This window comes from Danio aesculapii, chromosome 13 (genome assembly GCF_903798145.1).
Source record: "Danio aesculapii chromosome 13, fDanAes4.1, whole genome shotgun sequence".
NCBI classification, from domain to species: Eukaryota; Metazoa; Chordata; class Actinopteri; order Cypriniformes; family Danionidae; genus Danio; species Danio aesculapii.
The window spans coordinates 4,540,098-4,652,597 of NC_079447.1; the positions used below are offsets into that span (position 1 = coordinate 4,540,098).

At 35.7% G+C, this 112,500-nt stretch overlaps 1 protein-coding gene across 1 annotated transcript; it reads left to right on the top strand.

Annotated features, from left to right (window-relative positions):
• Window positions 1–27,866: 27,866 nt before the first annotated feature.
• On the top strand, window positions 27,867–98,701 carry kcnk12 (potassium channel, subfamily K, member 12). Its single transcript, XM_056471139.1, has 3 exons — window positions 27,867–27,941; window positions 28,790–29,214; window positions 97,486–98,701. The coding sequence occupies exons 2-3, from the start codon at window positions 28,875–28,877 to the stop codon at window positions 98,376–98,378; spliced, it is 1,233 nt and encodes a 410-aa protein (XP_056327114.1). The 5' UTR covers window positions 27,867–27,941; window positions 28,790–28,874; the 3' UTR covers window positions 98,379–98,701.
• The last annotated feature ends 13,799 nt before the right edge of the window (window positions 98,702–112,500 follow it).

Consider the following 112,500-nt stretch of genomic DNA (forward strand, 5'->3'; position numbering starts at 1 on the left):
AGTTCAATTACTCCAGTGAAGCGTTTCAAAGGACACTGAAGAGTTAAGAAGAGTAGAGGTGAGAAATGTGCTACAGTGGAAATAAAAGCTGATGGTCTGTAGTACATCGACAGCTCGAAACCATTAGATGACACAATCTCAGCTTGTCTAAGAGCTCCACTCGCTCTGATTTGGTCTTAACACATGCTGAATGGAGCAGTGAATGGATACATGGAATGATGGAAGATGGAAATGACTGATAGAACTGGAGACTGATGGATGGATGAATGGAAACAATAGGTGGATAGAATGATAAATGAATAGACTGAAGGAAAGAGGGAATGAAGGTAGGATGGATAACTGATGGATAGATGGAAACCATAGGTAGATAGTGATAAATAGATTGATTGAAGGAAAGGAAGGGTGGATGGAATTGGGCAAATACAATGATAAATGAATAGTCCGAAGAAATGAATGGATGGATAGAATGATGAATGGATGGAATGATGGATGGATGGATGAATAGAGTATAGAATGATGAATGGATGAAATAATTCATCCAGTCCATAGTTCCATCCATTCAGTCCACACATCTATCCATTTCTGTCATCAATCCATCCATCCATTCACATAGTCCTCACATCCATCCATTTTTCACCCATTCATACATCAATCCATTTTTTTTATCCATCCATTCATCCATCCATATATCCAGTAGTTCCATCCATCCAGTTCACACGTCCATCTTTTTGTTCATCTATTCATTCATTCATCCATCCGTCCATCCACATTTTCATCCATCCATCTATCCATCCATCCCTCCAAGCAATAGTTCTACAATAAAGAAATGAAAGGATGGAGGATAGAATGATAAATGGATGGAATAATAGATTTGATAGATGTTTGGAAGAACAAATGAATGGAGAATAGAATGTTGAATGGATGAAATAATCCATCCAATCCATAGTTCCATCCATCTATCCAGTCCACACATCCATCCATTTCTTTCATCTACCTATCCATTTTTTCATCCATCCATCCATCCATCCATCAAATCCACACAACCATCCATTTTCATCTATAGATCCAAAAGATCCGTCTATTCAGTCCACACATCTATTTTTTCATCCATCCATCCATCCATCCATCCATCTAGTCCACACATCCATCCATCCATCCATTTTTCATCAATCCATTAATCTATCCATCCATCCATCCATTCATTTCATCCATCAATTCAGTCCACACATCCATCTATCCAGTCCACACATCCATCTATTTTTTCATTCATTCATCAATCCAGTCCACGCATCCATCCGTTTTTAATCCGTCTGTCCGTCCATGCATCTATCCATCCATTTTTTTCATCCATCCATTTATTTTTTCATCCATCCATGCATCCTATCAATTTCCATCCATCCATCCATACATCCATTCATTCATTCATCCATCCATCGTCCACACATCTATCAGTCCACAAATCCATCTATTTTTCCATCCATCCAGTCTAAACATCCATCTATCCAGTCCACACATCCATCTATTTTTCCATCCATCCATTCATTCACCTTTTCATCTATCAATTCAATCCACAAATCCATCCATCATCAGTCCACACATCCATATTTCTTCATTCATCCATCCATCCAGTCTACACATCCATCTATTTTTAATCCGTCCGTCCATGCATCTATCCATCCATCTTTTTTCATCCATCCATGCATCCATCCATCCATTTTTTTATCCATCCATGCATCCTTCTATCAATTTTCCATCCATCCATCCATCATCCACACATCTATCCATTCAGTCCACCCATCCATCCATCCATCCATCATCCACACATCTATCCATTCAGTCCACAAATCCATCCATCCATCCATCATCCACACATCTATCCATTCAGTCCACAAATCCATCCATCCATTCATCCATCATCCACACATCTATCCATTCAGTCCACAAATCCATCCATCCATCCATCCATCGTCTACACGTCTATCCATTCAGTCAACAAATCCATCTATTTTTTTTCCATCCATCCATCCATCCAGCCCAAACATCCATCCTTTCACCGTTCCATCCATCCATCCATCCATCCATCCATCCATCCTTTAGAGTCAAAGTCAAATATATCAAGTTTGTCCTCTATAATAAAACCGATCACACACTCCAGCTCATGATCAGTGTGTTTCAGCTTGCTCAAATAATCCCCGTCCTTTAGGGTGAGCGACACTAATAGTGATGCTTGACTCAGAAACCCCACTAATTATGGACCAGACCCTCAAAGGTAATTTGCATTGGTGCAACACATCTTCTTGACTTATTAATAGACTCCAGTTACTTTGCCCTTTTTCTTCTCCAGCTGTAAACTTTTGTGTGCCATTTTCAATCTCACACGTCAGTCTCTGCTTCGAGGTCAGGGTGTTTCATTCAGTCTGTACAGACAACAGCTCAACTTTTACTGCTGTAGTATTCAGTTTACATTCATGCTCTTATCCAAAGTGACTTATTTGCATTCAAAGCATATAGACTTCATCAGCTCATACATTTCCTGGAAATCAAATCCCATGTTTAAAACTCATGATTGAAAAGAAGGTTTTGCCATTAGTAAATATTTGCACAGGTCTGTGTAAAGGCCAGTAAATGTGACACAATATCTATCATTGCGCAGCCTTTATTGAAGGTCATAGAGGATGCAGAATCAGCAGAGCAGAACGCTGTGTGGATGACTGTAATTGTGTACAAGTGAGAGGAGCAAAGGTTTATTTGTTTGAGCCCTGAAGAGTGTCTGTTATCATCAAGAACAGCCATTTGCAGCACTGCGTCTCTGCAATGTGTCTGTAATTTTTGGACTCCATGATGGGCTTTTTTTGAGCTGAGCTTTTAGTTTGAGAGAATACCATGGCCACAATTTAAAATACACAGTACAGTGGTATACATATTTCATTGAGTTGTTTATTTTCCTTTGTTTATTTTCACCTTTGCTTATTTTATACACTGCTGTTTGTTGCTGATTTAAGAGTTATTTCACTTTCCTTTCATAAATACTTGTTTTTACTTTATATTGTTTGTTTTAAAGGGGTGGTCCACTACGATATCATATGTTAAACTTTAGTTGATGTGTAATGTAGCTGTGTGAACATAAACAGCATCTCTGAATAAACAGAACATAAACAGAACTGCTGAAACAGTTCTACATCTCCATCATTGAATCAGTCATCTGCACGTCAATAACTGTCTGGTTTAGCTCAGCTACTAAATACGATCTCCAAAGACTACGTCGAATAGTTCGGACTGCTGAGCGAATCACTAGTACAACCTTTCCTACTCCCCAAGAACTGTACTTATCCAGAGCGAGCAGAAGGGCTGCCAAAATCACTCTGGACCCCTCACACCCAGCACACTTCCTCTTTGAACTTTTACCTTCTGGTCGACGCTACAGAGCACTGCGCACCAGAACAGCCCGACACAGAAACAGTTTCTTCCCTCAGGCAATCCATCTCATGAACACTTGATGATAATAATTGTGGAGCCAACATCACTACTTGCTATACACTTTTATACACGTATACACTTATTTAACAACACACTGTACATGCCAATTTGCACATAACAGCTGCACAAACAACGTTGTATATAGTAATAAACATGTACATACACTTGTCAATCTGTATATTTGCACTCACGACTTCTATTTTTTAAAATATATTTATTATCTGTTTTTTGTCCTGTCTCTGTAATCCTGTTGCACTGTAGAAGCTCTGTCACCAAAACAAATTCCTCGTATGTGTGAACATACCTGGCAATAATTCTGATTCTGATTGTGAGACGCTCAAAGTTCAATGCAAAAGGAGACATTGGCTTTTAAATTGGCAAAGCCTACAGCGAACGAAGTTTGGGTAAATTCTAGATCAGATACGAGGCCGGCAGGAAGTGCGATATGCACATTAATATAGCAGCATTTCTTATATGACACTGTATAACAGTAATTAATACTTTTACAGTACTGTGACTGTTGGATTTAGGGTGGGGGTAGGCGTTAAAAAATACAATTTAATAGGTAATTTACTAGATAGCGTAAATAATACTCAGTACAACTACTGTTTTTACATTACTGTGATGGTTGGGTTTAGTATTGGGGTGGGGGTAGACATTAATAAAATACAATAAATGGGAAATTTATTAAGTAATATAAATAATTCTCCTTAACTTCCGGCCGCATCCATATCCGATCTAGCAACAACCCCAAGTTTGGGGACTACAAAAAAATACATCCAGGCTGATGAGATCACAAGGGTTTCCGGTTACGCGCATTTACCATGCGCACACACTCCTGGCAGTGAAGGGGCGTGGCCATATGCGCTGTAATGTTATAGTACATCACTGTCTGTTTTCCATTTCAAAGCAATGCATTTTTTAGCTATTGTCAGCAACATTTCAGTAAGTTTAATAGCATAATTATGCTGGAGATTAGAATTTGTATAATTGCCCAATAAACATATCTCTGGATCCAATGGAAAATCAATTCCATGAATCCGTGATATGATATTGCACACTTGTACCCACAACGCTTTCACTTTAGGGCACAGCCATGTAGAATGCAAAAATGTACCTTCTTCTATACCACATCTGAAGCAGAGGGGAGAAATACTGTTTTTAAATTTGTGTAATCTGGATGGAGTATAATAAAGCTGGTGTAAGAAATTAAACTGGATTAGTCTAAATCTGGAGTTCAAAGTTGAGGTAACCCCATCTCTACATAGCTGACTTCACAGGTCATTTTCTAGTGTTATTCCCAAATCCTGTTCCCATCTAGTTTTGGACTTATCAGGGTCAGTCAAAGGATGTCTCAGCATCAAAGCATCATATGTTCTTGAAATTGCTTACAGTTTAATTTAATTATGTTCCAGAGAATTATAAAAAATGTAAAGCTAACATTTGACAAAATCTCTCCCAGTTCAGTGCTGGATTCAGCTAAAAACCTTCTCAAAGGAGCAGCTCCAACAAACAGAAGCTGTGGATTGTGAGCCACAACCTGTAAGTGTTTTTATTTGTTAAAATTAATCCATGACATGCACAATGTCTAGCGTGAATACTATGTTGTAGCAATGATGTAAATAACAAGAAATGTTGTTTGGCACAGCCAACAATTTAGCAGCAAATTCATATTTATCCGTCAAACTGCTGTAAACACACTCAATCTTTAGCAGCGCTGCAGTGTCTCTCTTTGCTGACACTTTCCCTGTGTTCTACGTCTTAAATAATGAACACAAAAGATATGTGAACGTGTCATGTTACTTACACATACTTATAACCCGAATATATGTGAAAGACATGTGACGCGTTTAGGTAAAAACTACAGGATAGCTCGCCTAACTCGTGTTGCAGAAGAAAAATCAATCAAAGCTCACACGTGTCGTATTCCACATCTCGCGCTTTATTCTTCTATCAACAGCGTCACTGTATATTAAAGAAAAATAACTTGATTCTAATTTATAATTCTAATTAATTCTAAAACTAATTAATTTTATTTTAGAGAGCAGGTATGAGGGTCATCCTTTTCATTTTCTGTCTGATTAAGGCTCAAACAGATACTGCTAACAGCTACTCTGACTGACACTATTTACACAGCAGAGGCAAAGCGCATGCTTGAAGGAGCGGGACGCTTTACTGGTGACGTGGAGCCGATCCATGAATCACAGCACATTATGTTAGCTGACCAGTCAGAGCCTCTTGAGGGCGGGCCTTTCAGAGGAACTAGGAAATATGAAAATGGTTTTCATGTTAGCAGAGTAGCTGTATATAATCAAAGTAAGAGATATGACAAAAATAACCTGATTTTCTCTTTAAAGTGAAGCATGAGCACATTGCTTTGCATCTTATAAACACAACCAAGCCTTAATAATTTTTTATCTACAGTTTCTTTGTTTTATTTATTTATTTTAACATAATTTTTTCTCTTTGTTTTCATCTGTCCACATTTTATTTACTATTGTTTTTGTATTTTAATATCAGATTTAAAAAAAAAATTAATTACCTGCATTCATTTATTAAGTCATTAATTTTCTTGCCTTCAATTTTTGTTTTTAATCTATATTTTATACATTGTTTTATCCTACCATTCATTCATTCATTCATTCATTTTTTTAATTGACTTAGTCCATTTATTAATCAGGGGACGCCACAGTAGAATGAACCGCCAGCTTATCCACTATATGTTTTACACAACAGATGCCCTTCTAGCTGCAACCCAATACGGGGAAACACCATACACACTCTCACATTCACACTCATACACAACAGACAGTTTAATTTACCCAATTCACCTATAGAGCATGTGTTTGGACTTATGGGAGAAACCGGAGCACTCGGAGGAAACCCACACCAACACTGGGAGAACATGCAAACTCCACACAGAAATGCCAACTGACCCAGCTGAGGCTCGAACCAGCGAACTTCTTGCTGTGAGGCGATCGTGCTACCCACTGCGCTACCGTGACACCTTTATCCGTTTATTTAGTTGTTTATTAATTTTTTGTTTACATCCATATCACTCCCTTACTCACTCACTCACTCACTCTTTCATTGACTCAATCATGCACTCACTCACTCACTCACTCACTCACTCACTCATTCATTGACTCATTCATGCACTCACTGGCTCAGTTGCTCACTCACTCATTCACTTGCTCAGTTGCTCACTCACTCTCTCACTCATTCACTCACTTACTCCCTTGCTGAGTTATTTACTCATTCACTTGCTCAGTTACTCACTCACTCATTCTCTCTCACTTGCTCATTGCTCACTTACTTAATCAACTTACTCGCTTACTTGCTCAGCCACTCCCTCATTCTCTCCTGCGCTATATGATTTCCTGATTGTGTGCATGACTGTTCTAATTTCAGTGTTATGTATTATCCTGTTCACTGGAATGCTGCACTAGTGTAGATGTACAGAGTGTCATTCTCTTTAGAACACATTCTCAGCCATTCTGTGCACAGTTTGAATTTTGAGCTCCTAATTATGTAATGTTGTTGGGAAAATAGTCACAGGATGTATTTCCTGTAGAATAGCAATTTAAGTGAAGCATAGAAGTGATTTAAGACACACTCTTTCCTCTGTGTGTGCATGTGTGGTGCACATGCACTGGTTTTGGTTGTTTACAAGGACAGGATATGGTATAATGACATGATTAAGACTTACAGTGGTGTACAAAAGTGTTTGCCCCCTTACATGATTTCTTATTTTTTTGCATGTCTGTCACACTTTAATGTTTCATATCATCAAACAATTTAAATATTAGTCGAAGATAACACCAACACATCATGCAGTTCTTAAATTAAGGTTATTATTAATAATTCATTAATTTTCCTTCAGCTTAGTCCTTTATTTATCAGGGGTCGCCACAGCGGACTAAACCTCCAACTTATTCATCATATGTTTTACACAGCAGATGCCCTTCCTGCCGCAACCCAGTGCTGGAAAACACCCATACATTGCCACATTCGCACACATACACTACGGCCAATTTAGTTCGTCCAATTCACCTATACCACATGCCTTTGGACTGTGGGGGAAACCGGAGCACCCGGAGGAAACCCACGCCAACACAGAGAGAACATGCAAATTCCACACAGAAATGCCAACCGGTCTCGAACCAGCAACCTTCTGGTGACAATGCTAACCACTGAGCCACCATGCAGCCGAAAAACAAAATCCAAAACTGCATAGTCATGTGTGAAAAAGTATTTGCCCCCTAAACCTAATAACTGGTTGGACCACCATTGGCAGCAACAACTGCAATCAAGCGAATTCGATAACTTGCGATGAATCTGTTAAACCACTGTGGAGGAACTCTGTCCCTCTCATCTTTGCCGAAATGTTGTAATTCAGCAACATTGGAAGGTTTTCATGAGCATGGACCGCCTTTTTAAGGCCATGCCATAGCATCTCAATTGGATTAGGTTAGGACTTTGACTAGGCCACTCCAAAGTCTCTTTTAATCTTCAGCCATTCCGAAGTGGTCTTGCTGGTGTGCTGTAGATCATTGTCCTGCTGCAGAACCCAAGTTTACTTCAGCTTGAGGTCACTAACAAATGGCCTGACAGTTGCCTACAGGATATTTTGGTACACAGCAGAATTTATAGCTCCATTTATCACACCTTCTATTAAGACACATAAAACAAGTCTTCCAGGTCCTGAAGCAGTAAAAACCGACCCAGACCATCACACTACCACCACCTCATTTTTGTTGTGGGAATTATGTTGGTTTTCTGAAATGCGATGTTACTTTACAGAACAAATAATGGGACACACACCTTCCAAAACATTCAACTCTTATCTCAATAGTCTACAGAGTATTTTCCCAAAAGTCTTAGGGTTCATCAAGATGTTTTCTGGCAAAACAGAGACAAACCGTTATGTTCCTTTTTGTTTTTATAGTATAAAATACATTATGCCTATCAGGAGTCCTTGTAAACCACTAATACCGTGTGTGTGTGTGTGTGTGTGTGTGTGTGTGTGTGTGTGTGTGTGTGTGTGTGTGTGTATTAAAATAAAAAAAACTACTAAAATAACTTGGACTAGTCAAAACTATTCGCCCTCCTGTGGTTTTATTTATTTATTTTTATTTATTTATTTATTTTTAGTTATTTTATTTTATTTATTTGTAATTTTTTTTATTAATTTTCAAATATTTCCCAAAAGAAAACAAGGAATTTTTCACAGTATGTCCTATAACATTTTTTTCTTTTGGAGAAAGTTCTATTTCGGCTAGAATAAAAGCAGTTTTTAATAATAACATAAAACAAACAGACATTTTTAAGCTCAATATTATCAGCCCACTTAAGCAATATTTGTTTTCAATTGTCTACAGAACAAACCACTGGTTATACAATGACTTGCCTAATTACTCTAACTTGCCTAATTAACCTAGTTAATGGAAGGATCGCTGGGCTCACTCTCTCACGCTCTTTGTCCTAAAGCAACTACTGTATGCTTAGTAGTTGGCCGGTGGCTTGCAGCAGTTACACTTATTACTAAGCCATACTTGCATGCTATATCAGAGCGAATATTCAGAGTAGTGGTAAACAATATAGTGAGCGCGTCACAGGTCGCCATTGTTCAGAAATGAACCAAAGTGAATATAAAACCAACTTCAGCTCAGTAAAGCAGGCTAGGAGAAATAGCGCTATTTACTGATGTTTTGTTGTTAAGCTAAATAAAAATCTACATTATCGATGCTGTAAAAGGTCCCTTATGAAACGGAAAATAGTCACATCAATCTTTCACCGGGACATTTTAGTGGCTGAACAACACTTGTGTGCCCCATTCGTAACACAACACAATGTACATCAGCTCTGCGTGACTAAAAGAGTTTTAAAACAGAACATTACCTGTCTTTAAGGGATACTTTTTTTTTCACTTCACCTTTATTTGTATAGCGCTTTTACAATGTAGATTGTGTCAAAGCAGCTTCACATAGAAGGTCACAGTAAATAGGAACAGTGTAGTTCAGTTTGTAGTGTTTAAGTTCAGTTCAGTTCAGCTCAGTTCAGTGTGGTTTAATAATCACTACTGAGAGTCCAAACACTAAAGAGCAAATCTATCGATGCGCAGCTCTATAGATCCCGAGACATGCAAGCCAGTGGCGACAGCGGAGAGGGAAAAACTTCACTAATTGGCAAAAGGGAAAATTAAAAAACCTTGAGAGAAACCAGGCTCAGTTGGGCACGACCATTTCTCCTCTGGCCAAACGTCTCGTGCAGAGCTGCAGACTAGGCGGCGGAGGCTGGACCTCAGCGAAAACTCGCCTGTCCCTGGAGCATTGCAGGAATCAGTCTCATGTTCTCCACTCCTCCATGACCACCACAGCAGCTTCTCAGGATACGGCCTGGTCCAGGATTATAGAAACCCTGGGATCATCTCGTCGCTGGTTTTGGATTGAATCAGTGGCAGTGCATAGTCTGAGGGCCTCAGGATGAGTATGAAATAGAGAATAAAGAGAGTAATTAGCGTAGCTGCTGTTCATAGTGTATATAAACGAGATGCAGAAACCTGCGTGGAGCACATTCATGTATCATACCGTTATGTGACACATTGTGTGTATGCTTTACTAAAAAGATAGGTCTTTAATCTAGTTATACTTCAGCCAAGGTGTCGTCCTTTCCTTTAGTGTGCAAAACTAACTCCAATATTGATTCAGAATTTAACATTTTTGATTCAGCCTTTGTTTTGCTCGCTCTCTCTCTCTCTCTCTCTCTCTCTCTCTCTCTCTATCTCTCTCTCTCTCTCTCTCTCTCTCTCTCTCTCTCTCTCTCTCTCTCTCTCTCTCTGTGCACGGGTGCACAGATGTACAAATCTACATTTGGGCTACTTATCAGAATTATGGGAATTATCGGCCTGACAAATTTTAATTGGATGAACATTTTTTATGTTTTCAGCCTCACCCAGAATATAAAAACACATATAAATACATTTAGATCATTTACTTTAATCTTTACTATTGGAATGTGATGAGACTTTCAGCACAACAAAACAAGTTTCTAAAGACAATCACCTACTGCACCTTTAAACCTTTAAATGTCACTTTAAGCTGTATAGAAGTGTCTTGAAGAATATCTAGTCAAATATTATGTACTGTCATCATGGCAAAGATAAAAGACATCAGTTATTAGAGATGAGTTATTAAAACTATTATGATTATAAATGTGAAATGTATAAAAAATACAGGCAGGATATTAATTCAGGAGGGCTAATAATTCTGACTTCAACTGTGAATGTATATTGCTGCTCTCTAGTGATCTGAAGTGCTTCTTTTACCCTCATTTATAAGTCACTTTGCATAAAAGCGTCTGCTAAACGAATAAATGAAGATGAAGTCAGTTTTGGATTATACAGCTTCTCTGTGCCACTGAGCTGTTTTCAGTTAGGATGGCTTTTACGCGGGCATCTGACAGCCAGGCACTGACTCTATTTGCAGCAGAGCTATAAAGCTGTGTTTTGCAGTTGGGCGGCATTTGGCCTGTGCTGAGCTGATGTGTTTGCTGTTGGCCTGATGGGATTGTTGCTGAACAGATTGTGCAGGTGTAAGAGGAGACGTGGCTGCTGTCCAGAGCCACACCTGAACACACACACACACACACACAAATGAGTCTTTATATCAGAGACAGAGAGATTACTGCCTGAAGATCATCGGTGCTCATTTCAGCACTAACTTCATTTCTAAACATCAGCTGACGGCGAGTGTTTTTGGTGTACATTTTTTTGTCCACAACATATGTTGCTATACAATGGCTTTATTACTTTTATTTTCAGATACAGTAGACTTAAAGGGCACCTATGGTAAAAAATCTACTTTTCAAGCTGTTTGGACAGACATATGTGCATGTATGGTGTATAGACTGTCATATTGGGGTGATATAAGCACACCCTGTGCTTTTTTTTTCAATTTAACAACATAAAAAACGGTGGACCAATTGGAGCGGTTTTCAACCCGACGGCAACTTTACGTAGGAGAGCGGTCCCCCCGCCCACCAATATTGATTGACAGGCGCGTCATCATATCCTCAGTTTGTTGATTCACGTCCGCCATTTTCAGCGTGAGTCGAAGCGATATCACTAAAGGAACACCCTAGCTCTATTTTTAGATGCAAGGCTCATTGGGCTCAACACAAGATCAATATTCTCCACATTATCGCTCTAATCGGAATTATTGGTTATATCTTTAGGTAGGTTTGCAAACATGTGTACTTCTCATTGAGTCTACCTTATACTTCAGCTGTTTGCATTTCTCGCGATCCCAGAAGCTCCCTGTGATCTTAACTAGCATGCGTTTTAGAATTCTAAACATAGGTTTCTATCAGGGTACACTCAAGTCGACGGCTGGGCGGCGCGGACCGCTGCAGAAACCTATGTTTAAAATTCAAAAATGCGTGGCGCGACGATTCGGGACACGTCATGTCTCTGGTGCGCCACAGAGAGTGTCTGGTGTGCCGTGTCGTGGCTTCAATCGGCGCATCCGCTGCCTCAGTCAAAGTTAATTCACTGTGCGTGGTTATTAGTTTCTGTGTACAAGCTCGGTACTTGAAACTAGCACACAGTTGGCTGTAAAACTGTACAAAGACACAAATGATTTTGTACTCTCTGCTTGGTCTGTGTCAGAGTCGTACATGTACGACTGAATGCTGATCATCTCACTCCAGCTTTTTCTCTGTCTGCCTGTCAGACTCTGTTGCAAACGCAGAGTGGGTGAGCTTATGGCCCCGCCCCCTTGTTACGTTGGCGGGAAGCCGAAACTAATTTACATGTGAAGCAACACACCCCTAAATCAGCGAGCTGTGGACACGCCCCCAACATGACACTTTTTAACACATTATAATAAAAAATCTGAATTGTGTTTTAAACTGAACCTAAACTGGCACACTCAGAAGAACCATAATATTAATATTAAATCAGAAAAAAGAGGTAAACCATGTGCCCTTTTAAAGAGATTCGGACCCGAAAATTCAGTCATTATTTAGCCATTCTTCACCTGTTTGAGTTTCCTCTGTTGAACACAAAAGAAGATATTTAGAAAAATGCTGAAAACCGGTAACCATTGACTTTACATAGTAAAAAAAGTGATATGGCTGTATATCAGCACTGGTGGAGGCGTGCCTTAGTGTCCCACCAGTGAAAATATACACCTAATCACACTGCTACGAGTGTGATATCAAACACAGAGAGTCTAAAAACCGTTTTGTAAGAGGAACTACTTTCTTCCTCCATTCATTCACATGAGCAGCGGATGTCAGAACAGCAGAAACTGTTGGTCAAAAACACATCACTTTAGAGCTAGTGTTTGAATGATTCTCTAGCGTAATGTCTAAAATTATGACAAAACGGGTGATTTTGCTGATATTTTAAGATTATAAGGCTGAACAGCATGAAATGCCATCAGTCTACAAAGATTTCTCTGCTGTTAAATAATGATTTGTTCAGCTGTAGGTTGAAATCACGCTGTTTTTCACTTAGGGCCTATTATGCGGTCCTTGTCGTCATCTTGTACATAAACATAGTCAACTGTCTTTGCTCAAAGACAGGCTAATGGCCGCCGACACACTGCCTCTCAGTATTGTATTGATAAATATTGTAAAGTAGGCACTGTCCTTATAAATAAACTGCAGAGTTTAAATCTAAACGACTACATTCTTGACTAAAAAAGCCTCAAAGTACATTATGATGTCCAACAGCTGCAATATTTGTCAAACCGTAGAGTGTCCTCTGCTTGTTGCTGTATGTGGGCGGAGTAATACACAAGGGTGAAGGGTTAAGAGGCTGAACGAGTGCTGTTACTGGCAGAATAGATTTCAGGATGGATATCAGATTCAAGAACCAGACAGAAGTGTTATTATTCCTTATAGCATATATTCACCGTCTCTCATTAAATATTAAACCACTTATAATAACAATAATAATACTTTAGTACATTTATTTCGAGGATGTTTATGAACACACGGAGACATTACTTTCAGTTAAAACATGTTTTAGTGTAAGTTACTTTGAAACATCATTTTAATATAAAACCCAGCTGTTTTGTAGACATTTCGTAGAATGTTTTTAAAAATGAACACTTCTTGTTATTTTTTAAAATCCATTTTATAATGATCTCCTTTTTATGTCTTGCTGCTTTTTTTTGCTCTAGATTCAGGGCGCTTTGAATTACAGCTCCTCATCTTTAAGCTGGCCTTGCTGTTTTACCTGGAGATGAACGTCTGATGTAAGCACTGGAATATTTCCTTAATTCTCATCTTTTTTTATTGCTTTTCCAATACGACTACATTATGAAGGAAACGGCATGATTTATGCAGTGCTGATTTTTTTTGCAGCAGACGATCTCTTTTCCTCAGTGCTTCCACATTTACACACAGACAGTCACTGGAATAAGAAACCTCCACTTATTATTAGCTGATAATGATGATCATTGCTCTTTTGTGTTCATACAGAGCCAGTTCAGCAGAGCCACACACTTTAGCACTCATATATATATAAGGTATGTGAAGCAATTTCTTCCCAATGGTATGAAAGGGACAATTCAGAAAATCGTGGCTCAGTTTATTGAATCCGACTGAGGTAAAGCACATTTTCTGTACTTTCATCTGCATGACACACACACCATTTCTTTATTCTTTATAGAATGGGCTATATGCACAGCTAGTGTTTTTCAGCCGCCGATAAACTTATGGTCAAAGGTTAATGTGAGTATTTTCAATTTTATACAGTGGTTTTTACAGCACCGATGTTGTAATGTAATTATAATACAATCAGGTAAATAAACTTAAGCATTCATGTTGTTGTTTAGACGTAAAACAAGATGAAAGACTGCTTAAAATCAAGAGAGAGCAGTAGGTGAGTGCTTAAACTACAATGAAAACTGAATGCAGTATTTTGGTCAAGATGCGATCCAACGTGAGGTGACTACATTGTTGGGTTTCATTGGTGCTAGTTGTTTGGTGTTGGCTTAGTGTTTTCCAGCCCGAAATCCCAATTGTGATTTTTTTTTTTTTTTTTTTTTTTTAACTCAGAATTGCGAGAAATACAGAGAGAATTTTGACTTTCTAACTCGTAATTGAGACATTTATCTCAGAATTCTGACTTTCTAACTCGTAATTGCGACATTTATCTCAGAATTCTGACTTTCTAACTCGTAATTGCGACATTTATCTCAGAATTCTGACTTTCTAACTCGTAATTGCGACATTTATCTCAGAATTCTGACTTTCTAACTCGTAATTGAGACATTTATCTCAGAATTCTGACTTTCTAACTCGTAATTGAGACATTTATCTCAGAATTCTGACTTTCTAACTCGTAATTGAGACATTTATCTCAGAATTCTGACTTTCTAACTCGTAATTGCGACATTTATCTCAGAATTCTGACTTTCTAACTCGTAATTGCGACATTTATCTCAGAATTCTGACTTTCTAACTCGTAATTGCGACATTTATCTCAGAATTCTGACTTTCTAACTCGTAATTGCGACATTTATCTCAGAATTCTGACTTTCTAACTCGTAATTGCGACATTTATCTCAGAATTCTGACTTTCTAACTCGTAATTGCGACATTTATCTCAGAATTTTGACTTTCTAACTCGTAATTGCGACATTTATCTCAGAATTTTGACTTTCTAACTCGTAATTGAGACATTTATCTCAGAATTCTGACTTTCTAACTCGTAATTGAGACATTTATCTCAGAATTCTGACTTTCTAACTCGTAATTGAGACATTTATCTCAGAATTCTGACTTTCTAACTCGTAATTGCGACTTTTATCTCAGAATTCTGACTTTCTAATTCGTAATTGCGACTTTTATCTCAGAATTCTGACTTTCTAATTCGTAATTGCGACATTTAACTCAGAATTCTGACTTTCTAACTCGTCATTGCGACATTTAACTCAGAATTCTGACTTTCTAACTCGTAATTGTGACATTTATCTCAGAATTGTGAGATATAAATACAGTACTCTGACTTTCTAACTCGTAATTGCGACATTTATCTCAGAATTGTGAGATATAAATAAAGTATTCTGACTTTCTAACTCACAATTGTGGCTTTTTATCTCGGAACTGTGAGAAGCAAAGAGAGAATTCTGTCTTTCTTACTCGGAATTGTGACTTTTTATCTCATAATTGCAAGATAAAGTGGAGATTTTCTCAGAAAACATATTTCTAAAGGTGCTGTTGACCTGAAATTTTCCCCAGATGTTGGTGACAACTAAAGAAATGGTATTGAACACATGAAGAAAGGAAGATGTAGAAAGACAGTGAAAGCCCAGACAGCAGCTGAAATCTCTCAGTAATTCTTCAGCAACCCTCTGCCTTTCCTCAGTGTAAATGAATATCAGCTGCTTCAGTCCAACATTTACATTAGCAGGAGGATGAAGATGAACCCAGGGTGGACATTTCAGCAAGACAATGATTCACAACACAGCCAAGGAGACTCTCAAATGCTTTCAGAGAAAGAAAATCAAGCAGTAGAATGGCCCAGCCAGTCACTTGAACTAAATCCGATAGAAAATACAAATTAAAGCTCAGATTTGATAGATGAGACCCACAGAACCATCAAGATTTTGACACACTGTTGAAGTCTGTGAAGAACTCACACCTGAGCAATGCATGTGACTTCATTTTGCATATGAGAGGCGTCTTTTAGCTACCAGCACCTAAAAAGCCTTTAATATAAAGTATTAAATACATTTCAGTAGTTCAGTGCTTTCTCCTTTTGTCATTCCACTGTTATTACACAGAACTCATTTTTCCTATTTTTTTATGTTTATTATTTATTTATTTATTTATTTATTATTTATTTATTTATTTATTTATTTATTTATTTATTTATTTATTTATTTATTTTTATGTTTGTAGTGTTTATTTGTTAGTTTTGTTTTTTTACCAAAATCTTGTTCAATTCCATGTCAACAGCTCCTTTAGAGATAATGTTCCCAAGAAAAAACATGACATGTTCAATACTTATTTCCCCCACTGTATAAAGACAGAATTATGACTTTCTAACTCACAATTGTGATTTTTCTATATCAGAATTGCGAGATATAAACAGAGAATTTTGACTTGAAACATGCAATTGCAACTTTTTATCTCTAAATTCAGACGTTCTAACTCACAACTGTGGCATTTATCTCAGAATTGCAAGATATAAAGAGAGATTTCTCATATGCTGTATAAAATATATGCCAGAGTTGTTGGCAACTACAATTATAAAAAAAATATATATAATTTTCATGCTTTGTACCATGTTTTTTAAATAGCAAATCCATTTGCGCCACTTTGGTGTCCCTCCAGGGTTTAGCTTGAACTTGCCCCAACACACCTGCCTGGGTGTTTCAAGTATACCTAGTAAGACGTTGATTAGCTTGTTCAGGTGTGTTTGATTAGGGTTGGAGGTAAAATCTGCAGGACACCAGCCCTTCAGGAACAAGTTTGGTGACCCCTGCTTTAAATAATTCTGCCTAGTTAAGAGATGTTACCACAGTTGACCACATTAAACAGGATTAAAAACTTGCAGTTCTGACTTAAAGTCTCAAAATTGTTAAGTGTAAAGTTTATTGCTGTGAATTCTGACCTTATTGTCCGAATTGCGAGTTTGTATCTTGTAATGCTGAGATAAAAAGTCACAATAACCTTTTTTTATTCAGTGGTGGGAACTGCCTTCCATACTTTACAGATCATTTTAAGGTTGCAGATCTCCTATACTGACCTGCTACTGATGTCGGATGGTCAGTGATCAGTATAATTGGATCCTCAGAGACGGTCTTTCTCTCACACGCTTAGAAAATATTATAGATTTCTGTGAAACCTTGCAATTAAAACACAGTCATAAGATAATAAGTTCGTTTCCTCACCCCGATGGATAATTCCGTAGGCGTTGTACTGTTTAAAGGAACTCTGCGCTCCACAACTATCAGATATTGATCCCTGGAGGGAAGTAAATGGTTATCAACATATGTTTCAATCAATATAATAGATTAATACCCTGATAGCATGCTGTGGCATTTAAGTGAAATGTTTTACTGTGAAAATGACTAATTAATCCCTTAATGAGAGATGCTGTCAACAAAACCATGTAAAGTGATTCCCGACTGCTCCGCTTATGTACTAATTAGCAGGTTTTTTTTTTATTGAAGAAAAGCAATTGCGTTTTATTTAACATATGGGAGTTTTGGAGTCATTAAGGAGTGAGTTTCTTCGCTTTTTTGTGACTCTACATGATGTGAATTCATGCTAGGTCCACGTTGTGCTAACCAGTCTCCCAGAATAGATATTTTCATATTGAACAGTGTTGCTGATTTAGCATGCTTTGTGGTATGAATAAATTATGTTGTTGCTATTACAGGGTTATTATTTTGCTGTTAGCTGACTTTATTTATGCAGCTGCTGTTGTTTTTGTGGGCACTGTTTTTTATGAGTTTTGATTTAGTTGTGATGATCAGACATTGTTTTTGCTATGTTTTAACCAGTACAGTCCAAGTGTGATTTATTTTAAGTACATTTGTGTTATTGTAAACAAAACATGTTTTATTGATACACTGATGTTAGTCAGAAGTCTGAAGTAAATATGATTTTTTTTTTGTTTTTGATCAGATATATAGTAATATTAACAGTAATATTGTGTTTTTTTTTGTAATATGACACTATTATTACTAAGATTATGAGTTATTGGATAATTATTAACATTTTGTCAATTTTATCACAAGGTGGACAACAGAGAATTCATTGCAGCCTAATATTAGTAAGACGAAAGAAATGTTTTGTGGGACAATCAAAATACGAACAATCTGTGGTCCTTTAATTGGGAGGAAGCTGAACAGGGGAGTTCTTTAAAATATTTAGGTGTGGAGATTCACTTTCAGTTCTCTTTTGATAAACACTCAGAGAATGTATTTAAAACGGTTTAGCAGAGAAAACTGAGAAGTTTTGATATTGAGAAGGACATTTTGACTGTCGTATATAAATAACTAATTGAATATTATTGAATCTGTCCTTACTTAACATTATAACTTGGTTTAACTCCATTTCTGTTCAAAGAAAACCAAACTTTAAATGAGTAAATGTAGGGAGTAAAATAATTGGTGGGAGACAAACACCTCTGACTGATTTATTTATAGAAGAAAATAAGAGGAAGATTCTTGCCTTCCTTTACAAGGTTCCTTTAAGTTACTTTTGTCTGGCAGACGGTATAAAGTCCCTTTAGCAAAAAAGGATAAGTACAAGAAGACATTTTATTCTATAATTTCTTTCTAACCCTTGTGCGAATATTTATTTATTTTTATTTTATTTATTTTTTTTGTGCAAAGTTTATTGATTTTAATTGACTTGATACTATCTCAAATGCAATAATAAAAACAGTGATGTTGTGAAAAATTATTACAAATTAAATTACATAACAACAAAATAGAAAAATATTAAAATTAAAGTTCTAATTGTTGTAAACACTAATATTGCTATATATTTTTATTTTTTTTTATGATGTGTTTGTATGTTTGTGTGTGTGTGTATATATGTATGTGTATATGTGTATATGTGTATATATATATGTATATATATATGTATATATATATGTATATGTGTGTGTGTGTGTATGTGTGTGTATATATATATATATATGTATATGTATATGTATGTGTGTATATGTATGTGTGTATATGTATGTGTGTGTGTGTGTGTATTTAGAAATTTTAGCAAACTTATCACCAATGAGCAGAATCACAACATTACACATTTATTTTGAAGCAAAATAGCTTATGGAAATAAGAGAAAGACAGAAGACTTTGAGCATTTATGCCTTTAGAAAAGAGAAATTCTGTTTATTAGAAGTTGCTCATCTGCTTTAAAATAAATCAGTTTTTTTCTGTGTATTTACACTTTTTAAATATGTATGGGACCTTGATTTTTGCTCTGACAACTTTTGAAGTCAAAACATTTAATTCTGCATAACTACATTATTTTTATTGACATTTGCAGTGGTTTGAACCATTTTTTAAGAGATTTCTTTTAATGAATCAGCTCTTTACCCAATTAAGTATCGTAATTTACATGACCAGGACAGATATTGTTTCAAAATCCAAAGCAGCAGTCACACACTATAGTAAACGGTTAATTAATGCATATTTACAGGGCTGTTTGTTGTATTATTTAAAGAATAAAAAGAAGTTGCAATAATGTATTGTGAAACTTAATAATTCGATCTTTAAAACAGTGATGTGATGAAAAATATATGAAATTGTGAGCTAAAGCACAAAATGGTGAAACATGTCAACTGTTATTGTTAGTTCTGTTAGAGATTTAATAATTTAACAGTAGTATAAACCAAAATTAGTAACAGAATCAAATGTTCCCGATCACATTTAAGCACTTTGCATTATCTATACAACATTGCATATAAATACAAAATGAAGAAATAACTCCTAATATGCCGGCACGGGGGCTCACTATTGCCTCACAGCAAGAAGGCAGCTCTGTGGAGTTTGCATGTTCTCCCCGTGTTGGCATGGGTTTCCTCCAGGTGCTCCGGTTTCCCCCACAGTCCAAACACATGCGCTATAGGTGAACTTGGTAAACAAAAACTTGGCTGTGGTGTATGTGTGTGTGTGAACGAGAGTGTATAGGTGTTTCCCAGTACTGGGTTGCAGCTGCAAGGGCATACGCTGTGTAAAACATATGCCATAATAGTTGGTGGTTCATTCCGCTGTGGTGACCTCTGATAAATGAGGGACTAAGCCGAAGGAAATGAATGAATTAATAATTCCTAATATAAAAGGCTGAGCTAAAGTAAAATTCTATATGAAGTATTTAGGGTAAAGTAGCTTTTCAGTACACATGTTTAGTTTCTTTTTTAGAAGTTGCCATGCAAATTGATGATCAAGCTTCGAGCTTACAGTATGTCTGTCTTCAAAATCAAATCTTTTCTTTATAAATTAAACAAATTATGTGTTTTGCTTCTGAAACCTGACTGTTGCACTCTTGAACAAACACTAAATGCTTCATTAATGCACATTTGACAGTCAGATAAATGTGCAGTGTGTTTGCTGATGATAAGTGAACATACTGTACTGTACCTGCTTCTGTGTGTGTGTGTTTCAGAGCTGACTCTGCCGCCCGCTCTTCATAGAATGACACTGAATCAATAGACTTCCCCAATGCCGAGCTCTCCACAGATCTAACAGCCCCTCCAGAGACGCACTGTCATTTAATTGCGCTGGTAATTATAAACAGCAACTTTCAGGGTGAATCCTGACAACTTAGTGATAGATGCAACCATATGTTCTGTGCTGCCCAAACAGCGTCAATAGAAGAGAGAGAGAGAGAGAGATTTATTAGGTAGACCCATCTTTTTTCATCCGCTTTTTTTTCTTGTTGTTCAGAGCCAAGTCAAAATATATATGCATATTGAGAATGGAGCATGCAACGACCAAACGAGACCCTGGACAACAAAACCAGTAATAGTCAGTATAACCAAACATACCTTGTTTAAGAGAAAATGATAGAATTTTTCACAAATTATTAGAATATGACGCTAAGATCATATCTCATGAAGACATTTAGCCAATTTGCTACTGTAAATATTTAAAAACTCAGTTTTTGATTAGTAATATGCATTGCAACTTAATTTGGACATCTTTTGATAGGCTCCAATTTTTTCCTCTTTTTCAAGATTTAAGATACAGTGCATCCGGAAAGTGTTTAAAGCGCTTCACTTTTTCCACATTTTGTTATGTTACAGCCTTATTCCAAAATGGATTAAATTCATTTATTTCCTCACAATTCTCTACACAATAACCCATAATGTGAAAAAGATTTCTTGAAATTGTTGCAAATGTATTAAAAATAAAAAAGCTGAAAAATCTCATGTACATCAGTATTCACAGCCTTTGCTCAATACTTTGTTGATGCACCTTTGGCAGCAATTACAGCCTCAAGTCTTTTTAAATATGATGCCACAAGCTCGGCACACCTATCTTTGGGGAATTTTTGCCCATTCCTCTTTGCAATACCTCTCAAGCTCTATCAGGCTGGATGGGAAGCGATGGTGTAGAGCCATTTTCAGATCTCTCCAGAGATGTTCAATAGGATTTAGGTCTGGGCTCTGGCTGGGCCACTCAATGACATTCACCAAGTTGTTGTGAAGCCACTCCATTGATATTTTGGTGGTGTGCTTTGGGTCATTGTCCTGCTGGAAGATGAACCGTCATCCCAGTCTGAGGTCAAGAGCACTCTGAAGCAGGTTTTCATTCAGGATGTCTCTGTACATTGCTGCATTCATCTTTCCCTCTATCCTGACTAGTCTTCCAGTTCCTACTGCTGAAAAACATCCCCACAGCATGATGCTGCCACCACCATGCTTCACTGTAGGGATGGTATTAGCCTGGTGATGAGTGCTGCCTGGTTTTCTTCAAATGTAACGCCTGGCGTTCACTCCAAAGAGTTCAATTTTAGTCTCATCAGACCAAAGAGTTTTGTTTCTTATGGTCTGAGAGTCCTTCAGATGCCTTTTGGCAAATTCCAGGCAGGGAGTGGCTTCCGTCTGGCCACATACAGGCCTGATTGGTGGATTGCTGCAGAGATGGTTGTCCTTCTGTAAGGTTCTCCTCTCTCCACAAGAAAACGCTGGAGCTCAGTCAAAGTGACCATCAGGTTATTGACCACCTCCCTGACTAAGGCCCTTTTCCCCCGATCACTCAGCTTAGATCCGTTCCAGCTCTAGGAAGAGTCCTGGTGGTTAAACATCTTCCACTTATGGATGATGGAGGCCACTGTGCTCATTGGAACCTTCAGAGCAACAGAAATGTTTCTGTAACCTTCTCCAGCCTGTCTCTCCAGTCAAGACAATCCTGTCTCTGAGGTCTACAGACAATTCCTTTGTCTTCATGCTTGGTTTGTGCTTTGACATGCACTGTCAACCCTGTGCACTGTGGGACCTTATATAGACCGATGTATGCCTTTTCAAATCATGTTCAATCAACTGAATTTACCACAGGTGAACTCCAATGAAGCTGCTGAAAAATCTCAAGAATGATCAGTGGAACCAGAATGTACCTGAGCTCAATGTAGAACTTCATGGCAAAGGCTGTGAATACTGATGTACATGTGACATTTCAGCTTTTTTATTTTTAATAAATTTGCAACAATTACAAAATGTGTAGAATTTTGAGGAAATAAATGAATTTAATCCATTTTGGAATAAGGCTGTAACATAAAAAAAAATGAGGAAAAAGGGAAGCGCTATGAATACTTTCCGGATGCACTGTAAAATGTGTGCTTTACACAGAAAAAAACAGAAGTCTTGTTTATCCATACTGTGACCATCATTAACACAATCATTGTCATGTGTTTCGAGGCAGAGGTGTATTGATTTTGCCATGGTCGGGGTTGATAGTTCAGGAAATTGGGCTTTTGTTGAATAATGATACTCCATAATGAGTAAATATTGCATTTGGCACATGAAACAGTAAATTGGTTTGAGAACTAATCAATGAAAATATCGTTTCCAGGCAGTTTGATTAAAGGACAACTGCATAGTTCCTGTCCCTGATCCCCCTCTAAATAAGTTACGATGGTATGCACCATCAATATTTGATTTTGCAATTGGGAACATTTCTGTGGAATGTCTTAAAGGGACAATTCACCCAAAAATGAACATTTCCTCATCATTTAATCACACAAAAGTGGTTATATTATTAATTTATTTCTTCTGTTGAACACAAAAGACGATCTGAAGAATGTTGGGGAAAAAGCTGCCACAAAGAAACTCGAACATGTTTGGGACAAATGGAGGAGAAGGAAATTATAACAGAATTGTTATTTTGGGAGGTCGACATGGTGGCTCAGTTGCCTCACAGCAAGAAGGTCACTGGTTCGAGTCCCGGTTGGGGTAGTTGGCATTTGGAGTTTGCATGTTCTTCCTGTGTTGGCATGGGTTTCCTCCGGGTGCTCCGGTTTCCCCCACAGTCCAAATACATGCGCTAAAGGTAAATAAGTGCGTTTATGGATGTTTCCCAGTACAGGGTAGCAGCTGGAAGGGCATCAGCTGTGTAAAATATATGCTGGATAAGTTGGCGGTTCAATCCGCTGTGACGACCCCTGATGAAAAACGAGACTAAGCCATAGTCTCAAACTGGATTCCTGGAGGGCCGCAGCTCTGCACAGGTTTGTTCCAACCCTAATCAAACACAGCTGATCCAATTAATCAAGGTGTTCAGGACTACTAGAGGCTATTAAGCAGGTGTGAGTTGGAGGTGGTTGGAGCTAAACTATGCAGAGCTGCGGCCCTCCAGGAATTGAGTTTGAGACCACTGGACTAAGCTGAAGGAAATGAATTAATGTTATTTTGGATAAACGCTCCCTTTAAATTGTAAGCTTCAGTTTAAGAGTTTAATTGTAATGGAACTACATCATATTAGACTCTCCTGTGTATCCTGAGTTAAACATTGTGTTCCTGTTACCTGCTTTGGTTAATGCTGAGGTTTAACTTCATGTGATCAAAAGGCCTTCTGTTTGAGTAGTAACGCTTTGAATTGGACTCTAGAGAAGAAGGGAAAATCAGTCTGGGTAAGCTGATGAATGAAGTATCATGTCTCCCCTACAGCAAAAAGGGTTTAAGTGTTTTTGTCAAGGACATGGATCTGTAATCTCAATCACTCTCTTGTTCTAGGGCAAATCTTTTTTACAAGTGACTTTCTAACCTTTTGTCTTATGCCACCTCTGAATATCTATGTAGGAATGTATTATCTAAAATATGCAATGCTATCATTATCCATTCATTATTCAGATGTTCATATACAGTATGCAATAACATACATAGCATAAAGTACCTTCTGTCTTATATGCAGTGGTGTAAAGTAACATTACAAATACTCAAACTACTGTAATTGAGTAGTTTTGAATTGTAATTTACTAAGTAGTTTACTAAGTAAACTAAAATCAAGCAAATATTAACGACATTTGACGTCGTTATTTGACATCAATATAAAAGTGTCCTTAGACACTGGCTTGACTTGAATTTTGGTCACCTGACGTCACAAAATAAATTGAAGCTAATATTAACGTCTTATTATGTTGTGTGCTTGCTGGGCAATCACTAAATGCACTACAGAATGTTACGTTTACACACAAATTACATGTAAACGCATCAGCTTTTTACAGCGTAATACTCACTACCCACTACTCTTGAGTGCTTTTGAAAGGTCTATTTTTTACTCATACTTAATATGCAAGTAATATTTACAACAGATACTTTTACTCTATTTGCACTACATTTTTAGGCAAGTAATGGTACTTTTACTTGAATATGATTTTACAATATTCTTTTCACCACTGCTGATATGAATATTCAAACTTCTACTGCAAGATGGGACATCGTAGGGGAGCGCGGAGCATAAAGTAACGCGGGGTTAAATGTAACACAGAGTTTTAAGGTATTTGCTCAGGGTTAACCATGGCATGCTTCTGAGGTTTTCACCACAGTGTCGGCAGACGTCTTCCTGCCAATTATTGAAAAAAAATTGGCAAAACTTGGATGAGAAACACAGGAGAAACCATTTTTGCAGCATAAAATAATTTATTATTATTTTCTCTCTCTCTCTCTCTCTCTCTCTCTCTCTCTCTCTCTCTCTCTCTCTCTCTCTACACATACACACACACACACACACACACACACACACACACACACATATATATATATATATATATATATATATATATATAATATATATATATATATATATATATATATATATATATATATATATATATATATATATATTTATTTATTTATTTATTTATTTATTTATCTTTTAATCTGTGAACGTGTGTTAGTAAAACCTTATATTGTTGTGATTACTGTCTTCTAGGTTAAAAGATGGAACCATTTTGAAAGATGTAGAAACACACAGTGACTGCTAGCCAGTTTTGAGGAAAACCCGACACAGAGGGGGTAGTTATAACAGGGTGTTACAATTAAGCCACACATCAATTTTTGGGATTTTGAGTGTAATGTTGAGAACTTTTTAAATAAAAATGTTTTTTTTTTAATAGAAAATATTGTTTTGATAGAAAAAAAATATTTTATTGCTATAATGCAAATAAATGCATAATAAAGATGCAAATACTGTAGATTCAAATGTGTTTGTCCAATAAACAAATAAATACATAAACATACTGTGCTATGTAGAAGAAAAAAGAAATGAGCCAAATACTGAGGAACTATAGCTACTATTTAAAGTAAAGTGAATTTAAATTAACTGTATGAAATCTGCCTTTGTTTGTATGTGTTACAACAGGTGGGGTAAATAGTAACATTTTTACTCCTGGCACTTTTGGCTATACTGCATAGAAACCATAGGTCCGGTGATCATAATTCCAGTGCTCATTTGTAGGAGAGGCTTGTGTGTTGTTAGTAAAAAAACTGTTTTGTCTAACCCTATTACTTTGTTCATTATTTGGCCAAAATTGAAAAGTGTTATTTTGTGCCCCGCTCTCCCCTTTTATTTAACATTAGTGACATCAAATGTCTTTAATTTCCAGACATGAGCAAGTTTGAATATGCAAAATCATGCATATATTGCAGAGGGGAATATATTCAATGCATAACAGTTTTAAATGTAGACATTTGTTAGCATTCAAGTCATATAGACTGCTTAGTTTTTGGATTTAAATGTTATTAGTCTACTTTTGCATGCAGCTGAAGTCATTACAGAAGGAATTGGGAGTCGGAAACAGTAAAATAGAGCGGCTTTTGCATTTGGCATTATGCTAAAGACTTTATTTTGTGTTTAACAGAAGGAAAGGTGAATATAAGTGGTTGTAACGATAATTTCCCACCATTCCTTTAAGTAGATGATGTTCATTTGGAGTAATCAGTAACCTGCTTGGTTACAGCAGTAAAACTGTAATGCAGAAGTATGACCTGACATTTCATAGATCTCTGTCTGATAGCACTCAGCATTTTAAACATGCCAGTCATTGCATCCTAAACTCATCTATTACTGAGTCAGACACACACTTGGGAATAGATGCTGTCCAGAGGTAATTATGCCATCGATTAATTGTCAGTAAAAACAGACCCACCTCTTACAGTTGCGGCGGCGCGCTCGAGCAATGCGCGCACCCTGCGTTGGGCAGTTGTAGAAGCGCGTGCCGCATCGTTTCCTCGTGATTTGTGGGAGTCTGTGAGGGGCGCGAAATGGACTCACCAAGAGATGGAAGCGACATTTACCATTATCTCGTTTTTGTCGATAAATTTCACCTCATCGCTGAGGTTTTTGCCGCTCAAGTGCGACCTCGAGAGCTGTTTGTGGAAAAAGAGCGGGAAAAAAGTATCCCGCGCTCATTTCAGTTCAACGCCTTTCCGTTTTACCTCAGAGAAACACAAATTTCGACGATAAAGATGAGGTAGAAGGATAATAAATACGTATTTGTAGTTTGAATTCGAGCATCAGGACGGACTTAAAGGCGTATAATCTACTGAAAGACATGAGAAGTACAAAATAGTGTAAAAAAACATATAGGCTATATTCAATATTGAAAAGTACGAACTGGATAGTAAACCTTTCTGTCAAAGGGTAAAAATTGTATTTTTATTATATAAACGATCTATTTTTATTCTAAATGCAACTTAAAAACAATAAAACAACATACATAATACGAGTACGATGATAGTACTCTAGTGCGCGCGGATTGGATCTGAAACAGATCAGTCTCATTAGGACTGCGGGCATCAAACATCCCACAGCGGACAGACTGGAGATCCATCTCACTAAAAAGTGCAGAAATTCCCCCTTATTTAGCTCATACATGCCTTTTATTAGCCTTTACCTCGCTATATCTTTCACCGAAGCATGAATTGATGTGATTCGCGGGACGAGAGATTTGGCGCAGAGACCCAAGGATGAGCTGGATGATGCTTCAACCGCAACATGGAAAAGCAGGAGGACACTCTGCTGCTGCATCCCTGCAATAAAACACAACCAGCAGACTTGGAGATTCACAGGCTGGGGATTTTAGCCTGGAACTAGGTGCATTTATGTGGATGGACAATCCATGGGATGCAGACGGAGATGGATAGAGAACTACTGTATTAAGCACGAAGGTAAGTGCACATATTTACCAAACTATATCTGTAAAGAGGATCCACAAGTGGTGTTTTTTTATAGGGAATGTGCCTAAAACGGTCCACTGAAGCATTTGTACACGTTTTTTTCCACAATGCAACAGTGTTTATAAGTGTAAATCATAACTGATGTCAATTTTATCATGCAAAGTGTCATTCTCATTTCCGAAACTTACTTTGTTTCATGACAATGATCACTTATGTAATATCCTAGAACATCGAAGTGCCCCAAAGCAGCAACTCTAGAGGATCCTTGCCTTTGAAAACAAGAAATGGATCAATTAAGCTGGTAAGTGTCTTTAAAGCAAGTCTTTCTTATAGCTGAAACTAATCAGGCGTGTTTGATGCATCTTTCTCCATGCATTATCTTGTGGACAGACTTCGAGCACCAGCAACTCCAGGTTTCTTGTCTTTAAAAAACGAAAAATGGATCATTTAAGCTGGTTTGTGTCATTAAAGCAAGTTATTCCTATATCCAAAACTTATCAGGCTTGTTTGATGCATCTTTTCACATGCATTATCGTAAGGTTTTGCATTGTCCATTAGCAGAAGCAGCAGCTCTGGAGTTCTTTGTCTTGAAAAACAAAAAACAAAACAAAAAATGGATCTGGAATTTGTGTTTGATGCATCTTTCCCATGCATTATGTTAAGATTTTGGATTGTCTTCGAGCACCAGCATCAGCTCTACGGTCATTGTCTTTAAAACAAAAACAAAAAAAGGCACACAATAAATGATGCTGACTAATGTGTAAAATCAAGTCATTCCCATATCCAAAACTCATCAGGCGTGTTTGATGCATCTTTTTAAAGGTTTTGCATTGTCCTCAAGCAGCATAAGCAGCTAGAGGATCTTCGTCTTTAAAAACAAAACCCGAAAAATGTATCAGTTAATCTATTTATTGTCTTTAAAGCAAGTCTTTCTCCTATCTAAAACTTATCAGTTGTGTTTGGCGCATCTTTCTCCATCATTATCTTAAGGTTTTGCATTTTCCACAAGCACCAGCAGCTCTACAGTTTATAATCCACGTCTTTAAAAATGATAAATTAACCTGGCTTGTATCTTTTAAAGCAAGTCTTACATCTATCTAAAACTTATCAGGAGTGTTTATTGCATCTTTCTCCATGCGTTATCTTAAGGTTTTGGATTGTGCAGCAGCAGCTCTAGAGGATCCATGTCATTGCATTGGTCGCTGTCCACTGCGCCGGTGGTGCTGAAATCTGGATGATGCCGGCGCAGAGACTGCAGGGCTGCCGCTCCCTTCACATTAACGAAGACAATGGACGCTTTCTGCTGCTCGCCCTGCTCATCATCGTGTACCTGCTGTGCGGCGCTGCGGTGTTTTCCGCCATCGAGAGGCCGTCCGAGCTGCGGGCGCACGGGCGCTGGAACCGGACCCTCCTCAACTTTAGCGACGCGTTCAATATCAGTTTGCAGGATCTGAGCTCCTTCCTGAAAGAGTACGAGGCTGCGATTGCTGCTGGAGTTCGGGTCGATGCTCTTCGACCCAGATGGGATTTTACTGGGGCGTTTTACTTTGTTGGAACGGTGGTGTCTACTATTGGTAAGTTACCAAAGGCTTGATATTCGTGTATGGGAATAAGTTTTTTGTGGGGCTGCTTTATTTTTAGGGTCACAGTTTACAGTAATGATTCATTATTGTACTGTATTACCTAACATGAACTAATAATGAACAATACTTGTACGATATTTATTAATAATAGTTTGGCATTTAGTAATGCAGTGTTAAAATCTAAAGTTGTGCTTGTTAATTAGTTAATGCACTAGCAGTTATCAATAAATTACTTTATTTTCATTGTGTAACGTTAACAAAGATTGATAGATCCTGTAATAAATGTATTGTTCATTGTTTGTTTATGTCTGTAAATACACTAATAATCTAAAGTTGTGCTGGTTAACATTAGTTAATGCACTGTGAATTAATAATGATTGACTTTTTTCATTATCTAACATTAACAAAGATTAATAGATACTGTAATATGTATTGTTTATTGTTTATTCATGTTAGTAAACACATTAAGTAACATTATCAAATACAAACTTATCATAAAGTGTTGAAAGGCACTTGGAAATTGACCATTTTGCCATCTCAAATTTTATTGGTGCTACTTGATTGTCATGAGTTGTCAGATTTGATTGATCAGATTTGAATATGCACATTTGAAAGTGCTGATTACTATAGTAAACCGCTGTTTTCATCTCATAACGAGTTTAAAGCTATTGTGCATCTTGATTGTGGACTACTTTTGTTTTTATTTTGGAGCACAGCAGTATAAATCACTGTCTATCTTGTATGGAAAGAGAGATGAGATTTTCCAGTTGATTTTTTTTGTTGTACAGAGGAAAGTAAGTCATACACTAAATAAAACTCATTGGATTATTTCAACCGAGTTTGGGTAATAATAAATGAAGCAAACCAAATTGAGTATGAACTTATTATAATACATTTCTATCCCAAATTTAACCCAATGATTAGGTTTGTCCATATTTTACTCAAATGCTGGTTAACTGAAACCTGTCAGGAGTTGTCTTGATTGATTAGATTTGAATATGCACATATGTTGCTGTTTACTATAGTAAACCGTTGCTTTCATCTCATAACTGGTTAAAAGCTATTGTACAACTTGATTGTGGACTACTTTTGTTCTTATTTTGGAGCACAGCAGTATAAATCACTGTCTGCTCTCATTGTATGGAAAGAGATATGAGATTTTCCAGTTGATTTTTTTTTTGTTGTACAGAGGAAAGTAAGTCATACACTCCAAATAAAACTCATTGGATTATTTCAACCCAGTTTGGGTAATAATATATGAAGCAAACCAAATGCAGGATGAACTTATTATAATACATTTCTATCCCAAATTTAACCCAATGATTAGGTCTGTCCATATTTTACTCAAATGCTGGTTAACTGAAACCTGTCAGGAGTTGTCTTGATTGATTAGATTTGATTATGCACATATGTTGCTGTTTACTATAGTAAACCGTTGTTTTCATCTCATAACTGGTTTAAAGCTATCGTTCAACATGATTGTGGACTACTTTTGTTTTTATTTTGAGGCACAGCAGTATTGCCTCTAATAAACTGGTTTAAAGCTATTGTGCATCTTGAATATGGACTACTTTTTATTTTAGAGCACAGCACTGTCTGCTCTCATTGTTTGGAAAGAGATATGAGATTTTCCAGTTGTTGTTTTTTTTGTACAGAGGAAAGTAAGTCATACTCTTACAGTTAAACAACATGGGGTAATTTCAACCCAGTTTGGGTAATAATATATGAAGCAAACCAAATGCAGGGTAAACTTATTGAAATACATTTCTATCCCAAATTTAACATCCAAATTTTACCCTAATCCTGCTTGATTAAAGTCAAACCTGTCATGAGTTGTCTTGATTGGTCAGATTTGAATAGGCAAATATGCAAGAGTAAAACGGTTATATTCAGTTCGTGACTGGTTTGAAGCTATTGCATATCCTGGATTGTGGACTACTTTTACAGTGCTTGTGTGTTTACTCTAGAGCATAAATCACTGTCCGCTTTCATTGTATGGAAAGAGATGCAAGGTTTTCCCATTGTTTTTGTTACACAGAGGAAAGTAAGTCATGGAGGAGCATCATGAGAAAGGTTGAAAGTGTTTTATTTTTAGGGCGAACAGACTATAAATACAGTTATTGAAAGTTTACTTGCAATTCAGAAAAATCTGTCAAAGTATGTCAAAAAAAATGTTCTGTGGTGGAAACAAACAATTACAAAAAAAAAAAAAAAAATTGCTAGGATATACAATCCAAATTTACTGTGGGTCAACTGTTGAGGTAAAATGTTTGCAAATGTTTGCATACAAATTTTAATTAAAAGGTTAGGTTTGTCCATTTCTTTGGCCAAAATATGGGTTCAAACAACACATTTTTAGTGTGAAGAACATCAGAATCTATATTATCCAAAATATATACTGTTTAAAATAAATATAGTCAAGCCCGAAATTGTTCATACCCCAGGCAAGTTATGATTTACAGTTACTTTTATTCAACCAGCAAGTTTGTTTTTGACCGGCAATGACAGAGGCTTCTCCCAAAAGAGAATAAGACGATGTACGAGAGAAAAAAAATATATGCTATATATTTATTCATTCATTCATTCATTTACCTTCGGCTTAGTCTCTGATTTATCAAAGGGTCGTCACAGTGGAATGAACCGCCAACTATTCCAGCATGTTTTACACAGCGGATGCCCTTCCAGCCACAACCCAGTACGGGGAAACACCGAAGCGCTCACATTCACACACATACTCTTACATTACAGCCAATTTAGTTCATCCAATTCATCTATTGACCTTATTCTTCAATGCAGAAATGCGCTCGTTTTTGTGTTTGTTTTAGAACTTCCGATTCAGTTGCCTATGAGAGAAATGACTAGGAATAATGAATGACAGAAAACAGTCAAACTTCCTCTTCAAACAAGTGTTTGGATGATTATTAAGATAAAGCAGAATCGTATAATAATAAAATATCAGTTTCCAACATCAAGCAGCGTAACGAGTTGTTTTTAAACGTCTAAAAATGAATGGAAGTGAATGAGAGCGGAAGTCTCGAGCCAAAAAAATTCAAATGGCTGCCCCCGTTTGAACGCAAAGAATAATGTCTTTGGACTGTGGGGGAAACCGGAGCACCTGGAGGAAACCGATGCGAACACGGTGAGAACATGCAAACTCCACACAGAAATACCAACTGGCCCAGCTGAGATTCGAACCGGTGAACTTCTTGCTGTGAGGCAGCAGTGCTAACCACTAAGCCACTGTGTCACCCTGAGTAAGAAGTTATAATAGATAAAAACTTACTTAATAAAATACTCTGAGATTAAAAAGTCTAGTTTAAAATAATTTTTCATTCATTCATTAATTTTCTTTTCGGCTTAATCCCTTTATTAATCTGGGTTCGCCACAGCAGAATGAACCACCAACTTATCCAGCACATGTTTTACACAGTGGATGCCCTTCCAGCTGCAACCCATCTCTGGGAAACACCCATAGACTCTCATTCACACTCATACACCACAGACAATTTAAGGCAAGGCAAGGCAAGTTTATTTATATAGCACATTTCATACACAGTGGCAATTCAAAGTGCTTTACATAAACCGGAATAAAAGAAACGAGTATAAGAGAAATAAAAACAAATAATAGAAATGGTAAAAATAGAAATAAAATAAAATAAAAACAGATAAAATGTGTTATAAAAGAATTAAAAAGAAGAGAAAAACATAGTAGTTCGATCTGTCGGACGTAGCACAGTGCTCATTCAGTAAAGGCACAGCTAAACAGATGTGTTTTATAAACAGATGTGTTTAATTTAGCCTACCCAATTCACCTGTACCGCATGTCTTTGGACTGTGGGAGAAACCGGAGCACCCAGAGGAAACCCACGCCAACACGGAGAGAACATGGAAACTCCACACAGAAACGCCAACTAACCCAGCCGAGGCTCGAACCAGTGACCTTCTTGCTGTAAAGCGACAGCACTACCATTTGCGCCACTGCGTCACCCAAAATAATTTTTACTTTTTATTATTTATACTAATGCGAAAACAACTACAGTTTAAGAGCTAAAATTGATCATGAAACATGTCTTTTTTCTGAATACAATAGCTTCTTTATTTTCACCGTTATTAGATTCAACAGCATAAAAGGTTTCCCCCAAAAATCAATAACAGTTAAAATGTAGTCTGCGTCTATTTGTGTGCATATGATTATATTTTTGTCTCCTTCAGTGAACGCTTTAAAATCTAGAATAGAACTGCAGGAGCTGAAAATGCAAAATAGACCAGCAGTGCTATTTTTATTTATCAGCAACATCCTCTGGCACTTTGCTTGACCTCGTGACCTTTCACAGAAACTCTCAGCATTCTTTTGCCTTGCCAAGACAACATTTCCTTGCGTCTACAGAGACTTCACTTTTCCATCGGCATTTCCCCAGTATAAGTCCTCTGAAGACCAATAAACACCCTCTAGTGTTGACACCCTCACGGGTAGCAGGCGCTGAGGCCAAACCAACTCCCTGCTGAACTTCTGCATTCAGGACCGGCCCTCTGGCCTGTAGTTTGCTGTAGGGCTCATGTCCCAAAAACCAAATATCCTGATGCCCACATGCCCTGGATAACATTTACCCTGTTATAGGTCACTAAAGAGCAAGTATCCCTTCGAGGCGGCCCCCTGGTTATTGTGTGTATTTGCTTGCTACAGACCTTGGCTCCTGTTTTACACTTTGCGTCTGCACCGAATAATCAATAGCCATGCTCTTTGTAGTTCTTTCAGCTCTCAGTAATGCATTCAGCAGAGCTGTCACTGTATGCTTCATGCAACATCGCATGTGCTATAGATACTCGCTGGCTGCCTGCCCAAATGAAAAACTGGGTGTGGACTGATGCCGAGGCTTTGTAGATTCTTTCCAGTCCATCTTCTAGTGCATAATCCGGATCTACACACATACAGTTCAGGATTTTATAAGTCCTGAATGATGCTGAGAGTGACATTTGCATTCACAAAGATTGTTAACCCAGGCTCATTCTGAAAACTTACCTCTATAAACATTTCTGGAGAGCGTCAAATACATTCTAGGAGCTACGCTTTTTTTCTTTTTGTTTTTTTTTTCAGTTTTTGTTATCGCGAATCCACCAGAAGTTGCTGTTTATGCTCTGAGATCTCAGATTTCTCTCGCGAGTGCCATTCTCGCCTGCTGTTCTCAGGTAAATCCACCAGAGGCCGCTGTTTATGCTCTGAGATCTCAGATTTCTCTCGCGAGTGCCATTCTCGCCTGCTGTTCTCAGGTAAATCCACCAGAGGCCGCTGTTTATGCTCTGAGATCTCAGATTTCTCTCGCGAGTGCCATTCTCGCCTGCTGTTCTCACGTAAATCCACCAGAGGCCGCTGCCGACTGACTGACCAATCAACTGACCCACCCTCCCCCTTCCCTAAACTCAACCAATAGTGATTTCAAAATCACCGATTGACCCGCCCACCCACTTCCCTAAACTCCGCTGTTTTAAAAAGCAATCCAGCAAAATAAAAGCCCTCGCCTGATTTTTACCACATTTTCAGATTTTACCACACCCTATTATTTGCGTGTTTATTTAATTTTGAGCTTCTGTTTTTGTCTTACCCGCTTTCTGGAACCGTTCTTCGCCAGACTCAAACCCTGTCGTTGTGGCCAACTCCTCTCTGCGTCTCAAGTCTGCCGACGTACATGGCGAGCTAACTGGACAAACTGGTAACAGCTTGAAATTCGTCCATACGGAGGTAAGCAGTCAGCTGTTAGCGTGAAAAGGAACGGCGTCATACCGCCCTGTAGCATTCGTTTAACAGACGAAATGCAGCCATACGTACCTCTGGCTACATAATTCGTGATCTCCAGAAATGTATAAACAGTAGGGCTTTGTTTTCAGAATGAGCCTATGTTGAAAATTGAACACTGTTGTTGCATCCCAATTTGTCTACTTATACTACGTCCTAAAAGTTTGTACCTTTTTGTGAAGAAATAGTACATACTTTTGAGCATCTGGTGCCTGGTGTAAGGGAGCGAGACTCATTAGTGTTACCAGATCACTCTAGAAAAAAAGCCAACTAAGAACAAGTCCTAATAAACGTAACTCAAATGCCTTATTTTTTTTTCGGGGGGGAAATGAATAAGCTTTAGCCTCAAAATATATCAAGCTGCAGCTGACGTCTTTATTAATTCCTTAAAGTCAGCATGGAATTGAAATTTACTCCATATGTATATAGTAGTGCTTGTTATAAACAATGTATCTGTGCACTTCGTTATTTTGTGAAAATTCATTTGCTCTAATAAATCCTTTAGGTTGGCCATTTAGGGTGGGGTTATCAGTCATTTGGGCAGGTCTGTCAATCTCTTAGGGAGGGGTTATCTTTTTTAGGTTGGGGCTATCAGTAGATTTGATCAAGGCTATCCATACTTTTGGGTGGGGATTATATTTTTTAATGTTGAGTTTAGTAGTTTTTTTTAGGGCGGGACTATCAGTCATTTAGGGCGGGCTTATCAGTCATTTAGGGCAGGGCTATCAATCCTTTAGGGCGGGGTTATCTTTTTTAGGGCGGGGCTATCCATCCTTTAAGGTTGGTATTATCAGTCTTTTTGGGTGGGGTTATCAGTTTCGTTAGGGCGGGATTATTAGTCATTTAGGGCAGGACAATCAGTCATTTAGGGTGTGGTTATTAGTCATTTAGGGCAGGGCTATCAATCCTTTAGGGCGGGGTTTTCATTTTTTAGGGTGGGACTATCAGTGAATTAGGGTGGGGCTATCCATCCTTTAGGGTGGGACTATCAGTAAATTAGGGTGGGGCTATCCATCCTTTAGGGTGGGGATTATCAGTCTTATGGCGGGGTTATAATTTTTTTAGGGGGGCTATCAGTAAATTAGGGTGGGGCTATTCATCATTTAGGGTGGGACTAACAGTAAATTAGGGCACGGCTGTCCATCCTTTAGGGTGGGGATTATCAGTGTTTTAGGGCGGGGTTATTAGTCATTTAGGGCAGGACTATCAGTCCTTCAGTGCAGGGTTTTCATTTTTTTTTGGGTGGGGCTATTAGTAAATTAGGACGGAGCTATCCATCCTTAAAGTGGGGATTATCAGTCTTTTAGGGTGGGGTTATTTGGTTTTTAAGAGTGGGACTATCAGTCATTTAGGCGGGGTTATCAGTCCTTTGGGGCAGGGTTTTCATTTTTTTAAGGGGAAGGGGGGCTATCAGTAAGTTAGGGTGGGGCTATCCATCCTTTAGGGTGGGACTATCAGTAAATTAGGGCGGGGCTATCCATCCTTTAGGGTGGGGTTATCAGACATTTAGGGCAGAGCTATCACTCATTTAGAGTGGGGTTATCAGTGCGTGTCTGTTTGTTGCCCTGCCTATGCGAATATCAGTCATGAGAATTATCATCACAGCAATTATCGATAGGCAATATGGTATGGTGTATCTTTGGGTCGCTTTCTACCTCATATCTTCATCCAATAATCCTCCTCTTCAACTGAGTGCATACTAGCATTTCATCTCTCTTCATTTTGTTACGCCCATGTTTCCACCATCCAATCAGTTATCAAAGAACAAAATCATGCATAGTCCTACATTTTTATTTTTATTTTTCCAGAAATCAGATGTAGATCACAATAAGAAAAAAAGAACTATCTTAACTTAAGTTTCAGGTTGACTTTAAACACAAAGATGCAACATGGCAACACCTTAAGAGTGCACCCTTCCAAACATTGTGGAGTAGCTCATATATTATAAACTGTCCAAATATTGTATTGCAGTGTCCTAATATTTCTGTGAAAGTATTTATTTATTTGTTTTGTATTGAACTACTACTACTATTTCAGATAAACCTGACTCTATAAGTGGCATGTGAAACAAAATGTATTTGGTTGGTTGATTTACATGCTGCCATTCAGAAGTCTGGCACTGTGGGGACCATTAAAAGGCAGCACAGTCTAGCAAGTGTAACTCTACATTATTTAGCAGCTCTGCTTAAATTAATGTGTGTTTTGAGCATTGTACTTCCACCTGAATCTCCATCTCCCTTTCATCTCAGCGTGAAGTCTCTATACACCTCCCGCCTCCAGAAGAGCTTCAAAGTCAGTGAATATGAGGGGCTGTGGGTTGTCATGATGGGGGTTTTCTAGAGCAATTCCCCCACAATCTGAGCCATCTCTTACACTGCGAGTCACTGTCAGACTTTATTATGGGAAAATATTGAGTCAACAACTCATTGATTTAATTTGTTCTCAAACAATAAGCCAAGTGTGAATAATTAATTAATCATTCTGTTTGTTGAAAAACATACTGGAGGGCTAAATATTTTACACGCTTACAAATGAGTCCTATGCAGTGCAATTACAGGCATCTATAGCACATGGGTATGGGTAGACAAGGTTTTAACTCTTTATAAGGCACTCATTGATATGATCATTGGAAAATACCTTGAGTGTTATTTTGGTATTATTACAAGACTTTTTAATTAAAAAAAGTGTAAATTATGTTGTAATCAATGTCAATGATGGGTTAATCAATGAATCAAACCAATAAGGGGTTAATGGCTAATGTTAAAACACCGTAAATGAGTTGAAATGAATTTTTTTTTATCCAAAAATCCCTTTATTTTATAGGAAATATAATGTTGTAAATCAATCAACCAGCATTTTGTTTAGTTAAAATCTGCCCATCCTTTTTAAAGTTATTGTTTTCATCTTTAATCAATTTTTGCAATTATTAATAGGCTAACTTCCTTAAATTAGCCTAGCATACAATAATTGAAGGAGTTAGGGGTTCGTTAAAGGTATGTCAAGGTTTTAACTCTTTATAAGGCACTCATTGATATGATCATTGGAAAATACCTTGAGTGTCATTTTGGAATTATTACAAGACCTTTTAATTAAAGAAGTGTAAATTATGTTGTAATCAATGTCAATGATGGGTTAATCAATGAATCAACCCTTTAAAGGCTTAAGGGCTCTTGTTACAACATCGTAAATGAGTTCAAATGAAATTATTTACCCCAAAATGCCTTTATTTTATAGGAAATGTAATGTTGTAAATCAATCAACCAGCATTTATTTAGTTTAGTTAAAATCTGGCTATCGTTCTTATAGTTATTGTAATCTTTATTCAGTTTTTGCAATTGGCTATTACTATTTCTTCAATTATTGTCTGCTAGGGTAATGGAGTGTGTGGAGGGGTGGTTAAAAGTAGAGTTCACCCAAAAATGATAATTCTGTTATTTATGCACCATCCTGTTCCTGTTATTTTTGTTTCTTCTGGCATGAGTAGATTTGGTTTTAACCCTTTATAACCCAGTAATTGGTATGCTCATCTGAAAGAAATTGTAGTGTTACAGTGGGTTATTACAAGACTTTTTAACTTTTATGACTTAAAAAATGTGTAATTTATTAATTTATATATATATATATATATATATATATATATATATATATATATATATATATATATATATATATATATATATATATATATATATATATATATATATATATATTTATTTAAGGAAATGAGGGGTCCTGTTATTTTTGTGTTTCTTCTGGCTTGAGTAGATGCAGTTTTAACCCTTTATAACCCAGTAATTGGTATGCTCATCTAAAAAAAAAAATTTTTTTTTTAATTTGCAATAATGAATGGGCTAATATCTACTTTAATTAGTGTTTGCTAGGGTTATTTAAGGAACTGAGGGTTCGTTAATAGCATAGTTCACCCAAAAATGAAAATTCTGTTGTTTAAGCACCATCCTGTTCCTTTTTTTGTTTCTTAAGGAATGAGTTGTCAAGGTTTTAACCCTTTATAGTGCGCTCATTGAACTACTTATCAGAAAATAAATGTGTTACAGTGGGTGGTTACAAGACTTTCAAACTTTTATGACTTAAAAGAATGTTTAAATTATGTTGTAATCAATGTCAATGATAGGTTAATCAATGAATCAACCCAACAAAGGGTTAATGGCTCTTTCTGCAGCACCATAAATGAATTCAAATGAAATTATTTGCCCAAAAATGTCTTTTATAGTAAAAGTAACATTGTAAATGTTCGTGCACAAAACTTCTTGTACGCCCTCAAATATTCGCTGCTCAAGTGTGATTTAGTGCGTTTTTGTAATAAATATGTCTCATCTTTATTAGATTTGCGAGGAATATTCATGAATGTCTCCAACAGACCTGCAGAGCGGCATTAATGTGTCCTGAAGTAAAGTTAAACAGCGATAAACTCAAATAAAGTCATAATATGCAGAGCCATAGACCTTTCTCTATAAATAAAGTATAATTATGGAAACTGTGTTCATCATAACTGAAAGCTACGTCGTGTTTGCTGGCCTCACGCATCACGCACCTGTCAGCCAGTACGTAACCTTAAAGGGTTGAACAATAGTGCACAGCACTACTACGGTTACAGAAAAGTTTGCGCTGTTATAATTCGCTTATCTTTTAATATGTTTAGGTGTGACTATAACCCGCTATTTAAAAAAAAAGCACAACTAAATGTTTGGAATGAGAAGCTGTAATGTAGCCATGGCGGGATGAATTTTGGTGTGGCGCCCCGTCACGGAAGAATGAATGTAGCGGAAACCATGTGATATATATATATATATACTACAATACTTCATACAAATATTTTGTTAAACTTTGGTATAATAATCACTGATTACTTCTTCCTCAAAAGTTTTGTCAAAACGGAATGAATGTAAACTTTATTGTAACCATAAAATCTTTTTTATATGACAAGTTTTGTTTTAATATATTCATCCAGTCTCTCTCTTTTTCACATTGTTGTTCTGTGAACCTCTTTTTTCTGGTTTTGTGAGATGTTTGTTGTGATTTGTTTGAAAGTGTTTCCTATGAGCATCAGATCTTAGATGTTTCTCTTCTGAAAGTCCTCAGGCAGAATATAAACAGACACAAATTAGTTTAGTGATTTGTATTGTTGTTTATGGCAAAGGAATATTACACAGCTCTGAGTTTATGATGCTTTAGATGACTGTCTGAATGATGAATTATCGATGCTTGGAGGCGACTGCAGTGTAAACGAGTGCCAGTCGTGACTTTGTAGAGACATAATGAAGTTCTCAGTTATGTTTAATATAAGTGTCATCTTCATCTTTGGTGATAGCATATCTCTCTTGGTTCCTACAGAAGGGGTCAAACAGAAATTTTACATGAATACGGAAAAATATCGCATGTGAAAATTTTAAGAAGCATCTGAATGCAGACCTGGTGCAGTGCAACCTGAGCTGCATCCAATGGGTTTTAATGTGCTCAACTAAACCTGTCCCTCACTGCGACCGACGTCACTAGCTCCATTGAGTGTAGTGTCTGACGTTGCATCACTGAGATATGCAGTCTCAGCTTGCATCATCAACACTGCATCCAGATTAGGGCTGTGTTATTAATTGCAATTGAATCACAATCGCAATTTGAAACATTGCGATTAGCTAATCGCAAGAGGCTGCGATATAAATTATATAAGTATTATATAATTTCCCCGGCGTAGAGCAGATGAATGACTGTCATCTGTGTGTGTCTTACAAGCCAATTTATTGAGTACACATTCGTTCTGCCCAATCAGAATTGTGCGACCGAATTATGCGGAACACCCACAACCCCCCCAAAAGAGCAGATGAGTGGGATGATGGCATCTTCTGATGGCTGTTCAGAAGCATTGATAGATGAATTAATATCAAAGAAAAACAGCACATCAGTAATATGAGAATATTTTGTTTTCAAAGTCTCAGACACTAAACAAAAACAGGTCATTTGTAAGAGCTGTTGCAGAATTGTTTCCAGCACAAGAAAAAACAACAACCAGCATCTAAATTTACTACAAAATAAACCGCAAATCAAATCGAAATCGCAATATCTGTTTAAAATTGCAGTTAGATATTTTCCCCAAATCGCACAGCCCTAATCCAGATACTATTGAAAATTTCGGACTTCAGTGTGCAAAGACTTTACTTTGCTTCACACTACCATTATAATAAGTGTAATTATGATAATAACACTTTCGCCAATCCATCAACATGATTTCTGCAGAAGCCCTGTAGGATAATTAAGACCACAACTCCCAAGATTCCACACTCATGTCGTGTTTCAGTCATGTCGTCATCCAAATACAATTTTGTTTGTTGTGAATACACGCCATCTAGTGGCGAAAATTACTGTGCCTTTAAAGGGATAATTAACGCAAAAATAAATAATGACACTATATACAGTAGTCCCTCTTTAATCGTAGGAGTTACGTTCTGAAAATAACCCACAATAGGCGAAATCCACGAATCAGTCCGCTTTACTTTTTACAATTACTATAGATGTTTTAAGGCTGTAAAACCCCTCACTACACACTTTACACTTCTCTCAGACAGGTGTTAACATTTTCACACGTTTTTCTCTTGTTTAAACACTCACAAAGTTCAAACTTTCCTAGAAAATTCAGTATTATAGAATGAAACCAAAGATTAAAAGCTGTCAACGCAAAAGCTGTCAACGCAAACGTTCATCGCTGTCAGCAAAAGGTTCATAAAACGTGTGGTTTTGTGTGGATAATGTTGACATCTAGCGTAATGTTCTTATTCCTTCAGTCACTGATCCACAAAACTAAAACAGGCTCCGTGTTTAAGAGGGTTGCACATCGGATGCCCCGTGCACATGACAGTTGGAAGTAACACACACTGGACGTGCACATTCGCATGTTATTTAAAATGAAACCGTTCAGATTCCGCTCTGTGGCATGTCAGAAATATGAACAGTGTCTTGAGTCGTAGCTGGGGACCGCAGACAGCCGCCGACAGCCGTGTGTATACCATACCTCCTGTTTTTTTCCTTGGAGTCTCCCGTATTACAGACACATCTCCCACCACCCTCCCGTTTTGTTATTTCTCCTGGAAAACTCTTTCAATTTCAATGGTCTACAGCCAATCGGGACACAGAACACGATGCGCTGTAAAAAAAAAAATGTATGTCAAATAATGTAATTTTAAAATGTCAAATTGTACTAAACTGGGAGGCCGTGAAAGGTGAACCGGGTTATAGCAAGGGACCGCTGTACTTACCTCAAGAGTTTTTCTATAGAACACAAAGGAAGATATTATTAAGAACGCTGAAACCGGTAGCCATTGACTTCCATAGCAGAAAAATAATCTACTATAACTTACCAACATTCTTTAAAACATCTTCTTTTATGTTCGACAGAAGACTGAATCTCATGCAAGTTTGCAACAAGCTGAGGTGAATAAATGGTTTTCAATTTTTTTGAGTGGACTATCCCTTTAAGGAAGATCTAATTTCTGATTTCTATTCCCAGTGTGGCACATTTTAGGCCTGATGTTAAAGTCTGACAGGGGTGTTGGAAGATTTCATTAGACTCTAAGAGTAGCATCAAAGTGGAGCGGCACATGGGAATGGGCTCTGAATGAGTTGACGCAGCAGTTTTGGATGAGTCTGTATCTGGTCGTCGTCTCTTTGACCTGTGTGTGGACCTTGCGGATCTGTTGGCTTTGGCTGGAGGAGATAATAGAACAGAAGTGCGTACAGTAGTCATACGAGCTCAGCCTATTACATGGCTGTCTGAACACAGACTGATTTCTAGAGACTCTCAGGAGAAACACGCCTGCGTCCCACAAGTCCGCTGCTGCAATCTTGCTGCACAAGCAGAGGCGGCTTCATATTTTCTCTGTCTTTTTCTCTGGGTTGTGTGAAGGTTTGAGGATGGACCACATCCAGATCTTCTTACCCGGTTTTACTCTGTATTGTTGGCTTGTAAGAGGGTAGCATAACATTCATTTACATACATAAGTGTTTTTGGATGCTTTTATTGTCATTATTGGCTTTTAAGTTATTTCTTAGTGTACTATGTAGGATGTTCTTTTTTACCTTAAAAATATCATTATTATTGTTATTTAGGGCAGCACGGTGGCACAGGTGGTAGCCCAATCGCCTCACAGCAAGAAGATTGCTGGTTCGAGCCCCGGCTTGGTTAGTTGGCATTTCTGTGCATAGCCTGTATGTTCTCCCCGTGTTTGCGTGGGTTTCCCCCGGGTGCTCCGGTAGAATTGGGTAAGCTAAATTGTCCATAGTGTATGTGTGTGAATGAGTGTGTATAACTCATAAAAGAGTTGTTTTTGTATTGTGTAACACAAGAACTGAAGCTAATAATGCTATGCCTTTTTAAAGACGTGCAGAAATCTTACCTGTTTTATTTATGTGTGGCTGAGGAATGTGCATCACATTAAGTTCATTTATTTTTAACTGTGTTATCCAAAATTGATGGATTTTTTTAAAAGTTGGCTTTAAAGTAAATAATATTTAGCCAAATTATAAAACTATTTCTTTGATGTATATTTCTTAGTTGTATATATTTAGTTTGTTGAAATATATTCATTCATTCATGCATTCATTCATTCATTCATTCATACATACATTTGCTTTTTGGCTTAGTCCCTTGAAATATAACATTTAAAATTATAATAATTATTTTAACAAAAATAGTTATGTTTGTTTATGGTATGCTATTTTATGATTTAATTTACTATAATACATACATACACACACACATACATACATACATACATACATACATACATACATACATACATACATACATACATACATACACACATACATACATACATACATACATACATACATACATACACACATACATACATACATACACACATACATACATACATACATACATACATACATACATACACACATACATACATACATACATACATACACACATACACACATACATACATACATACATACATACATACATACATACATACATACATACATACATACATACATACATACATACATACATACATACATACATACATGCATGCACACACACATACATACAATGCTCAGCATAAATAAGTACAACCCTAACAGATCTCTCTTATAATTTTGTATTTTCTATTTAATATTAATAGATATTAGAAATTAATAGATTAAAAGATTTAATATTAAATCAAATTTTAATAAACAAAAATATATAATTTTATTTAAATTGTTGTAGTTTGTAATTTAGTTTTTTTATTTTGCAATAACTAGGTCTAATAATGGATATAACGGTTTAATAAAGCTGTTTTGTTTTAATGCACCAAACATTATGGCTGTATTCACTGAGAAATGTATACAAATATTCATTTTCAAAAAGACATGTACTCATTTATGCTGAGCACTCTATATACAGGGCTCAAAATTACCCTTTTTGCTTGGTAGCACCGGTGCTCCTAACTTCAAAAATGTAGGCACACCGGCCAAAATTTAGGCGCCTGGTGTCTGGTATTGCACAGATGATATTGACATATAACTTTTTGCATATCTTAATAGCAGTAACAGTCTTTTCAGGAGCTGCAATATTAGTTTATTCTTAGTGAATGCATGCCTTTGTTATGGTGAACGCAGTGCCAGTCGCACGACTGACAATTAAATAAAGGATTAAATAACGTTAGAACATCTTGTGCTTAACATGTGTTTAATGTGGCAAACACTGTTACCTGAAAACTCCGTCTCACCAGCTATACGGTGAATGGCTCTAGTCATTTTCTTTCATCCACTTTTCAAGAAGTGTAAATGCTGGATTAACATTCACCACATGATCACTAATAAGATGTGCCATTATTTATAACTTTAGGTGGTTTCTAAAGCAAAATCTGTCAGTGTTATTTTCATTCTCTCGTATCCAGATCTTTACATGTTCGCGGTAGTAGCTCCCTGTCATCTGAACTGAGTGAAGGACAGTTGATATTAACCAATTCATTCCCCAATATCTGTTTAATGAAAATATGATTTTTTTTCCTGCACATTTCTAAACATAATAGTTTTAATAACTTGTTTCTAATAACTGATTTATTTTGTCTTTGCCATGATAACAGTAAATAATATTTTTACTAGATATTTTACTAGATACCAGTATTCAGCCTAAAGTGACATTTTAAGACTGAACTAGGTTAATTAGGCAAGTTAGGCCAATTAAGCAAGTCATTGTGTAACAGTGGTTTGTTCTGTAGACAATTGAAAACACTTATTGCTTGAGAGGGTTTAATAATATTGACCTTAAAATGGTTTAATAAAAATTAAAACTGTTTTTATTCTAGCCGAAATAGTCAATTCAATTCAGTTCATGTTTATTAATACAGCGCTTTTCACAATGTAAATTGTGTCAAAGCAGCTTAGCATAGGTCTAGTAAAGTCCAGATTTCAGAGTTGAAGTTCAGTTTAGTTTAGTTCAGTGTGGTTTAAATTTCACTGCTGAAAGTTCAAACACTGTGAAGTGAATCCACCGAAAAGTCCTGATTCAAGCAAGCCACTGGTGAAATAAAACTTTCTCCAGAAGAAAAAAAATGTATAGGAAACACTGTGAAAAAATTTCTTGCTCTGTTATATCATTTGTGAAATAAACAAAAATTATTGCAAGGCACAAAAATATGGATAATATAAAAAAATATACATATATAAAAAAATTTAAAAATAAATTTTATATATATATATATATATATATATATATATATATATATATATATATATATATATATATATATATATTCACACAAGTGCCTTGGAATAATTTTTGCTGTTTTTTCTGATGAATCCCTTAGCCAAATAGCACCGACACGTTATTTAAGCTACCTCTGAGCACTTTTTGTTTGTTTTGCATCATTTGTAAGATATTTAAAAAAATTTAATTACAAGAGGGCTTATCATTTTGACTTCAAATGTACATACATACATACATACAGTTGAAGTCAGAATTATTAGCCCCTCTGTTTATTTTTTTCCCAATTTCTGTTTAACGGAGGTTTGTTCACATTTCTAATCATAATAGTTTTAATAACTCATCTCTTATAACTGATTTATTTTATCTTTGTCATGATGACAGTAAATAATATTTGACTAGATATTCTTCAAGACACTTCTGTACAGCTTAAAGTGACATTTAAAGGATTAACTAGGTTAATTAGGTTAACTAGGCAGGTTAGGGTAATTAGGCAAGTTATTGTATAATGATAGTTTGTTCTGTAGACTATCGAAGAAAAAAAAATTGGCTTAAAGGGGCTAATAATATTGACCTTAAAATGGGTTTTGAAAAATTAAAAACTGCTTTTATTCTAGCCGAAATAAAACAAATAAGACTTTCTCCAGAAGAAAAAAATATTATCAGACATACTGTGAACATTTCCTTGCTCTGTTAAACATGAATTTGGAAATATTTAAAAAAAATAAATAAAAAAAATGAAGGGGGGCTAATAATTCTGACTTCAACTGTACATACTTACATCCTGACCTTAGGTCTAAATATTAGTTTTAAGTGAGCAAGTGAATCCGTAATGACAGTAATAATCCTTCAAGTCTATCCTGTAGTGTAGTGTGCAGTAGCGAAGCCGGGGGTATTCTCCGTCTTCCTCTCTCCTGTGTATGTAGTAATCAGTGCACTTGGCTCCGGTTACACCACAGTGAGCCGCGCTGTGCTCTGATTGGATCATGCATCATTGTCTCCTCAGTGAAATTCTCTTTCTCCTCAGACTCATCTATCAATATAACCTTCTCCGCTAATGCAGAGGAATGATTCCCTCTCTTCGCGCTCCCTCTTTCTCACTCGCTCTGCTTTAATTTCATTGTGTTCCATCACACTGTGTTTGCTCTGATGGACTTCACTTATGAAAACACTTCACATTGCAGGTCAGGGAATTATGATGCATCGATTCGCCATCATTATGCATTAAAATCTCATCAGGGTCAATGAAATGAAGTGTTTTGTTCAGAAAGGGCGATGCGGTTACCGAGCTCATAGGTTTACAGTCGATTTGAGGATATTACAGTGCTTACTGTATACTCTAGACTGTTAATGAATAAAATTATTAGTGCCTTAACTTTTAGTTGAATCAAATTAACTTTTCTAGGTGGCACAGTGGCTTAGTGGTTAGCACTGTCACCTCATAGCAAGAAGGTCACTGGTTCGAGGCCCAGCTGGGTCAGTTGGCGTTTCTGTGTGGAGTTTGCATGTTCTCCGCGTGTTGGTGTGGGTTTCCTCCGGGTGCTCCGGTTTCCCCCACAGTCCAAATACATGTGCTATAGGGAAATTGAACAAACTAAATTAGCTGTAGTTTATGAATGTGTGTGAGAGTGGATGGGTGTTTCCCAGTACCAGGTTGCAGATGGAAGGGCATCCGCTGTGTAAAACATATGCTGGATAAGTTGGCGGTGTGGCAACCCCTGATGATTAAAGGGACTACTGAAGGAAAATGAACTTTGAATAAAATGAACTTTTCTAGTCATCTCAACATTGTTTTCACTCTAAATAAATATCTGATATTTAATGAACACTGAAAAAAAAAAAGATTGAAATTGAAAAGAAGAAATGAAGTTGACTTACAACTTTTGATGTTGAAAATTGAACTCTGCAGTTTATCACAGTGACTTTTATTGACATATTAGTAAAATTATATATTGTATAAGAAATAATAAATAGACAATTAAATTGGTTAAAAAAAAAACAGAAAAAGTGAGGGCAGTTTATTGCCAGGTTGTTGTAACGTAATTTACAACACCAATACAGACAATGTGTACTTTAAAAGTTTTTGGAGGAAAGATCAAGGTTCCATAATGCAATTCAAAAGCATAAATAAATGAAAAAAAAAAAAACACAGCTAAATGTACAGATATTTTTTTACAGCGTAAATCAATCAAATCTGAATAAAATTTTAAATTAAACTTTAAATATTTAGTTTAAACCTGGATTAACTTACTGAAATCAATTTAAAATGGCAAAAAGTCATGACAACAAATGTTTTTGTTAGATATATTAGTGCACAGGCGAAGCTCAGAAACTCAAACTCAAACTGCAAAAAGAAAAATAAGTCTTATGTCCGTTTAGCAGGCTTACCCTTTTAGTTTTATTTCTGTAATGCACAAGACGCACATTTTCTTCACTTTTAATGAAAAGTCATTGTATTACAGTAATGAGAATCATCACTGAATAATGCAGTTACTAATAAACTAGAAGCGAACATTTTGCATGCATTACAGTAATGACAGTTAGGAGGAAATAGACCTAATTGTCAGAAAACAATAGAGTAATCATTTCTTAAATCTAATTTGTGCTTTATTTATTAATTTTTTTAATAATCTTTTTTATATTCTTCCTTAATGACTTAATAATTAGTTATTGGCTGAGGTAATAGAGTGCTGCATGAATGAGCCAGTCCTGAATCACAGAATTAATTTGCCATTTTTACCCCAAAGACAGTTTCCTTTGAATGAGTTTTTGATTATATGCCAGAAATAGGTTAAATTATAAGCCATAAATGCACTATAATACCTTTTTGTGTGTTTTTGTTAAGCTTTAAGGTGTCTTGAAGAAAGCTTAATGACACTACAGTGTCTGTCAGGGACATTAAACGTCTTGGTCTCACACAGTTGAAATGTTTTGTGTTTATAATTCATACAAACTCTTATAAATGGTTGTAAATATTTGTAGATTTTGGAGAGGTGTTAGGTGCTTTGTTATGGTTATGTTAAATTCGTGTGAAGGTGGTGCAATTTAACTATACATTTTGTCTTGTATTTGTGGTTTAAAATGTCTAAACCCTGTGCTAATTTGGAGAAATTAAAGAGAAAAGAGCGGAGAAATTAAAGAGCGGAGAAATTAAAATGGTCGTGCCCAACTGAGTCTGGTTTCTCTCAAGGTTTTTTTTCTTCACTTTCGCCATTTAGTGAAGTTTTTTTTCCCCTCTCCGCTGTCGCCACTGGCTTGCATGGTTCAGGATCTGTAGAGCTGCGCATCGTTGGATTTGCTCTTCAGTGTTTGGACTCTCAGTAGTGATTATTAAACCTCACTGAACTGAGCTAAACTGAACTGAACTTAAACACTACAAACTGAACTACACTGTTCCTATTTACTGTTACCTTTTATGTGAAGCTGCTTTGACACAATCTACATTGTAAAAGCGCTATACAAATAAAGGTGAATTGAATTGAATAATTTGTGAAGATTATCTTGATTACAATTTGTGAGAACCTTTAATACCCATAAATGAAGTGATGAATAATGTTTAAGTGCCGTCATGAATGATGCATTGTTTCCACTACGTTCATTCTACCCTGGTGGAGTGCTACACCAAAATTAATTCCGTCACGCCTACATTACAGCGTCTCATTCAAAACTTTTTAGTTGTTGCTGTTTTTTTTTTTTTATTATAGCGGGTTACAATCAAATCAAAACATATTAAAATGTAAGGGAATAATAACAGAGCAACCTTTTCTGTAGTGCTGTGCATTATTTGTTTAACCCTTTAAGGTTACATGCTGACTGACTGACAGGTCTGCGCGATGCATGAGGCCAGCAAATACGACGTAGCTTTCAGTTATGATGAACACAGTTTCTATAATTATAGACCATTTCTCATGTCATTGGCCTATGAACATTTCCTGCTAGTTGTCAAACTATTTTATAAATGTAACAAGAGGCATTTCTATCATAACTTAACGTTAAAACAAATGACATTATTTATTAATATGTAGACCTTTTTGGATTCTTTAGCTTTAGAAGTTAAAAATGTAAAACAGGAAATACATTAGGACCATTGTTATTGTTTACATCCCTCAAAATGATCTATACTTTATTTATAGATAAAAGTCTATAGTTCTGCATACAATGACTTCATCTTGCTGGAGTTTTATAGCCGTTTCACTTTACTTCAGGACGCATCAATGTCGTTCTGTAGGTCTATTCATAAATATTCCTAGCAAATCTAATACATGTTGGAGACATACTCATTACATAAACGCACTAAATCGCACTTCAGCAGCGTTTATTTGAGAGCGCACAAGAAACTCTGCACCTGAGCAGCAAAAATTTGAGGGCGTGCAAGAAGTTTTGTGCAGGAATAGAGGAAATCGGCACGCAAGCAAAGAGATTCGCATGCTCGTATTACACAACCCAGGCTCATGCTGAGAACGCAGTCCTGTGGACGTTTCTGGAGACCGCGAAATACGTCCCGGGAGGTACGTATTTTTTCAGTTTTTGTTTTCGCAAATCCGTGAGAGGCCGCTGTGCGTGCTTTTTCCTGCACCGTTCTCACGTAAACCCGCTAGAGGCCGCTGTCGAACGACCTTCTGCCTGTCTGCCTGGATGACAGAATGATTGACCGTGCGACCGGCCAGTCGGCTGACCCACCCTCCTCCGTCCCTAAACCCAACCAACGACGATTCACAAAAGCCGTCCAGAAAAAGAAAAGCCCTCGTCTGATTTTTACCACGTTTTCGGATTTTGACCACATTCTCACCCTGTGATGAACTTGTTCTCTTTATTTTTTGGATTTTGTTTTTGTTTTCTTACCTGATTTCTGGAACCGCTCTTCCCCGGACTCGAACCCGGTCGTTGTCGTGGTCAGCCCCTCTCTGCGCCTCGAATCCGCCAAAGTACACAAAGAGCTAACCGGACAAACTGGTTACAGCGGGAAAGCCCTCCACACGGAGGCGAGCGGCCGGCCGGCAAGCGCTGAAAAGAACGGCGTCACACCGCCCCGCAGCGTTCACTTAAAAAAATTTTATGCAGCCGTACGTACCCCCGGCTACATATTTCGCAGTCTCCAGAAACGTCCGCGGGACTTCGTTTTCAGAATGAGCCTGGGTTGGTATTACATGAATGGGATCTCAACTTGTAATACTGCGCTCACAACATTTGTCATTGAATTTACACCACAGGTAGTTGGAAGATCTGTGTAAAAGGCCTGCCACCACAGTTGGAAACTAATCCTAGAGGAAACGTGGATGTTTTCCATATTTTGGGATTCATGTTTTTTTTTTCTTCATTTATTTATGCTTTTCAATTGCATTAAGATAACTTGCTCTTTCCTCCGACAATTTTTGATATTGAAAAGTTTGAAAAAGTGACTTTTATTGACATATTTAATAGTTTAACGTGATATTTCATCTGTAATGTTCCAAAGTACAGTGCAGAAACCTGGTAATAAACTGCAGGTCCTTTTTCGGTATCGCTTTATTTTGATGGTGCCTCTAAAGTATTTTGTTGAATTTAAGTTTCATTGCATCTACATGCCAACTAATTCTCAATAAATTATAAGTTGTCTGTTAGGTTAGGGTTAGTGTAAGTTGACATTGTACTTGCAAAGTTCCTTATAGTCAGTTAAATGTCTTTTGAAGGAGCATATCAGCAGATATTAAGCAGACAGTCTACTAATACTCAAATGAGAAGTAATAGGCATGTAGTTGCAATGCAACTTTTAGTCAACAAAATGTGAAATAGGGACCAAAAATAAAGTCTTACCACTTTTTCCTGCTGTTTTATACTATACTTAATATTATTTCTTGCACAATACATTGCTTGAATTCTCTAAAATGTCACTTTGTTAAACACTGGAGTTGAATTTTCAACATTAAATGCTGTCAAAAGAAGAGCTCAACATCCCATAATGCAATTCATAACCATAAATAAATAAAAAAAAACAGTAAATTATGAAATACGGAAACTGTTTTCATCAGGACGTGGACGCACTGGGATGCTATCTTTTAACATTTCAGTACTTACGAATAGATTACATCAAAAAGAACACAAGTAATATTGACAAACTGTACATCAGTCTAAAGCTACGACCCTCAAGCAGCCATTATGGCTAATTGTTTTTCAATGGGAAGCCTATAAAGAATGTATTTACTAAATTTGTGTAAGTTGTACAGAACACACTTAGATATGTAGTACATACTTATCATCGTAATAATAAAACACATGTTATTTTGAAAGGTAAGAGTCCACAGCAACATCCCATCGAGCGCATTTAGTGCACCGACACAACAGTGTTGAATTATGAATGGTTATTTATTTGTTTATGTCACTGTTTCTGCCGGAGACCTGTTGTTTACATTGTTTACTATGTTACTTACGCACAAAAATGGCATCTTTGTAGAAAAAAAGCAAGATGTGATGTCATGGCTTACAGTTTTACTAATAAAATGAGGCCAGAAACTGAATAAAAAGTCAAAGTTAGTTGCTGCGATTTAAACAAAGCAGTCGAGTGTTTTGATGTTCTGCTATCTGTGAGCCACTTGCTTTTAGCCAGTAACTTACTTTCTAGTTTGACTGGAGAATTTAGCCAATGGGTGCAAATATGGGGACGTTTATTCATCTATTTTCTTTTATAGTGTGGAAAAATTCAATAAGGCTTATGTCAAGAGAAAAACTGGTGCTGGACAGCAAAAACATAATTACTGCAGCACTTTATTCATCACTTTGCATTGTGCAATACAGGTTTTTCTCACAGTTTGCTGTGTTGTATTGTGTACGGCAGATTGCATCCTGATATTGAATGCATAGAGTTGTGCATAATAAGCATGCTGCATACTGCAGGAATAACCACAGCAGTATGATGATATAAGCTATTCTGAGCACTCCTGATAGACATTTATAGTTGTGCTTATCATCAGATTTCCTGGAGAAGAGAGCAGCATCTCTATTTCTCTCTCTGTCTTTCTCTCTCTCTCTGATCTCCTGGGTCGCTCTGTAAAAACAGAGGGCTGGAAAATGTCAAAGTTAAAAATGGAAGAGGGTGTGTTTAGCCACATAAAAGGAGTGTGTGTCTTTCTCATCAGTGTGTTCTCAGTACAGATTCTGGATGACCCTCTCAGAAAAATGTGACAAAGGTTGCATTATATACATACATAGTTGATATATACAGTGCTCAGTTTGTTGGTGAATATAAGTAACATAATTTGTTATATGTTAGCACTGTCGCCTTACAGAAAGAAGGTCGCTGGTTCGAGTCCCGGCTGAGCCAGTTGGCATTTCTGTGTGGAGTTTGCATGTTCTCCCCGTGTTGGTGTGGGTTTCCTCCAGGTGCTCCGGTGTCCCCCACAGTCCAAACACATGTGCTATAGGTGAATTAAATAAATGAAATTGGCCATAGTGCATGTGTGAATGAGTGTGTATAGGTGTTTCTCAGTACTGGGTTGCGGCTGGAAGGGCATCCACTGCATAAAACATATGCTGCATTAGTTGGCGGTTCATTCCACTGTGGTGACCCCTGATGAATAAGAGACTAAGCTGAAATAAAAAATAAATGAATAATGAATGATTGCAAAAAATAAAATAAAATTACAAACTACTAAATCTCAACAAAGTTTTATTTTTTGTTTCTCTTGAGTTTTGCTCCGTAAAATATATTTTAAGAGTTCCCTCTTAGATATGCTTGGCGTTTAAAGCAGGTTTGGCATGCTGAAAAGATTGACGTCCTGTAGCTTCTCCTACCACAGCAAATTCCATTTTTACTGTTGATATTTGGCGGCAGACAGTGGTGTAGTCCTAAAAAAAAAAGGTGGTGTACTATTACCCACCCAACGCGCCCATGCTGTTTTATCATTTTACCTGAATGTTTCAGTGAGACATCATTCAGACTTTAAAAAACTCACGAAATTTTCTCACAGGTGCTGTGGTCATCAGGGGGCGGGGAATAGCGCAAAATATGAACAAAAATGCACCAATTGCAACAAATTAAGATGAGAGTAAAAAAAAACATTTGGTATACAGTTAAGGGATGCGAATACACGTAAATTAGGGAAGTCTAATCAGCAAAACAAGTGAGTATACCGAGGGTATACGCAACTATTGATCCTCAGAAGTCGTAATACCCAAAGAGTTAGTGGAAAAAAGTAGGCATACTGAGTATACGTGCGTATAGCCCCGACTACACCACTGGCGGCAGATATTCAGGAAGTGACGATTTTGTAGTGATGTGACGTTGTGCGCAGAGGCTTCGAAGCATGTATCAAAAAACAATACATCCCGCAGTGAAGCAGTGTACCGGAGCTTGATTCGTTTTGCCATCATCTCGTGATCAGTGACGTCCGAAGCTTCATTTTCGCCTATACCCACGTGACTGCTTCGAATTTTGATTTAAAGGTTTAAACACCCTCATGGGTTAGTAAAGTGTATAGAGAGAGATTAGGCGTCGATTACATACATTTCTACAGTTTCAAAGCACAGCACAGGTCCCACACACCTGTAATTAAACTAAAATACAATAGTAATTTACAGTAAAAAGGTTTTGAAGCATACTAAAGTGTATTAGCGTATTTTTTAAAACTATCTTTGAAGAAAAGAAAGCATCACTCACATAGCCTCCTCCTTAGAGCATTCGCCTCCCATGCAGGAACTGCCGGTTCGATCGCCGCTTGGAACGGGACTAGTTGGAATACGACAAATGTAAATAATTTTGAATACCTCAGATTTTATTACAGTCATCAGTCGTGGAATGTAAAAAACCTTATGTGTAAAAACTAGAGTAATTTGTTTATATTACTGTTGTTGTATTACTACATGGGTCACCAAACTTGTTCCTGGAGGGCCGGTGTCCTGCAGATTTTAGCTCCAACCCTAATCAAACACACCCGAATGAGCTAATCAAGGTCTTAGTAGGTATACTTGAAACACCCAGCCAGGTGTGTTGAGGCAAGTTGGAGCTAAACCCTGCAGGGACACCGGCCCTCCAGGACCGAGATTGGCCTGTATTACTACATGCCCCTGTATTACTACATGAATGACTTGGTCAGTTGTGAACATTTGACATTATTGCAACACAGTGCTTTCCCACACTTTAACCAGAAGAGGTCCTCATTGAGCACTGATCTAGAAAGCTTCGAGTAATGAATCTTATTCCGATGCAATTGAGTCGAGCACTTCACTGGTTCAGAAAGCTTCATTTCACCATCACTACGATTTTATTCTCTTTGACTCATTGGAGGAAAACGTTGCTTTATTCGCATGTCTTCTATGTGATATTCCTGTTTTGCACATACAAATTAGCACCTTTGGATGGAAACATAGCTACTGAATAATAGTGGTTTGTTCTGTAGACAATCGAGAAAAAAATACTGCTTAAGGGGGCTAATAATATTGACCTTAAAATGGCTTAAAAAAATAAAAACATCTTTTATTCTAGCTGAAATAAAACAAATATGTTTTTAATAATAATATAATAATAATAATAAAATAAGGAAGTTATCATCAATCACAATACAAATTACAGTAAACTCCAAACGAACTCTCGTCTCCTCCACCAGCTGTGGGAAAAAGCCATTATAACGACACAGATCACTGTGCCTATTCTTCCCAGAGTCCCGCGGAAAAAAGTGATTGACAGGTGGTAATTTGTGTGTAACTTTATTTATTTATTTATGGTTTGACTATGGGTAAAGCAAAGACCATGTGGGTCAGGGAGTGAAAACGGTAGGCTACAATTAACTAATTCGTTATGAATTAATTGATATTTAACAACAACCACCCCACCACCGTCTACGACGCCGATGCCATCGTCCATCGCGATGTTTCACATTAAACATCATATGATGCCAAATTGGTCGACATCGCCCAACCCTATAGGCTAATCAGTGCTTTCCCACACTTTAACCAGAAGAGGTCCTCATCGAGCACTGATTTAGAAAGCTTCGAGTAACAAATCTTTTTCCGATGCAATTGAGTCGAGCACTTCACTGGTTCAGAAAGCTTTATTTCACCATCACTACGATTTTGTTCTCTTTGACTCATTGGATGAAAACGTTGCTTTATTCGCATGTCTTTTATGTGATATTCCTGTTTTGCACATACAAATTAGCACCTTTGGATGGAAACATAGCTACTGAATAATAGTGGTTTGTTCTGTAGACAATCGAGAAAAAAAATACTGCTTAAGGGGGCTAATAATATTGACCTTAAAATGGCTTTAAAAAATAAAAACATCTTTTATTCTAGCTGAAATAAAACAAATATTTTTTTAATAATAATATAATAATAATAATAAAATAAGGAAGTTATCATCAATCACAATACAAATTACAGTAAACTCCAAACGAACTCTCGTCTCCTCCACCAGCTGTGGGAAAAAGCCATTATAACGACACCGATCACTGTGCCTATTCTTCCCAGAGTCCCACAGAAAAAAGTGATTGACAGGTGGTAATTTGTGTGTAACTTTATTTATTTATTTATGGTTTGGCTATGGGTAAAGCAAAGACCATGTGGGTCAGGTAGTGAAAACGGTAGGCTACAATAAACTAATTCGTTATGAATTAATTGATATTTAACAACAACCACCCCACCCCCGTCTACGACGCCGATGCCATCGTCCATCGCGATGTTTCACATTAAACATCATATGCCAAATTGGCCAACATCACCCAACCCTATAGGCTAATCAGTGCTTTCCCACACTTTAACCAGAAGAGGTCCTCATCGAGCACTGATTTAGAAAGCTTCGAGTAATGAATCTTTTTCCGATACAATTGAGTCGAGCGCTTCACTGGTTCAGAAAGCTTCATTTCACCATCACTACGATTTTGTTCTCTTTGACTCATTGGATGAAAGCGTTGCTTTATTCGCATGTCTTCTATGTGATATTCCTGTTTTGCACATACAAATTAGCACCTTTGGATGGAAACATAGCTACTGAATAATAGTGGTTTGTTCTGTAGACAATCGAGAAAAAAAATACTGCTTAAGGGGGCTAATAATATTGACCTTAAAATGGCTTTAAAAAATAAAAACATCTTTTATTCTAGCTGAAATAAAACAAATATTTTTTTAATAATAATATAATAATAATAATAAAATAAGGAAGTTATCATCAATCACAATACAAATTACAGTAAACTCCAAACGAACTCTCGTCTCCTCCACCAGCTGTGGGAAAAAGCCATTATAACGACACAGATCACTGTGCCTATTCTTCCCAGAGTCCCACAGAAAAAAGTGATTGACAGGTGGTAATTTGTGTGTAACTTTATTTATTTATTTATGGTTTGGCTATGGGTAAAGCAAAGACCATGTGGGTCAGGTAGTGAAAACGGTAGGCTACAATAAACTAATTCGTTATGAATTAATTGATATTTAACAACAACCACCCCACCCCCGTCTACGACGCCGATGCCATCGTCCATCGCGATGTTTCACATTAAACATCATATGCCAAATTGGCCAACATCACCCAACCCTATAGGCTAATCAGTGCTTTCCCACACTTTAACCAGAAGAGGTCCTCATCGAGCACTGATTTAGAAAGCTTCGAGTAATGAATCTTTTTCCGATACAATTGAGTCGAGCGCTTCACTGGTTCAGAAAGCTTCATTTCACCATCACTACGATTTTGTTCTCTTTGACTCATTGGATGAAAGCGTTGCTTTATTCGCATGTCTTCTATGTGATATTCCTGTTTTGCACATACAAATTAGCACCTTTGGATGGAAACATAGCTACTGAATAATAGTGGTTTGCTCTGTAGACAATCGAGAAAAAAATACTGCTTAAGGGGGCTAATAATATTGACCTTAAAATGGCTTTAAAAAATAAAAACATCTTTTATTCTAGCTGAAATAAAACAAATAAGACTTTCTCCAGAAGAAAAAATATTATAGGAAATACTGTGGAAAAATTCCTTGTTCTGTTAATTATCATCTGGGAAATATTTGAAAAAGAAAAGAAAATTCACTGTAGGGCGAATAAATTTGATTTTAACTGTAAATAAGGCGGCAAGTTCATTATTATTTTTACAGTGTACTATTATCACGATAATAATTTTTGATATATTGTGCAGCTCTAATGTAGACAGTAATACAGTTATTGTTCTTGAGTGAGCATCTTTTGTATATACACATGCACACACACATACACACACAGATGGACAGAAACCCCCTACAGTGATAAATGAGTATCAGGAAAAACGCCTGTCCCATTTGTACGTTTATCTCTGTTCTGCATCCTCTGTCAGCCCTGCGGTCGCCTTGATCCGTGTACAGTACGTGATCTGACCTGACAAACACACAAAGACTCTAAATAAATCTCAGTGCTGAGTGTTCCCATCCGAGGACAGTTTCTGCAAGCTCAACAGGAGAATAAATCACACACGGCACCGCGCACATGCTCCGGTGCAATTGTTTTAAGTAAAACCACAGATTTATAGTGGTCATAGAATTACCACAGACCACAATAACCTCATAAATGTCTCTTGCGGATGTACATACACACTGCACATGGTTTATCTCTGAATTACTGATTTTTATGTGAAGCCAGAAACAGAATCTGAACGTATTGGGTTGAGCAGATGCATTTTTAGATAAAACTAATATACTGAGTGGCATGTTAACAATCCATCATTAAGACGGTTCACCCCAAAAAGTCAGTTTCTTGTCTTCATAAACTTGTGTAGCATCTTCTGTAAAAGATAAAAGGTGAAATTCAGTATAATGTATGCAAAAAAAGCAGCACAAAGACAAAGTCAAAGAGATTGTAACACCAAAACGCTGGACAACGGAGTTGGGAATCCTGCCAACCTGATTGCATCAAGTAGGACATGTTCCTGGCAAGGTTATTATAAAACATATTATAAAAACAAAAACTAAAATTTAAAATCATTTTTGTTAACTGAAATAAAAATAAAATCATGTTGAAACTGTATTGTGTACATACAAAACTAACTGAGGCTAACTAAAAATTATAACAAAAACGTCCTTCGTTTTTTATCTTTGTAAATGTATTTAATACATGGGGCTCTATTTTAACGATCTAGGCGCAAAGTCTAAAGCACATGGTGCAAAAGCGTTAAGGGTGTGTCCAAGTCCACGTTTGCTATTTTAAGGACGTTGCGGCACATAGCCTAACAGGGTTGTCAGAGAATAAACCAATCAGAGTCTCATCTCCCATTCTTTTTAATAGTCAGTTGTGTCGCACCATGGTGCATTTGCTGTTTACTTGGCGGACTTTGTAAGTGGAAAAACTGAACGCTTCACTAGCGAGAAAACAGTTAAACAGAGCATCTGCAGCGCGAGGATAAAAAACGAGCCTCCTCCAATCGGCCTCTTTCTCTTTCTCTCTTTAGTGGATGAGGAAACTGTGTTGTACGCACAAATATCAGCCTAAATAATTAATTTTGTTTGTTGAGCGCAAAGATTTGTTTCAGAACTATTTCTAAATTCAGTTCTAATTTCCAGCAAATGAATAAATGAACAGTAATAATGAAGTGTGGTCAAAAAACAGAGTTATATCCAAACACGAATGCTATGCCATACCATAGGGTCTAAAACCTGGCAGGTGGACAAATCTATATTTGTTTTTAATAAAACAAATATAAATATGAAAATAATAAATAATACTGCCAATAATAATAACATTATACAAATGCAAATTGTCATGAATAAACTGAAAAAGCCCCTCGACATTAAGAAGGCATGGATGCAGTGGTTTTTATATTTATGTAGAAAATAAGAATTTTTGTAATATTTTATTCCTTTAATTCTTTGTCATTTGTAAAGATATTTGCATATTGCTGTACATCCTGCATGTTTTAAGCAATGTGTACGCACAACTAACGCGCTCTGTGCTGGACTTTACACCTGCTTTCAGCTGGTCTACTGCACAGTCTATTTAGTTCCTCAAAATAGCAACATGTCAACAATGCGCCTTAACACACCTTTTTTCTAGACCGGAACACCCATGAGTCCACAAAGGGGCATAAATGGATTTGCTATTTAAACATTGTGATGGAAAATTAAGGTTGCGTTGATCTAAAAAATGCAACATGTTGCTCCCGCGATTAAAAACAAGTGGACATGACAGCAGCGCGGTGACAGCATTAAATACAGAGACTTATTACTTAAACACATTTGTACCCAATAATGTGTTTTATTTCTGTATTATTGATCATGATCGCGAACGAATCTTTTTAACCGGACCTTCTAAGTGAACCGGTTGAACTAGTTCACTAAATTGAACTGAATCTTTTTAAACAATTCGTGTCTCCAGTATGCACTCTTATCCACAAACTACTTACTTTTTAACTCGAAATAAACCAGTATATAGTGTTATTCAGTTATTAGAACAGTACACGGAGATCAGATATAAGAAGCGGTGAACCGGTAATACTGCGCATGCTTGATTCAGCAGATGGTGAACCCAACACAAACAGTACATGACAGCCTGCTGTGACTGAACCAAAGTTGAACAACTGCAGTGCGGGTAAACCGAGGGCATAAGTGAGAGGATCTGGTGTAATGCAAGTTTATTTTCATAACAGAAAGTCGTAATGGAATATAGTGAATCAGTTCAGCTTCAGTTGCATTGCAAAACTTAACTGTAAGAAACTTTTTAGATCATAATGTTTTAACTGACTGAAATTATGATTACTGACTACATAATTTTGATATGTTGAGTCCTAACATGGGAGGATTGTCACAAATGATCTGGTTCACGTTAAAGATCTGAACCTCCCATCAATACTGTGTATCTAACCTCAGAAGCAGCCTTGCACACATATTTTACTTAAGGCTGCTGTCTTGTGGGCTGTTGTATTTGAATTTGAGAATAGGTGGATGATAGTGGTCATCTGTCCTCATGGGGCTCATGTCCTCATCTGTCCTTATCTGTGCATGTTTCAAAAAATGTATGGTTGAGTTTTTATTATACAATATTTATTGTATAGTATTTATTGTACAGCCAATAGCCAAAAACATGAGCAAACAGGAGCATAAAGGAAATCCAAAATATGGAGTCAAAAAACAGGCAATTGGTCAGGACAGGCGGCAAAAGGAAACTATAAAATATGCAAAAGGCAAGAGAGGGAAATGCTTTGTAGTGTTATGCTGCAGTCACACGAAATTCTGTCGTACGGCGCTCGAATAAAAGATGTAGGATTAAACAAGATGATTAGACATGAAAAAGTGAGCGATTGGTCCATGTTTTAAATTTCTCTCCGAAAGATCATGTTTTGATCATCGATTGTACTCACGCAGTCACGTGATGCGATTTCAGAGTCACGCAGGTCAGAGTTCACCAAGCTTGGACTTTGCAATTCAGCGAACTGCGAAACTTGTCGCACAAGCTTGCGTTTCCTGTCTGATGCATTCGTGTGGGTATGAATGGAAGTCTATGGGCGAAAAGTCCAGTGTAACCACAGCCTTACAGACAAACAAGACTCAGCAAAGTGTGTGAAAATGAGAGGTGTCTTTATAGTCCAGGTAATCAATGATTATGAGTTTCAGCTGTGTGTGTGTGTGTGTGCGCGCGAGCGTCAGAATTATTGTCAACTGTAGCGGGCGTTGATAGGCGCAAAGCGTTATGGTAGTTGTAGTTCATGTGGTGGCAGATGTGTAGTTCTCCAGCTATCTGCACAGGCTAGATCACTGGTAATCGTGACAGAGATGTCAACCTACAATACAGATCAGAAAGTGTTAGAATAATGTAGTAGTTCATACGACTGTATACTTTTGTGTAAAAACCTAATTAGAGTACAAGGCATATGCTTTTTTTCCTATTGTGCTTTCTGGTCTTTTTTGAGACATGCATACAGTACAGTTCAAGACAAAATTATTAGTCTTCCTGTCAAATACTCTTTTTTTGTTATGCTTATTCAACAAAGGCTGATTGTGAAAACGTACCTCTGTATACATTTCTGGAGAATGTGAATTATGTAGCCAGATGTATGTATGGCTGTATTTCATCTTTAAAGCGAACGCTACGGGGCAGTATGATATCATTGACAGTTTCTGTTTCTTTTCGCGCTTACCAGCTGACCGCTTACCTCCGTGTGGAAAGCTTTTCCGCTGTTACCAGTTTGCCCAGTAGCTCGCCCGTATACGTCAGTGGACCTGAGAGTTGACCGCGACGATGGTGTTCAAGTTCAGCGAAGAATGTAAAACAAAAGGCAAAAAATAAAATAAGTAAATAACAGGGTGAGAACCTGGTAAAATCTGAAAACATGGTAAAAATCAGGTTGCTGCAAGGGCTTTTCTTTTTCTGGATTGCTTTTGAAAACAATATTGGTTGGGTTTAGGGAAGTGAGTGATCAGGTCAATCTTGCTTTTTAAAACGTTATCGGTTGGGTTTAGGGAAGGGAGTGGGTGGGGTCATCGGTTTGTCGGTAAGTCAGCCGACAACGGCTTCTGGTGGATTTACGCGAGAACATACACAGGTGTGAGTGAGACTCGCAAGAGAAATTTGAGATCTGAAAATGCATACACAGCAGCCTCTGATGGATTCGTGAAGACAAAAACTCCCCCCAAAAAACATAGCTCCTGGGACGTATTTCTCGATCTCTAGAAATGTATACAGGGGTACGTATCAATAATGAGCCTGGGTTGTGTTTAACAGAGCAAGGACATTTTTTTCACAGTTTTTCTTTTAAAGAAAGTCTTATTACTATGGAAAAGCGTATTCTTGCCTCTGATTAAAAATACAAAAGGTTATTGTAGCGTTATAAATCGGAAATTAAGACTTTATATCAGGGAATTACGAGTTTGTATTACGCAATTCTGAGATAAAAAATTCGCAATAACCTTTTTATTATTAGTAGTACTGAGAGGAAGGAATGGGCTTCCATATATTTCTTCTAGCTTGGCTGGAATAAAAAATATATTTACAAAAAAAGCTGCTAATGTCAGTATTATTATCCCCATTTCTTTTTTCTTTTTTGATTTGCCCAATTAACCAAACTCGCCTAGTTAACCTAAGTAACCTAGATAGGCATTTACATTGCACTTTAATTTTAATAATAGTGTCTTGCAAAAATTGCATTTTAAAAAAATACACTTTGGATTATGCATTATAGTGTGTATTGTATTATTATTTTTTTAATCTCTTTTATTCCATTGTCATGTCCCCTTAAGGTTGCTCTGCATTAGTACATTACAGTTTGAAACATATTTGCCTGTGGTTTATTTGAAACTAATTTCATTTTCGATAGTCTCTGGTTACTGTATGATTTCATTAGATAGAACAATGCATTTTGTACTTTCTATAAAACATATTGTGGACTGGTGGCATGGTGGCTCAGTGGTTAGCACTGTCACCTCACAGGAACAGGGTCGCTAGTTCGAGTCCTGGCTGGGTCACTTGGCATTTCTTTGTGGAGTTTGCAAGTTCTCACCGTGTTGGTGTTGGTTTCCTCAGGGTGCTCTGGTTTCCCCCACAAGTCCAAACACATGGGGAACACTATAGGAGAATTGAATAAGCTAAATTGGCCATAGAGTCTGAGTATCAGTGTGTATGGATGTTTCTCAATACTGGAATGCGGCTGGAAGGGCATCCGCTGTGTAAAACATATGCTATTTGGTGGGTTATTCTGCTGTGATGACCTCTAATATATAAGGGACTAAGCAAATCAAGTGCTCCATGTTTTTCTAGAACTATCTAAAACATATTTGTGAATTTGTGAACCGCTTTCATATTTTGTGATTCACAAGTGTTTTCTGTTTATTTGCAGTTGTGAATTGCATTATGGGATGTTGATTAGGCATAGGACGATAACCGTTTTCAAGGTATACCGCAGTTTGGAAATGTCAAGGTTTTAAAACCACCAAAATTTTCTGTAATACTGTTCCTAAAGTATGTGTAAGATTTTTATTAAACATTTTTTGTTTTGTTTTTTAGGACAACAGAAAAAATATCCCAAGATGCCAGTTTAAATTGTAAAGAAATCTGTGTTTTTGAAACTAATGAAGACAGCAGAGGTCAATGATTCATTTGAATTATTTAATCTGACATGTTTACTGCTTCAAAATATCATAAATCTTTAAAAAAAAAAATTGAATATATTGTTTTCAAAGGGGAAAACAGTTTTGGTTTTTTATCCAGACATTTAAAAAGAATATATGTTAGAGCAGTAATCTCAATACCGTGAAACCGTGATGTTTTTATCCAAGGTTATCATACAGTTTAACAAAGTGACTTTAATTGACATTTTAATAGTTTGAAGTCATATAATCTATACGAAGTGATATATGGAGAAAAAGCCTGTAAAATAACAATAAATCTACTGACAGTTAATAGCAAGGTTTGTCTAGCATAATATACAACACCAACCCAGACAATATATGTAACCTATTTAAAATGCTCATAAAAGTCACTTTTTTTAAACTGTTCAAGGTTTAAAGTTATTGGAAGAAAGATCAAGCTCCCATAATGCAATTAAAAATCACAAATAAACAGGGAAAAATTAAAAATTAAAACACAAATATGGAAAACTGCTAATTTACCAATTTATTATTATTATTATTATTATTTTTTACAGTGTAGCTCAGTCCGTAACGAAATATTTACTTTTGTCATTTGAAAAAAAAATCTTCACTCACTAATGGAATAATTATAGCGAGGTTTAGTGCTTTGATTAACCTGCGTGACCTTGAGTGTACAGTCTATCGCCGCTGAAAGAAGAAGTTATCTCTTCAGTGTGTGCGTAATATGCTGGAGGGAGGCTTGTGTTTGCTGGATTCACCTAAGTGGATTTTCCTGTTCAAAATGAGTGCTTGATTGAATTGATGGTAAGAGCGCAGTTTTACCGGGCTCCGCTTGCCCTGGATCTGTAATTCGTTACGGGGTCATTACTAAAGCTTTGGGAGCTTTGCAGATCCTGCACTTCTGAGCATTATTGAAACTTTTTACCATCTTTTCATCAAATTTGAAAGTGTCAGGAGAGGCAGCTTGAGAACTGCTGTGCATCAGCATTATTCTTCAGATATGGACACAGCGTTCCCTGCCATGCCCCGGTGTAAATTTGGATCATCATCATCAGAGAGATTCATTTTTTATATATATCTATGGTCTATGCTCGGCCTCAGCGGTCAGACCTGCAGATTATTCACAGCCCGATCACTGACTGTCTGATGATTATTGCACACTCCAAAAAAAAGTCCACGTTGTCAGTTTGATAACACACTGCAGTGCAACAATTTGTACAGTACAGTAAAACATAAAAATGCACCGTACATAAAACTGGTGTTGAATTTTAAAGAGTAAACAGTTGCAAACTCAACAGCAGTTCTGTGTCAATTCCATTAATGATCTGGGCTGCATTTCCAGAAAAGTTTTCTCTTAGTAGGCTACAAAGATACTAAAGGTACATCTTAAAGGGCACCTAGGTTACCCTTTTCCAGATTTACTATAAGTCTTTTGTGTCTCCTGAATGTGTCTGTATTTTATAGTGCTGAGCATCAGGTAGCGGTTTTTGTGTACTGCGCCTTTAAGGCTAGTCCTTCACGCCCACTGTTTCCACGTACCTGTCAGCATGCCTTAATCTCTTCTTTCGGCTGCCTCAGACAACAAACAGTTTTAGTATTTGGCTTTAAATTAAAATAAGACTCGTTCTAAAGAGGGCGGAGCTACAAATGCCCTTGTGTCAGCATAGTGGCAGATTCAAAAACAAGACTTGCGTCCTATGCTAATGAGGGAGAGGCTGTTGCTAATGGGCTGGAGTTTGATGACATGTACAAAGGGAGAATGTCAATCAAAGTGATTCTGCAGAGCGTTTTTATGAAGTGCGATTATATAAAAAAAATTCAGAAGCTGCTTAAATTAACAGACTGTTGCCATACAACTGTGTTTAAACCACTTATAAAAGTTGCCACACTTATTAAAAGACTTATTACTTTTGCATAATAGGTCCCCTTTAAGGCAGAGAGCATGCTAAAATTAATACCACCACAAACAATGTGACAAAACACTCACAAGTCTATCTAAAATGTTTGATGTCTGCATTGAAAATCTATTTGAATTTTGTTTATATTCATCTGGTCACTCATTTGTTTGCCCCAGAAGTTGCACATTTAAAGCTAGTGACATAGGAAGCTAAATTAATATGTCCATGTACCTCCCAGAAAATAATTAACAAATCAGAAATAATTTTACACTTTAACAGTGCGTGACAGTGCGTGCGTGTGTTTAGCTTTGCACTCTTTTTGCACACAAATGTGACAGGATGCAGGTTAATATCCACTGCTGTATGGATATCCAAGGTATCTGCTACATTCATTCTTCCATGGCGGGGCGCCACGCCAAAATTGATCCTGCCATGGCTACATTACACCTTCTCATTCAAAACATTGTCGTGTTTTTTTTTTTTTTTTATTAATAATTTTTTTTTTTTTTTATCGCGGGTGATAATCGCACTAAAACGTATTAAAAGGTAAGTGAATTATAACAGCGCAAACTTTTCTGTAACTTTTCTGTTTTCTTGTGCACTCTCGAATATTCGCTGCTGAAGTGCGATTTAGCGCGTTTATGTAACGAGTATGTCTTCAACATTTATTAGATTTGCTAGAAATATTTATGAATGTCTCCAATAGACCTACAGAGCGCCATTAATGTGTCCTGAAGTAATGTGAATATAATTATGGAAACTGAGTTCATCATAACTGAAAGCTACGTCGTGTTTGCTGGCCTCACGCATCACGCACCAGTCAGTCAGTCAGTCAGTCTGTCAGCACGTCACCTTAAAGGGTTAAAGCAAAGAACGCACAGCACTACTACGATTACAGAAAAGTTTGTTATAATTCACTTTCCTTTTAATATGTTTTTGGTGCGACTATCACCTGCTATTTTAAAAAAACAACCGAATGTTTTGAATGAGAAGCTGGCGGGATGAATTTTGGTGTGGCGCCCCGCCACAGATGAATGAATGTAGCGGAAACCATGCCCTTACTTTACAGTCATTATTTAAAACAGTAAAAACATGGTCAACCGTTTGGTAGAGCAGCAGTCAAAGGGTTAAGAAGGTTTCGAGAAACGCAGCCCTCGTGATGATCTCAATTTACACCGGCACTCGGGAGAGAATTATTTCTAATTCTTAGTAAATAGCTAAATTAAGCTTTGCATTTTGAACTATTATTTGTCCTTTATGTATTTGTGTTATTTGTACAATTAATAATTTTAGGCGGCACGGTGGCTCAGTGGTTAGCACTGTCGCCTCACAGGAATAAGGTCGCTGGTTCGAGTCCCGACTGAGCCAGTTGGCATTTCTGTGTGGAGTTTGCATGTTCTCCCCATGTTGGTGTGAGTTTCCTCCGGGTGCTCCGGTTTCCCCCACAGTCCAAACACATGCGCTATAGGTGAATTAGGTAGACAAAATTGTCCGTAGTGTATGAATGTGTGTGTTTCCCATGTGAATGGGTGTTTCCCAGTACTAGGTTGCGGCTGCAAGGGCATCTACTGCATAAACCTTTGCTGGAATAGTTGGCAGTTCATTCTGCTGTGGCGACCCCTGATATACTGTATAAGGGACTAAAAGAAAATGAATGAATGAATGAAAAAGCCTGTTAAAATCAAGTTAATAACAGTGCCTTTGTTTTAGTACAGGCCAGGAGTCGCTGTTAAAAGTCAAACACAGCACCCTGACATCATCTGAAAGGGTCAGCGCTGATCTATATTAAGAATTAACTGCTGATGGATAGACACATTTTTCTTAAACCCAAGAACTATATGTGTGGTTTCAGCCATTAGCTTTGACCTTTTTTCTGGACTCTCCCTCTCTCTGTTTCACTTTCAGCTTAGCTCAAGCATATCCCTCTGCTAATGCCTGCAAAAATATCGTCTTAATTTACGGCCAGCGTAGTGGATGGAGTGCTCTTAAAGAGAAAGAGCAGGGTTTTTGGAGTGTGTCCTCAGTGCTATCAGAGTATGAATGACTGTAATTGGCTCTCAAACGCATGATGTGTTTTCTATGCCGTGCGCATTGAGTCATATAAAAGATTTTATGCAGATAAAAGTGCTTTTGTTCATCCAGAGAGCAGGTGTGTTTGCCGGAGGATAGTGCGGTGCTCTTTTTGCTTCGCCTTTGTTTAAACAGCTATTTTGTAAATAAGATGCCAAGCAGTCCAGACTACTCTCGCAAAATACAACAGGTCTGCGAGGCATTTCTAAAAGGCTCTGCATCCTATTTATAGCCATGAAAAAATGCAGACAGAAATGTGTCAGCAAACTTTCAGCTTTTCTTCTAGCAAAAAAACAGCATGACTCTCAGAAATGAAGATACAAAGGCTGTCTGGGGCAGTGGCTTTTCTATAGGTACACATTTTGTACTTTAGATACAGTTGAAGTCTGAATTATTAGCCCTCCTGTATATTTTCCCCAATTTCTTTTTAATGGAAATTTTTTTTCAGCACATTTCTCAACATTTTGAATATATTTTTTAATTAGGCAAGTCATTGTATAACAGTGGCCTTTTGCAGGCGATTCTAATAAAGCTATTTTGTAATTTTCTATTTACATTTTTGTTAATCCATATGAAACCATATGCTTGTTGTTAACCGACGAATCATTATTGCCTGGTTAAATTTATAATGCATTTTAAGTTGAATTTAGAATGTATTTTAAGTTAAATTTATAATGCATTTTAAGTTAAATTTAGAATGTTTTTTAAGTTGAATTTAGAATGTATTTTAAGTTAAATTTATAATGCATTTTAAGCTAAATTTAGAATGCATTTTAAGTTAAATTTACGATGCATTTTAAGCTAAATTTATGATGTATTTTAAGTTAAATTTATAATGCATTTTAAGCTAGATTTATGATGCATTATAAATTAAATTTCGAATGCATTTTAAGTAAATTTATAATGCATTTTAAGCTAAATTTATGATGCATTTTAAGTTAAATTTATAATGCATTTTAAGCTAGATTTATAATGCATTTTAAATTCAATTTATGATGCATTTTAAGCTAAATTTAGAATGCATTTTAGGGTAAATTTATGATGCATTTTAAGTGAAATTTATGATGCATTTTAAGCTAGATTTATGATGCATTATAAATTAAATTTCGAATGCATTTTAAGTAAATTTATAATGCATTTTAAGCTAAATTTATAATGCATTTTAAGTTAAATTTTATAATGCATTTTAAGTAAAATTTTATGATGCAGTTTAAGCTAAATTATAATGCATTTTAAGCTAAATTTATAATGCATTTTAAGCTAAATTTATAATGCATTTTAAGCTAAATTTATAATGCATTTTAAGTTAAATTTTATAATGCATTTTAAGTAAAATTTTATGATGCAGTTTAAGCTAAATTATAATGCATTTTAAGCTAAATTTATAATGCATTTTAAGCTAAATTTATAATGCATTTTAAGTTAAATTTTATAATGCATTTTAAGTAAAATTTATGATGCATTTTAAGTTAAATTTACGATGCATTTTAAGCTAAATTTATGATGTATTTTAAGTTAAATTTATAATGCATTTAAGCTAGATTTATGATGCATTATAAATTAAATTTCGAATGCATTTTAAGTAAATTTATAATGCATTTTAAGCTAAATTTATGATGCATTTTAAGTTAAGTTTATAATGCATTTTAAGCTAGATTTATAATGCATTTTAAATTCAATTTATGATGCATTTTAAGCTAAATTTAGAATGCATTTTAAGGTAAATTTATGATGCATTTTAAGTAAAATTTATGATGCATTTTAAGCTAGATTTATGATGCATTATAAATTAAATTTCGAATGCATTTTAAGTAAATTTATAATGCATTTTAAGCTAAATTTATAATGCATTTTAAGCTAAATTTATAATGCATTTTAAGCTAAATTTATAATGCATTTTAAGTTAAATTTTATAATGCATTTTAAGTAAAATTTATGATGCATTTTAAGTAAATTTATAATGCATTTTAAGTTAAATTTTATAATGCATTTTAAGTAAAATTTTATGATGCAGTTTAAGCTAAATTATAATGCATTTTAAGCTAAATTTATAATGCATTTTAAGTTAAATTTTATAATGCATTTTAAGTAAAATTTATGATGCATTTTAAGTTAAATTTACGATGCATTTTAAGCTAAATTTATGATGTATTTTAAGTTAAATTTATAATGCATTTAAGCTAGATTTATGATGCATTATAAATTAAATTTCGAATGCATTTTAAGTAAATTTATAATGCATTTTAAGCTAAATTTATGATGCATTTTAAGTTAAGTTTATAATGCATTTTAAGCTAGATTTATAATGCATTTTAAATTCAATTTATGATGCATTTTAAGCTAAATTTAGAATGCATTTTATGGTAAATTTATGATGCATTTTAAGTAAAATTTATGATGCATTTTAAGCTAGATTTATGATGCATTATAAATTAAATTTCGAATGCATTTTAAGTAAATTTATAATGCATTTTAAGCTAAATTTATAATGCATTTTAAGTTAAATTTTATAATGCATTTTAAGCTAAATTTATAATGCATTTTAAGTAAATTTATAATGCATTTTAAGTAAATTTATAATGCATTTTAAGCTAAATTTATAATGCATTTTAAGCTAAATTTATAATGCATTTTAAGTTAAATTTTATAATGCATTTTAAGTAAAATTTTATGATGCAGTTTAAGCTAAATTATAATGCATTTTAAGCTAAATTTGTAATGCATTTTAAGCTAAATTTATAATGCATTTTAAGTTAAATTTTATAATGCATTTTAAGTAAAATTTATGATGCATTTTAAGTTAAATTTATAATGCATTTTAAGTTAAATTTATAATGCATTTTAAGTTAAATTTATGATGCATTTTAAGTTAAATTTATGATGCATTCAAAGTTAAATATATAATGCATTTTAGTTAAATATATAATGCATTTTAAGTAAAATTTATGATGCATTTTAAGTAAAATTTATGATGCATTTTAAGTTAAATTTATAATGCATTTTAAGTTAAATTTATAATGCATTTTAAGCTAAATTTATGATGCATTTTAAGTTAAATTTATGATGCATTCAAAGTTAAATATATAATGCATTTTAAGTTAAATTTATAATGCATTTTAGTTAAATTTATGATGCATTCAAAGTTAAATATATAATGCATTTTAGTTAAATATATAATGCATTTTAAGCTAAATTTATGATGCATTTTACGTTAAATTTATGATGCATTCAAAGTTAAATATATAATGCATTTTAAGTTAAATTTATAATGCATTTTAGTTAAATTTATGATGCATTCAAAGTTAAATATATAATGCATTTTAAGTTAAATTTATAATGCATTTTAGTTAAATTTATGATGCATTCAAAGTTAAATATATAATGCATTTTAGTTAAATATATAATGCATTTTAAGTTAAATATATAATGCATTTTAGTTAAATTTATGATGCATTTTAATTTAAATTTTATAATGCATTTTAAGTTAAATTTATGATGCATTCAAAGTTAAATATATAATGCATTTTAAGCTAAATTTATAATGCATTTGAGGTTAAAATTATAATGCATTTTAAGTTGAATTTATAATGCAATTCAAGTTAAATTTATAATGAATTAAGTTATTCTAAACAAGTTTTTTGTTTTTATTACTACAATTTTTTTTATCTGAATACGTCTTTGTGCTTGAAGAAACAAAGCCATGGTTTGCCAAGAACCATGCTTTTTTTGTAGTAACTCCATGGTTTGTCTTCATAAGAACATAAGAACATTTAATATCAAAAAGAACATAAAGGCAGAATGGCAGATGCGGTAGTGGTGAAATGATTAGGCTGCTGACATTTAAACACATTATTAATGTCAACAGGCAAAAACGTTTTACAGGATTATGAACGCACCTGGAAGTGATGAATAGACTTAGTATTTTTTTCTCTCTTCTCTCTCTGTTAATGTCTTTACCTCTCTAGACCTGCCCTCTAGACAAGGGCAGCACGGTGACACAGTGGGTAGCACAATCACCTCACAGCAAGAAGGTCACTGGTTCGCGCCCCGGCCTGGTCAGCTGTCGTTTCGGAAAATTAGGATGAAAGGAACATTCAAAAAGCAACTCATGTAAACACCTTCATCATGTTATTATCTTATTCAGATTAAGGCAAATAATTTGATTACTGATGTCCATGTAAACGTAGTCAGGGTGTGGTGTTACACCCCAATATGTTGTGATCCTTTTGAAAATCTTATTTCTCTTATAGTTTATAGTTTTCTTATCTTATAGTTTTTGGAGTGTATCACTTTTTTTTTTTTTTCAGTATTATGCAAACTGTGTTGACTGCAGATTTTCATGCCGAAAACAACCTTCAAATCCACTTTTTCCAGTGTGTTCATTACACAAGACAATCTGGAGCGTTTTGTTGCAGTCCTAAATCAAGCGCTTCAGTTTTGGAGGTTTACAGTATAAATAAAGGACATAAATCATTGCAATAACTCACACCTCCACTTTTGAACGCTGTCTCAGCCGGCCGTTCTTCCATGAGAAATATATCACACACCTGAGTGATCCTCTCACATCACGCTGAACAAACAACTGTAAAGAGTCTGTGGCAAACGGTGAAAACAAGTCTGAGTCGATAAGGAAATAAATGCAGAGGGAGAGGCAGAGCTGCTCGCTTTCCCCACCATAAATCAATAAGAGGAACGGCGGAGACGTTGACTTGTGCTGTACTGCTGTGTGTAAAATTAAATACTGACTGACACCTGAACAAACCAGGCCTTATGGACGCTGACTTTATTAACACGGTGTAACGCAGAGGAAACATATGCTGTGTTTGTGCTTCTGTTTACTGTCATGTTAGAGGATTATTGGCTGTCTGTAAACAATGGCCACTTTCACACAGTAGTCTTAAGTGTTGGGTGTAATTAGTTACTACACTGAAAAATAAGATGCATTGGATTTACTATTTTTTTTTAAGGTAAGTGGTTGCAAACAATTGATACGGTCTAAATTTAAACAAACAAATTTAAGTTGAACATTACTACATTAAATTTGTTTGAATTCAGCCCATATAGTGGTTTGCAACAACTTACTGTACTTACGTAACTCATTCATTCATTTTCATTCAGCTTAGTCCCTTATATATCAGGGGTCACCACAGTGAAATGAACCGCCAACTTATCTAGCAAATATTTTACGCAGCGGATGCCCTTCCTGCTGCAACCCAGTACTGGGAAACACCCATACACTCTCACACACATATACTACGCACAATTTAGTTAATCAATTCACCTATAGCGCATGTGTTTGGACTGTGGGGGAAACTGGAGCACCTGGAGGAAACCCACGCCAACACGGGGAGAACATGCAAACTCTATACAGAAATGCCGACTGGATCAGCTGGGACTCGAACCAGCGTCCTTCTTGTTGTGAGGCAACAGTACTAACCACTGAGCTGCCTATACTTGAGTAACTAGTTAATAAGGAATTATGTTTAATTGCAGTTACTTAATATAATATATATAATATAATATACTTGCTTAACTACTATACATGAGTTCAAGCGTTCTGTATAAATCAATTCAGAGAAGCAGAGGAATTGTGTTTTTGCTGTTATGCAAATATATTTTGCAAAATAATTATATTTTTAAACTGAAGATAATACATTTATTAAGACAATTGCTTATGCTTAAGGAAAAACAAAAAAATTGAGAAATTAGTTCAGGATAATATATGGTATACATTCACAATATTCGGCAATTGTACATGCTTTGGAAATAATTAAATGTTCTAGAAAATTAATATCATTGTATGCATGAAATATGGTGTCATTATGGTGTCATTATTACTGCATTTACTCTTTTTTTTGTTTAAAATTTAGGTGTTAATGTTTTTAAACAAAACTAAAAGGTTCTGCTTCACTGAAAAAAGATTCATTGGATTTACTACATATTTTAGGGTACGTGGTTGCAAACAATTATTATTGGCTGAATTTAAACAAACAAATAAAATGTAGTAACGGTCTACCTAACTTGTTTAAATTCAGAGTATATACATTTTCAGAGTATATAAAACAATTTGCAATGAAACATTTTTTTCAGTATTGACTTAAATTGAAAGAAATAGGAGTTTAATTTCTGTTGTATATGCATTGGAATTTGTCGGTATTTTTAGTATTGAGTCAGGAATTCAATTACTCTTGAGTAACTAAGTTACTTTTGAGGCAAACTAATTATAAAAGTAATTTACTTAGGATTTTACTTATGTAATTAGTAATGAATTACTTTTTTCAAGTAACTTACCCAACATTAAATACCTGTAAATTGCATTAAAATTTATATTTAAAGATGCAGTATGTTCGTTTGACACCCAGTGGTTGAACTAGGTATTACATTTCTGGATCAAAACAAACGCACAGGTTGCCAGTTTGAGGAGCGAGTCTGTCTATCGAGTCTAAAGGCTGATTTAAATTGTGTTTAAAAATGCCACACAATAGAAGGAATATTTTCCATATTAAAAGGAGTTTTTGTTCTGACCAACACCTCAAATTGATATATTAGAAACGGCTTCTATTTCTTGCAACTGAACGACAGGATAAACTGTGATCGCATCAGGTACACCTCATGTGCTTTAATCGGTGTTAAATGCTAATAATGTGAGTTTGAATGCCATTTTACATGACATATATTACCATACTACTGAAAGCAGCAGCAGATAAATAAACCCTTAAGATAAATAAAATAAACCGTTTAAAATGTAACTTTAGAACAGTGCAAGCCAACACATATGAGTGATTCAGCATCTACATTTAAAAAAGTTTGAAGAGTTTTAATATGTATTAATTAGATTATAAACCTTACCATTTCATGAGTGAGTGCATATTCTGTGCTTCTGCATGGCTGTATTTACATTTCTGTCGAGTTTCGTCTGGTGCAAACAGCCAACTTGCTCATCACTGCAAATCTCGTCATGTAGCGTGTTGTTAGGACACGGGGTTACAATATAACCTGCTCACCTAATGTTTGCGTTTGTAATATTTATATTATTTGTTAATCAATAACATCATGTGGAACTCTGAATCTGTGTCTCATTTCGGAGTCTGCTACTGTCCACCAGAGGTCACATTTCGGTCACAGACGCACACTTTGAGAGCTTTTTTGAATGAATGAATGAATGAAATACGCTGTATTCCACCAAGACAATCCGGGATGCTGAAATATAATTGGCTAAACTGGCATTAAGCGAGTTATAAGAACCAAAACAAAGACAGCGGTTCGGCACGGAAAACACATTTTCAAAGCAGAATATCTGACTTCAGCATTGTTTTTCAGATAAACAAAAATTATTCCCATTCCTAAGAAATGCAAACATGTATTACCAAATGATTGTAGACCTATTGCCCTTACCAGCATTCTATGTAAATGCATGGAAAGGGTTGTATTAAGGCACTCCCATGGGTCAGACCAATTGCAGTTTGCCTATAAAGCACAGTGAGGTATTGAAGACGCTATTTTAACCTTGCTCCATACGATCAGCAAGCACATTCAGCACCCCGTGTGCTTTTGCCAGAATTTTATTTATTGATTTTTAGTTCAGCTTTTAATACTGTCAAAGTTGACGTGTTATTGAATCAATTATTAAAGCTTAATATTAATGAGCACCTAGTGTTATGGATAAAGGATTTTTTAACTGATCGTCCTCAAAGAGTGTCTGTACAGTGTTCAATATCTGAAGAGGTTGTTTTGAACACTGGAGTACCCCAAGGCTGTGTTATATCACCTGCATTATTTTCAATGTATATAAGTGAAATGCAGATTTCTGAAAGCAATATTTCTCTGCTTAAGTATGCTGATGACATGGCTGTGGTTGGACTTATGGTCAAAGAAAAGGAGGAGCTAGAGAGGGCCTACATTGAGCACATAGAACATCAGGTGACATGGTGCGAGGAGAGTGCTTTGTCACTTAATGCTTTGAAAACTAAGGAACTAATTATTAGTAGGGAAGGGCAGCCTATATGTCCTCCACTTACTATTGAGGGTCGACATGTGGAGATTGTAAACAGTTTTAAATATCTGGGAATTATTTTAGATAGTGGCTTAAATTTCGGTGAACACGCAGACTATATCTATAAGAAGGCAACACAGAGAAGGAAATTAAATAGTTTTAATGTTAGTAAGGGTAGTCAGTGGAAGGTTTATACCAGTCTGGTTGAAAGTATTATCTCCTATAATACTTCTTGCTGGTACGGAAATCTTGGAGCTAGAAGCAAGTATAAACTTGCAAAGATCATTAATATGGCTAGTAAGATCATAATGGACCCCCAGAAGCATCTTGTGGAACTGGATATATACCAGACCAGATGGAAAGCCCCACAGATAGTTCAGGACTCAACTCATCCTCTTTATTATGAATTTGAAAAGCTTCCTTCTGGTAGACGATACAAAGTACCCACAGCAAAAACAAATATTTTAAAGAAATCTTTTATACTGTCTGCCATTACCATACTAAATAAATGACCATGAAGTAGATTGTATGTCTAGGGTGGTGAGGTGGTGGGTTGGTAATCTGTAGTGTAGGAAGCTTTATGTTTGTGCTCTGTGGTTGTGTTTTTGTATTTGTGATGTTTGGGAGGCCGCACATGTGGACAGTAAAGTTTTCTATTCTATTCACTTAGCTTGTTTCTTAAATCTTTGCAAACATATTATGGTATTTTTATGCTTTAGAAGAGTCAAAAACTTACACACAGCACCTTTAAAAATTCATATCCCCCTGCGGGTGGATAAGATCAATAATAAATTTGTAAAATATTAAATACTATTCTCTAAAATATAACCATTTTAAATGCTTTTTTTTTCCATCAGATTATCAGATTACACTTATACACTCAAAAAAAAAAAAAATTTCTTTTACTTGTTCAAACTATTTATTTAAAATGAGCTGTAACAACACAATTCTTGAGATTTCATTTGGACAACTTAATTTTTTTATGTTCAATCCACATAAATTAGTTAAAAGTGTTAACTTAATCGATTTGTGTTGGGACAACATGAATGAATTGTGTGGAACCCTGCATTTTTTACAGTGTATGCACACTCTCATTAATAAAACACCCATCTTTAAGCAAAAATGGAGGTGAAACTTTTCCCTCTTTTACTTTTACTCTCTTTCCTTCATCTATGTTAAGCTGCTTCGACACAATCTACATTTTAAAAATCACTATAGAACTACAGATGAGCTGAAATGAATTGAAACAGACATGGGCGACACGGTGGCTCAGTGGTTAGCACTGTCGCCTCACAGCAAGAAGGTTGCTGGTTCGAGTCCTGAGGAGTTTGTATGTTCTCTCTGTGTGTTCATGGGTTTCCTCCGGGTTCTCCGGTTTCCCCCATAGTCCAAACACATGCGCTATAGGTGAATTGGAGTAACTAAATTGGCCGTAGTGTATGAGTGTGTGTAAATGTGAGAGTGTATGGGTGTTTCCCAGTACAGGGTTGCGGCTGGAAGAGCATCCACTGTGTAAAACATATATTGGAATAGTTGGCAGTTCATTCCACTGTGGTGACCTTTAAAATAGAGACCAAGCCAAGGAAAGCGAATGAATGAAACAGATCTGAGTGAAAATAAATAAAGAGAATTTAAAGACAAAGCATAAGGAAATCCTATCTCAACAAACTGACCAATCAGAAGCAGGTTTTAAGAGACTGAATCCTTGAATGACCTTATTCAGACCCTGTGAGAAAAGAGCTGATGCTGCAGCTGATATTATAAGACAATCAAAATGACCTTGAGTGGATTTTGCCAAAGACCAATTACATTAGAAACCTTTAAAATCACATAACAGGCCATATTTTATTGCTTTAACCAATGCTAATTTGATTCCACCATGATTCGTTTTTTGTTTTTAACTCCACATTGAGCTTTTGTTCAAACACAGTGAGATCCTTTTTTAACGTGGTGTGAGTTCTTCCATTTGTTCAGTAAATGTCTGTAAATGCTGTATGACTTTCTCAGTTCAAAACCAGCATCTCTATTCGCTCTCGTTGGGATGCAGGTGAGCTTTTCCATTCAAACGCTGTGTGAAAGCCCATGTTTGAACACAGTATGGCATCTCCCATTCAAATACTGCTCAAAGAAGCATTTAAACATCGTTTCAGGAAAGGGAGTCCTAAAGAGTTATGTATGAAATCTGAGAGGCAATGCACTCTGAGAGAACATATAAATATCTATTGGGTTCATACTCTACTATATACTATTTGTCTGGCCTTTTTTTTGTGATATATTCATATCAAGTATATTTGTATAATGCAGTAGCAGTTTCACAGTAGCTTTACAAAAGGTGCACATTATTGCGTTACAATCAAATATGGAAAAGTTAAGGTTATTAGTTACCTTAACCTCTTAAGGCCCAAGGTGTTTTTTACATGCATTTTTTTTATTTCTCTTTGCTATTTGGGCTTATTAGAACCTAATTAGAATAAAATCCTATGTATCATCTTTTGATATGATGTACTTTTAGAGAAACATGATGTCCATATATGTGGACTGGTGGTCCGAATTTACATAAAACACTTTTTCCTGAATGTTTTTTAATGTATATCTAACATAGAATTTTTTTTAACTTGTTTTGACTATCAGAGAGTAAAAACAAAATTTTTTCCCCATTTTGGACAGTTAAAAATAGTGTTTGGGACATTTCAGATGCTGCAAAACAGTTGCAGGATGACACTGTATGTCTGTAACAAAATATAAAACATTCAAAGTATTTTAAATAGCCACTTAAGAGCTAAAATGTGCTGTCTACGTATCTGGACACTCAAGCCCTAGGAGGATAACTATATTAGTTACTAATAACTTTAACTAATTTACTATGAAATAATAGCCTTTAACAGTTGAAGTCAGTTCCCTTACTTTTTCACATTTTCAAGGTCGCTGAATCCAACGCAAAATCATATTTTTGCGATCCTGCAGAATTCTTAATTTAAATTTTTTAAGTAATCACAAAAAACTTAAATAATCTCATAAAAATCCAATTCCAAACCATATAATCAAATTATATTTATTTCAGTTTGCAATTAATTGTTTTACATGACTTTGCATACGCAGCGCATGTGATGTATTTGAGTGTCTCTCAAAAAATGATGTTGTAAGATTGGGTTTTAAAACCACAGCGGTTCGAACTGTAGTTCTGCCGAATGACTAAAAAGTTATCAGTATTGATGGTAAAAAACTGCACATTCTAGTCAAACCATTCTTCTGCAATCTTATATCAGTATTAATAGCTATAAACGTGGGAGAGCGTTGATATTATGTCATTGTATTGTATTGCAATATGGAACAGTTAAGTGTTGATGTTAAATCAAAAGTAATTCACAAATACTTGAAAATGAAATGATTTAATGACAATAATTCTCAATGAATACAACTGAATTAGTTACAAAATAACTGAATAAAATGGTCAAATATGAAATGATAAAACATATGATATAAATTGTACCCAGCTTAAATGTTAAATTAAAGTTACCAGAGGTAGAAGGAGAGACAGGGGGAGGGAGAGAGAGACAAAGAGAGCAGGCCCAGAAGTTAGCCTGATTGCAGTAGAGTCAGAGAAGATAGCCTCCAGAGGAGGAGAGGGCAGAGGAAAGCAGATCAGGAAAAGACAGGCCAGGGAAAGAAAAGAGCCAGAGCAGCTTTTTACCACCTATTTTGTATCTTTGTTGACCATGTGACTAAAGCCCAAAATGCTGAGACATTCAAACTGACCAATCAACATGTGACCACATCGTAAAACCCCCAAAGTCCACAGACCAGGCCCTGATCAGTATCTGCCTTTGGAGTCAGTATGGACCTTCTTGAGTCAAAAAGACATGTTTTGTCATATAAACAAATGCATATGATAATTTAGCCTTTTACAATGTCTCACCTGCGCCCTCACAATCCTAACATTACATGAGAGTGAGGGGAATTGTTTTGCAGCCTGTGCAGTAAGCAGACACAGATGAAGTGCGAGTGATTTACATGTGAAGTCAATGCTAAGATTGAACTAGGCATCCTGTGGCGTTGGGCGTTTTGTGTTTGACGCGCTTCAGACCGCAAAGGAAAGTTGGAGCAAACATCTAACAAACGGAGCAATGGAACAGACAGAAAAGCAATGGACAAAGGACATGATCGAACTGAAGGACATTATTTGTGCTGTACATGTATGGCTGGTATTATGGTGTGCGTAAAATCTCCTAAATGTTTTCGTTGAACTCTTTTCCTGTGGTTAACGAGAGAAAATGCTTCCTTGCCATTGACAAGTTTTACAGCAATCCGTGTTTTTGGTGTTTTACGGTAGGGGACGCCCTAACGGATGTCCTGAGTGAGGTACATGATGTTAGATGCTCCGGGAGTGAAATCTGAGAGAAAATAAGATTGTGGATAAAAATAAGAGTTATACAACCTTTATTTGGCTTAATCCCTACTTTTTTAGTTCTTATCTCATCAAGAGACTAAATAAAGAAGCTTTATTTTAATGATTTGTGTCATTGTGTCAGATTGCACACAACACAATAGGCTACCTAATATAAATATAATATAATGTAAAATATATGTATAAGACTTTCTCCAGAAGAAAAAATATTAGAGGAAATACTGCGAAAAATTGTTTTCTCTGTTAAACATCATTTGGGAAATATATATATATATATATATATATATATATATATATATATATATATATATATATATATATATATATATATATATATTATTATTATTATTATTTTTATTATTATTATTATTTTTTTAATTAATTTATTATTATTTTTTTTTTATTTATTTTTTTTTTTTCATTGCAAAATTTCTGGGAATTACCACCACATCGCAAAAAATCACAAACAAATCATGAAAAACTAGAGGGTCTGATATATGAACTATCTTGCAGTTATATAGTATATAGGTGATGTCCATGTGTACATGTTTAATGAAGTGTATTTGTGTATTAAGTGTTGGTGTCCTCGAAGTCCTCGATGGTTGGCATCATCTCTTGTATGTGTTGTTCTTGATGTACACGATGGTTGGCATCATCTCTTGTGTGTGTTGTCCTTAAGGTCTTTGATGAGTGGCATCATCTCTTCACAGGTCTTGGATCCCATCAATGGCACTGTGCAATCTCTAGATCATCCCCAGGTGGAAATAGAGAACAAAAAAAATTATTAGCGTAGCTACTGTTCATATGTATTTGATTCGAGATATCAAATGCCAATGCAAAAATTAGGTGCTATAACTGAAAATGGGAGTTATATAAACAAAAATAGCAACAGACATATAAAAGACAGAATTATTTCTAACAAAGTGGCTGGTGTATTAAGACAGGAGGAGTATGTCCTACGGGTGGTTTGTCAAGCCCACTCACCTGCATGGAGCACACTCACGCATCCTAAAGTTATGCAATGCACTGAGTGTATGCTTTACTAAAAAGATAGGTCAAATGCCAAATAATTTCCCTATCTTCACTGATAAACATCTCATTTATCAAGTAATCTACAGTATATGTTGTTTTTTCATATGCTGCCACTTTCCCAAATTCCGTAACCCATTCTTGAAATGATAGTGGACCTGCTGATGAGTTGTCTTCCAATCATAATACTTATTTGAATCCACTCAGACATCTTCACACCAAACCCCAACACGAACAGGTCTCCCAGTGCGAATATTTTAGGACAAAACAAAAAGCAGCATCCAGAAACCTCTTGAATGTAATTGTGCACTTTAACCCAGAATTCTTGTATTTTAGAACAGGACCACAGGGCATGCATCAAGTCTCCTTTGCTCTCACATCTCCAGCATTCAGCAACATTCTTCAACCCAATCCTGAAAAGCTTATTCAGAGTCCAATAAAAACGATTAAAACTTTTAAATAGCATTAAGCGTACTCCTAAATTTCTTGACATTACTTTACAGTTTTGGCAAAATTTCTTCCAATGTTCATTGCTATATGTACAATTTAGGTCTTTACTCCAAACAGTTTTAAGCACAGAATGGACAGTTTAAGTTCTGTTTTTAGTACTTTGACAATTGAATTAAATAAAGGTTTACATTTCATCTCATCTTCATATTTTATTTTTGGTATATGTCTACAAAAAAGGCTTGAAGTTCCCTGTTTTAGACAGGTTTTTAAAATCAGACATTTTAGGTTTTCTTTTCTTTTAGTTTCTGTATTTGTGTGTCACTTCAATATATTTCAGGTTCAGTTTCTGATTTAAGTACTTTATCTCAAACTTTCAAAAATACAGTCAGTTTATCGTTCATCTAATATTGATCTTTTATTAGAATAAAATTAATCAGGTTTTTCTGTTTTTTTCACACAATATTTCATTGAATGCTTGATAATATTGTGCTAGAATCCATGCATTGTTATTAATCGATGTGTTATTTACTGTACATTTATATACAATTACGCCAAGCAGATTTTCGGATCAGTGAGATTTCACTCAGGTTAGGACATCATCATAAATAGATACTGTGTGCATTCTTTTTATGGCAAATAAATACTTATTTTCCTGCAGAAATACCATTTAATAAGCTCCTTTCCCTTGTATTGTAGTCAAAGCACACACAGTAAAAAGCTTCTCAGTCTTTACATCTTTGAAAAAGAGCCCCAGATCATAGTCATCTCACAGCGAGTGCCCGTCAGCGACACTCTGCTGTGCAACTAGTTGCCGATGCAGTGAAACTAGCTTGAAATCTGACTTGCCGTCTCTGACAAACAGAAAAACAATAACCAATGAAAATGCAAAAAAGAGAGCAAAAAGTGGTTGAACATCTGCAGCCCACGTCTCCCTGAACACTCGCTCATCCAGACCTTTGCTCTTGCTTTCTGCTTTTTCCAGTTCTGTGTAAATCACTGCAGAAATAACACCGAGTCCATGTTGTTTGTGTTGTGGCGCAATGAGTTATGAATCATTATTTCCTTTTTATTGCATTTAATTGTGTGTATACTGTTGAACTCAGAAATATTAGCCCTCCTGAATTATTAGCCCCCCTGTACATTTTTTCCCCCAATTTCTGTTTAACGGAAAGAAGATTTTTCTCAACACATTTCTGAACATAATAGTTTTAATAACTCATTTTTAATAACTGATTTAGTTTATCTTTGTCATGATGACAGCACATATTTTACTTGATATTGTCAAGATACTAGTATTCACCTTAAAGTGACATTTAAAGGCTTAACTTGGTTAGTTAGGTTTATTAGGCAAGTCATTGAATAATGACGGTTTGTTCTGAAGACAATCGAAAAAATATGGCTTAAGGGGGCTAATAATATTGACCTTAAAATGGTTTTAAAAAACTAAAACTGCTTTTATTCTAGCTGAAATAAAACAAATAAGACTTTCTCCAGAAGAAAAAATATTATCAGACATACTGTGAAAATTTCCTTGCTCTGTTAAACATCATTTAGAATATATAAGAAAAAGAAAAAATCACAGGAGGGCGAATACTTTTGACTTCAACTACAAAATGACCTCTGACTTGAAATGAAAGCGTTTATTGACGATTTTCAGGCAGTCATATATGAAGAGACAGGTTGAGAGTATCGATCTGCTTGCTTACATATGGCAAGTCACCATATCAATTCCACATATATTTAATCTCCAAAATCAATAAATAATAAATATGCTAAATCACTTGCTGTTTTTTCAATCCGCAACCACAGCAATAATTTGCATTTAAATGGGTGTAAATCAATATATTTAAATGATTAGGAGAATATTTGTGAACTGTAGGCAAAAATACTTTTTATTGCACAATTGCATAGTACTGTAGGCATCTTCTCATTTTTTTTTCTATTCTTCTTATAACTAGGAAAGCATTACATACAGTAAGTTCTCTTTTTGCTGTTAAAATATAAGCTGCACAATGTGGCACGTTATCAGTGTTCTGAATTCCCAGTTGTGTTGCAATAAACATTAAATCATGTAATGTATTAGATCATCAATATTTTTGATGATGTAATACATTGCATGGTATAATACATTACATGATGTAATGTAGTATGGCGCCCCACATAGCAACAAAACATGTATTAAACGATGTGCATTTTTAAAATAACCTTATTTATTCTTTCATTTATGCATTTCATTCTAGGGATAGTTTAGGGCTGCACGATTCTGGCAAAAATGTAAATCACGATTTTTTTAATGCCTAAAATCAAGATCACGATTCTTTCTCACGATTCTGTAAATGTAAAGGGTAATATGATAAAGGGTAATATGATTAGCCTATTATTATTGTTAATTCTCAAACATATGGTAAAACAACTATAATAATATTAGGCCTATGTGTAGCTCTACTGTTGCTTAAAAAAATAAAAAAAAATCTTTTTTTAATTCCTGTTCAGTTCTGGATGTGTCCATATGCAAGTTCTGCTATGTGATTGGCTGATTAGATATTTGAGTCAGCAAGTGGTTTAACGTGGACCTGTTTTGGTATCATGATCATTGTTATTTGATTTTTAGAGTCATTGTTTTCTTTTAATTAATTAATTATTTTATTATTATTATTATTCTATTTATTTTTAATTTGTAATCTTTATTTTTGCTTTTTCCAATCAAATTATTCCAATCTTAAACAACCAAGTAATACTTAATATAATATTTAACAATTGTAGTCAGAGAAATACAATTAACAAAATGACATTTAAATAAATAATTAAATAAATAGAATAAATAAATAATAAAAAATGAAACCAAATAATTATAATAATAAAATTGAATAAATTAATAATGATAATAATAATAATAATAATAAAGTAAAATAAAGTAAAATAATAATAAAATAATATTTTTAAAGATTATTATTAATTATTATTGTTGTTGTTGTTGTTGTTGTTATTGTTATTATTAGTATTATTATTATTATTAGTAGTAGTATTAGTAGTAATGTTTTTAAAGATTATTATTATTGTTATTATTATTATTATTATTATTATTATTATTATTATTATTATTATTAGTAGTAGTAGTATTATTATTATTATTATTATTATTATTATTATCATTATTATTATTGTTGTTGTTGTTGTTATTATTATTATTATTATCATTATTATTATTGTTGTTGTTATTATTATTATTATTAGTAGTAGTAGTAGTAGTAGTAATAATTTGTTTTATTATTATTAATATGATAAGCCTATTATTATTGTTAATTCTCAAACATATGGTAAAACAAGTATAATAATATTAGGCCTATGTGTAGCTCTACTGTTGCTTAAAATGCTAAATTTTGTATAGTCATTATGGTGGACTTGAACAGACTTTTAATATGTCCTGTTTGTTAATTCACAGTAAAATGATGACATCTGAATTCATAATTATAAAGTTGATTTATTATGTTTAAGACTTGTGCTTGTCATCTGTCATTAATAACATTATTAGACCATTTGTTTTCACTGGTAAAATTAGAATTTTGTCATTATCTAGTAATCTGTAATTCTTGCATTATATTCAACATTATATATAGGCTAGGGTTGTTATACTGACACAGTAAACATTTATTTTCATGCACAACACTCTAAAATGCCATATGATCATTTAAATGATGTGCACACAGGTTTTACTTTCACTTCCGAGTGCGGCTCATGGCTGCGGTCACTGTGAGAAAAAACACACACATGCAAATCAAACCTCCCGCACGGCCCTCAAACGACAGCTCTGTGCAACAAACTGAACCTTATTTACAACTTCATTACCTGTTATTCACAGCCTATGCAGGTTCTGTTCACTAAAGTAGGCGTCATTGGTGCACGCGCGTTCTCGGTAGTAAACAAACAGCTGGCGGTCAGCTCACGTGTGATTTTGCGGCGGTGAATACATCATTACATGAAGACAGAAATGACATTTTGGGTGAATTATACCTTATAAATACGGAAATGAGTGTGTATGGATATTTCCCAGAGATGGGTTGCAGCTGGAAACAATGTAAAACATGTGCTGGATAAGTTGGCGGTTCATTTTGCTGTGGCGACTCAGGATTAATAAAGGGTCTAAGCCGAAAAAGAAAATGAATAAATGAATGATTGAAGCATGCTGGGACGAACGCTGCATGTGCCCAATAGAAACAGGAAGAAGGAATTAAAGGAAGAAAAAGGAAGAAAACGCTCCATAGAAACACTGCTGTAACTTTTACTCATTGAAAAAAGTTTCTCTGCCTGCATCAACCCCAGCTGATGTCCCGCCCCCGAGAGCCATATAACGCACTGTGATTGGTCATTTTTTAGCTCCGCCTACAGCACTGTAAAGTGCCATGCATATCAAACTCACGGACCACAATAACATTAGACTTTCAAATTAGGGCGGGGGCCACAAACTATCGTGAGATTGAGACCCCTGGTGTAACCACTAGGACCGTCAGGATCAGCAGGCTAGCACATTACCTCCATTTAAAATACCGGAGTAAAATAAATGTTCATATTTTAAAGACATGGCAGGGGAAAATGTCATTTAAAGCAGTGCTTCTTGTCTGATCTGAGATCCACTTTATATCGTATATCTATCAGGCACTGACGATCACTGAGTTTTAAGGAAATTAGACCTTAAATGTGGCAAATAATGGAAAGGCTGAAATTAAAAGTCTCAGTGCATATACCCTATTCAGTTCAGAAACCCTTTATTTTGGATTGTAATGTAGTTACTGTACACTGCAAATAGATTCTCAAAAAAATACATTTTGTTTTGAGAAATATTAAGTCAAAATTAAGTGAGTTGTTCATTAAAAACAAAATCACTCTGGACCCCTCACACCCAGCACACTACCTGTTCGAACTGTTACCGTCTGGTCGGCGCTTCAGAGCACCAGGCACAAAAACAGCCAGACACAGGAAAAGTTTCTTTCCTCAGGCTGTCTACCTTATGAACAGTTAAATATCCCCCTACTGTGCAATAAATATGTGCAATACTTTCTCATACGCACTTGTACAACAGCACCTTATATCAATATACAATGCAATACTTTCTACATTCGCACTTGTACACAGCACCTTATAACCTGTATATTTATAACAATCTGTACATAAAACTCAACGTCCAGGTTTCTTGACTAACCGCATCTGTTTAATGTTCATCATTATTATTATTATTTTTGTTCATATTTATTTTGTGTTGTCACTTTATGTACACTGGAAGCTTCTGTAGCCAAAATAAATTCCTTGTGTGTGTGAAGCACACTTGGCAATAAAACTGATTCTCATTCTCATTCTCATTCTCTAAAACAAGCAAAAATAATCAACAATGGGGTCAGCAAAATAAATCTAACTCAAAAGCGAAAAACAGATTATTTTGCTGACCCCATTGTTGAATTTTTTGCTTGTTTTAATGAAAATCATTTGACTTATTTCCCAAAACAATATTTTTTGCACATTTGACTATTTAGGATGTTTTGATATTTGGACAAGAATCAAAACTAAGCAGAAAAATCTAGTTTAGTTCTCTATGCAGCATAAAGCTGCTTTTCTGCTTAACACCCAAAACAGTTGGTGTACATAGCGTAATCAGTGTTTGTGTACCTGTAAATAATCAGGCACATGATGTGTACCAGCGCAGTGATGGACAGATGGTTGTGTAGTGAAGAGAAAAAGCCAAATACCTCTTACTCAGCTTCTCCTTGCCATCACACTCTGAACCCGTTCTCCGCAGACCCCCTGCACTCCAGCCGGTGACTAATGATTTCCACAGGCAAAAAAAAAAAGGCTCTGTATTTTATGTATCTGGCTTGAGGCTCAGATCCCAGAAGGACAGCAGGACAACCATAACACTGAAACGTCCAGGGTGAATGATGTGAAATTAGGACGCACGCTGTCTATGGGAACAATGATGTTTTTATGTATGCGTGGGTGTGTGTATGGTTTTTTTTAAGGTGCTAAATATCTAGACTGTGCTGGCATATTGTGAGGGAAAGGTTGCTGTGTGCTGCATTGTGTTTGGAAATGAGCTGAAACCATCTGCTGCAGTGAAGCGCTCATATGCTATTAATTTCTTACTTAAGAACACAATGACGTACTGCATGACCATACTAGCTGAAAAAAAAGATAACTTACCCCAGGCCAGAAACATGATGTCAGGCATTTCCAGACTATTTATCATCTGATTTGGGCTGTGACTTATTTCAAAGCAACTTACATAGTGCTCTTTACATCAAGCGAGCATGTAAAATGGCTGGATTTCTGCTAAATATAAGAGGAATGTATATTATGTTCATCATTCTAATATCAGTTTAAATACATTTGTTTAGGCATGGCATATTGTAAAGTTTGTTTGTAATTAAATCTTTTTTTCATTCTTGTTCAGTTCTGGATGTGTCCATATGCAAGTTCTGCCATGTGATTGGCTGATTAGATATTTGCGTCAGCAAGTGGTTTAATGTGGGCCTGTTTTGGTATTATGATCATTGTTATTTGATTTTTAGCGTCATTATTTTCGTTTAATTAATTAATTATTTTATTATTATTATTATTTAATTAATTTTTTTAATTTATAATCTTTATTTTTGCTTTTTCAATCAAAATAATCCAATCTTAAACAACCAAGTAATACTTAATAGGTAACACTTTACAATAAGGTTCATTAGTTAATGTTAATTAATGCATTTACTAACATGAACTAACAATGAACAATACATTTACTACAGTATTTGTTCATGTTAGGTAACGTTAGTTAATGAAAATACAGTTGTTCATTGTTAGTTGATGTTAACTCACGGTACATTAACTAATGTTAACAAGCATAGACTTGGATGTTAATAATGCATTAGTAAATGTTCTATTATGATTAATAAATGCTGTACAAGTGTTGTTCATGATTAGTTCATGTTAGTAAATGCATTAACTAATGAACCTTATTGTAAAGTGTTACCACTTAATATAACATTTAACAATTGTAGTCAGAGAATTACAATTAACAAAATTACATTTAAATAAATAATTAAATAATGGAATAAATAAATAATAAAAAATCAAACAAAATAATTATTATAATAAAATTGAATAACTGAATAATGATCAAATAATAATAATAATAATAATAATTATTATTATTAGTAGTAGTATTATTAATATTTTTACAGATTATTATTATTATTATTATTATTATTATTATTTGTTGTTGTTGTTGTTATTATTATTATTATTATTATTATTATTATTATTATTATTATTATTATTATTAGTAGTAGTAGTAGTAGTAGTAGTAGTAGTAGTAGTAGTAGTAGTAGTAGTATTAATATTTTTACAGATTATTATTATTATTATTATTTGTTGTTGTTGTAGTTATTATTATTATTATTATTATTATTATTATTATTATTAATGTAAATAATAAAAAGTACACATCAAGAAGGGTTGAGGCATTTTCGATTTACCTTAGACTTTACATACAATCTAAAGGATAAAAGCTAAGAGTTTCAACATGTTCTCAGTCTGTACAAGAAATTATCCCCAAGTTTTCATATACAGATCAAAGCCTCCTGAGATTTTAAATATCACACGTTCAAAGCTAACAATGCTGGACGTGATTCCTAACCGTTCGTTAAATGAAGGTGGCATAGTAGATTTCCAATGTCTTACTGTAGAATAATTCCACATCCAGATACCATAGCTAGACGGCTATGCTAGAGTCATTATTAACTGAAATCAGTAACTTGTGCGTATCCCCCAAGTTTCATCATGTTGTGTTCTAAATTTTTATTTCAGTGAAGTTGTGGTGTTTTATTTTGCATTTAATTTTTAAATATAAATCATAAATCAATCAGTGTCATCAGTGGACCTACACTGAATCTGTATTCACATTTCCACATATATTTGAGCCCATCATTTATTCTGTTTATTTGCTTATGTCAGTGTGTAAATACACATTTATTCAGTTTTTATAATTATTTAAGGAATATTATTGAGGGCGGCATGGTGGCTCAGTTATTAGCATTGTCGCCTCACAGAAAGAAGGTCACTGATTCAAGTCCTGACTGGGTCAGTTGGCATTTCTGTGTGGAGTTTGCATGTTCTCCCCGTGTTGGCGTGGGTTTCCTCCAGGTGCTCCAGTTTCCCCCACAGTCCAAACACATGCGCTATAGGTGAATTGAAAAAACTAAATTGTCCATACTGTGTGTGTGTGTGTGAATGTGTGTGTATAAGTGTTTCCCAGTACTGGGTTGTTGCAAGCGTATCCACTGTATAGAACATATGCTGGAATAGTTGGCGGTTCATTGCACTGTGGTACCCTGTATAGAGACCAATAGAGACCAAGCCGAAGGAAAATGAATGAATATTATTGAATAATATGGAAAAGTATTAATGGTTTACGTACAATACAGTTTTATAAAATAATATTTTTCTGTCTTTTAGTAGATAAATTATATGAGAGACCTACATTGTTTACAAAACAAGTTGTGCTAAATTGATTTGCGTTGTATAACATAGAAAATGTTAATATTATTATTTATTTTATTTGATGTGTTACGTTTTTGGTTACTATACTCTCATTCCTCATAGATCTTTCTGCACCGAAATAGCGAAACATCTCCACAGATTCTGTCTGGCCCTAATCATTAGTGCACCCTCCAGCTGAACGCCGCAATTATGAGTTTAATTTCTCCACAAAGCAGTGTTGTCCAGGTAGAGTCCTCGGGTTATTTTGGGTGTGTTTGTCTCTCTGTCCCAAAAGTCCTCAGAAACAGCACACCAAATCAATGCATCTGTCCTGAGATTGTAATGAGAGAGAGCTGTGAGAGCCTCAAAGATGAGACCTCTATGCCCTCTTAACAAGAGGCTTAGATTTGATCCTCTTCTCTTCGTATTAAGAGCCGTGTGGTTTTATGCTTGAGCGAATGGGCTGTTTTTAGGAGGGCCTGATGTGTATTTCCATTAACCACATGGGCTCCTCTGCTCAGCGTTAGCATTATTTTCAACACCGACTCATTGGAAATACGTGCTTCAGCTTGCTTTTTGTTTTTGTGAAACTGCATAAACGTACATTAACACACACTTGACTGCTATTTCAAGGTAAAACGAACGCTACGGAGCAGAATGATGCCAAAGATTTGAGTTCCTTTTCACCCCAATGATATGTTCAGGGACATATTATTAATGAATAAAGGATTATTCTCATGCACTTCTTTGCACAACACTAAATTACTACTAAACAACTTAAAGGTGTCTATGATTTATAATGGAATAAGTTTGTGTAAGCAATCTATCTCCATATGAACAACTTTTTTTGGTGTGCTCAGTTTGCTCGTAGCTTACTTTGTACGGTGTTGAGCGTTCATGTTTGAGTCCGGTGAAGCACGGTTCCACAAAAGAGGTAAAAGCAAAATAAAATCAAGGTAAACCTATGTGATTGCAATGCACTTTGCTTTGTTTGCTTTTGAAAACACTATTGGTTGTGTTTAGGTCAGTGGTTCGCTTGGTAATCTGTACGACAATCGCTGTCTTCTGGTGAACAAGTACAAAATGAACATGTATCTGAAACGTAGAACAAAACATACCGTAAGTAATGTATTGAATGAATTTCAGATTCGCAAAAATATAGATAGCGCCCTCTAGTGGATTCGTCATTTATTACGTGCAATGAAATGTACCTTAAGTAACGTATTTCAGATTTTTAAAAAATGTAGACAGCACCCTCTAGTGGATTTGTCATTTAAAACGTGCATTGAAATGTACTATAAATACCGTGTTTCAGATTCGCAAAAATGTTGACAGCACCCTCTAGTGGATTTGTCATTTAAAACGTGCATTGAAATGTACTATAAATACTGTATTTCAGATTCGCAAAAATGTAGACAGCACCCTCTAGTGGATTTGTCATTTAAAACGTGCATTGAAATGTACTATAAATACTGTATTTCAGATTCGCAAAAATGTTGAAAGCACCCTCTAGTGGATTTGTCATTTATTACGTGCAATGAAATGTACCTTAAGTAATGTATTTCAGATTTGAAAAAATGTAGACAGCACCCTCTAGTGGATTTGTCATTTAAAACGTGCATTGAAATATACTATAAATACCGTATTTCAGATTCGCAAAAATGTAAACAGCACCCTCTAGTGGATTTGTCATTTAAAACGTGCATTGAAATGTACTATAAATACCGTATTTCAGATTCGCAAAAAAGTTGACAGCACCCTCTAGTGGATTTGTCATTTATTACGTGCAATGAAATGTACCTTAAGTAATGTATTTCAGATTTGAAAAAATGTAGACAGCACCCTCTAGTGGATTTGTCATTTAAAACGTGCATTGAAATGTACTATAAATACCGTATTTCAGATTCGCAAAAATGTAGACAGCACCCTCTAGTGGATTTGTCTTTTATTACTTGCAATGAAATGTACCTTAAGTAACATATTTCAGATTCGTATAAATGTAGACTGGACCCTCTAGTGGATTTGTCATCTATGAAACTTACAACAAAACGTACCCTAAATAACATATTTCAGAATCGCAAATATTTAGACAGCGCTTCCTTGTGGATTTGTTATTTAAAACGTACCGTAAGTAATGTATTAAATGAATTTCAGATTCGCAAAAATGTAGACACCACCCTCTAGTGGATTTGTAATTTAATACGTATAATGAAATGTCCTTAAGTAAAGGATTTCAGATTCATAAAAATGAAGACAGCACCCTCTAGTGGACTTGTCATATATGAAACTTTCAACAAAACGTACCCTAAATAACATATGTCAGATTCACAAAAATGTAGACAGCGCCCTCTTGTGGATTTGTCATTTTAACTGTGCAATAAAATGTACCTTAATTAATGTATTTCAGATTTGCAAATGTGTAGACAGCACCCTCTAATGGATTTGTCATATGAAACAGCGAAACGCACCCTAAATATTTCAGATTTGCAAATATGTAGACAGCGCCCTCTAATGGATTTATCAAATGAAACGTACAACGAAATGTAAATGTATATATTTTATTTTTTGCAAAAATGTAGGCTGAAAAATGAGTCTAGGCTGGTTAATTTTGTTTTGTGTATGTGACTGTATTGAGTAGCAGTTGTGTTTGCTAGCAGTGAATGTCAGTGGTGTCGCTGAGGTATTGCTGTTTGTTTATCTCCTGAGACTGGAGTGATGTCGAAGAGTTCAGTATGCGTTACAGGTTGTTTCCACAGGCATTTTTTTGGTTCTGCTGAGTTGTATTGTATTTATTGATTAATGTCCAACAGTGTAAAATGCATGCAGTTCTGTCATTTTATTGGAAGTCATAAGCATTTCAAAAACACCTAAGGAAAATGTATTGCCTTTCAGCATTCTGTGTTGATAATTAATTTATTTTTTTACTAAAACTGCCAGCTCTTTAGTTTCACTGAAGCTGATTCAGTATTAATAATAGTAAGCAGTAAAAACTAACCCAGCAGACACACAATGTTCATTTATTCATATATTTTCTTTTTGGCTTAGTCCCATTGTTAATCAGGGGTCACCACAGTGGAATGAATCGCAAACTTATCCAGCATATGTTTTACACAGCGGATGCCCTTCCAGCTGCAACCCTGTACTGGGAACGACATGCAGCGTTTTAACACATTGCTATTATTTTAGATTTAGGTCACCAGCTTCTTTGAACAATGTTATTTTGCAAAAATGTAGACAGCGCCCTCTAATAGATTTGTCATTTAAAACATGCAATAAAACGCACCCTAAATTAAGTATTTCAGATTTGCAAATATATAGACAGCGCCCTCTAATGGATTTGAAACACACAACGAAATGTACCATAAGTAACATATTTCAGATTCGCTAAAATATAGACAGCGCCCTCTAGTAGATTTGTCATCTAAAATATACAATGAAACATATCCTAAATAACATATTTCACCTTTGCAAATATGTAGACAGCGCCCTCTAGTGGATTTGTTATATGAAATGTACAACAGCACATACCCTAAGTAACATATTTCAGATTCACACAAAATGGAGACAGCACCCTCTAGTGGGTTTGTCATTAAAACATGCAATGAAACGTACCCTAAATAAAGTACTTCAGATTTGCAAATGTGTAGACAGCGCCCTCTAATGGATTTGTCATTTGAAACGCACAACAATATGCACCATAAGTAACATATTTCAGATTCACTTAAATGTAGACAGCACCCTCTAGTAGATTTGTCATATGAAATGTACAACACGTACCTTAAGTACACATAAAATGGAGACAGCACTCTCTCGTGTTTATCATTAAAACATGCAAAGAAACCTACCCTAAATAACGTATTTCAGATTTGCAAATGTGTAGACAGCGCCCTCTAGTGGATTTGTCATATGAAACACAACTAAATGTACCCTAAATAACGTATTTCAAATTTGCAAATGTGTAGACAGCGCCCTCTAGTGGATTTGTTAAATGAAACACAACTAAATGTACCCTAAATAGCAAATTTCAGATTTGCAAATATGTAGACAGCGCCCTCTAGTGGATTTGTCATATGAAACACAACTAAATGTACTCTAAATAGCTAATTTCAGATTTGCAAATATGTAGACAGCGCCCTCTAGTGGATTTGTCATATGAAACATACACTGAAATGTACCTGGAGCAACGTATTTTAATTTTTGGAAAAATGTAGGCTGAGAAATGAGTTTAGGCTAGTTATTTTTGTTGTGTGTATGTGACTGTATTGAGACAGTTGTGTTAGCTAGCAGTGAATGTCACTGATGTTTATTGGATCATGTTTCAGCAAAAGGTATTGCTGTTTGTTTATCTCCTGAGACTGGAGTGATATCGAAGAGTTCAGAATGCGTTACAGGTTGTTTCCACAGGCATGTTTTGGTTCTGCTGAGTTGTATTGTATTTATTGAATTATGTCCAACAGTGTATATGTATGCAGTTCTGTCATTTTATTGGAAGTCATAAGCATTTCAAAAACACCTAAGGAAAATGTATTGCCTTTCAGCATTCTGTGATGATAATTAATTTATTTTTTACTACAACTGCCAGCTCTTTAGTTTCACTGAAGCTGATTCAGTATTAATAATAGTAAGCAGTAAAAACTAAAAAACAATCAAAAAGTTAAACATTGCTGTTTGACTAAATAAGATAAAATATAAAATAAAAATTATAAAATTATAAAAATAAAAATGTTTTCTAATTCTTGTATTAAAATAACAGTAAATACAATTATTTACTTAAACACATAAAAAATATTATTATTAAACTATTATTGTTTTTTAATAACTAACACAATAGATTTAGTAAAACTTCATCTACAATTAAAATGAAAATGGAAAATATGATGCAAAATATCAAAATATGATGATGAAGTTCAGATGCAAAAGCCGCTAAACGCCACTTCCTCCAAAAATGACAGCATTCTCTAGTGCATTTGTCATATTAAACATGCAATTAAATGTCCCCTTAATAACAGATTCAGATGTGCAAATATGTAGACAGCACGCTCTAGTAGATTTGTCATTTAACGTGTGCATTGAAACGTGTCCTTCGTCTTTAACTGTGTATTACATTGAAGTCTAAATTATTCGCCCTCCTGTGAATTTAGTTTGTCAAATATTTACCAAATGATGTTTAACAGAGCAAGGACATTTTCACAGTATTTCCTATCATATTTTTTCCTCTGGAGAAAGTCTTTTATGTTTTATTTCGGCTAGAATAAAAGCAGTTTTTACTTTTTAAAATCAATTTTAAGGTCAATATAAGGTCAGATTTGTTTTAATATTTGAATGCATCATACTTTCAATAGAAAGGTATTATAATGTGTCTTTACAATTATTCATGAGAACACACACCGCATTATTGAGTACATTAGAAATAATAATTGATGCATTAAAATGCCTTTTTTAATGCAATATTTTTGTAAAATGCCTTTATTTATTAATTAATTAATTAATTTATTGCCGTGAACTGCCCTGAAAAAAAAATATTCATTGGATTTACTAGGATTTCTTTTAATGTAACTGTTTGCAAATGGGCTGAATTTAAACAAACAAATTAAATAACGTTCAACTTAAATTAAATTCAGCCCATATAAATTATTTGCAACCACTTACCTTAAAAATGTAGCAAATCCAATGAATCCTCATTTTCAGTGTGTTTTTAGGCCATTTTCAGCATCTGTTTTTATCTAGAGCAGTGGTCCCCTACCTTTTTATCACCGCAGATTGGTCAACGCCTTTTTTTTTACCACGGACCGGGGGGAGGAGGCCGGTATTCGTAGGTTGCTAGGCGACCATCAATCGTTTTCTCAGAGAATGCAAGCTGACAAATCATTGCTGTAAAGTTTTATTTATAGAGAAAATTACAAAGCACTGCAGTGTTTGTCTGAGATAATTAGTCTACAGAAGTGTGTATCTTCCATACAAAGTCTGAAGCTGATTGGTAAATTCTTGTCACGTGACTCACGGTGCGCTCGCAGCATTCATTTAACTGGGTGCATCTGGAAAGCTCGAACACCTCACCCAACTTGCGCAAACAAGCCACGCACCTCCATTGGAAAGAACAAACTTGCGCAAACTCTAGAAAAGACGCGATATGTGAACATCATTTGCGATCTCCAGCAGTTTATCTTCTTGCAAATATTTACCAAATGATGTTTAACAGAGCAAGGAATTTTTCACAGTATTTCCTCTAATATTTATTTCTTCTGGAGAAAGTCTTATTTGTTTTATTTTGGCTAGAATAAAAGCAGTTTTAATTTTTTAAAGGTCAACATTATTAGTCCCTTTAAGTAATTTTTTAATTTCAATTGTCTACAGAAAAAAAACCATCGTTATACAATTGTCAGGGATCTGCCACTCTCGTCTAGTTGGTTTCGGTTTTGGTTGGCGCTGAGATGAAACATGCGCGTTGCATTTATGTGAGCGCACGGTAAGGTGTTCACTTATCGTGTGCTCGTGTCTTGCGTCTGTTGTCAAAGCACGTGGCTCTGTGTTTACATTGGTTGCGTGCTTTTGTTGTGTGCTTCAGTGTTTGTCCAGTCATAAGAACACTCAGTTAATGAGTTCTCTCATTGGCTGCGTGTTCTTGTCCTGTTTAATGTGAGCACCTGGCTTGTGTTGTCTCTGTGTCAGGTGCTCTCCCGTCCATTGTCTAGTCCCACCCTCCTTGTTACCCATTATTAGTTAATTATGTTCATCTGTTTGTGTATTAATTACTCCTGCTTATATTCTCCTCATGTGTGCTGTCCTGTGCCAGTTCGTCATCGTATGTTGTCTATACTTCCCCCGTGTTCCTGCTCCAGCCTTGTCTTGTCAACCCAACCAAGTTTGTTTCTTTGTTTGTGTTATAGTTTAGTGTTTTCCCCCTCGGGGTGGTTTTTGTTGTTGTTTTATTTTATTTTAATTAATAAATCATCTTGTTTTTGCATCTGAGTCCTCGCTCCCTTTTTCCCCTTACTGAACCGTGACAACAATGACTTGCCTAATTACTCTAACTTGCTTAATTAACCTAGTTAAGCCTTTAAATGTCACTTTAAGCTGTATAGAAGTGTCTTGAAAAATATCTAGTCAAATATTATTTACTGTCATCATGGCAAAGATAAAATAAATCAGTTATTAGAAATGACTTATTAAAACTATTATGTTTAGAAATGTGCTGAAGAAATCTTCTCCGTTAAACAGAAATTGGGGCAAATAATTCAAATTGAACAGGAGGGCTAATATTTCTGACTTCAGCTGTGTATATGTATGCATGCATGTGTGTAGTGTGAATGTTTAGGACTTCAAATACTTCATGCAAACGATGCTGCACTAATGATCTCTTGTGCTCCTCTTCCCGCAGGCTTTGGCATGAGCACCCCTGTGACAGTCGCCGGGAAGATTTTCCTGATCTTCTACGGTCTATTAGGCTGCGCGGCCACCATCCTCTTCTTCAACCTCTTCCTGGAGCGCATCATTACCCTGCTGGCGGTGGTGATGAAGGCTGTGCGTCTGCGGCGTCTGCGCACCAGCGGCCTCCTTCCGCCGGGAATCTGCCAGGACTTCGCCGCCAGCACGTTACCAGGCTGGAAACCCTCGGTGTACCACGTTATGCTGATCCTGGGTCTGTCAGCCATCGTGATCTCCTGCAGCGCGTCAGCCATGTATACCCCAGTGGAGGGCTGGGCGTATCTGGACTCGCTTTATTTCTGCTTCGTCACTTTCAGCACCATTGGGTTCGGGGATTTGGTGAGCAGTCAAAACGCTGCGTACGACTACCAAGGACTCTATCGGCTAGCCAACTGTCTGTTTATATTGGCTGGAGTGTGTTGCATTTATTCCCTCTTCAACGTCATCTCTATTGTAATTAAGCAAGTCCTCAATTGGATGTTGGGGAAAATGAGTTGCCTGTGCTGCCAGAGATGCAACAAAGCCAATGCTTTCTTAGGACGGCGTAATGCTATCAGACCCGGGTCTAGACTCCGACGCGGACGATTCGGACAGACGCCGGATTCCGATGGGCCTTGCGATAGCGATACCGAAGGCCGACGGCTTTCAGGGGAGATGATCTCCATGCGGGATCTGACGGGATCTAATAAGATATCTCTCGCAATTATGCAGAAACAGCTGTCGGAATCCGCTAATGGATATCCCAGAACGGTGTGCGGAAGTTCACGACAGAATGGATTTTCAGGTGGCGTCGGAGCACTGGGTATCATGAATAATCGATTAGCAGAAACCAGTGACTCTAGGTAGGGTTAAAATCTCTAAAAAATGAAGTGAATCCAACCTTCTCTCTCTGGAAGACGAGCAGTTTTTGGGTCGTGTCGAAATTTGTCTTGAGCTCGTGTAGATCAGCATGGCTTGCATGAATTGTGTAGGATCTCCTGTAGGATTTTGGGGATTTCAGCTTGCAACAGAATGCGTAGGAAGCATTGATGCATTCTGAGGATATCGGAAAGATCATATCGATGAGTTGTAAGTCATAATTACAAGCAAGAAGCAAGAAAGGTTTGTGTCAGTGAGAAAACGTGAGACGGACGAAGCTTTTATATTAATAGTCAGTTTGTTTATGAATCAAATTATTGCATGTACAAAATATCTTATTATTGTTGATGGTATTTCAGTATATAACATATGAACAAATGCATACATGAATCCATCGCACATTATTAACCTATAAGCTCTGATTAAAGCATCTGATATTGTAGTTATGACTTCCCAACTCATTAATTTGAACTTTCCAAGAGGACTTTGCATCTTCAAGTAACTAATACTTGATTACCCAAATCATATTTGCTAGAATCTGTAGATGATACTGTAGTAAATGAACTAAACCTGAAGAAATGCTCTGAAGTTAGACTTAACTATACTACCTGTGGATGTTTATAGGACATGAGTAGAGCTTTTTAAATCTCAGCTGAAGAAAAGTAGCACCCTTTTTTTACTCCCCTTGAATGACACACTCGATTTACAACTATGCATCATCATCCTCATGTTGCAAACATATTCGTTTGCATTATCGACAACAAATCAGAAAAGGTTTGCGCTTATATATTTATTTATAAATATGCCTTTAACAGTAGTTTTTAGATCAGTTTTAAGGACTTTTGTTAAATCGGTTAATGTTTATTTTAAGTAATCATTTTGATGGTCCACTTGAGTATTAGTAGACTGTCTGCTTAATATCTGCTGATACTGCTCCTTCAACAGACATTTAACTGACTATAAGAAATTTTGCAAGTACAATGTAACTTAAACTCGACAAACCGACCATCAAAATTAAGTGTGACCATAATTTTAATATTTTATAATTAATTTAATATCTTTTTAAATTGAAAACAATCAAAATACCAATTAAGATTAAAAAATAATTTTTGGCATGACTTGTATAATGCATTATAAAGATTATCATTATATATGTTGTAATGCATTGCATCTTCTCATAAATAGCTACCATAACGTTCTAAATTGTATTTAGTAAAAATAGTAAGCCGATACTATAAATAATACAAAAATAGTAACCAGAGTTAAACTGCATTATAATACTGAAAGATTTGTTTTAATATTTGATGCATTATACTTTTAATAGAAAAGTATTATAATGTGTTGGTTACAATTATTCATGAGAACATACAACACAGTATTGAGTAAATTAGAAAAAATAATTGATGCATTAAAATGCCTTTTTTAATGCAATATATTCGTAAAATGCCTTTATTTAATAATTTATTTATTTATTATTGCCGTGAATTGCACTGAAAAAAATTATTGATTGGATTTACTAGGATTTCTTTTAAGGTAATGTTTGCAAATGGGCTGAATTTAAACAAACGAATTAAATAATAATAATTTAAATTCAGCCCATATAAATTATTCGCAACCACTTACCTTAAAATTTTTTTTAGTAAATCCAATGAATCATCATTTTCAGTGTGTTTTTGGCCATTTTCAGCATCTGTTTTTATCTAGAGCAGTGGTCCCCTACCTTTTTATCACCGCGGATCGGTCAACGTTTGAAAATTTTACCGCAGACCGGGGTTTGGGGATCGGTGGTTCGTAGGTTGCTAGGCGACCATCAATCGTTTTCTCAGAGGATGACAAGCTGACAAAAAATTGCTGTAACTCTGATACAAGTTTTATCTATGGAGAAATTACAAAGCACTACAGTGTTTGGGTCTTTGTCTGAGATAATTAGTCTACCGAAGTGTGTATATTCCATACAAAGTATGAAGCTGATCTGGAAATTCTTCTCATGCGGCATACATTCAACTGGGTGCATCTGGAAAACGTGAGCACATCATCCTGCTTGCACGTACAAGCCACACAACTCTATTGGAATGAACAAACTTGCACAAAAAAGATGTAATAGGCATGGGCTGGTATAAGATTCTGACGGTATGATAACCTTGGATAAAAATACCACGGTTTCACGGTATTACGGTATTGTGCTTACCACTCTTAAATATATTCTTTTTAAAAGTCAGGGTAAAAACAAAACTAAACTTTTATCTTGTGGTATCTTTGGATATTTTTTCTGCTGAAGATACTTTTGTCCTAAAAACAAAACAAAATGTAAATAAAAAAGTCTTACACATACTGTACCTTAGGAATGGTATTACAGAAAATTTTGGCCGTTTTAAAACCTTGACTTTTCCAAACCGCGGTATACCTTAAAAACGGTTATCATACCATGCCTAGCGATATGCGAACATAATTTCTCCAGCGGTTGATCTTCTTGCACAGACATGGTGGATTCATCTGATTTGTTGACAAATGGGTTGTGGATCTATACGCTTATTTCACATGGCCGCCATTTTAAAACACGAAAGCGAGGCTGCAGTGGGAAGAAACCCTGAAGTAGAGGATCAGAACTCTTAAACATTGCAACAACCTCCAGCTGTTGCCACGATTTCAAAGTGCAGATATGGTGAAATATCATTCAGTTCAGTTAAATTTAAACAATTAAAAGCATATTAGGCATCAAACTAAATCTCTTAAAGGGTGTCATTCTAGGCTTCAGTTCATAGCAAAAGATAAATACCATGGGGGCTTCCCTGCTTCAGCCTATATGACCCGGTGTGCGATAAAACAATTCAGTCCTCTGTAGCACACCCTCATGTTGTCTGTAATAGTGTTGTCCCAGTACTCATTGATTTTCTTTTCGGCTTAGTCCCTTTATTAATCTGGGGTCGCCACAGCAGAATGAACCGCCAACATATCCAACATAAGTTTTTGCACAGCGGATACCCTTCCAGCTGCAATTCATCACTGGGAAACATCCATACACACTCATTCACACACATACACTACGGACAGTTTTAGCTTGCCCAATTCATCCATAGCGCATGTGTTTGGACTTGAGAGGGAAACTGGAACACGCGGAGGAAACTTACGCCAACATGAGGAGGACATGTAAACTCCACACAGAAACGCCAACTGACCCAGCCAAGGCTCGAACCAGCAACCTTCTTGCTGTGAGGCGATCATACTACCGTAATGCCCCTGTCCCAGAACTGAAGTTTTAAAAACGTCCATTTCCCGCTAACATTTAAGCACTGCTGAGTGCATTCTTAAACACCGCTGATTAGCCACAGTGTTCACCACTGATCAACAGAAATGACTGTGATTGACCATGAAGGTCATCAGTTCACCGCTCTTCATCAAGTGCAAACACAGATCGATTGCTAGAAGTGCGGTGAACTGATGACCTTCACGGCCAATCACAGTCGAGCACTGGTGAATACTATGGCAAGTCAGCGGTGATGCGGTCAACAGCGCTTAAATGTTTTGAAACGTTTTTTTTTTTTTAATACCGAAATTCAGTATCATAACAAGTCTAATGTAGTGAAAGAATCAGTTCATTAACTTGAGTTTGATAAATGACATCTAAACCACGTGTTTGGGAAAGAAAACTTTAGCTAACTAGCCCCATTTCTCTTAACTTGGCTGAAAATGAGGTCTGATATCCCCTTTTATTTTCACTTTCCATTTAGGACGGGCCTTCGGGTCACTCGGAAGGCGGTGAAATTATAAATTTGTGTCGCTTTCTCTTCGCTGATAAGATATACAGCCATGTACACAACATTTCTGTGTGACTCAGGCGATACTTCCGGGTTTCTTTCTACCGCAGCCTCGATTTAGCTTTTTAAATGGCGGCCTCGTGAAATCAATCTATAACATGGCAGTTCCCAGGTGCTTCACTGCACCTTTTCCCCTACGCAAAGAAACTTTCCAAAGACGTCTGATTCTTACTCAATTTGCTGCTTGTGGGTTAAATTTGGGCTTATTTGGGTTAAAAGTGATCGAGATGTCGGCGCAATAGCCTAGTGGTTAGCGCGTCGACATATGGTGCAGTAGCACGTCAGGGCGTCACGAGTTCGAATCCCGGCTCGAGGGCATTTCCCTTCCCTACCCCCTTCTCTCTCTCCAACTTCGTCTCCTGTCCTAAATACTGTCCTATCTAATAAAGGCAAAATGGCCAAAAAAAATAAATCTTAAAAAAAAAAAAAAAGTGATCGAGATGCAAGCAAGATAATAAGGATAATTTTTCAAAATAAAACATTTTTCAAAATAAAAGCTCGTTCAAAAGCAGATAATAAATATAAAACAGAAACAATTAAAGATTTCTTGTGCGGCCCCGTATCAGTTGATCCACGAACCAGTGCTGGTCTGCGATCAGGTGGTTGAGGATCACTGATCTAGAGCAGACAAGCTCATATACAGCATTACTTAAAGAGAAATTGCAGAACAAATTCGTAAATGTGCCCAGTAGTTGCAAATGACAGTACAGTATGCAGATCAGTGTATTGGGAGGTTGTGAATTTGTACTGCACAAGTGTGTGTGTTTATTGTACCCGTTCACATCTGTGTTCCTGTCGATAGGGATCTTATAGCGAAGGGGTGCCGGCGTTTGAGAAATTGAGCTGAGGCTTTTGGACTGTAATATGATGAGCAGAGAAGCGCAACTTCAAAGCCAAACTCTGCAGTTCCCCAAAGAGCTGGAGAGAAAGGGAGAGAGAGTGAAGGAGAATAAAGTGAACAGAGAAAACATCAGCCATCTATCAGGGCATAACTAGACTTCCAGCAGAGCTCAGAGCAAACCACCTCTGTCAGAAATCAGAAATCCTCACATCCATCCGCCCTTCAAAAATCCCCCCAAATGATGCAGGATATCACTAACACACTCCTCAGATCAGTGCGTACCAAAAATCTGTGTAATGCAAAGACTAAACGTTTTTTAAAATCGCATAATGATCGTGACACGTACAGAAATCTGATATATGGCAATATTTAACATACAAGTTCACATTTGGATTGCACATATATAAATATATAAATAATATATAATTCATGCATCATATAAGATAAAATATTTCATTGCATGTATTAATATTCAACCATTTAAAGGGGACCTATTATGCAAAAATCACTTTTATAAGGGGTTTAAAGCGTTGTGTGGCAGCAGTCTGTAAATATAAGCAGCTTCTAATGGTAAAAGTGTATCAATTATATTTGTTATAATCACACTTGATAAAAACAGAACCACTTTGATTGACACTCTCCCTTTGTACGTGTCATCAGAGGGGGAAAACCCCGCCCACTAGTGACAATCTCTCCCTGATTAGCATAGGACGTTAGTCTTGTTTTTGAATCTGCCACTATGCTGACACACAGGCATTTGTAGCTCCGCCCTCTTTTGAAAAGAGCACAATCTCATTTGAATTTAAAGCTACAGTCACCAAAATGGCACAATTCGGATTAAAGCCTAAAAGGGTCCGTTTCAAAGAGCTTTAAAACATTATTTGTGTGGTATTTTGAGCTGAACACACACACAAACACAAACACACACACACACACACACACACTCTTGAGACTTATTCTACATCTTAGGCATAATAGGTCATTCATTTAGCTACTAAGTAGTATTAATTATTTACATGTACTTACTGTATGTTTAGGGTTAGGGTTGCATGTAATTATGCACAATTCATCGTAATTACTATAGTAAGTCAACTGAACATATAACATGAGCACCTTAAAATAAAGTGCAACTAAGAAACATGTTCATGTATGGTCATATATTAGATTTCTGTATGAGACAATGAAAGCCGCTTTCTTTTAGAACGCACAAAATTGAAGTTTTTAGTTGTTCAAGTCATTCAGAATGATGTTTAGGGGACTTAATGCATGCTTTATGGTGTGACACAGTGAATGTGTTTACATGCACAATCCTACGCTGATTGTATTTAAAGGCAGTGAAGCTTAATGAGATTTGCATTTTGAAATGATTTCTTGCCATCAAAACATAAAGACATGCACAAACTGAAGTGACAAACTGGTAAACTAGAAATGTGTAAACATGATTTATTAATCATTTAAAGTTATGTTGCATGTTAGGCCTGTCACAATAATCAATATATGGACTCATCGCACAACACATGGACATGACCTCAATCATTTTTTGTGGTGATGCAATATATAATGCTCATACATAAAAACCACTTCTAGCAACATTTTAGCTGATCGTGCATCATCTCTATCTCTATTGGAGGAGTCAGTGTCAGTATGGTTATATTGTTATATTGTTATTGTTATATAGTTAAATTACTATAGTATATTTTCATGTAGGTGTCTGACAGCTGAAAATAGATCTGTTAGCAGATATCGCAGCCTCTGTTACTCTTTTATTGTTAACATTTATTATATTTTATTTAGGATGTGCGTTTTCACATTATGATTCCAGTACCTGATTATTAAATAGTTAAAATGATTATAATTAAATGAAGATTTCTTAAGAATAAAATATTATATGTTTTTTGGAAGAGTGTACTTGCACTGTGATTATATTATATTGTCATTCTGGTGTTATACAATGAGTGGCATTGTAAAATGACAATAATATCTTTTATCGCAATATATCTTGGTGCAGTATGTTGCATTACAATATATAGATATTGTGACAGGCCTACTACATGTTTTTCATAGTTTTTTTAGCTTATTTAATTCATTATTTATTTTGATTAACAACAATACTTGAAATAAGTTTAGGTGGAGACAATAATAACCCTGAAACTGTTGTACCATCAGCACCCTTAACAAAACCTACTAATTTCTCATAACGTATGTAAAAAATGGCTAGTTACATCTTGATCGGCCTACAGAAATGATTCTTTTGATTGATTGAAGTTCTAGTCTATTTATCTAAAAAAATCTTACATCTTAAAGAATTTTATAGACAAGTTAAAAAATATATTTTCTTTTCAGAAAAAAAGTCAAAATTTACATGATTTACGCATTTTTGGGGGGAATCTCCTCATCCACCACCAGTGTGCAGCATCCACCTGGATGACACAACGGCAGCCATATTGCGCCAAACCACACACCAGATGATTGGTGGAGAAGAGACAGAGTGATGAAGCCAGTTATGATATGGGGATGGTTAGAAGGCCTGATGGATAGAGGCCATTGGGCAAACTTGGGCAGGATACCGGGGTTAAACCCCTACTCTTTTAAGGACATCCTGGGATTTTTAACATCCACAGAGCGTCAGGATCTCAGTTTAACGTCTCATCCGAAAGACAATGCTCACTGAGAAGTATAGAGTCCCCATCAATATACTGGGGCGTTAGGATGCACACAGACCGCAGATTGAGCACCCCCTGCTGGTCTCACTAACACCACTTCTGACTGCAACCTAGCTTTCCCATGTGGTTTCCCATCCAGGTGCTGCTTCGCTTCAGTTGGGGACCATGTGAGAGTTGCAGAGAGCTAGCTGCTGGCTATTTTCTCCTTGAAACAAGCAAAACAACCTGCCAGTGGGTTAATTAAAATAATTAAAATTATATTTTATTTTGCTTATCCCACTGGCAGATTATTTTGTTTGTTTAAGGAAAAAAATCTTACCTAATTTTACCTTTTTCTTTCTGAAAACAGGGCCAAAAGCTTTTGCTTGTCTAGAAAATGCTTCCTTATTTAAGAATATTTAGATATTTGGAGTGGAAACAAGACAAGGTTTTTATTTAGCAGTGCTGAATATCGAGCATTTTCCTTATTTTTCTGATTTGCGTTTTAAAATGGTCAAGTCTTTCATGTGCATGTGACAATACTCAAAATGTTCATTACAAAATCTCATGCAAACAAGACTTTGTAGTATTTGGTTATTAATTTTGAGCTAAATAAGGTTTTTTATATATGCAGAAAAATATTTTCTTGCTCAGAGTTTTTGTCTTGTTTTAGTCTAAATATCTAAAAACAAATCTTAAATCAAGAAGCATCATCTAGACCAGTGTTTCCCAACCCTGTTCCTGAAGGCACACCAACAGTCCACATTTTCAACCTCTCCCTAATCAAACACACCTGAATCATCTTATCATAACATCAGAAGAGACTCCAACACCTGAAGTTAATGGGTCAGAAAAGGGAGACATCCAAAATATGTACTGTTGGTGTGCCTCCAGGAACAGGGTTGGGAAACACAGATCTAGACAAGCAAATCCTATTGTATTGTTTTCAGAAATAACAAGTCAAAAATACGTGACTTTTTTTTCTTAAAAACAAGCAAAATAATCTGCCAATGGGGTGAGCACAATAATCTAAAAACAAGTGTATTTTGTACGGAGACCCGGAAAGGACATGATGGTAGGGAAAAAATGGGTGGAAAAAAACAGTGTGATAGAAAAATATACAATTGAAGTCAGAATTATTAGCCCTACTTTGAATTTTCCTTTTTAAAATATTTCACAAATGACGTTTAACAGAGTAAGGAAATTTTCACAGTATGTCTGATAATATTTTTTCTTCTGGAGAAAGTCTTATTTGTTTTATTTCGGCTAGAATAAAAGCAGTTTTTAATTTTGTAAACACCATTTTAAGGTCAAAATTATTAGCCCCTTTAAGCTATATTTTTTTTCGATAGTCTACAGAACAAACCATCGTTATACAATGACTTGCCCAATTACTCTAACCTGCCTAGTTAACCTAATTAACCTAGTTAAGCCTTTAAATGTCACTTTAAGCTGTATAGAAGTGTCTTGCAATATATCTAGTCAAATATTATTTACTGTCATCATGACAAAGAGAAAATAAATCAGTTATTAGAAATGAGTTATTAAAACTATTATGTTTAGAAATGTGTTGAAGAAAATCTTCTCTCCATTAAACAGAAATTGGGGGGAAAAATAAACTGGGGGGCTAATAATTAAGGGGGGCTAATAATTCTGACTTCAGCTGTATATTTGATACGTGATTATATTCGTTCTCTCGCAAAACTGTTTTTCCACAAACACGTCCTGTTCACTTCATACATGTCAACCCTCCCGTTTTTGCCAGAATTCTCCCGTATTTTACCATTCTGTCCCATTATCATCCTGTCATTAAGTATTGTCCCATATTCACATATATTTTTAATCTTGAAAGCACACTGAAATTAATATCAAAAGGTCTGCATTCACTTACTTTCCATTAAAGCTGTGCATTAATTGTCGCCCTCCATATGCAACCTCTGAATCAGTGAATGCATGTATAAGCGCTGACTGACGGACGCGCTCTGTATGATAAACTGATCCCAGATCGGCAAACATGTTGACATGTATGAAGTGAACAGGAAGTGTTTGTGGAAAAACCTTTAAAAAACCTTTAAAATACATGTTTTTCTATCACCCTGTTTTTTTTCCACCCTTTTTTTTTGTTCCACCTATTTTTTTCACACCATCACATCCCTGCCAGGTCTGTCTAATGTTGCTTATCCTATTGGCAGATTATTTAGGTTACTTTAAGGAAAAATTCGCTTATCATACTTAATTTTGATCCATCTGACAATGGGGTAAATAAAATAATCTTATTTAATGATTAAGATTATTTTGCTCTCACCATTGGCAGATTATTTAGCTTGTTTTAAGGAAAAGCTCACTTAATTTCAGTAATGACAGTATTTCTTTGCTTGAATAATCTTCTTGATTTAGGAAATTTTATATATTTGGACTAGAAACACGACAAAAACAAGTAGGAAAAGCACTTTTTTACAGTGAATATTTGATTATGTAATGCATGTAAACACTCATCAAGACAATCATTAGCATTTTTGAGCCTTTCTTCACTCTCATTGGTCAACACCTCAATGCATGTTGACGCATTTGCATAAAATTGAACTCTAATAAACTTTGTTGCATTGCAGCAGTATCCCACTGCAACAAATCCACACGTAGTTTCAAATCACCACCTCTCATAGAAAACAAATGACTTCTGCTCGCTTTCCTGCAGAAAAACTGGCATCGCAAACCTCCATTTCCCCCCGAACAATCAATCAAACTGCTAATAAAACGAGCACAGATACGAGGGGTATAAAAGAGCTGGTTGATGCTGAATGAGCTGTTGTGCAGCATTCGTGCATGCAGAAGATAGAAACACACGCTAGTCTGGTGCAAACCATCAAATCGTGACATACTGTAGTAAAAGAGGGAGAGGGAAATCAGTCCCGCAGGTGAAAAACTGCATCAGCACAGATGGAGTTTCCATTAGCAGACTTTCTCCTGAAGATCTATAGCGGCTCTCTCAGCTCTTGTCTGCATTCACCACATACACACACACTTGTATACATGGTTTACAGGGACACTCCATAGACATAATATATTTTCTACAATAAAAATGCTTATTATATGGCCATAATCCCTAAACAGGCTGTCCGCTGATCCTTAAAAAGTGTTAAATTCCATAGTATAATAAAAATAGGGCCTTCATTATTCTTAAATGTCTCAAATTTGCATTTCAGAGGTCTTAAAAGTAACACACACACTTGTATACATGGTTTACGGGGACACGCCATAGATGTAATGTATTTTATACAATAAAAACGCTTATTATATGGTTGTACCCCACCCCTACCTGTAAACAGGGTATCCACAGATCCCTTTAAAAGGCTTAAATTTCATAGTATCATAAAATAAGACCTTAATTGTTCTTCAGATATCTTAAATTTGCATTTCAGAGGTCTTAAAAGTCACACACATACACATACTTGTATGCATGGTTTACAGGGACGATCCACAGATGTAATGCATTTTATACAGTAAAAAAACGCTTATTATATGGTCGTACCCCTAAACAGGGGGTCCACGTATCCGTAAAAAGTATCAAATTCCATAGTATCATAAAAATAAGGCCTTAAATATTCTTAAATGTCCTAAATTTGCATTTCAAAGGACTTAAAAGAAACACACACACAAACTTGTATATATGGTTTAGAAGGACACGCCATAGACGTAATGTATTTTATACAGTAAAAATGCTAATTATATGTCCGTACTCCACCATTACCCCCAAACAGGGTATCTGCAGATCCTTAAGTCTTAAATCCATAGTATAATAAAAATAAGGCCTAAATTATTCTTAAAATGTCCTAAATCCTCATTTCAGAGGTCTTAAAAGTAACACATACACAAACACATACTTGCATGCATAGTTTACAAGGACGATCCACAGATGTAATGCATTTTATACAGTAAAAAAACGCTTATTATATGGTCGTACCCCTAAACAGGGGGTCCACATATCCTTAAAAAGTATCAAATTCCATAGTATAATAAAAATAAGGCCTTAATTATTCTTAAAATGTCTTAAATCCTCATTTCAGAGGTCTTAAAAGTAACACACACACAAACACATACTTGTATATATGGTTTAGAGGGACACGCCATAGACGTAATGTATTTTATACAGTAAAAATGCTAATTATATGTCCGTACCCCACCCTTACCCCTAAACAGGGTATCCACAGATCCTTAAAAGTCTTAAATTCCATAGTATAATAAAAATAAGGCCTAAATTATTCTTAAAATGTCTTAAATCCTTATTTCAGAGGTCTTAAAAGTAACACACACACAAACACATACTTGTATGCATAGTTTACAGGGACAATCCACAGATGTAATGCATTTTATACAGTAAAAAACGCTTATTATATGGTCGTACCCCTAAACAGGGGGTCCACGTATCCTTAAAAAGTATCAAATTCCATAGTATAATAAAAATAAGGCCTTAATTATTCTTAAAATGTCTTAAATCCTCATTTCAGAGGTCTTAAAAGTAACACACACACAAACACATACTTGTATATATGGTTTAGAGGGACACTCCATAGACGTAATGTATTTTAAATAGTAAAAATGCTAATTATATGGCCGTACCCCACCCTTACCTCTAAACAACTGTATCCACAGATCCTTAAAAGTCTTAAATTCCATAGTATAATAAAAATAAGGCCTAAATTATTCTTAAAATGTCTTAAATCCTTATTTCAGAGGTCTTAAAAGTAACACACACACAAACACATACTTGTATGCATAGTTTACAGGGACGATTCACAGATGTAATGCATTTTATACAGTAAAAAAACACTTATTATATGGTCATACCCCTAAACAGGGGGTCCACGTATCCTTAAAAAGTTTTAAATTCCATAGTATAATAAAAATAAGGCCTTAATTGTTCTTAAAATGTCTTAAATCCTCATTTCAGAGGTCTTAAAAGTAACACACACACAAACACATACTTGTATATATGGTTTAGAAGGACCGCCATAGACGTAATGTATTTTATACAGTAAAAATGCTAATTATATGTCCGTACTCCACCATTACCCCCAAACAGGGTATCTGCAGATCCTTAAAAGTCTTAAATTCCATAGTATAATAAAAATAAGGCCTTAATTATTCTTAAAATGTCCTAAATCCTCATTTCAGAGGTCTTAAAAGTCACATACACACAAACACATACTTGTATGCATAGTTTACAGGGACGATCCACAGATGTAATGCATTTTATACAGTAAAAAAACACTTATTATATGGTTGTACCCCTAAACAGGGGGTCCACGTATCCTTAAAAAGTATCAAATTCCATAGTATCATAAAAATAAGGCCTTAATTATTCTTAAAATGTCTTAAATCCTCATTTCAGAGGACTTAAAAGTAACACACACATATGCACAGACACACACAAACACATACTTGTATACATGTTTTACAGGGACACTTCATAGACGTAATGTATTTTATACAGTAAATAACATATACTACATGGCCCTACCTGTAAACAGGGGGTCCACAGATTCTTAAAATGGCTTAAATTCCATAGTATAACAAAAATAAGGCCTTAATTGTTCTTAAAATGTCTTAAATCCTCATTTCAGAGGTCTTAAAAGTAACACACACACAAACACATACTTGTATATATGGTTTAGAAGGACCGCCATAGACGTAATGTATTTTATACAGTAAAAATGCTAATTATATGTCCGTACTCCACCATTACCCCCAAACAGGGTATCTGCAGATCCTTAAAAGTCTTAAATTCCATAGTATAATAAAAATAAGGCCTAAATTATTCTTAAAATGTCCTAAATCCTCATTTCAGAGGTCTTAAAAGTAACACACACAAACACATACTTGTATGCATAGTTTACAGGGACGATCCACAGATGTAATGCATTTTATACAGTAAAAAAACACTTATTATATGGTTGTACCCCTAAACAGGGGGTCCACGTATCCTTAAAAAGTATCAAATTCCATAGACTCATAAAAATAAGGCCTTAATTATTCTTAAAATGTCTTAAATCCTCATTTCAGAGGACTTAAAAGTAACACACACATATGCACAGACCCACACAAACACATACTTGTATACATGTTTTACAGGGACACTTCATAGACGTAATGTATTTTATACAGTAAATAACATATACTACATGGCCCTACCTGTAAACAGGGGGTCCACAGATCCTTAAAATGGCTTAAATTCCATAGTATAACAAAAATAAGGCCTTAATTAGTCCTAAAATGTATTAAATCCACATTTTAGAGGTCATACCTGTGTACATGGTTTACAGGGACACTCCATAGATGTAATGTATTTTTATACAGTAAAAAAAATTTAAATATAAGGCCCTACCCCACCCTTACTTATAAACATCCCCTCATAAACATAAAGTATCCCCGGATCCTTAAAAAGGCTTAAATTCCATAGTATAATAAAAATAAGACCTTTATTATTTTTTAAATGTTTTAAATTTGCATTTAGCATAAATAACCCCTAAACAGGGTATCCTTAAAGTCTTAAATTCCATAGTATAATAAAGATAAAGCCTTAATTATTCTTAAAATATCTTAAATCCACACTTGCAATCAAACCGATTTTGTTAAATATCATCACGCAGAACTACACAGTCAGAACCTAAATATACATGCCATATCACTCTGAAGCTCAAGACCAGTTACTCACTGAAGCTAAGCAGGGCTGAGCCTGGTCAGTACCTGGATGGGAGACCACATGGGAAAACTAGGTTGCTGTTGGAGGTGGTATTAGTGAGGCCAGCAGGGGG

Bases quoted from the DNA above. Each gene is read 5' to 3' on its own strand.
- kcnk12 (XM_056471139.1), top strand. From the start codon at position 28,875: ATGATGCCGGCGCAGAGACTGCAGGGCTGCCGCTCCCTTCACATTAAC. The intron at 29,215-97,485 runs GTAAGTTACCAA...CTCTTCCCGCAG, and splicing joins AACGGTGGTGTCTACTATTG to GCTTTGGCATGAGCACCCCT.